At 37.8% G+C, this 143,544-nt stretch overlaps 11 protein-coding genes and 1 pseudogene across 26 annotated transcripts in view; 4 read left to right on the top strand and 8 right to left on the bottom strand.

The window, feature by feature from the left end:
- The window catches only part of LOC143846852 (DNAse I-like superfamily protein), a 25,856-nt gene extending 7,174 nt beyond the window's left edge, over positions 1-18,682 (bottom strand). For 3 of the 5 annotated variants that reach the window (XR_013234867.1, XR_013234870.1, XR_013234873.1), the window contains exons 1-12: positions 18,318-18,679; positions 17,887-18,205; positions 14,573-14,739; positions 13,683-13,748; positions 4,567-4,619; positions 2,514-2,595; positions 2,310-2,359; positions 1,187-1,277; positions 695-787; positions 513-545; positions 318-406; positions 1-231 (exon numbers count right to left, since the gene is read on the bottom strand). The exon at positions 1-231 is cut by the window's left edge. Coding sequence is in view for 1 of the 5 variants with exons in the window: in XM_077355450.1 (XP_077211565.1) it covers positions 1-231; positions 318-406; positions 513-545; positions 695-787; positions 1,187-1,277; positions 2,310-2,359; positions 2,514-2,595; positions 4,567-4,619; positions 13,683-13,748; positions 14,573-14,739; positions 17,887-18,205; positions 18,318-18,392 (1,349 nt within the window). In the remaining 4 variants the exon portion in view is untranslated. Of the gene's footprint in view, positions 232-317; positions 407-512; positions 546-694; positions 788-1,186; positions 1,278-2,309; positions 2,360-2,513; positions 2,596-4,566; positions 4,620-13,682; positions 13,749-14,572; positions 14,740-17,886; positions 18,206-18,317 lie in introns of all 5 variants that reach the window. The other 2 variants (XM_077355450.1, XR_013234871.1) reach the window with 2 other exon arrangements.
- Positions 18,683-30,559: 11,877 nt separating this feature from the next.
- Positions 30,560-33,448, top strand: LOC143846881 (3-ketoacyl-CoA synthase 11-like). Its single transcript, XM_077355481.1, has 2 exons — positions 30,560-30,776; positions 30,998-33,448. The coding sequence occupies exon 2, from the start codon at positions 31,463-31,465 to the stop codon at positions 32,993-32,995; it is 1,533 nt and encodes a 510-aa protein (XP_077211596.1). The 5' UTR covers positions 30,560-30,776; positions 30,998-31,462; the 3' UTR covers positions 32,996-33,448.
- Positions 33,449-39,635: 6,187 nt separating this feature from the next.
- On the bottom strand, positions 39,636-41,124 carry LOC143859655 (uncharacterized). Its single transcript, XM_077370309.1, has one exon. It carries the CDS (start codon positions 41,028-41,030, stop codon positions 39,849-39,851), a length of 1,182 nt encoding a protein of 393 aa, XP_077226424.1. The 5' UTR covers positions 41,031-41,124; the 3' UTR covers positions 39,636-39,848.
- A 767-nt stretch (positions 41,125-41,891) lies between these two features.
- On the bottom strand, positions 41,892-53,292 carry LOC143846839 (putative histone H2A variant 3). Its single transcript, XM_077355422.1, has 2 exons — positions 53,087-53,292; positions 41,892-42,499 (listed from the first exon to the last, which is right to left on the bottom strand). The coding sequence occupies exons 1-2, from the start codon at positions 53,189-53,191 to the stop codon at positions 42,203-42,205; spliced, it is 402 nt and encodes a 133-aa protein (XP_077211537.1). The 5' UTR covers positions 53,192-53,292; the 3' UTR covers positions 41,892-42,202.
- Positions 53,293-54,875: 1,583 nt separating this feature from the next.
- LOC143846833 (uncharacterized) lies at positions 54,876-61,360 on the bottom strand. Its single transcript, XM_077355410.1, has 7 exons — positions 60,939-61,360; positions 60,137-60,272; positions 58,905-58,986; positions 58,522-58,697; positions 56,748-56,885; positions 56,529-56,668; positions 54,876-55,324 (listed from the first exon to the last, which is right to left on the bottom strand). Exons 1-7 carry the CDS (start codon positions 61,054-61,056, stop codon positions 55,044-55,046), a joined length of 1,071 nt encoding a protein of 356 aa, XP_077211525.1. The 5' UTR covers positions 61,057-61,360; the 3' UTR covers positions 54,876-55,043.
- Positions 61,361-64,955: 3,595 nt separating this feature from the next.
- On the top strand, positions 64,956-69,954 carry LOC143846844 (26S proteasome regulatory subunit 8 homolog A-like; annotated as a pseudogene). The gene is made up of 9 exons (XR_013234864.1): positions 64,956-65,150; positions 65,602-65,699; positions 66,688-66,911; positions 67,128-67,190; positions 67,321-67,484; positions 67,760-67,915; positions 68,034-68,126; positions 68,252-68,392; positions 69,399-69,954. The product of XR_013234864.1 is annotated as a 26S proteasome regulatory subunit 8 homolog A-like (transcript).
- A 1,816-nt stretch (positions 69,955-71,770) lies between these two features.
- Positions 71,771-81,041, bottom strand: LOC143846824 (RING/FYVE/PHD zinc finger superfamily protein). Its single transcript, XM_077355398.1, has 9 exons — positions 80,863-81,041; positions 80,547-80,621; positions 80,261-80,462; positions 77,464-77,549; positions 77,175-77,321; positions 75,984-76,107; positions 73,945-74,231; positions 72,301-72,395; positions 71,771-72,009 (listed from the first exon to the last, which is right to left on the bottom strand). The coding sequence occupies exons 3-8, from the start codon at positions 80,445-80,447 to the stop codon at positions 72,303-72,305; spliced, it is 924 nt and encodes a 307-aa protein (XP_077211513.1). The 5' UTR covers positions 80,448-80,462; positions 80,547-80,621; positions 80,863-81,041; the 3' UTR covers positions 71,771-72,009; positions 72,301-72,302.
- Positions 81,042-87,707: 6,666 nt separating this feature from the next.
- Positions 87,708-89,352, bottom strand: LOC143859648 (EG45-like domain containing protein). The gene is made up of 3 exons (XM_077370303.1): positions 89,190-89,352; positions 88,719-89,016; positions 87,708-87,881 (listed from the first exon to the last, which is right to left on the bottom strand). Exons 1-3 carry the CDS (start codon positions 89,296-89,298, stop codon positions 87,875-87,877), a joined length of 414 nt encoding a protein of 137 aa, XP_077226418.1. The 5' UTR covers positions 89,299-89,352; the 3' UTR covers positions 87,708-87,874.
- Positions 89,353-93,621: 4,269 nt separating this feature from the next.
- LOC143846767 (uncharacterized) lies at positions 93,622-107,994 on the bottom strand. 10 transcript variants are annotated; one of them, XM_077355334.1, is made up of 6 exons: positions 105,907-107,994; positions 105,379-105,666; positions 104,044-104,353; positions 98,317-98,401; positions 94,818-94,899; positions 93,622-93,908 (listed from the first exon to the last, which is right to left on the bottom strand). In XM_077355334.1, exon 1 carries the CDS (start codon positions 107,908-107,910, stop codon positions 106,183-106,185), a length of 1,728 nt encoding a protein of 575 aa, XP_077211449.1. In that variant the 5' UTR covers positions 107,911-107,994; the 3' UTR covers positions 93,622-93,908; positions 94,818-94,899; positions 98,317-98,401; positions 104,044-104,353; positions 105,379-105,666; positions 105,907-106,182. The 10 variants fall into 10 exon arrangements, with proteins under 10 accessions (XP_077211449.1, XP_077211464.1, XP_077211442.1 ...); XM_077355349.1 differs by having other exon boundaries at positions 94,815-94,899; positions 105,379-107,994; XM_077355327.1 differs by having other exon boundaries at positions 105,379-107,994.
- LOC143858925 (uncharacterized) lies at positions 97,716-100,966 on the top strand. The gene is made up of 2 exons (XM_077369637.1): positions 97,716-98,057; positions 100,934-100,966. Exons 1-2 carry the CDS (start codon positions 97,716-97,718, stop codon positions 100,964-100,966), a joined length of 375 nt encoding a protein of 124 aa, XP_077225752.1.
- Positions 107,995-111,367: 3,373 nt separating the features above from the next.
- DXPS3 (1-deoxy-D-xylulose 5-phosphate synthase 3) lies at positions 111,368-125,072 on the top strand. Of its 2 annotated transcripts, none has more exons than XM_077355318.1 (11): positions 111,368-111,520; positions 111,685-111,919; positions 116,765-116,884; positions 116,984-117,148; positions 117,274-117,424; positions 117,661-117,929; positions 120,033-120,309; positions 120,666-120,976; positions 121,262-121,540; positions 123,584-123,868; positions 124,695-125,072. In XM_077355318.1, exons 2-11 carry the CDS (start codon positions 111,752-111,754, stop codon positions 124,842-124,844), a joined length of 2,175 nt encoding a protein of 724 aa, XP_077211433.1. In that variant the 5' UTR covers positions 111,368-111,520; positions 111,685-111,751; the 3' UTR covers positions 124,845-125,072. The 2 variants fall into 2 exon arrangements, with proteins under 2 accessions (XP_077211433.1, XP_077211424.1); XM_077355309.1 differs by having other exon boundaries at positions 111,391-111,547.
- A 1,869-nt stretch (positions 125,073-126,941) lies between these two features.
- Positions 126,942-140,561, bottom strand: LOC143846746 (uncharacterized). Its single transcript, XM_077355298.1, has 6 exons — positions 140,382-140,561; positions 138,859-139,017; positions 137,569-137,736; positions 137,269-137,423; positions 128,411-128,580; positions 126,942-127,223 (listed from the first exon to the last, which is right to left on the bottom strand). Exons 1-6 carry the CDS (start codon positions 140,464-140,466, stop codon positions 127,163-127,165), a joined length of 798 nt encoding a protein of 265 aa, XP_077211413.1. The 5' UTR covers positions 140,467-140,561; the 3' UTR covers positions 126,942-127,162.
- Positions 140,562-143,544: the final 2,983 nt, after the last annotated feature.

Raw genomic sequence — 143,544 nt, 5'->3', positions numbered from 1 at the left:
TTCATTTGTTCTGACTCAACCACTCCAGAGTAGAAGTCCTTGTGTAAAGAAGCTGTTTGGCGTATTTGATGAGTTGTCCACTGGCCAGGCAAATCTAGCTCACTGCCCATCTTTGGAGAATTTGAGGAGTTGTTCATTAAATTTTCATTTTTCACGTCAGCCTCTGACTTGCACTGGCTATTCATTTCTGTACAGAAATTACTCTGTCGTCTGACTGAAGGAGACTGAGCCCTGCAACAGAATTGTACATTTTTCAGTCTCAAACATCCATGGACTTAGAAAATACACCAAGCTCAATTTTCCAGCTAAAACTATACCAATGATTTGGGCGATGTGTCCAGGGGGTATCTATACGAGCAGAAGACTGTCCAGATACTTGATTCTTAGCAAGTCCTGACAAATTTAACTATAAAATGGAAATATGGCTGAATTAAGATCTATCATGGAACATAATGTGCCAAGCAAAAATCGACCTCTTCTAAATATGTCACAGGAAGAAGATAACTTTTTACCTTCTGTTCTGATATAAAGTTGTATAATGGGCTCTGATAAAGAACAAATGAGCAAACAGAAATTTCATTATCATAAAAATGATATTCACAAACGCAAAATTGATGAGAACCAAATATAGAACCAAATTTTAGTAAGTAAAAATTTCAAATTCATACATATAGGAAGAGATAAGAACAGTTACCTTGGGGGTGCAGTTGAAATCCCCGCAAACTACAACTGGAGCATCATTCCAAATCCTAGAAACAGCGTGAGCTCGCTCCAGGAGCACTCTAACCTATTCACGTAATTTAAATATTAGATGGCTATTATAATTCAAAAAAAATATTAGATGGCTATTAACAGTATTTTGAAGTAAAAGAAAACCGTATTGTTTAATCGAACTGTTCTATATCTATGTTATTTATACAGATATTACCCACATTAACATCAAATACATGACGATGACCAAGATGCTTAGGTCGTCTAAGCCATTTGATTAAACAATATTCAACTCATTAATGACAGTATTACGAAAAATGAGATCTGAATGATTAGTCCAGAAGTGGTTGATAAGGCCCCATCAAATTATTTCCGAGCCAATAAAAAAAGTAAACATCAAAATATTGATCAACCAGAAAATAGCAAAGGTATAGATATGTGGAACAACAATTCTTATGCTAAATATAGAATATACCTGAGCAAGTTTGATTTCTCCCCTGTTTGGATTGTAAAGCACATGAATGTTGCATATAACAACTTGATTAGCTCCTCTAGGACAACGAGAACTGCAATAATGCAAAGTTACTTGTTAGTTTCTTGATCCAGATAAAGGTTCCCTAAGCATAGTACTTGTAATGCATTAAGTGCAAATATGAAAACACACGACGAAATAACAGTGGAAGGAAGCCATACAACATAAAAAGTAAAAATAAATTTCAGTGCCCTGGAATTATTACTGGAAGTGTTAGAGAACATAAACATATAAACAGTTGGGTATACATACATAAATGAATACATGCACGTGCTAATGTCTGTGTGTGCCTACAAACAAAATATATATATATGGAAAGTAAAGCTACACACTCGTGTAGCCAACTTAGCTACACCAACGGCTTAAACTACAATGGGCCCACATTGTTTGGGTGATCCAAACCATTCATTTGATAGGCCCTCACATTGATAGGGTGTGCCCAAAAAATCAGCTCCATAGGATCATCCCAACCCTTCAAACTGTGGAGGCAAAAATGGACAGATTTGTGCAGGTTTTTACACGTCCATTTTTTCCCCCACAAATCGTAGGGTTGGGATGATCCTATGGAGCTGATTTTTTGGGCACACCCTATCTATGTGAGGGCCCATCAAATGAATGGTTTGCATCACCCAAACAATGTGGGGCCCACTGTATTTTAAGCCGTCGGTGTAGCTAAGTTAGCTACACGAGTGTGTAGCTACACTTATCTCTCTCTCTCTCTCTCTCTCTCTCTCTCTCTCTCTCTCTCTTTATATATATATATATATATATATATATATATATATATATATATATATATATATATAGAGAGAGAGAGAGAGAGAGAGAGAGAGAGAGAGAGAGAGAGAGACTTATCATGCATATTTAGAAAAATCATGTTCCATTCCATTTATCCAGTTGTTAGCAAAAGGTTTGGTAAATGCTTCCATCCGTAAAATTTACATATATGAAAGAAACTTATAGATTTGAGATATGAATTAAAATCAACACCTTATTCAGCACTAACAAAAATTTTAACAGAAAAAAAAAAGCTAGGGAAAAATACACAAGGAAATTCAGTAGCCACCTTGTAGGTGAAAGTCCAGAACCATTTTGTACATGGCTTTGACTCCTTGACTGGGCAAAAAAAAGGAATAAAGCTATATTTATATGGCAGATAAAAATGTCAACCAATGAATAATAACCAAATCGAGTAGACATCAGAATCCAAAATTATCATATTTGATGTACGGAATCTTTTGCAAACTTTAACAATAGACATCAAATGTACCTCAAAAACACAAATCTGGGCAACATTATCCCGAAGTCCAAGATTGTTGAATTCAATGTGCTCCTCATGCAGCAGCTTGAATCTGATAAAAAGAATACCAATGCCAATGACAGTAACTAGATATCATGAAGAAACTTAATTCCAATAAAAGATAAGAATCTAAATCGAATTGGCAAAAAAATACATTGCAATAAGACAAAATGACAAAAAATGGCAATTAGGAAAAATAAACGAAAAAACTTACATTCTTAAAACCATAGAAAGAGGGGAACGAAAAAGGACTAATGGAATTTTATTGTTCAACATAATTACAGTAATACACACTTGTATGTGGTACACACTCGCATACACATCACCTCTCATATGCATATTTATATGGTGATTTATATGCACAAATGCGTGTATGGACACATGAATAAGTGCATGCATGGTTTTAAATTTCCACCGAAACTAAACGAAACACTGAAATGTTTCTATTTCCATCCCCACTAAAACGATACTAAAACTGAAACGCATATCAAAATCAAAATCGTAAGTGCATTAGCGGTATACTATAGCAGTATGTGTTACATATTATATTTATATGAATTGAAGATGAAATGTGGTAGATGTACTATGTATACATATTTATATGAACTAAAAGTGAAATGTCGTATGTACTAAATTATCATACATGCACGACAACACATGTCACTGGGTTGTGTTTGATGTTATTAAACCATAATGGATGACTGTCTTGCTTATATGATGATTTCTAAGTGTGTATTTTCGTTTATTCTAGCATCCCTAAGTTTCATCTTAAAATTCTATCAATTGCAAATGTTTCCACGATTTTACAGAATTTTACATTGAAATTTCCGACCGAAGTGGAAAAGTTTCCGTTTCCGTAGCGACCGAAACTGAAACCTTGAGTGCATACAAGTAGACCTAAATGAGAAAAAAAAAACCTATAAGAATACATTACACTATATGAGTATATACATAATGGAGCTCACAATTCACTCTCATTAATCATCCACACCTAATTTTCACCAAAATTAGTGTGTAATTTCCACCATCCCAAATCTTACCTTTTCAAACAAGGTGATCATTTGAATGAGGGATGATAAAACTTAACTTTGATGAAAAACAATTCCTGGAAATATATTTCCTTGGAAAATGATTCTTCCAAGATAGGTGCTCCCTTTTTAGGTAAAAAATCTTTTAGGCGAACTTTCTAAGCTTTTTTGCTGGAAAAAGATTTAGCTGAATAAATTTTACCTGAAAAAACATTATTATGGCTGCCAATCATGCCCCAAAGGAAATTTCCGAAATCGATCAACAAGGGCACTGGCGGGTTATATATTCGATAAAAAAAATTATTAATTGTCATCATAAATGAACAAAATGATAATAGTAGGAAGCCTGGAAGAACAGTACCAAGTGGTTAGATCTCAGGTTCTGTACCTTTCTTTAGAATAAAGGTTGAACTTGAGCCAAACACCACTTGAACCATTTTTTGCTCCCCACAGTGACCTTAAGAGTTGATTTTGAGGAAAATGTCACAGGTTAGTAAGATGCCTGGAAGAACAATACCGAGAAGTTAGCTCTCAGGTTATGTATCTTTCTTCCGACTTATTGAACTTGAATCAAACACCACTTGAACCATTTCTTGTTCCCCAAATAACCTTAAGAGTTAATTTTGAGAAAAATGTCATAGGTATTTTACCTTCATCAGACTAAAGGTAATGATTTATGAGAGCGTAGCTCTCAAATTACAAACATAAAATCATACTACCAGTATCATAGATTATATAATAGCTGGTGGTAAAAACACTTGAGTGACCACAACAAATAATACAAGTGAATATGACCACGAAAAGTATTGTCCTCTTCATAGACTTTTCATTACCATCACGAATCAACAACATGGCAATAGCCAAAAACCCAAGAGAACAATAATAGCATTCCAATGCAAATAGGAAAGCCCATCAATACCATTAAAATTAAGCCAAAGATAACACTTTATACAAACAAGGCAATAGAAAAATTGGGTAGCAAAGCAATTAAATACCTTGTTGTTCGCCAAAAAACTGCACATCCATCAATCGGCTTGCCAGTACGCATCTGCAATATCACAGATAACTCCTTGGTTTCATCTTATATCCAGAAAAGAAGACAGCGGTGGAAATTATTGTATGAGAAGTTGCCAGGTTAACTATGATGACTGAAAAATAACTGATATTAGAGTTCACTCTCTATTGAGAGGTATCAGATGGTTTGGTAATCGTTGCATTGCTTTTCCCGCCCTTAGTTAGATAACATGCATAAACTCTATCATTCCTTGCACTTGAAAACTCATCATGTTGAATCTATGCAATTGATACTCAAAATGTTTGATTCGACCAATTTTTTTTATAATGGTAACAGGTTTCATTAAAGAAAAGAGAAAGACTGAGAAGGTCCACCCTCACAATACACAGACAATACCAAAGAAAAAGAAAATACAAACAATCCACCAAAACCCTAATGGGCCATCAAGGAGGCAAAAAATCAAACAGTTTCAGATCCTGCATATGAACTCCATCCCTAGCAAGTTTGTCAGCAATCCCATTTGCAGATCTCCTCCCATGAGCAAAGGTGAGAAAGGAGCCTTCTAATCTATCCTTGATCTCATCGAAGAATCGAGCAAATCTCCAAGGAGGGACCAAAGATCTCTTAAGCCACCCAACGACATTAAGAGTCGCCTTCCACAATAGTATGATTCGACCAATTAAATTTCTTCTAAAATGCATGCATAAACTCTATCATTTAAGATTTGACCATGCATTTGAGAAAATTCACCACTGGCTTGAGTTATTTGATGCTACCACCCAACGACATTAAGAGTCGCCTTCCAATATAGTATGATTCGACCAATTAAATTTCTTCTAAAATGCATGCATAAACTCTATCATTTAAGATTCAACCATGCATTTGAGAAAATTCACCACTGAATTGAGTTATTTGATGCTACCAAATCCTTGCCATTTCTTGCTTTAAAAATACAATCTCCACTACCAAATCCCTGCCATTTCTTGCTTTAAAAATACAATCTCTCTCTCTCTCTCTCTACCAAATCCCTGCCATTTCTTGCTTTAAAAATACAATCTCTCTCTCTCTCTCTACCAAATCCCTGCCATTTCTTGCTTTAAAAATACAATCTCTCTCTCTCTCTACCAAATCCCTGCCATTTCTTGCTTTAAAAATACAATCTCTCTCTCTCTCTACCAAATCTCTGCCATTTCTTGCTTTAAAAATGCAATCTCTCTCTCTCTCTCTCTCTCTCTCTACCAAATCCCTGCCATTTCTTGCTTTAAAAATACAATCTCTCTCTCTCTCTCTCTCTCTCTCTCTCTCTCTCTCTCTCTCTCTCTCTCTCTCTCTCTCTCTCTCTCTCTCTCTCTCTCTCTCTGTGTGTGTGAAAATAAGTGATTTGGAATTCTAATCAGATACATGTGGATTCTTTGAGCACCATTTGACTCACTTAGATTTCATTGTGAGGAAAATATCATCGTTCAGTACATTCAGACTGACTAACAAGAAACCAGCTCTCAAATTCAGACATACATAATGTATATTCACTGGAAGGCAACACAGAATGCTCCGGTATCTCAAAGGGTGTCCAGAAGAAGGATTACTGCTTAAAAGACATGGTCGCATGAGATTGGAAGCATGGACTGATGTTGATTGGGTAGGATTCATGACAGATAGACGATCTACTCTAGGATATTACACATTACTGGGAGAAATTTTGGCAACTTGGTGGAGCAAAATGAAATCATTTGTGACAAAATCTAGTGCTGATGGCACATGGTGTATGCGAGTTACTGTGATTATGAATATTGTTGCAGAAGTTAGGGTGTCAAGTTTGTAAGCCCAATGGTTTTTTACCTTGGCATTCCCATCTTATTTTGATGATTCCAATACACAAGTGATCATTTATCACTAATGTGTTTGTTTGTCTAAGTTGTAGATCTTGATAAAGTAAGATCAAGGATGCTTGGATTGAAGGCCAAGAAGCCCACATTGGACCACTAATTGGAAGGCCAAAGTCATCAAGCAAGAAGTCATGAAGACTTGAAGACATGAAGAAATTAATATTGAAGACCATTTCTTAAATGTAATTGATCCAAACCTAGATTAGGTTTTTAGAGGCATGATTAAAGTAATCTCACACACCCTAAATAAACAAGTGATTGTACTTGTGGAGTTCCAACACCTTGGAACCCTCATAGCAATCCCATCTTGATTGAGAACTGGAAGCCCAAAAAACAGAATTGAAAATCTGCTCTGCATAGGCTTCTCGGAACTCCGAGAGGTTTTCTCGGAACTCCGAGAATTATTCTCGGAACTCCGAGAAATGGTCCAGTAGACTTTTTCCAATTTCTGTGAGGCTTCTCGGAACTCCGAGAATTCTCGGAACTCCGAGAATTATTCTCGGAACTCCGAGAACACTCCAACGGTCTGAAAAAGAGCCGTTTGGAATTTTGCTGGAATTACCGTAATGCCACTGAACGGTCATATTTTGTTTTTCCTATAAATATGGGTGTTCTAAACATACAAACAATCAATCCTAACACTCTTAAACTTCATTTGAATACCCAAGAGTGAATCAAGCTTCAATTGTGCCTCTCATCACCAACTCTATGATTTGGATCATAGGCTCTCAATTGTACATCTTTTGTAACCCTTGTGAAGGGATCTTTTAGTTCTTTCTTTCATCTTTCAAGATTTGTATTCGGGCGAGTATTCGGAGAAGCGGAGCCCTTTTTCTCCGTGGTGAGGATTGCCACCAAGGTTAAAGCAATTGTAATTGGCACCGATCTTCGCCAAGGTTAAGAAGATCAAATAGTGAAGCCATCAACGGGTTTGGTTGGTGGAGTGGAGTAGGCCTCGAGTTTGAGGACCGAACCACTTTAAATCTCGGGTGCACTCTTTCTATCTCTTTGCTCTTTCATTTGCATTGCACCATTAGATTTAACTTGTATGCTTAAAATATTGTTTTTGATCTCTTAATCGGTTTAAGTTTTTCAAATTGGTAAATTCTAGTTTTCTTAAACAACCGTATTCTCCCTCCTCATAGTTGCCATTTCTAATTCAACTTGGGACCCCCTATATCGGATTTTCACTTGGTATCAAAGCCTTGGCTCTTAAAAGATTTTAAAATTTTTGTAAAAGTTATTTCAAAATCTAACTAGGGAAAGATTTTATTTTGGCAACTTCTAATTGTGAAATGGCACACCAAATTGGAACCGGACTTCCGGAAGGCCATTCCACAACTAGACCTCCTTTCTTCAATGGGTCAAACTATGGACATTGGAAAACAAGGATGCGCATCTATCTTCTTTCGATAGATGTGGAACTTTGGTACATTGTTGAAAATGGATACAATGTACCTTCCAATCCTTTTGAAGAATGGAATGTGGTAGAGAAAAGGCAAGCTAATTTGAACTACAAAGCAATAAATTCATTGTTTTGTGCCTTAGCTACCGAGGAGTTTAATAGAGTTGCTCTTTTTGATTCCGCCAAGACTATTTGGGATACCCTTGCAACTACCCATGAGGGAACATCACAAGTCAAGGATTCCAAAATAAACTTGTTAAAGAGCAAGTATGAAATGTTTAGAATGAGTCCAAACGAGAGTATTTCGGAAATGTATACTCGTTTTTCTATTATTTCTAACGAACTAGCTAATCTTGGTAAATCTTATCCTAACGATGAGCTTGTGAGTAAGTTACTTAGGTCTCTTCCTCCCCATTGGGATCCAAAGGTGACCGCGATTCAAGAGTCAAAAAATCTCAAGACTCTAACCATAGAGGAGCTTGTAGGATCTCTCATCACCCATGAGATGCTCCTTACTAGCCGACAAGAGGAAAAGAAGCCAAAGGAGAAGGAGAGGGAATTTAGATCCCTAGCACTCAAGGCTTCCAAGGAAGACTCATCAAGTGAAGCGGATAGTGACGAAGAAGAAGCTTTACGAAGATTCAAGAGCTTGTGGAGAAAGAAGCATAAGATAGATAAGAAGAAGAAAGAGGAAAGTGATGTTGAAAGAGCCTTAAGATGCTTCAATTGCAAGAAGATTGGACACAAAAGACCGGATTGTCCACTTCTAAAATCTACTTCCTCTAAGTACAAGGGTAAGAAGGATTGGAAGAAGCATAAGGCTCTTGCCGCCGGTTGGGATGCGTTAAGCACATCGGGCAAAAGCTCAAGTGAAGGGGAAGAAAATAAAAAAGATGATCTTTGCTTCATGACAATCACCCATGAAGTTGAGGTAAACTCTAACCCCTCATATTCTTCATCTAGTAGTAAAAGTGATAGTATACCTTATGATGAATTATGTGAAACCTTGCATACCCAAATTTCCAAAAACAAAGTTCTTAAAAAATCCATTTTAAAGTTAGAAAAAGAACTTGAATTTTTGAAAAATGATTTATCTTCTTCCATATCTCAAGAACAAGTTACACTTGAAAATCATAAACTTGAGATTAATACCCTTAAGGGTAGCTTGGATGAGAAAACTTGCCAACTTTTAAAATTTCAAAATATGGCAAGCTCCTCCAACTCTTATGAAGATGAAAGAAATGAGCTTTTAGTTCAAACATCCCATCTTCATAATGAAAATGAAAGACTTAGATTATGTTTACATGGATTTCTAAATGGAAATAAAATAATTGACATAATCCTAAGTAAAACTAGTCTTAGACCTCAACATGCTTATCATGATAGGACTAGTGTATCTAACCCTCTTGTTAGATGCCATTTTTGTGGAATGAATGGTCATTACCAATTCCAATGTGCATCCAAGAGTAGGGCTAGATGTGGGACCAAGAAATCTTGGGTTCCCAAAACCCCCATATGATGATATTCATATTGTGTAGATTAGGGGTTTTTGAACTTAAAATTGAATATATTTCATTTGTATGTTTTGTTTAATAACCCCTCTTGTATTGTAAAATTATTTTAACTAGGGGGAGTTAAAATTGAATTTTTCTTTGAAAAAGGGGGAGCTTTAAAATTGTAAATTTTAAACCCTTGTTTTTCTTACCCCTTCTTTTTGTTGATGACAAAGGGGGAGAAGAATCTAGAGTAAAGTCTCTAGTGTAAGAAAAATGTGAAAAGAGTATATGCTTTGATTTGTAAATCTCTTGTGCTTGTCATCATCAAAAAGGGGGAGATTGTAAGCCCAATGGTTTTTTACCTTGGCATTCCCATCTTATTTTGATGATTCCAATACACAAGTGATCATTTATCACTAATGTGTTTGTTTGTCTAAGTTGTAGATCTTGATAAAGTAAGATCAAGGATGCTTGGATTGAAGGCCAAGAAGCCCACATTGGACCACTAATTGGAAGGCCAAAGTCATCAAGCAAGAAGTCATGAAGACTTGAAGACATGAAGAAATTAATATTGAAGACCATTTCTTAAATGTAATTGATCCAAACCTAGATTAGGTTTTTAGAGGCATGATTAAAGTAATCTCACACACCCTAAATAAACAAGTGATTGTACTTGTGGAGTTCCAACACCTTGGAACCCTCATAGCAATCCCATCTTGATTGAGAACTGGAAGCCCAAAAAACAGAATTGAAAATCTGCTCTGCATAGGCTTCTCGGAACTCCGAGAGGTTTTCTCGGAACTCCGAGAATTCTCGGAACTCCGAGAATTATTCTCGGAACTCCGAGAAATGGTCCAGTAGACTTTTTCCAATTTCTGTGAGGCTTCTCGGAACTCCGAGAATTCTCGGAACTCCGAGAATTCTCGGAACTCCGAGAATTATTCTCGGAACTCCGAGAACACTCCAACGGTCTGAAAAAGAGCCGTTTGGAATTTTGCTGGAATTACCGTAATGCCACTGAACGGTCATATTTTGTTTTTCCTATAAATATGGGTGTTCTAAACATACAAACAATCAATCCTAACACTCTTAAACTTCATTTGAATACCCAAGAGTGAATCAAGCTTCAATTGTGCCTCTCATCACCAACTCTAGGATTTGGATCATAGGCTCTCAATTGTACATCTTTTGTAACCCTTGTGAAGGGATCTTTTAGTTCTTTCTTTCATCTTTCAAGATTTGTATTCGGGCGAGTATTCGGAGAAGCGGAGCCCTTTTTCTCCGTGGTGAGGATTGCCACCAAGGTTAAAGCAATTGTAATTGGCACCGATCTTCGCCAAGGTTAAGAAGATCAAATAGTGAAGCCATCAACGAGTTTGGTTGGTGGAGTGGAGTAGGCCTCGAGTTTGAGGACCGAACCACTTTAAATCTCGGGTGCACTCTTTCTATCTCTTTGCTCTTTCATTTGCATTGCACCATTAGATTTAACTTGTATGCTTAAAATATTGTTTTTGATCTCTTAATCGGTTTAAGTTTTTCAAATTGGTAAATTCTAGTTTTCTTAAACAACCGTATTCTCCCTCCTCATAGTTGCCATTTCTAATTCAACTTGGGACCCCCTATATCGGATTTTCAAAGTTCATGTGCCTATGAACTTGTATTGGGACAACAAAGCATCCACAAGCATTTCTCATGACCCAGTTCAGCATGATAGAACCAAACACACTGAATTAGATCGAAACTTCATAAGTGAGAAGTTAGTTTCTGGACTGATTTGTACACCTTCTATGATTACGAATCAACAATTGGCAGATGTTTTAAGTTTTAACCAAGGCTGTGAGCAAGAACAGACATGACAAAATTGTAAGCAAGTTGGGTATGAGTGATATCTACTCACCAACTGGGTGAGTGTTGAGATGGCACTCAATATAATAAGCCCATAAGTTATAAGGGCGTTGTAATCTTTTTCCTTTTATTATTATTTTTTAATGGTATTTTTCCTTTTATTATTATATTAGGCTCCGTTTCTTTCGACATAAAAATGGACGTAAAATTTGAACATAAAACAAATTTTACGTCCATTTTTACGTCGAAAGAAACGGAGCCTTAATGGATAAGGGATCGTGGGTATGTCTCCACTCACGTTTTCCCCTTTCCTCCAAATTGTCTTCTTCCTTCTATTCTCTTCTCTTCTCTTCTCCTATTCTCTTCAATTTCTTCTGTATCTTTTTCCTCCTATTACATCAACTGTATTGGTGTTACAACGGTTGGATCGGAAATAGATAGCAAAAATCTAATTAGTTGATTTTTGTAGGTATTGACGTTACAAATGGGGATTTTTTCTTGCATGGGACCAAGACCACGTACGTGAACCCATGGGGAAGTGCTCTACATGACCCAAGGTTGGAGATTGGGTCCCACACAAATACTAATCATAAAAGCATATATTTATTTGCACGAATCATGTTCGTTCATGGTGTGTGCTCACTTGATTATACTCGCATAAATCATTAAAAAAAAAAACAATAACAATTTAACTTGAATTGCAAATTCATATTATTAGAGAATCCTTGCTCAATATCTCAAACAACTAATATATAAAGCCATTAAACTCGTGAGTCTAATATTTCACATCTATCTTTTCCCCAAGCCAGACGAGAGTTATGTTTGGACTTGTAGGCTCAAAAATACATTCAGAGTTCTGCAATTATCTTCTTACAATAGATTGCATTCCGAATGTTTTATGAACAAATATGAAAAAATAAAAAGAAAGTGTCCTTGGAAATGGCAAAGATTTCATACTGTCAAGAAACTGCCTTATGGAAAAGAGAAAACACACCAAATACAATTTGAAAGGCTAACAAATTGTATCCACATAAAAAATAAGAAGTATCCTTCCCCACTTTCATTTTCAAGAAACTGCCTTTATGTACTTAGTACATGTTGGATACTTCTCATTTGTATCCACATGGGTAAAGTTCAATTACAATTTTATTTTTATTTTTATTTTTTTGAAATGGTAGGTGCCATGCATATATATTCATATCCTTTTTTCCCTCCCCACCTCTTCACTAGGGTACTTGAACCCTTAATCCTTCTCAAAACAGAAGTGGACCAAGAAATTCCGCTACAAGCCTAGCTTGTGAATTTTCAAATGAAGAATACTCAAGTTGTTATGGAAATTCAGTCACATCTAACCTTTTAAAAAACCATAAAAACTAGCCTACAGTTAGAAACATAAATTGATTAGTCTAAACAAATAGAAAACACCTAATAAGATTAATCGAGTATATCAAATATGAAGGAAGCAACTTTGCAATTTCCCAGTAGATAATTATTTGATTCTCATGTTAAATAGATAGCTATTTGATTCTCATGTCACTAATTACATTTTCCTAAATGGAATAATTCCAACAAAAGCAACAAAAACCATGTCCATAACCTTTTCCATGATTAAAATGTTTACACTTCTACAGTACAATATGAAAATTTGGGAAATGCCATCAATGTCAGAGGTTTTGCCCTCAATTTATATTGAGAACCAGATGATTTGGAATATAAAGACACTGGAAAAAATCAAAAAATATAATGCAGTTGGACCGTCCAACAGCTAGAAAAGACACTGTTGACCAAGTCCAGATAAAACCAATGATTATCAGAGGGCAACTTGGAGATAAATGAGAATAAATATTCCACGAAAATTTCTTCCAAGATGACTAGTAACATAAAATCCAGAATTTCATGATAACCATAGTAAATACAAACCATATCACTAATGAATAACAAAGTGCATTAGAAAAGGTTAAAGATTAAAGTCACTGCCCAAAAGCAAAGGAGCCATTTGGTGCTCAAAATGTCAAGAAATGATTTGATGAAATCACAGCTCTGCGAAGAATAAAGTTTAGTGATACTAGAGAAGAAAAAATATCATTTCCAGAGACTTCAATCCGCATATAATGCAAAATAGATGATAGGGGGTGTCTTGGAAAAACAAAACCATGTCCCAGTAGAAAGGTCCAACGACAAGACAAGGCTCATCACATCAAAAGTTTATGCAAGTCATCGTCAGATAAAAATTCTTGTCAAGTAATTTGAATTCAAGTTTTCTTGAATGATAATTTGAAGCCAGAATTGCTGGAATCAAAGGAGTAGTTAGAATTTTTTACATCACAGTTTCAGAAGTCAGAATTTCCAGGCACATTTTATGCTACCTGATGTTGTTTAGAGACTATGAACTAGATCCGGTTTTTTTACACTAACTTAGTGATAGGAGTTACATAATTCGGAAAGCCTGTAAAAAAAAAGACACCTTCCAGATGCCACTATATCCTTGTAGTTTTAGCTCCTCCTCCAAGTCCTGAAATCTATCAACCTCCTGAAACAGGAAACAGCAAAAAATCCTCAACATAATATTCATATCACATGAACTACAATTGTGAGATGAGCAATGCAGAAAACGCAGAAAAAAATGACTCGTGTACAAGGTACAAGTGTTTGATCAATACAAGTACTAATTGAGCACCACCCATGAAATAGGATTACCATGTCCTTAGTGGTAGTCAAGTAGAAGCAACTGATTGTAGAGCACAAAAATAAAAATAAAAGAAAGAAATATTAGTTGTCCATTTGTAACAATCTAAATGAGCAAAATACCCATTTTTTATTAAAAAAATAGCAAAGAACCTAAATCTCATGGGAAATGAGCAAACACCCTTATCTCATAGAAATTGAGAAATACCCTTTGGTCATAAAATGAAAAAAAAAATACCCTTATTTCATAGAAAATGACCAAAGTACCTCTATCTCATAAAATGATAAAAACAACCTTATCTCATGGAAAATAATTAATATACCTCTCTGTCATGTGCATGGGTATTTTGGTCAATATTTTGAGATAGATACTTTGGTAATTTTCACGTAGAACCCCTATTATTCTTTGCATGCAATAAAACCCATGGATGAAAATAAATCGAACTTCCACTCTTTAATGGTCAAAGGTGTAAATAGAACCCCCTAGACGACCAAGAGGAACTGTAGAATAAAGGCAGCCCATGCAACAACTTGTATGGAATGTTTTTAAAAGGGTCAAGAGGAACTGTAGAATAAAGGCAGCCCATGCAACAACTTGCATGGACCAAACATGACAAACTGTAACATGATAGTCCAAAATACTCGAATGGACTGAATGTGTTGAAATACCTGAAAACACAAGATGTCAGGATCCCACAGTCTGAGTTCAACTAATATTTTTCTCTTTCGCCACTCCCAGTCTAAAACATATGGAGGTATGTGAAAGTAAAGTCGGGGTCGATGATCCCTGGCAAGGTAGTCAGCAAGTATATTATATGACAACACCACGAACCGCTCTGCAAATCATGGAACAAACTAAAGCAAGATTAGACTAACATATACACAATCAACATAGAGGGAAAGAAAGCAATATCAAATGGGTAAAGAATGACCCAACGACAGCATTAGCATATACAATAATTGCAACGAAACTGAATTGAAGCTCCAATTATTCTATCCAGCATTGGAGCAACAATCTGTTGATAACAATAAAATAACAGCATCAAATGTTTTTATTTGAATAACACAATGTGAAATGTGGGCAAGAGAAAACTTGCCCGTGCAATGAAGTCAAGAACATCCTCATGGATAGTTACATCTGAAGAAGACAAAAGAGCTCATAAAAGTATTTGAGCCTTTAGATACTAAGAATGAAGGATGATGATGCAAAGACAGCCAAAGATGCGGACGACTGAATATGCACTCGGTAACAAGGATATTTGGGGCTTATCTATGATGAACATCCAAAGAAATTGGAAAGAATTCAAAAGGGGAAAAATCCCGAAAAGGAAATTCTGAGCGAGATAGAAACCACCCTCTACAGGTTACACAAAGCTAAGCTTTGATGGATGTTCTTAAGGAAATCCTGGACCGGCCAGTACTGGGGGCACATTAAGGGATATGAACGGCAATATTATCCTTTCCTTTGCAGGGCCAATGGGGAAAACCGACTGAAACAAGGCAGAGGTGGGCATGCTGCCAACGGGGATACGTATTTTACAGGAGACAATGGAGAGTGATCTTTTGATTGAAGGTGATTCGGAAAATTCTAAAAGATGAGAAAAAAGGACAGCAAGGGCCCACGGAGAATGGGTATTTACATTCACCAAGTTGTTGATAGGTGCGGACATAAGGAAATTTCTTTTACACATTTCCTACGAGTGTAAATGAGTTGGCTGATAGGCTCGCCAAAAGTGGTGTTGATAGATCTATCTAATACATTGGCAACCTCTGACTGATGATATTCCTCTACAATTTCCTTTTTAATTTTTAATAAATCTATTATCTTTAAAAAGGGGTTGAGTGATGGCATCATCTGACATGCCAGGTTTTACATCATGTTCCACCAAGGTAGGGCCCCTCATTGGTATTACTCACATATAGTGCGTCCCACCTTTGATTGATCCAAACCTTCCATTTGACAGGCCTTGCTCTATATCTCCTATGGCCCAAAATCACATCAATCATGTAACCTAACATCCAATAATGTCTATTTCCTGTTGTTAAAGCATAAAAGATTAAATAACACCATCTCCAATAGCTTAAGCTTTTGGAGTAACTGGTTGTTTCTTATGGTATCAGCACCAAAGGTCCTGAGTTCAAACCTCCTGGATAGAAAAAATCCACATGCAATGGCCAAACCCAAAAAAGGGGCCACATGTGCCACGTGTAGGCCAAACCCAAAAGAGAGGCCACACGTAAGGGGGTGTGTTAAATTACAAAAGATATGCCATCTCCAATAGCTTAAGCTTTTGAAGTAACTGGTTGTTTCACACCTGTTATTGAAATCAATAGTCAAATAGCTTAAGGGACGAACGGCTATGCCAAGAAGAGATCCATGAACTTCTCAGGAAACACCCAAGCTATCCCGAATCTATCAAAATCATGCTCCAAACCTCCCTAGCAACGCGACAATGAATAAAGAGGTGGTCAACGACTCCCCCGCCTCAATACATAGAGCACAATGATCGATAATGAAAATCTCCATCTTCCATAAGAAATCAATAGTCTGAATCCTCTCATAAAGAGCCGCCTGTTCAAATACACACACCCTTGGAGGGGCTTGGATCAACCAAACACTCGCTACCTTGAAGAGCCAGGGCTAGCCACAAGGTGGAGATAATAAGATTTTACTGAGAAGTCTCCAGATGAATTCCATTTCCAAACCCTTTTGTCCTTCCCGGTTTGATTGATGTACATCTCGTCCAAAACCTGTAAAAGCCTCGTAATTGATTCGAGTGCTCTATCAAAAAAGTGTCTTCTGAATAATGGCCTCCACTCTACATAGCTGTCCCTCCACTCTACTTAGTTCTCCCTCCACTCTACTTAGTTCTCCCTCTTCTGAATAATGGCTCCTAAGAACATTGATGAAATCCGAGCTTTTGAATTCAAGAAATTGGACGGTCAGAATCTCCATCTCTGATTTAAACTTCACATATTATTTTAATATAATTTTCAATTTTCTCATGAAGATTTTTCTTCTTTTTCTATTGTCTTTTGTTTTAAAAATTGGAAATTCTAGGGCTTCTATACTTGGATCATGCCAGAGCAAATTTATATTCAGAATCGCAGACCACCCCTCAGTTTTCCCTTCCATGCCCTGCCGCACAGTGTTTAGCCTTCCACCAATCTTCTCTCTCAAACCAATCCAATGCTTACCCAAACTGCCAAACATCTGAATTGGAATAAAGATTCTCTCTAACATGAGAAACGAAATAGGAAAGAAAACTAATGACTATTCTGATTCCAGATGTCGAAAATCCAAACGTACCATAAAAGTTTATGTGAAGAAAGGTTTTGCGAGTTGAATGAAGCAGAAGCAAGGGGGTCTAAAAATCTTATCATCGTCGCTTGGAAGACAATTGATAGTAGAAGATGATTCCTCAATTGCAATTACGTGGGCCAAAGGATTGACGGCCATGCGATGGAAATTAGCTAGGGCTATTCTAAAGATTCAAGATCTATGCCATCAACTTCAACCACAAATCGGGCAGCAGCATCAATCAGCAAATAATTAAGTGGATAAATTGGTGAAACAAGGAACAAACAGATTTAGGATTATCATAGGTGAATCTGTCCCACTAGTGGACTAATGTCACAGCATTTTGGGCAAGGCAAGGAATCACTCTGTTGACGGGGGACTGAAAATCCCTTGTATTGTACCCAATTTATGGGAACTGCTTGTTCTGGTAATGGTGTTTTAAATTTAATAAAGTAAGGTTATCGCTCAAAAAAAACAAAAGTGAAATGAGAAGTCGAACTCAGAATAGATTTACAGCATCAAACTAACAAGGGTTTTAAACAAATTAAGTTCTATCTTTGTTTTCAGTGGTTCTGCAACAGATGACTATAGTCGATCAAATATGGAAGCAAAAACTAAAAATGACATAAAAGAAGAAGAAAAATAATAATAAATCCAAGAGGGTAGAATTTGAAACAATTACCAGTGTGAGAAGGGGGCTGAGACAAGGCCCATTCCCAGCTCCTGTAATCATCAGGTCTCTGCGGCGGTGGACGAAAAGGCGGTCTCTGCCATGAGGAACGAAAAGGCGGTTGCTGAGGTGGCGGACGGAAATTCGGCCGTTGATGGAAGGTTTGCTGAGGAAACCGACCGGAATCCTGGTAATTCCCTCTCTCTACCTGACAGAAACCGTAATTGGAGTCTCTCACTGTCCGGAAATGTGAATCACCGCTCACGAACGCCTCTCCATCATTGCCAGACCGGCCGGACAATCCTCTCCGCCATGGATTTCTGCCTCTAGACTACAAGAAACGAATAGATTTACGATTCTATGGATTTTCTAGGGTTTTCAGAGTTCAAATAAGAGAGGAAAGAAGAAGGGGGAAAAAAACTAGGGTTTGAAAGGGATTCTACCGGAAAGCGGGAAGACATAGTGGCAGCAGCAGCAGCAGCAGCAAAGCTTTGGAGAGAAAGATAGGCGAGTCTCATGGTTCAGGGTTCGAATCGACTGCATGTTGGAAATGGCATTCTTTTGGAGTTAGGGTTAGTGTTAGGGTTTTGGTGTCTATTCCCGAGGGCTGATTCTTCTTCTTCTTCTTCTACCATATTTCACCGCGCCCTGTAGTTCCTAATGTTTTTCTATATCCCGAGAGCAGAGAGAGAATGGAGGGAAAGACGTCCGTATTTAGGTGAATTGGCTGAAACAGAAAGCCCTATCTATCTTAAGTCTTGCAAATTTGAACTATGTGAGAGATCTTGATGAAATGCAAACTTTCTGATGGTGGTTGGTGATTTTAAGTGGAACATTGTTCTTGAAGCTGTAGTGATCTTAAAAAAGCTCTAACATTTTAGGGTCTTGGATACCTCACTTTTTATTGGGGAGGAAGTTAAGAATTAGAAGCATGCTCCTAATAACTAGTAAACTATTCTTCTTCCAAGGTCTTTGATGCTTGACATTATATTTTAAGGGCTCAAAACCCTAACCTGTCTGAGTTAGTCATCTTGCCAAGCTACGAAATGTGAAGCTTGGACCATTCCATTCCAAGTCTGTTTGTGATTCTGCACTTTTATTAGATGCTATCTGTGCCTCTCTTTTAAATGGCACTCTTTGCCTTGGTAACCTAATCTATAGCAGCATCTTAAATTTTTAGCTAATTTTGATATCACATAGTTCTTTTTCAGTCCCACATATAAGGAGCACATTGATGGCACATAGAGGCAACAAGCCAAGAAATTGATAAAACACAGCAGGACTCATAGTGACTAAGCCTCAAATAGCATCCTTTCCTTGATTAAAAGATAGTGAGAGATGGAAACATGATCACTTTGCCATAAGCCCTTTGTGACTTGAAGATGCCAAAAGGGTTGCCATGGATAAGAATTGATTAGAGAGATTGAACCAGCTCAACTTTATATATTCTCAACGGAATCTCTCCTTCAATTCTTCCACAATTTATGTGTTTTCCCTCGGGTCTTCTTTTTTATTGGCTTATCCCTGTTGCCACCAACCAAGGCTTATCAAGTTGGATCTGCCCTCTGCAAATCCTAGTCTTCTTTTGGATTATCTTTGACTGAATGTGAATTACTCGGAATCAAAAAAATGATTTCACCAATAGTATTATTTAAGGGGATCCTGTGAGTTGGCAGCTAAAACAAGCCGCAGGATTTTGAAGGGTGGTGAATGTCAAATTTAGCACTTTTTTATTCCCTACAATAGTCTTTTTTTTATTTTCTTAATTACCAACACTGATACGGTAGGATCAATGTAATTGTTGCTGGGGAAGTAATTTGTCAATATCCTTTAATCTTGCTGGATGGCTAAGAAAATAGTTGAAATCTGATAAACTAATTACTGACTCCAACCTGTGAGCACCATTATTTTCTGAAACCCATCTTAAGAGTAGTTCATGTCCTTCCTACTTAAGGCATTAATATTTATTTGTATTGTTAAACCCCTCCTTAAGCTTGTTTTCATGCACCAGAGCTCTGGGGCGATGGAGCTTAGACCGCCGCCTCTCTTTTCAAATCTCGACTTTCTAATTTCCTCTTCTAAGTGAGGTTGCCTCAATTCTGTTGCTACAAGTGTGAGTTTGCTACCTTTCTCATCTAGCTTGCCTCCAAATTTTGCCTTGAGGAAATAATTTAATTTTCTTTTGGTTGCCTCCAAGTCTGTCTAAAGAAATTATAAGTCGAAGTAACTAGATAGAGAAAATTATTATTTTTTTCTCCTTTTCATTTTGTTTTTCGACTTTTTGTACATTTCAGGCAGCTGGACTCTATCCGTCTAACACCAAGATTATTGACAAAAATTATAATTTTCTTTAATTGTATGGTTAAAGAAGCCCACTAAACACATTCCTAAAAAAAAAGAAAAAATAAAAGGAAGCCCTCTGACCACCCTGTTGTCAGTATTGTTCTTTTTGGATAAGATATTAAAGTCCTCTAACACCATTAAAGTCATGATTTCCTTTTAACACCCATCGCCACCCACCAATATATGAAACATAAGAGAAGGATCATGACTTTTAGAGTGATTTAGTATTCAGTTTCCATCTCTTGCAAACTTATGTTCGAGGTGCAGACATGAAAGATTTAGTTTAATGACCTCCAGTGGATGCACAATAACAACTATTTCTGGCATTTCAACATTGTAAGCATCAAAAAGGCAAGAAAATTGCTTGACAAGAAAGATCTGTCAGTCATGCTCAACTAAGGTTTACGAGTAAAAATGATAGCAGAGCCAACTTGAACATGATCATATAGTCAGTCACATTTAACATGATCGTATATTTTTCGAATTCCTTTTTATATTTTACCATTGCTTCTACTGAATTGGCGCTCCAGGTCTGCTTCTCTGTTTCATTCATTCCTATCTATAGACCAACTTAGTGATCAGCAAACGGTATGAAAGAAGGGAGATTTTGAAAATGGTTGTCTTGTGACAGAAATAAAATACCCCACCTTCCATTTCACCGAAATCATCGCACTCAAATGTTTAGTTGTGAATGCATGATCTTTCCTACAACAATTCCCTTCTTGTTTCTTTGCTGCAATGACATATAGAAACCTTGTAAATAGATAGCATGTGTTCAGTCGTGATTACATTCATGATCATATCTGATCCTTGGAGAAATGAGCAATCTGTAGTTTCTGCATGTGATGAGGTTCAATTGAGCTTTTAGATGATCTAGTCTTTTTATAAAATTGAACGGATTAAGTTAACGGTTTGATGTAAAATTATATTTTGATATTAATAATATATAATTGTGGAATTTATATGGCCGATTATCCGATTAGGCCGACGAGGCTTTAAATCAGACCTTTTAATGCATAATGCATACATGGAATGTTGGATTGACGAGAAAAGAAACACATAAACATTGTAATGGAGAGGAAAAACTAACCTTTCCAAAGACTTTCAATAACCAGAAAGATAAAACATAACATGAATTACCATTCCAGCCTAGAAAGATAAACGAACTAACAATCAAATAAACTGACGAATTGCTTTCTCTACTTATATTATGTAGGGAAGGAACATCAACTCAATAATGAAGAAAAATAAACAAAGGAAAAAAGACGTAGTAGAAATTCTCTTCGATCACATATCTACGTCCCAATTCTTCTTCAAACTCTCAAGCTGTGTGTATCCTATTCAATTCTTCTTCCTTTATTCAACCCATTGGTTGACATGCATGCCCCATACTTATAATAGTCTGGGAGTTCCTTTCCACATCCTTACTAAAAATAATAAGCACGCAATCTTACTAAAAATAGTTAGTTTGGGTACTTAATAAAAATAGTTAGTTCCTAGGAATTATCTCTCTCCCCTCTTCTTTTTTTTAAATGGAATTATCTCTCTCCCCTTTTATAAAATAGGAGATTGAGATGTTTTCTCCTCCCTTCTTAGAGAATAGGGAAGGAGAAACTCTTTTCTAGACAAAACAGGGGAGAGACCTCCTCCACTTAGATATGTTATGTCACCTCATTCCTTTGATACATATCTCGTTCTTTTCATGTGCCTATTATGTGAAATGTTTATTTTCGTGCATGTGTGACCCCCTGATTTGTGCCCACATACGTCTGAGATCCAATTGGATCATAGCTCCGCCTTTTGGGAACTTTTTTGCATCTGCAAAATCGGACTTAAGTTGAGAATACATCTTCCCATCTATGTTGTACCTGTCAATAGAAAACGAACTCCATGTCGATCTATACAACCTTTTGTTTCTTGTTTTGTGGTTTTGTGTTTCTTGCATCTCATATTATCGTTGGCTGCACATCGAGTTTGATCCCTTTTTCTAGGAGCTTAGAGATTTCTTAGTTTGTAACATATTTTTTTATTTCCTCAAGCCTAAAACTGACGCCTTATCTTAGGCCCTGAATGTTTTGCTTGGCCTAAAGGGGTTGTTTTGATAAGAGTAGCTCAAAAATAAGACGTAGCTACAAAGGCCTCCTTGCCATATTGTGTGAGGGAAGTTTTGCATACTTGGAGTAGAAATGGATTGTAAAATGTGTGATTGAGAACAACCTTCTCTTTAATTATGAGATTTCTAACTCGAACATCGTGACCATTGTTGATTGAGAACAATCTTGGCTCAAATGGTCAATCTTCTTCTGAACAATTTAGGTTGCAAAATGATTTGTTTTTTCCAATCAAACAGACATGAAGCCTTTTTCTAGTTGCCAATTTCATCACATTGAAATTTGGGTCGTGTTGGCTTGAGCTTTTGCAAAGAGGCGAATCAAATCAAACCCAGCCCCATTTTATGATAAAAGCTCAACCAAGATTCCCAAAAATCGAACCGAGTATCACCCCTAGTTAAGACTTCAAGGAAAAGCTTTACTTGAACATCTCTAACTACAATCTGCATGGGGAAAAAAGGTTGTGCATACAAACCATTCCAAGCCATAAGGCTGTTGTAGAAGCCACAAAAATTATATTATTAACATTTCTCAAACATCAACGGGCTGTTTGGATACAAAGATTTTATAGTAAAGTCCTGGATTTTATAAGCTAAAACCTAAGGGGGTTTGTTTCTTAGGGATGAAAAAGCAACGGTTATATCTGCATTCTCCTCCGTTTATGGTAACAGCTTCGTCTTTGTGTGGCCAACAAGGTTCAAAACCTTGTTATCAAGTTCGTGCTCCTGTCCATTTATTATAATTAGAAGGAAAATCCAGCTCTCTTCGAACTCTTGAGCCCAGTAATCCAACACCAATTCAGAGAGGGTAATTGTGTTGCCGATGCTCTAGCTAACACTGCATGTGCATCCAAGTCTATCTCATTCTATTCGTCATGGAGAGACAAGCCTCTTAAAGCTCGAGGTGTTGTGCAGTGTGATGCTATGGGGCTCCCCAATATGTGGTACGTCCTCGTCGACTTGGGCGTTTTATTGACCTTTTCATTCTTTTTTTTTTAAGGTTGATTGACCTATTTATTCTTCTGCATCTAGGATGTTGTCTCTGTGTTATCTTTAATCCGTAGAGGCTTGGATTGCATCCTTATTTATTCTCCTATAAATATATCTTGGCGATCTGTCTTGGGTCCATGATCAAAGGGCGGCCCTGAGGCTCCCGACATTGCGGGGTCTTGTGTCCACGATTAATTTAAAAAAAAATAAACTAAAACATGAATTGTGCATTTTTGGTATTGTAAAATCCAGAATTTCACTTACAAAATCTAGGTTTTAGCATATAAAATCCAAGTTTAAACATGTAAAATCCATGATTCTATTATCCTAGATTACAAAATCCATGTATCCAAACGGACAACATTTGATATTGGCATCCTTCTTCTCTATCTCAACTGCCTCTACATTTTCGCGTCATGTCCATTCTCCGGCTATTTTGTTTCTGAGGAAACTTTTGGCAATCAATTGGAGCTTTATTTTGCTCTCCCCTAATGTTATATAGATAAGGGATTTTTTTGGTTGCATTAGGTTGAGCACCACTAATAAGCAATATCTATGTCCTTTTTAGGATTTCGAATTTCCCTTATAGAAACAAATTCTTTGGTTTTTTTATATAAAAGAATATTATAAAAAACAATTCCCCTTATAAATATTTAAATATTTTTTTCAGTATTCATAAATCACATATTTGAGCTTAGTTTTTAATGTATTATTTCCTGCAATTAAACATCACCTAATACAAATTTTAAAAGTAATATATGCGTGCGTGGTCCGTTGCAATATATAGTTAGATTCCATCTTCTCGAATCCATGGAAAAAAAAAATCAGTTTCCAAAACCCAAAGCAAACAGGGACTAAATAATCGAACTTCTGAAGGAAACCATCTTCTGTTGGAGTGATGCGTCGCAGCTAGAAGCATCAGTTATTCATAATTCATAAATGAGGAGATTTTTCCCAAAGCACAAGTTGAGATTTCATGTGTCTGCTCACAGATCTCTCTATTTTAAGTTATATATCTGTCAACTACATGGTTTAATAGATGTAGTTAGAGTCGTGAAAGTGGTGGATTTTGTGACTTCGTTTGATATTATTGTATTGATATTTTATGCTATTATTTTATCTTTATCAATGTCTAAACCTATATATTTTTTTATGAAATTTCATATATTGTTTTATCATTTTAGTTAGCTTCTCAATATTTCCTATTATACTATTATATGTTCTTTTATATCTATATTAATATATAAGAAGATTGAAAAAGATGCTTTAAATGCATGTGTTTGCTAGAAATAGGTGACTAATATCCGCACTACCATATTTTGATAATGCCATTACTCACTTTTATTTTACACTTAGTTTGATTGGATGGTGATAGCATCTTATGTATTGTAACAGTATTGAAAGCCGAAACGACAGATCTTTAACCAAAAAATAAAAAAAAAAAAAAAAAAAAAATCGTTCTGATTTCTGACCGGGACCAAATCAATATACCATCTATAGAGGCAGAAAATTCTTGGAATATCAATTCCGACATCTCCCACCGTTAATTCCACCATAATATCATTTCTGCTCCCATATTATGTTTATTGTATTTTAACCAAACGCAGGAACCGGAAAAGGATGCCGATTCCAACACTGCAAACACACATTTTAGGTTTTAAATGCTGCTTGTTTTGGATTTTGACTCCAAAAATGATTATTGGACTTATAATGGATTTCCCCACCGTTAATTCCGCCCTGATGTCATTTCTGCTCCCATGTTAGGTTTATTTTTTTAACCAAATGTACAAATCAGAAAAGGATGTTATTTCAAAAATGATTATTGGACTTAAAATTGAGTTTAATTTTGAGTCAAATAATTAGGCTTGAACTCAAATCATTTCTCAAAAATCCAAAATAAAAGGATGCCCTATTCCAACACACGATTTCGGCAATCCAAACGCACTTTTAGATTCTAAAGGCCATGTTTGTTTTGGATTTTAAGTCCAAAACTGAATATTGGACCCAAAATTGAGTTTGATTTTGAGTCCAATATTCAGAATTGAGCTCAAAATCAATTCTCAAAATCCGCCTTTCTCTCATGAATGCTATCATTACATCTCCGATGGCAATGCAATTAGCCTCGACGGAGATGAAAATTCCATTTAAGCAACCAAAGTTAAGTCAACCACATTGCAACGTGGAGAGGTAACATGTCGGCATGATATGGCAAGCAATGTGCCACGTAGATTGGGCCAATGATCCACATAAAGGACACAAGTATTGGCATCAAATGTCAACATGATTGAAAGGTGGTCATGTCCAATCCTTTTAAGTCCTAGACAATTTTGCTCTTAAGTACAAATAAAGCACAAAAAAACGTCATCTTCTTCTCATTCACTCATTTTTCCAGTTTTTCTTCTCTACAGCTTCTAAGAAGAGATAAAAGAAGAAGAACAGGAAGAAATTGAAGAAAAAAGAGGATGAAGAAGGAAAAAAAAGAACAAGAAAAAGTGACTAAGGAGAGGGAAAAAGAAGAATTGACCCAGAAAAAGATTGAACGTACCTGAAAAAATGAAAAAGAAGAATCGAGGCCAAAAATTAAAATGGGAAGGCACAAGAAAAATAAGAGTAAAAAGAAGGAAAAAGAAGAACTGACACCTAAAAAAATGGAATACGTCCGAATAAAAAAAAAGATGAGGAAGAAGGAAAAATGTTGAATCAATGCCGAGAAAAGTGGAAGGTGCCAAAAAAATAGAAGAGAAGAGGAAGAAGGAAAAAACAGAAGAATCAACTTGTGGTCATCTTAGTCTAACCAGGGCAATCTCAGTCTAACTTGAGACCATCTCGGTCTAACTCAGGGTTTTTTAGGCTTGACTCGTGGCCATTGCTCATCTTGTATTGACTCCGGGTCATCTCGGTTTGACGCATGATCATCTTGATCAACTTGGGATCATCCGAGTCGGCTCAGGGTCATCTTGGTCTGAATCGGGGTCATCGCTCATCTCAGTCAACTCGAGGTCATATAAGTTGACTCAAGGTCATCTCGGTCTGACTTGGAGTTATTCTGAGATGAGCGATGACCCCGAATCAAACCCGAATGACCTATAGTTGGGTCGATTCCAAGCATCTTTCATTTTCCGGGTTTTTTCCAATGTCAATTCTTCTTTTCCTTTTCATTTCTCATCTTTTTCATTTTTTTTCTAACGCCCTTCATTTTCCTCGAAGACTTCCGTTTTTGCCGGCATTGATTCTTTTGTTTAACTTCTTCTGTTTTTGCCGGCATTGATTCTTTTGTTTAAGTTCTTCTTCCTCTTGTTTTTTATTTTTCATGGCCTTCCATTTTTTTGGCGATTCTTGTTTACCTCCGTCCTCTTGTTTTTCATTTTTTTAACACCTTCCATTTTTACAGTGGGGATTCGTCTTCCTACTTATTCATCTTCTTCTTCTCACGAGACAACCTCAAGAAACATGAGAGAAGAGAAGAGAAGAGAAGATGACATAATCATAAATCATGTGCCTTATTTGCACTCAGGGCAAATTTGTCTTTCAGACTCAAAAAGACGTGCAATGCTACTTTTCAAAACATGTTGATTTTCGATGCTATTTTTCTGAATTTTTACACAACCCAAGAGTCCTTTATCCGCCATGTCATCGTTTAGAATTGGGAAGGGCATGAAGACCTGCCACGTGTATTTCTATCTCGTGCCGATTGGTGAGGTCCTACACGTCACGTGACAAAGAACCTGCCATGTCATCATTTAGAATTAGAAAGAAGAAGCCAAATTGCCGCATGGATTTGTGTCACATGGCACTGCGAGGTGGTATGGTCGCACACGTTAGATGACAAATCATCTGGTTACAAAATTACCATCTTTCACGTAACCTTGTGTCCACGCCCCCCCCGCCCCCCTGTTTTTTTGACGAGTCATGAGTTATCCTATCCTATACTTCCACTACATTAAAATGGACTGTTCATAACATTCAATGTATCCATCATTAGCAATAACGTTGACTGACAGTTGGAGAGTGGAGAGATCTAACTCAGCAAGGCACTAATGTAAACCACATGGAAAGTTCCTCTGGCGGACCCATATGAGGTGTAATGACCAATTCCAGCTTCAATTTCAAATATCCCAACAATGTACAGTTCACTCGAGGCACCTTTATGTGGGTCCCACTAAGATGTTGGGACCCAAACCTTCCAAGAGCCACGGTTGAGCACCAATTTAGAGATGATCCAAGGTGAGGACCGACTGGATCAAATTTTGGCTATCGACTTGCTTCATAAATGTGTGATAAGGACTCGAGTAAATTATGCCTTTACTTTGAAAAAGAGAACACGACAGTACTCATTCATATTTTTATGCAAACGGGATATAAACTTTTGCATTTATTACCAAGAGATAATATCCCAACCGTCAACCAATTAGACACGCTACAACACATTGACATGTCGAAATTGGCCCACCATGCTTGAAATGAGCTCATCCAACCGTGATGATGGGGACATGAATATGAGTATAAGCCATAAGGTGATGGGATCCACACGGTATAGACGAATTGCTGAGATGAGATTACTGCCCTAATTTTTTACGAACACACCCCTTTTTTTTAAAGGAGTACTGCTAGGAAAACGGGAATACGTTTTGTGAGAAAAGGGCATCAACCAAGAGAGCTTTGAAAATGGGATTCTACAAAGGCTCACCTGAGTTTAGCATTCCTCTAAAAGTTGCGCCACTATGTGAAATGGCTTTTTGCAAAGTAATGCTAGGGAAATTGAGAGCGAAACCTAAAAGGGACCGAAAAAATTGATTCACGCCACTACATCACAAGTGACGTGAGCCACTCTCAGATTTAGGAAAATCATTAAGAAGTAAATTTCTTTTGAACACCTCATACATTTCTCTTTGTAGGAACCCTGCTAGGTGGTACTCTCGGTCTCCGTATCATTTACCTTTTGCAAAAATTCCATAGACTTCGTTTGGTTGCTAGTAAAAAAGGATTTTTGTGAAAAAATTGAGGTAACATCAGCATTACCTTGGAAGTCTCCCATGTAATCTTCTAGAAAATTATGCTCTCTCTATTCTCTCTCTCTCCACTCATAATGATACCCTTGTCTAATAAATGTCTGTCTCCTCCATTTTCCACAAAAATTCAATGGAATTTGTTTTTACTAACAACCACACGAAGCACAAAATAAAATCATATAATCTCTTTTTCTCCTCCTCGTCATTGATTCTCTTCTTCATCCTCACTTCCCATTCTAATCTCTCAACAGATTGCAATTTTGTCGTTTCCCAAAAAAAAACAAGGTACAAAATATTAGGTGTTCAATTTGGATCGGGTCTAGTCCAAACTGGACCCCACCCCATTTTATGGTAAAAGCTCAACCTGACTTTCGAAAAATACACGCAAACGTGGGCCTAGAATGTCAACCCCCACGCACCTTAGCATGGGGTGTCCCAAATCACAAGCTCTTTATCGACTTTTCCAGTGTGATTTGCTTTCCCCAACTGGAAGAAAGTATATGGCTAATAAATACACCCCATGTGAATCCACGTAAAAATGCTTCCGCACGTAAATGCTTCTACAATCCAATAAATGCCACACGCGTGGCAGAAATCTTGAGGGAAAACTCTTCCAAAACGGAACTCCGTTCGGAAAATAAAGACCAACTTGAGTTGATCTGGTCATTTCCACGGTGCTTTTTGGCGTTTTGCATTTCATGGGGGGAATGGAGCCCACTTCGTTGTCTTCTTGCCCTTGCGTTTTGATATCGACACTCTCCTCTTTGTTTTTAGTTTTTACCTCCTTATTAGCAAGTAGCAACCGAGGATGAGTGGAGAACTCCATGTCCGTATTTTTATTCTTATGTTTCATACTCTGTCACCCTGACATAACGTAATTTTTGTCTCGATTATTATCACTATTTCTCCACGTAACCATCTCACATTATGTTAGAATATGGTTAGAATATGTGGGATCCAACGCTTGGATTGGGATAAGATCTCACCGTTGGATCATCTTGGATGTAGATCGGGTAAATTAACTAAATGAGGCACGTGGATATATTAGGCATGTGGATTAGAAGAGGCAACCAAAAAAAATTAGGTAAGTAGATTTGATTACATCTCCCTTCTATGTTTATCATTTGAGTGTTCTATAAAAACACTCCTTGGGTTTTATGTAAATTATCCAAGAATTAGTGAAATCTTCTCTCGAAAATTTATCACATTATGCATTACATTATTTTGAGAGTGAGCTTTTATTATGTTAGAACTTAGAATAATGACTATTAGAATCACGAGGTTAATTGTTAACCACTGGGTCCCACTTAGCACACATGTGATTTAGTGCATCTTAATGAGTGACCTAGATGATCAAAGGTCCCATGTAACCACAGATCAACACCAAAACAAAAAATAAAATTAAAAAAATCATCGTTTTAGCATCATCTGTCGTGCTCGTAATGATGGAATATTTGACCAACATTCTAATACCATCTAGTTATGGCGGGGATCACCGGATGCAATGGTTATATTTAAGGGGATTTGATGTTTCACATGGGGCATGCTATTTGTTTTAAATTGTAGATGGTTGCTTGTTTTCCTTTGATTAGATCTGAAAGCATGTGTAGTAAAAGTATCAAAGTATGTGTAAAATCATGTTCCCAATAGCAATCAGATGATGCTTAACGAGTGCCCTTAGCCAAACCCAAAAAGGATAAAGTAAGGAAATGAAAATCCGAAACTTAATTTTCTTCTTGGGATGCTGCCCCCATGCCCCTATTTGTTTGAAGATTTATGACAATCGATTGTGAGTGCTAAACCCATTGTTGGGCTCAAATTTGAACATAATTTTGAGTCTAATAATAGGTTTCCGCTCGGGATGAATAATCATCAGTAGAAGATGATTGGTAATTTCAGTATCTTTTCTAATCTAAGTGATAAAAAAAATTTACATAATTGAATATTTGCGACAAATCGAATCGTGATTCTCGGTGAATATTTAAAATATATATTTTATAGATTTTATCGGAAACCCCCCCACCCCCACCAAAAAAGTTTGAAACAGACTTAAGAGAAAGAGATTTAGCTGTCATATGCCTGTAACGGTCAGTAGTTGTCTACGAGATTAATTAATATTCCGAATAATAAACTAATTATTTATATTTTTCAGAAAACGACAAGAAATAGAGGGTGGAAATATCAATTCGCCAAAGCTATTACAAGAGCCCGACGATGAATGGCCGGATTTGGGTCAAAAGTGGGCGGCGACGCCGGCATCTCTCAGACGCGTCTTTATCGCCGCTTCCAGCTTTTTCATTGCATTTTCCTCCACATTTATAAATTCCATTCCCAACCCACTCATTAAAAAACGGAAAAAAAAAAAAAATCTCTCTCTCTCTCTCTCTGGCTTTTCCGTCAGACTTTTTTCATATGTTTGTAGGCGGATCTCGTCAGGAATCAAGTTGGAGGTGAAATTTCTGATTTGGGTCCTGAGCAAAATCCGTTTTTTGTTACATTTGTTGGACTATATGCAATTTTTTTTCTTTGGTAGATGTTGTCTTTGGCTCTGGTTTTTTATTTACTGTCTGGGGTGATTTTTAGAGAGAGAAGATTTTTCTCTTTAGAGCTTTAGATTGCTATAAGAAAGGACATTCTCATCATTTGATTCTTTTCCCGTTTTGTTTTGCAGGATAATCGCATAAATGGGTCTGTGGATTTTCATTTCCTGAGAGAAAATCTTTTTTCTAGTTTGGGTTGCTAGAAAACCCAGTAGATCTCCATTCCCAGAGACAAAAAGGCCTTTTGTTTCTCTTTTGATTTATCACCATTTGTTAAAAATCCTTCTTTTCTCCTATCTGCTTCTGTCTTTCCTTTTTATTGTGGTAAAGAAAGCCCTAATCTTGAAACCCAAATGTTCTGTAGACCATCTCAAACCTAACCCTAATTTCCATCTGAAAGATTAGTTCTTCTTTTGATCTAATTTTTCCTATTTTGATCTCAAATTCCATTAAAAAAACACCATATAGAACACCAGAAACTGCCCCCCTGCTGACCCAAAAAAAAAAAAAAAGCCCCAAATTTTCTGTTATTTATTCCCATTTCTCTCCATTCAAATAAACTCTTGGATTTGATTTTCCCTCTTTTAGGTCTAAAAATGACAGAACCAAAGCTAGATACACCATTGCTCCAACCATCCTCCAGGAAACTCCCTGATTTCAAACAATCCATTAAACTAAAATACGTAAAATTGGGCTATCATTACCTCATCACCCATGGAATGTACCTTTTCCTTTCCCCTCTTCTAGTCCTCGTCGCCGCTCAACTCTCTACCTTCTCCTTCCAAGACCTCCATGATCTTTGGGATCATCTCCGCTTCAATCTCATCTCCGTTATTGTCTGCTCGACCCTCCTCGTCTTTTTGTCCACTCTCTACTTCCTCACCCGCCCTCGCCCTGTCTACCTTGTCAACTTTGCCTGTTACAAACCAGACGAAAGTCGTAAATGCACAAGGCAGATCTTCATGGAGCGGTCTTGTTTGACAGGCACTTTTACTGAAGAAAACCTTGAATTCCAGCGCAAAATCCTTGAGAGATCGGGCCTTGGGGAATCGACTTACCTTCCCGAAGCAGTTCTGAATGTACCTCCAAACCCGTCGATGGCAGAGGCCAGAAAAGAAGCTGAGGCCGTAATGTTCGGTGCCCTTGATCAACTCTTTGAAAAAACCAAGTTAAAACCCAAAGATGTTGGGATCTTGATAGTGAATTGTAGCTTGTTCAATCCAACTCCATCACTTTCTGCCATGATCATTAACCATTACAAGCTTAGGGGAAACATTATCAGTTACAATCTTGGTGGAATGGGTTGCAGTGCAGGTTTAATATCTATTGATCTGGCAAAAAATCTTCTACAAGTCCACCCCAATTCTTATGCTCTGGTCGTCAGTATGGAGAACATTACTTTGAATTGGTATTTCGGTAACAATAGATCGATGCTTGTTTCGAATTGCTTGTTCCGAATGGGAGGTGCTGCAATTCTATTATCAAACAAGAGCTCTGATCGTCATCAATCCAAGTATCAATTGGTTCACACAGTTCGAACACACAAAGGTGCTGATGATAAGTGCTTTGCCTGCGTGACCCAAGAGGAGGACACCAATGGAAAAGTCGGTGTTTCTCTATCAAAGGATCTGATGGCAGTTGCTGGAGATGCTTTGAAGACTAACATAACTACCTTGGGTCCTCTTGTTTTGCCCATGTCTGAACAGTTGCTTTTCTTTGCTACATTGGTGGGGAGGAAGCTTTTTAAGATGAAGATCAAGCCATACATTCCTGATTTTAAACTGGCTTTTGAGCATTTCTGCATTCATGCCGGGGGGAGGGCTGTCTTGGATGAATTGGAGAAGAATTTACATTTATCCGATTGGCATATGGAGCCTTCAAGGATGACACTTTTCAGGTTCGGGAATACTTCGAGTAGCTCTCTATGGTATGAATTAGCGTATTCAGAAGCTAAAGGGAGGATAAAGAAGGGAGATAGGACATGGCAGATAGCATTTGGGTCTGGGTTCAAGTGTAACAGTGCAGTTTGGAAGGCTCTAAGGACCATTAATCCAGCAAAGGAAAAGAACCCATGGATGGATGAGATTGACCAGTTCCCAGTGAATGTTCCAAAGGTTGCGGCAATTTGAACTTCAGTTGGTAGTTTTCCTGCGACCTGTAGTTCTGTGGTGGTACTCCTATGAAATCCTTCAGATTGTTGAATGGTCTTTTCTTTATGTTTCTTTGAACTGTAGGAAGTTGGAACTTGTTCTCTGATTTTTGTGTAGGTACTGAAGTATTCTGTCTAGGCATGGTGGAAAATAGGGTTGGAGGGTATTTTTTTCTTCTTTATTTTAGTACTGGCAGATGAATTTGGCTGTCTATGATTTCGCCCAGTGGAGAGAGAATTCGCTTGGATGGTACTTTTTGTGTTACCATTGGCTGGAGGTTGGTTCTGGAAGGAAGCAGTATTAGGCTTTTCTAAGGTGTGACCAGATTAGGATGAGGGTAATTTGTGTTCTCATGTTTCCTTTCTCTTAATCACTTGGGTGGGGTGATTATTTATTTAAGCATTTGAATCTGAAAAGTATTGGTTTCTATTATCTTTTTTATATTATGAACTTCACTCATTCTTACTTAGGCTTTTTTTTTATAATGATGATCAATTTAATTAGAGAAAAGAAGAAAGCGGAGAACCCCAGCGACCGACCCAGACAGTCAATACCATCTAAGAACACGAGAGAAAATACCATAATCCAGGGAAGCCTCAAGGGGGAGGAAGTCAAAATCTCAAGACCGCCCCTCTCCACTCTGGCCCTAGCTAATTTATCCGCCTAGGAATTTGCAGACCTTACATGATTGGAAGAGATAGCAGCGCCATCCCCATGATTGTGGATCTCATCAAACCAACGAGCAAAACTCCAAGGATTTGTGTGGCTCCTTGCAACCATCTAATGACATTAAGGGAGTCACCCTCTACGATTAGCCGGTCCAGGATAGATCTCTCCATAATCCTCATTGCATGAAGGACCACTCTTACCTCCACCTCGTTGGAGTCAGTGATTCCAATCGGGGCTGAGAAAGTCCACTTTGTTCCTCCCTCCTCATCTCTAAGTACCCCCTACTCATGCTGGCTAAGGGTTGCCCAGGCTGAAACCATCAAAGTTGAATTTTAATTTTCCTGGGGCTGGCGGTTCCTGTAGCATATCTCTCTCCATCCTTGCCACAGGTCAAAGGCTAATATGAACCTGTAGCTCGGTAATATCTTAACCCATGCTATTATTAGTGCTATCACTTTCGTATAGATGAACTGCGCTGACTTGTCGAGGCCTCTAAATACACTAGCATTCCTTTTCTTCCATAAAACTTATAATGTGGGTAGCAAAACCAGATTCCACCAAATCCTTACCTTTTGACCTCCAAGAACAAAGAACCAACACTCGAGAAGTTCTACCAATTTTTATAGGAAAACCCACACAAACAGAGCTCTGCACCACAGCTCTCAAGCTTTTATACTGCCAAGTGCTCTGATCTATGGCTGGTTGTTTGTTTTAGCATCTCATATTTCCAGCCAGATGGAACGAAATCAGATGAAACACGATCGCTTATCCTAATTTTTTGGTCTGTTTGTGTGCAACCCAATTGCATTTTGGGTGCAATGCGTGTGTCATGGTATTCAATTGTAGCTTACACAGAAATTGAGTCTAAAATGCAAGTTACTGACCCTTTATCCTTGGTAACGTTGCCTAAACAATGCTAACATTGCAGTATGATATGGTTGATTACATGTGTTGATTCCAATGAAGCGTTACACAACATTTTCACATAGTGAAGACGTGACCGTGTATGGTATGTGTGATCACACTGCCCGTGAAATGCAGTGCGGGGTACATTGGAGATGCATTGCCATTGTAACTGAGCTTCGATTTAAGTTGTATTCCAAGTTCCATTACATGGAAGTGTTTTCTGTCATTTCCAAAGGTTTGAGCATCGCGTCATCATGGTGACAGAATGGGGATGGTGTTCCGCTCCTTGTGTTTGAAGGTGAAATCTCTGTTAGTATTTAGGAGACTAGGGCAGTGATTCTTTTTTTTTATTGGGGGTGGGGGGATTGAGCCGCCTCTGACCTTTAGGTTGAAAAACAAAGCCTTAATCATTGAGCTAAAGGCTCAATCCCTAGGACAGTGATTCTGGTAAAGTGGTTTCATTAACATCTGAATACATGTACAAATGCTGATTTGGTTGAGAGGAAAGATTAAAGGCGGAAGGGTACACAACTTAGACAGAGCCTCCCCTAGATCGAAGTAAAAAAAACTTGACAAAATTAATCTATATAACGCAAGGTGTGGTTGTTTTAGCTTCCTTTTGGAGACTCATTCCGATTACTAAGCAGAGGAAAGGAACTTCTACATCTCTACTTTTTTTTGAAAAGTTTCTACATCTCACTTGGTAGGCTATAAATAAACTCATAGTAAGCTATAATGCAATTTACAAGAACTAAGGAAAATACAAGAGGAAAGTTATTACAGAGAGGAAAATTATGGGAGTTAGCCATAGAAGAGATCCATCCATCTTTCTGCTAAGAGTAGGGGAGAGTGAAGCTAGCAACTAAGCTTAAGAAGTTGTGAATTTTGAATCCAAAAATCTGAAAATTGAGGGCTGTCTTCAAGAAAAAATCATGTAGATAGGAACTCTTGTGGCGGAGGGCTCCTATTGGGGTTAAACCATCCCTCATAAGTTGCATAGCATTTTAAAGTGCCCTGATATGTCAAACGACTCAAATGTCTTGTACTAATTGCCCTTTCATGGAACCACAACTCCACAAATTAGTAGGTGAATTTCTCAATTAGTTAATGGGTATCCAAACCGATTATCGGACTCAAATTTAAATGTAATTTTGAGTCCGAAAATAGGTTTGGGCTCACAATCGTTTGTCACAATCTCAAATGAACAGGGCTCAAGAGGGACCAAGGACTCAAAATTAATGACAACCAATTATGACAATCTCAAATGAACAGGGCTCAAGAGGGACCAAGGACTCAAAATTAATGACAACCAATTGTGAGTCCCAAACCTATTGTTGTCTCAATCGGTTGCCACAAATCTAAAACGAATAGGGCCCAAGTGTTCTTTTCTGATCTATATTCTGATGACTGACTTGCTGGCAGAAGGTTTCCTCTGTCTGCGTTTGCATTGCGGCTTTCAGTGAGTCTAACAATTGGTTTGGCACTCACAATCAGTTGTCCTAATCTTAATCGAACAGGGCCGGCTTTCAGTGGGGGACTTCAATTTCAGACCTAGGAATGACATTTTGGCTATTATATGCTTCTCTAGGTGGCATGGAGTATGTCTGTTAACTTACCAACTTTTCCATACGCTTAAGCTGTTGGAGAAAGGTGTTATTTATCTTTTATACTTTAACACTCCCCCGCACATGTGACACATGGCACATGTGGTCCCACTTTGGGCCGACCATCGCATGTGGATTTTTGCTATCCGGGAGGTTTGAACTCGAGATCTTTGGCTTTGATACCATGTTAACTTACCAACTTCTCCAAACGCTTAATCTGTTGGAGAAAGGTGTTATTTATCTTTTATACTTTAACAATGTCCTTCCTGTAGTTGCAATAACATACTCCATATTGTGTGGGGAAGAGCAGCTTTATAATAAATACATGGTTCTCATCTCTGAGACCACTGAAACATTTGGGAAAATCGTAAGAAAATAGGAGAAAATGCAATACTTTTGGGGTGCCTTTGCACTGTTGTTGTAAAGAATTTTACAAGTGGTTTTCATGAAAAAACATGTGCATAACTACCTAAGCTACTTGTCCTTCAAATTCAAAATACATTACTTATAATAACTAAAAACTAGTTGTTAAATAGCCCAATCTTGGGAAATGATATATCCGCCCCTATTGCCCCTGTCAGTGTCTCAATGACCAAGGAGGGGCCGTTGTACTTATGTCAGAAGAATTCAATGCCCCTAATTGCCACAAACACTGACAGGGGGTGTTCCTGGTGATCAAAAGGGGCAGATGTATCACTTCCCCCAATCTATTATACTAATGATCCATTGATCAGATTTACATCTAATACATTCTATCATGTGTGTTTGCATTATGATCAGGTCAAGCAGAGCTGTGATGTTCTATTAAACGGATAATAAAAATAAGATTAATTGGTAATCCAGGTTGATGATGTGGACCAATAGGGGCACATTGTTTTTTTTATAAGGGCACCCTTCAGTTTATCATTCCTCGATGTTTTCTTAATGCTTATCGCTTATTGACGGTGAAAATAAGCCACTTGTCATGATTTGCATTGTGCCCTGCATCGTTTATAGTTTTGTTTCTATTTTCTTTTATTTTGTGGAAATTAAAAAACCATTTATGTTATTATGTAAATTTCATATGAGTGATGCACTATGTGTCTTTGTTAATTGCATACTGACTGATATGCTACAGTAGGAAGACATTGCGGATGATACAACATGTAATATCATATTTAACCTGTGGGCTTTCTTTTTGCATTTGTCAGAAGCGTTCAAAATAGGGTTCTGAATGTGGATGAAAGCATTCAGAGGAATGCTAGACTGAAGAGGGCCTCTGCAAAAATCAAGTGAAAGGTCTCTTGCAAAAATCAAGTGAATATAAAATGCTTGAGGAATGCTAGACTGAAGGGGGCCTTGCAAAAATTAAGTGATGGTGACGTCCAGCCAATGGGGAAGCCCTTTCACTTGATTTTTGCAAGGGCCCCCTTCAGTCTAGCTTTCCTCGAGTAATTTTATATTCCAATATTGCTATTATTTTTTTTACATAGAAACGCAAATACAGAGAATGAAGGCGGAAGGGAATCAAATATTGCCAAAATATCTTTAGATACTCCTCTAGCTATGCGGTCGCAGATCTCCGAGTTTATATTCCAATTACATATCAGATTTCAATTAAGTCACGTTTCCCTCTTGTTGAAACCTGCTCCCAGTTAGTTCCTGCTTTCTCCTTTTAGGGGAGCAATTGCACTTAAACCTGCACAACTTTGGGGTTAGGATTATCTGGTGCAGGAGATTTTTGTATGTGGCTCTCCATCATAGTGTGGCGGAGCAAATGACTGTTTGGGACTACCGAACCAGTGGGCTTCACTATTTTGCTGCTGGTACGTTTTGATAACTTCTAACTAGTCTTCTATATATTTGCAGATCTTTTCTTTTAAAGTTTATTTGGCATTGCGTTTGTGCAGTTCATCTAGCCATACCTTCTAAGTTGGCATGCTTTTGCAAGCTTCATGAAGCCAGATGATCCCATCGTTCAAAGACAAACAGTGCAAACCAGTGCCGAGCTGGAATGGAGAAGATAGTATTTGTTGTCCTTGAATGACAGTTAGATGGAAAGAAGAAAGGAAGAAAATATAGCAGCAGGTCATAGGAATCCTCTTCATTTACGGATTCAGTTGTATCTCTTTTTAAAACTCATCTAGCTTGAAAGGCTTGTGAAAGACTCTTGAATCGTTTCTGTAATGCTCGTTGGTATGTGTTGGATTTCAGCAGCTCATGTTCAATAAAAGTTGCGATGAAATCTTTGATAGGTGAACGAAAGAAAAACAAGAATTGGCATCACTGATCTACGCAGTTCACTTGTTTAGCCTTGTTTTGGATCCCCAGTTGTCTAAAATCATGCTCAAAATGCAATCTTTAATACTGTATTGTTTGTTGCTGAACTTGGCTGTCAAAAACTCCATATAAGCAATTGTATTGCATGATTTGGTGTGATTGTTGGGTCATAGAAGATCCAAAGCAAGGACTATCAAGTGAACAATTCGGTCAATCAGAGGTGGGTTCCTTCCACATGTTTAAACATGTTTCAATGATGGTGCTTTGGGGAGTATTCTCCCTATATTTAGGGGAATTGGCATGAGCACTTTAAGACCTGGTGAGAAATTTGTAGTGGTGGAGAGCTTTTCATCTGTCTATCCTCTTGCTTGTCCTACTGCTTCTAGGATATTTAAGTTAAATTTCGATGGCTCAAACTTAGAAAGTAGAGAGCCTCCTAGAATATAGTAGCGACATAATTAAGTGGGCTTGTTTCCAGCACTATTAGAGTGAAGGTCTCAAATGAGGCATAAGTGCAAGTTATCGGCTCAATGGTACCAACTACTTGACTGTTGAAGGCGATGGTTAAAACAAAAATGCTCCTTCCTTTGGGGGTTAGGAGATGAAATTGAAAAAATCCTGAATCATGTGGAGGTTATCTAGTGCAGTTTTAATATGTATGACGATCAGCTAATGGCTGCCATTCAAGGAAAAAAAAGATCAGCCACCCAGTCTAGAGTTACTATGACCCGTTTTGAAGTGTTTGATTTTCTTTCCCCTTAGTCCTATTGTGCTGTTGCTTTTCACCTCTTTTAGCTATCTTGAGGTTTTTCCTTTTTTCTAATTGCCGCTAAAAAAAAATCAATAAGAGGTGGTTTCCGAGCATTTTACAACTAGGTTGGGATTTACTTAAACATTCCTCCAGGAATTAAATAAGCAAGTTAAAATGGAGCGACCTAATTAGTTACATTTCATATAGGTTGGCCACGTTAGTTGGATCGCTCAATGCTACATTGTATTACAAAACAGTTTTAACGATCCGTGCGATACTGCTTCTTCGATTCGAAGAAGGAATCCATTAGATATGACACAAAATAAATCTTGTTCTGTCGTTAATCAGAGATTTCTATAGCTCTACTGATTAAAAAAAAGCAAGTGAGTCAATACTGATTAAGCAAACCAAGTGTCACACCCACATAACATCAACCTAATCTGGGCCATTCATTTCAGAAGATGACATGACCAGAAACTATCCCAACCATCCATACACAGTTAAATAAAAAGAACTACAATACACTTTCAAATTCTATGATCTAACAGTAAAAAACATTCAGGCTGATTCTCATTCTCTACTACGAACAAGAATCATAATATCAAAATCGAAACAACATTTCAAAAAACAATCGTAATCAAACTCACCGAGAACCAATCGCTTCCAATTTCAGATTCTCAACGAGATTGGCTACCGAACAACAGAACCCAAATGCCGGCACCATCCGCCTCACAATCTCCTCTATCAATCTCAGTTCATGATGGAACTCCGAGTACAAAGTTAAGAAAGAGAAATTCTCATCCAAAACCAACCCAACACACATAATAATAGATTCCAATGAAGGAACCCATTTGCACAATTCCAATCCCAAAGCTTCCCATTGTTCTGCCTTACAATGCGAAGCTTGCGGAAACCTCTCATATTTCTGTAACCATTTTAAGAAGTATCTGATCAGTTTCATCATCTCTAAACCATCTAATCCTCCAATGGCGGACGACAATGCCAACCCATCAATGTTGGAAGAACCGAACAGATAATGCAGGCAAAGTTCGGGCGCCGAAAACCCATCGTGGGCCATTGAGAGCAGTAACGAACCGCACCTTGCTGGCTGCAATTTCTTTTCCGGCAGATACTTTTGCGTTGCTTTCTCGATCGATAACAGAGCTTGATTCTCCCATTCCTTTCTCACAGTCATCATATTAGGGTCTGAACCGTTTTCAGACAAGAAGAATTTCAAGATGGATTTGAAATGTGAAGGTGTGAGATCTGAGACTTGCTTGATGTAGAGGCAAATCAAATGGACTTTTTTCTCCTCGATAAGATTCTCAACTAGATTATTAGAGTGAGAAGAACAACGAGAGAGGTGCTTTTGGAGAATTAGGGTTTCTAGCAAATCCCACAGGTCGAGAGAGACACAAGCTTCTGAAATCAAGAGGGCCAGGTCTCGACTGATGAGAAACCCTCGCTTCTTTATCAATTGAGAGGTGTAATCGAGATCTTCAGATCCAACGGTTATCTCGTCTTTCTTCTTTTGGAGGAAGGAGTTGAGGAGAGTTAGAAACTCTTCTCGGCTGAATGATTTAGGGTTTTTCATCTTGCGTTTGAGCTTCTTGTTGAATCGGTTCCCCGATTCAATGATTTCGGAATCGATTTCGGAAATCTGCCACCCGCTCACGCGTTGAATAGAGAAAGCCTCATCGGTATTTTCATTTTCTGGTTTGAGTTGCCGGAAAATCTCGTCTGGATTCAAAATGATAGGGTATTTTGATTGAGCGGGTGCATCTTCGTTCGAGTTAAGGATGATTTCGAGCAGAGAAGAAGACATGATGAGAAGAGAGACGAGCGTTTTTTTTGGAGGAAAAGGGTTTAGGGTTTTAATTTGGAAGAAGCGTTCTGATCAATATCAATCGCAAGGGCGCGTATGAGCTTTTATATGGTGTAAGCCCGTATAGTTCCTTATTTTTGTCAATAGCTCATATGGTGCCACACCATGTGATGATCCAAACCGTCCATTTCATGGGTTGTTGTTGAGGCCCCACAATCTTTTCCATAGGATAACGTTGTGGCCCAGCAAATGGATGTTTTGGATCATCCTATGACCATTTGATCTGTTATCTGTTATATAGATCAGATGGTTAGGATCACCCTTTGGAGATATTTGCATTGGGGCCCAACAAATGAATGGTTCCTAAGTGATCTTTATTTTCTTTATCAGCACCCGTTCACATTTAACAACACTATGGCGTTCCATATGTGACAAGTGTGCATCATAAAGCTTAAGCAGTTAAGGTCTTGTTCATTTTGGATTTTGAGTCCAAGACTGATTAGTGATTATTAGACTCAAAATTAAATGTAATTTTCAGCCCAATAATCAGTTTTAGACTCAAAAACCAACATGAACAGGGACTAAGTAGTAAGTAGGGTGGGCAAAGCATAGAAACCTTCATTAGATGCTCTAATCATTTATCATGGAAATGTAAAAAGTAAGAGCTAGAAAGCTTGAGCCAAAGAATCTGTTTTTGGACTCACAATAGGCTCTCAGATCAAGTAATCCAATGCGGTAGACACTTGACTTGATTAACAAGAGTGATCAACAGGGTTTTGATTATTTTAATGTTTTTGATATTGTTTGGGGCACTATACCACCAGCAAGACTGATTAAAACATATGCCCAATGGATCATGAGTTCACGACCAATCTCGTTAATCAAGATGGTTAATATTATAAAATCCCAAGAACAGAACACCTCTACCTACTTACATGGATGAAGTTTATGAAGAACTAGTCACTAAAACTTAAAAACCTTCTTGTACATATATGTATTGCATGCAGCTTAAAACTTTTAAGATAAAGAGTCTAAATTACCCATACCATAAACCATTTTCAAGGAAAGTTTGTCTGGTTCTAACAATAAATAATAACGAGACTTTGACCTGAACAGCACTAGAACTTCCAACTTCCCACCCCATCTCAAACACTCTAAATGAGAACATAGAACTAATCCTTGGATGACTTGTTGATAAGGGACTTGTGAATGTGGGGGATCACACCTCCTCCAGCTATGGTTCCTTTGATCAGAGTGTCGAGTTCTTCGTCTCCTCGGATCGCAAGCTGCAAATGCCTCGGAGTGATACGCTTCACCTTAAGATCCTTGCTTGCATTTCCAGCCAGCTCCAGCACCTCAGCAGTCAGATACTCCAAGATGGCGGCCGAGTACACCGCAGCCGTGGCTCCAACTCTTCCATTTGCTGCGATTCGTGACTTCAGTAGGCGATGGATACGGCCCACAGGAAACTGCAGGTAAATGAATGAAAGAAGCCCGTAGATGAATAATTCATAAATTCAGTAAAATGTTCCCAAATTTGGTACGAGAACTAGATTTTTGATTTAATGTTCCATCAAAACAAGCAGAGTAAGTTGAGATATGTGCAGGCGAACACTTAAATAAGACATCAGATCGAGATAGCAGAAGCAGGGCTACTAAGAGAAGCATAAAAGTAATGGATAGTACAGAAACTATTTATATGATTTTGATGTCATTGGCATTATAGGTGTAAACAATGTCGTTACCAACATAAAGGGGCACTAATTTATCTTAAAGATTGATATAAGTTGCCCTCAAGCAGCATATTTACTTACCGAATTCTCTTCAATCATATAAATTATAAGCAGGTACAAGAAGGCTGGTTGAAGAATTATGGTAACCAACAGACTCGATAGAATAGAATGCTACACAATACATATTTGGTAATAAGGCTTGAATTCAAAGGAGTGGGATGATAGATACTCTGCAATTTCCTAGAAGGCTTTGCCCTTTCCAACTTCAGATCATTGCCCAATCCTTTTGGACATAAAGGAATACGAAAGCGAGCCAGGGCGAATCAAATTTAAAAGGGCATGGTGTGAAATCCCCAGGTTCCAAGACAAAATGGAGTGGTCGGCAGCACTGAAAGTGGATAGTTGGAAGGGGTTTATTTTATGCAGAAAGCGTTGAAAGCAAGGCAAGAATGGAAAAAAGCACATGACGAGGAAAATAAATTCAGAAAAGAGCTAATAAAATAAATAGAAGCCCTTGATAGAAAGGAAGAAGAAAGCAGGTTGCAGGAGGAAGAAGGCAAGAAAGTCCCTTAATCTGGAATACGAAGAAATCTTGAGAAGAGGAGAAAAAAGATGGCGTCAAAAACCAAGAATCCTATGGCTTAAGGACGGGAATGAGAAAACAAAATTCTTCTATAAAATGGCAAGGTTTAGGAGAAGAATCAACTCGATTAACTGCCTTGTGGAGGGGGAGGTCTGGTTAGAAGAGCATGTTCGCATCAAGAATATGATCAAGCTATGTGTTACTAACCACCCTCCAGGGATTACGAGTGAAGACCTAAATTGGAAGTGTTGGATTACAAACAATTAAGGCGAGTTTACCATTCAAATAGCAATTAAGGTGCAGTGCAGTGCAGAGAGAGTGATTGGAACAGAATCTTGATGAAGAAGAGAAAAAAGTTCCGATCTTCGACATGAAGAAAGACAAAGCTCTTGACCCGGATGGTTTCCCAATGACAATTTACCAGAATATTGGAGGTAATAAAGGAAGCCATATTGGCTTTTATGATAGAATTCAATAGAAGAGGCATATTGAGGAAATAGACGAATACCACGTTTATCACAATCATTCCAAAGAAAGGAGTCGTCGAACTCAAGGAGTTTCGGCATATCTGGCTAGTACATAGCGTTTATAAGATCCTGACACAAAGGGACTGACTAGACGGGTCTAAGAGGTAATGGAGAACATCTCTCTGTTCCAGGGGGCTTCTGTACAAGCGAGACAAATCCTTGATGGGAAGGAATACTGATTGCTAACGAAACCATTGACTCAAGGATAAGGAAGGCAATAAAAGTACAATATGTAAGATGGACATGGAGAAAGCACATGACCATGTGGATTGGAATTTCTTGGATTTTGTGTAGGGAATGATGGTTTGAATGGGACCCGGTAGGATTATTTGGAAGCACAAGTGGCATCAGACAAGTAGATCCCCCGTCGCAGTACTTATTAATAATGGTGGTAGAAGCTATTAGTCTCATATTAACTAACGCAGAAGAAAAGGAGTTCATCAGAGGGTCGGAATCGAGCGAGAATGTACAGACAGTATCGCACCTACAATTTGTGGATGTATCTTTATGCAGGTGAGGTTTGACTACACAAGGAATCTAAAAAGGATCTTCACGTGGTTTGAGTTGGCATCGAGTTTTAAATTAAACTTCTCCAAATGTATGATTGCAGGGATTAATATGAACTTGAAGTGTGGAAAGGTGGGGCTGCCAATCACTTACCTCGGCTTGCTTTGGGATATGGAACAAACAAAAGCTTCACTTTGGGACCCAGCAGTGGCAAGAGGGAAAAGAAAATTTTCTACATGGAAGAAGCGATATCAATCTTTTGAAGGCAGGATTCCCCTGATTAAGGTGACCCTTGCAAATATGTCAGTGTACTTCATGTCCTTATACAAAGTCCCAACCAAGGTGGCAAAAAAAATGAGCAGCTTTAGAGAGACTTCTTATGATAGAAAAGATGGAATAAAAGATTGAAACATTTCTTGAAATGGGAAAAAGTAAGCAAATTAAAAGAACAAAGTGGACTAGGGATTGAGAAAATAAAGTTGTGAAACAAGGCTCTTTAGGGAAATGGTCGTGGAGATACGGGGAAGAGAAGAACGGTCTTTGGCACAAAATTATTGAGGATAAGAACGGATGGGGATGGTGGATTGGAAGAGTAGGAACTTGGGTTGCGACTCGGATCAGACAGGTCGGGTTTTCGAGAACCTTACCCAACCCGATAAACTATCTTAGGTCGGGTCAGGTCCCGCGATTCATAAACCCGGCCTATCTGAGATAGTTTCTCGGGTCCTGTTTTTTTTCACAAAATTCAAGTATAACCTTCATTTATACTAATGATAGGATACACAACACATCATTTAGGTTATGTTCATTTTGAATTTTTGAGAATTGAGACAAGTAGGTTTTATAACCTACAGTTGGTTCAACTGACAACTAAATTAAGGCAAGATAAGAATCTCCAGTAGAAAGCGAGATCTTATGAATGTGTGCCTTCAATGATAACCAATGTGCTCAAACCATAGAATTCTGTCTTGGAGTCTAAGATAGACCCCTCAAACCACAATTTAATGGAGGTTCTGAGCAATTCAAAAGAAAAGAATTATGTAACAAGGCAGTGACAAGATTTGTGAAGCATTGCAATCAAAATCTACGGTTGAACAATCTGAAAACTAAATTAGCAAAGAATCTCCAGTGGAAAACAAGATCTAATGAATATGTTCCTTCTAATAAAAATCCAGAACATAATGAAACTCATGAGAAATGTCTATCCCTACAGTCCCATGAGCAGGGAAAAAACATATGGTAGTTCAAAAACTTTATTTGGACATGAGAGGGACCAATGACTACTTAGAAAGATCCCTACAGAACACAAGAAAATAGGTTGATCACAGTCAGTCAGTAAAACACAAAGCCCATTTCCAATTTTCAAAAACCCTTCATTTCATAAGAAAACATAAATCTTGGTGATGGAGCCCATAAGATCAGATATGATCAAACAGTCATGCTCATTACATGCTCAAGATAGTCCCATGAATGTGCAATCTAGGTTTATTATGATGAGGCTGACATGAATGTAAGAGACTCAGGTGTGCCAAAAGTCTCCGGAATTCCTACGCCTCAACTCATACCTTCGAAACCCAATCCCCTCTTTTCCTTCATCTCCATACCTAGACTTACAACAAGGATTGACCCAACTCGGATGATCCTAATATACAAAGTTGTCTTCTCCATCCTCCTCTTCGACAGTCTTGGCCTATCTATTTTCAGAATCGAGGGCAAATTAATCTGACCTGATCACACCTTCAGTCTATGTTGCATGGATTCGGATTCGGGTGTCGGAATCCGACACGGATTCTAGGTGTCGGATTCGGCAAACCCAAAAAACAGGGATTCGGATTCGGCATCGGATTCGGTATTTTAATTAAATTAATTAAATATTTTAAAAATATTTTAAAATTATATATATATATATATATATATATATATATATATATATATATATATTATAAAAAATTAAGCAACATTCAATATGCTTTGATGGCCCTTAGCCTAAATATGGTATGCCCCAAAATTATTTCCATAGGTTGATTGTAACCCTCCGATCTATAGAGGGTTAGGATCAACCCTCTAACATTCAGATTGGAGGGTTAGGATCAGCCTATGGAAATGATTTTTGAAGCATAACCTATTTAGGCTATGGCCCATCTAATGGAAGGTTTGGATCATCCTATGGTGTGGACCATACCGTACTTTTAATAAAGTGAGAGTGCCCTCATCAAAAAACAGTAGTGTTGATATCATTTTCCTTTTTTTTTGTTTATAGGAATTTGCTAGCCAACTTCTCCTAGGCCACTTCTGGGCATGTGGCCCATCCTTTGTGCAAAGATGGGCACATGGGCCAAAGGTTGCTAGCAAAAGCAAAAATAAAATAGTAATCATTACAAAAAAAAAAGTAAAATAGCAGAAGTTATAAAGTTTTAAATGAAAAATTACGGAAAAAGGGTTGCAAAGTTGGAAAATTACAAAAAAAAATACCAACAGCATGAATAATATATGACAATTACGGAAAAAACTACAAGTAAAAGTAAAAAGTTATGACAATTACTGGGAAAAAGAATTTGCCTGAGGTAAGAAATCACGGGATTCACATTAATTAAAGCTGCATGCGTGTAGCAAGTCTCTCTGACGAATCCTTTTTTAATGTTTATCTTGGGAAAATACCGTGTAACGTATGGATTGAACGGATTCGCATTAATTATAGCCGCATGCAGTGTCGGTAACGTATGGATTGAACGGATTCGCATTAATTATAGCCGCATGCCGTGTCGGATTTGCATCATAGACGGTGTTGACTTGATGAAAACGTCTCGACACGTATCTCACCGAATCCACCGCGTATCAGTGTCCAAATCCGTGTCGAAACGTCTCGACACGCGATTCAGCCCACTGTCATGAAGAATCCGCGCAACACAGCCTTCAGTGTCCATCGATTCCTTCAAAATTTCTCGAGTTCATCACCAAATCAAGTGTAAAAACATGACCCATCTCCGACTTTGGAAGCCCTTCCCAATCCAATAACTCTCTCACTTCTTCCGTAACGGTTTAGAGAGCAAAGGCAAAATCCCTAAAGCAAATTGGCACAAACACATACAAATGCATAACAAGAGAGAGAGAGAGAGAGCACCAGGTATGAGAAACAAATAAAAGAGAGAGAGAGATGGAAGGATGGAAAGTTGGGAAACTGGGAAAGGCAAGAAGAGGGGGAATTTGGTGCATAAAAAATAGGGTAGGTTTCTAGTTTTGGTTTTGGTTTTGGTTATAGTATTTTATAAAATATAAAAAAGATAAAAAAAGGAACTAATATTGGGTTTTCGCCTTTAAACCTGAACAAACACGAGAATGCCTCGGGTTTTTTAATCTCAAACCCGACTCAACCCGAGACCCACCCTATTTGAACCAGGCCCATGGGGTTTTCAGGTAGGGGTTATGAGCCTCTACTCGGATACAGGGTGGGAGGGGAGAAAGGACACATTTTTTGGTAGATCTTTGGTTAGGAGAGTCTTTGTTGTGTCCCACGTTCGTGGACCTTTAGCTCCTAGCGACTTGTAAAGGGGCGAGAGTGAGTGACTATATGGAGACACACACACACACAGAGAAATAGGGTGGGGGACTGGTTTGGCCGTTTGAGTGGTCAAACTCAGGACAGACCTTATGGATAGGAAAACAGGGAGACTATCCTTGTTGTTTGGAAGTCTAGGTTCCCAGTATTGATCATTACCGTGTCCCGATCATAGAGTTTGGATTCTTGACATTACCAACTCTTTCTCTGTTCGTTCCTTCTTTCACAAGTTGGCCATGATGGATGGGGTAGCTACCACTTATAAAAGATTTGGGCTTCGGTGTCTCCTCCACAAGTGACAGATTATGCTTGGACAGTGGCAAAAAAGACAAAAAAGACAGTAAACAACTGTAAGTGACTAAAAAGAATATCATTCCATGTCATCATTTAGGATACTTTGGCATAGTGATGGCAATCCGCAACCAAACTAAGTTGGGTCCAGGTAAAATATTTTGTTTCTTTTATAAAGTTCATTTCATATTAGTTTTCAACAGTTAATGAGTCATTATTATTTTACTAGTTGCACAGTGAACACAATTTGGAATCGCGAAGCTTTGCACTTGAGTTTTAGTCAAATTTATAGTGCGTCAGGATGTGAAAGAAATTGGAGTACTTTCGAACACATCCATTCCGCAAAGAGGAATATGTTGGAGAACCAAAGATTGGATGACCTAGTATTTCCATTACAATTTTAAATTTCAAGAAAGGTATAGGGAAATGTTATTAGTACTACTGTATTTTGATGAGGGCACTCTTCACTTTATTCAAAGTACGGAATGGCCTGCACCATAGGATTATCCAAACCGTCCATTAGATGGGCCACAGCCTAAATAGGTTGTGCCCCAAAAATCATTTCCATAGTTTGATCCTAACCCTCCGATCTATAGAGGGTTAGGATCAATTAACATTCAGATCGGAGGGTTAGGATCAACCTATTGAAATGATTTTTGGGGCACAACCTATTTAGGCTGTGGCCCATCTAATGGACGGTTTGGATCATCCTATGGTGCGGACTATACCGTACTTTTAATAAAGTGAGGAGTGCCCTCATCAAAATACAGTAGTGCTGATAACATTTCCCAAGGTATAATGGTTTTAATTAAGGTTTTCACTTCTCAAGAATCAATCACGCTTCAAGTTTACAGTTAAAACTCGTTAGAAATTATTAAATTCTGTACTACGGATTTACGGAGGAAGTCATCAACCACTAACGACCACATTAGCATAAACAATCATGAATCATGACATCTTGATAGATTGGATATCAAAGGATGATCCTACTGTTTTCACCACAAAGGATTTAAGTTGGTAAAAAGTGGAAGAACTCATTGGTGTTGCTACCACAGACAACAAAGATAAGGACATAGATCATGATGACGATGTTCTTGCTGCTATTGTTGATGATGACGATGGGTACCATTCAATTGATTATGAAGATCTGACTTATGGATGCCCCAAGGAGATGACTTGTTACATATTTGAGAGAATCCCATTGTCCAAAATGAAATATCAAACGAAACTATATTCATAATTATGAACTCCATTCAAGATAAATTTATTTTATATCAAACACTCTAATTGAACTAGAAAGAATCATATCTTCCAATTTTGTATCCTACAACAGCACTGCATCAGCATTTTAAACATTTATAACCGCCCACCGTAAACCACTCTTATTCAATTCCCCAATTTTGTCTCTCACATTGATGGCACGTTTATTCCCATCACAACTCTAGCTCTAATACAACCCCAAAATACGGGGTTGGGCCTATAGCTCAATTGGTTGAGGATTTGTATCTCAACCATGAGGTCACAGGTTCAATCCTGCTTACCTACCAAAAAAGAAAAAGAAGAAAAAAAAAAAAAAAAACACTACCCACTTCAACAGTAGAATTCTCTAAAATTACTTTCCACGCACATATACACTCACTCACCCTCACTAATCCAATCCGTTTGAAGCTGTGAACCCTCTTTATTGTCATAAATCATAATAACATAAATCATAATAACATATGTAGCCCTCGCTCCATAGAACATCCTTCCCTTAATGCTCTAGCCGCCAACAAGCCTACTACAAACCTTCTTGTTTGTGCACCATCATTCAAACAGACAAAACCAAAACCTCCTTCGTATAACTATAAATGCAACTTCACATTATAAAGAGAGAATCACTCGTCACTAGTCGTCAGCTTTCATTTACCCTAGTTTTTTTTTTCTAAATGTTCATTCTCATCTCCATGGCTTCATTCCTCCAACATTGTCCAATTAGACCTGCCTCAACAACTTGGACGACTCGTCAAGGTCCAAGATGAGACACTACCAACATTACATTCTTCTTTCTTTCCACTCCCAAATACCTAGCCATTTTAATCGTGGTTACTCTTGGTAGTGTCCCCACTTTCCAATCCTCAAAGAAACCACTATAACTCATCATAATTTCTAGAGATGTGAACAACTCCACATTAAACAACCTCAACCACATACCTTCTCAACCTTCCAATCCCCAGGAACCAAGGATCTAGCCTCTAGGAATAATTGGTTTCCATTAAAGTTAACCCCCACCTCCCAAAACTGCCAAAGTTGCGAAGCAAATATTGAAGCCTCTTTCAATAAAGAGGAAAGAGACAACAATTCTCCCCAAAAGAGAGCCATATTCTCAATATGTGTACAATCATCGGCACACATGCCCAACGAGACAGGGAGCGAACATCAATGCATTGTGCAGCTCACCTCTGCAAGTGGGGACACTACCAAGAGTAACTAAAATCTAGCACAAAGAATAAACATCAAATTAACTATGAATGAAACAGAACAGCATCAACTAGGTAACAATATGAACAGAACATCAAGCAATGGAAGCCAGTTCTACATGAAAAAGCCCTTAGACAAAAAGTTAAACCCCCAAAGCCCCCTTATAATACTATAATTGAAAATAGTTATTAGAGAAAACGCAATGACATGATATAAGTCCAAGATCCTATATAGCTCTTTGCTAGAAAGATTTAAACAGGTGAAGAACCTGGACACTTATAATCAGATGACAGACCCGGACACTCAATCAAGAAACCTGTGAGGAATTTAATCAAAATATTCTCTTCGAAGCTTATTCACAACAACAGCTGTTCTTCTCTCATTCTCCTGTTTGTTCTATTGTTAAGGTGTACCTTTCATATTTTTTTCAAAAATATGAAATTATTTTCAGGCTTATTGCATGATTCATGCACCATTATTGTCAGAAGATTCAGGTTGAAAAATGAATTCTCTATGAGAATTGCATTGAACCATAAGAAGGGAATCACAAATCGTAGTTTTAACTTTTAGAAACACTGATCAAAGCATGCTTTTTGGCAGTTCATTTTCCAGGCCTGAGACAAACTAAGAATCCATCCTCACCATATGCTACAAACTAAGAATCCATCCTCACCATTGCTGTCCTTAAACCAATAAACTCCGAATTTGAATAAAAAACAATATCATATTGGATCTAAAAAGCAAAACCACAAATTAAAATCCCATAATTTCAAGATGGATATTTATTATGTCCTGCATCCAATAACAAAATCCCTAACCAAGAACGTGTTAGATTTTGATTTTCAAAATCTTATTTTTGGTCAAAAGATAGTGTTTGGAAAATATTTTCTAAGTGTGTTTTGGAAAAGGAAAAACTTTTCTTTGGAAAGAGTTGCTTTTTGCAAGAGAAAGAGATGAGTGCAAAAGTAGTGCGAAAAAAGATAGTCCCATACCGACTCATAAGAAAGAAAAAGTTGAGCTTATAAAGTCTTGTTCTTTTCTCTACTTTATTATGGTGCTCAATACGTCTTAGCCTTAGGTTGAACCGCGGGACGGTGCAACGCACAGTTCGCACACACGCACGCGCGGCGTGGGCAATGGGCTATAGGGCGCATAGGATTGATCTGATCCGTAGAGTCGCGATTAGACAAGATCTAATGGTCAGAATTCAAACCCGCTGAAAGGATGTCCAGAAAGGGTGTTTTCCAAAGGGAAAAGCCACCAGAAGCTCTATAAAAACAATAGAAAATACTCATTCTACACAGAATTCGGATTTCTACTTTGTCATACCCAAAATTACTATTTCCAGCACAATTCTCTCTCTCTAAACCCCTACAAAGTTTCTGTTTTTACTGTTTTAGAAGTTATCTTCAAGTATTTTGTTTTCTGCAGAAACATAGCACTTGGGTCTCAATTACTTGAAAAATTCAAAGGTGATTCAGGCTTGATTCCGTTCAATGCAGAACGTCGTCAAGCAATCGGTTTGGAACCGGGCTTCATTGTATCTTGGAGGCGAGTTCTTGGTCCCCTTTGACACTACTGGTGGGGGCGAATATCGTGTTAAAGAGAGCGTTTACGCACCTTGAAGCATCTTCTTATCTTCTTCTCAACCACTACACGGATTACTTTCCAACAGAACGCGGTTCTAAATGATAAATAATTTTTAAAAATAACATGACCAGCTACCAAAAAACAAAAAGATAATCCTGTACAAAATCATCTCATAACTCACTTTTCCTCCACCAAAACAATGTGATCTGAACCCAAAAACCCAGGTAATTCTTTAATTTAAAAAAAAAAACACTGAACAGCTGCCAAAAACCATGTGCAAACCCCGGGCAAAATATCCTCAAAAAAAAAAAAAAAAAAAAAAAAAACTATTCTCAGAATGTCCTTCAATTTTTCATAATCTCTAACTGCTTTTGTTTCAAAAAGAAAACCCTAGAAGCTGAAATCCTCCAGATCCTATCTTAATAACCTCTAATTTGAAAGCACTAGCCAGCAAAACACTAGCCAGCAAAAGAAAAGCAAAAACTAAAAATAATATATAACCAAAACCCCTAAATCTAAGATCCTATTCCTAATCCGAGTCCACGATCAAACCCTAGATGCAAAATGTCCTCGCAGACTTAATCTATCACAGAGATCTAAACCCAAAAAACGATCATAACAGCATGGAAACGGAACATAAATACCAAAAAAGAAAATAAAACAAAAAAGAACAAGAAGAAGAAGAAGAAGAAGAAAAACTTCCCTTCAAAAGAACAAGAAACCGAATCCAGCAAAAACAAATACAAAGGATAGTCCGAAAAAACGCAGGAAAAAAAAAAGCAGAGAGAGAATAAGAAGGAGAAGAGGACCTGAAGACCTGCACGAGAAGAACGAGAAACGGGTTTCTTCTTATCTTTGTCCTTGTTGGCGTTATTCTTTCCCATGATCAGACCCTTCGCTCCTTTTCCCGACATTTTTTTCCCGCCAAACAAACGAAATTTCTCAGAAAATCGCCGGAAAAAACAGAAGAGAGAGCGAGAGCAATATAGCAATAGCCGAAATCAGCCCGTGAAGGATTTATATATATATATATATATATAGAAGGAGAATAGAAAAAAGGAAGTGTAAAATTACGATACTGCCCCATACCTTTCCCTTTATTGATTACTTACCAAAAATAAGAGAAATCTTCAAAGAAACCCTCTTTTTAACATTTTCTATTTGAATTAGCCAAGTTTGGTTTAAGGACATAGGATAACTTAATAATTTAGCAAATAAATAAGTGAGTCTTTGCACACTATCTCAACTCAAACAATATAGATAAGACATGAAATTTAAGTTAAGTACATAAATGAAAAAATAGGAGCAAAATAAGAAAGCATGCATGACACAATGCAAGCAGCAACAACTGGCAAATTAATTTGCTAAGAAATACAGCGATATTATCGATGAGCGCCAAACGATAAAATGTGATATTATTTTCCCCTATTTAGCCATGTAGATTTCTTCGCCGCGAATCTTTTGCTTAACCAACCACTTGGTCATTATACTCTCATTGATTTCATGCACCCTAACGCGTGGCAATGGCGTTACTGCATGGCTTCTCATATGGTATTTCAGATATGGAAATGATATGGAGACCGAGAGCACGACCGATGGAAGAGCCCAACAATGAGAATGTGCCGCATGTGCAGAAAATTTTACTTTTTTGTTGATTTTCGGAAACTTGAGGGCTGCCTTAGGTCACCTATGTTCTGATTTCGTGTCGAGAAGCTATTTGTTCAGTCCCCCGCTTGATCGTACTCTCGATCTCCCTAGCAGTACTCTTTCAAATATGCTAAAGAGCTTAGCGATATTTTTATATAGATATAAATGTTTTGGAAATTGCTAGGGTCCATCGTAAAAGGCATTTCGCAGCTAATATGTCAGACCAGCCACACAGTTGTTGTCTTCATTCACTGTGTGGTTGGTCCGACATGCAACAGACCAGCTGAGAAATGCCTTTTACGATGGACCCTAGCAAATCCCAAATGTTTTTGCGTTTTGAAAAAAATATATATACAATACATTACAAATAACATTTTTGGGGGTTTGGATATGAGGAAATAAAATTATGGAAAATAAAATTTGAGTATATTTGGTTTTGCAATTTTCCTTGAAAACAAAGAAAATTTAAAATTTTCCCAACATCCAAACAGCCCTAACTGTTTTTGTGAAAAGTCTTTGGACCTATACATAGTAAGGGTAATGTGGCCATTTACAACATAGGGTCAGGAAGTTTTCTGTAAATTGGTCAGAAATATGGAAATTTAAATCTTAAGTTTCTAAATTACACACAACTTTGGTACTACTGAATAATCGCATCTACGGTTTAATAAAAAGTCCTGGTTTTATTTACAGAAAGTAAACGAATGCTAGTCGGATAAGTCTACTCTCGCCCATCGATACTGGCCCTACCTTGACGGATGATCTTGGCCCTTGTTCTATTATGCCTCATTTACGATTTTATCATGCTGATTGCCAAGATAAACGGTTCCAAATACACGTGTCCTCATGAGAAGAAGGAAACTATATTTCCCACAAAACACCCAGTACAGAATTTTTTTCAGGAAAATAGTGACGGAAAAGAAATTTTCCGGGCAACCAAACAAGCCCTAATAAAGAGTTCCAATCATCACTTCTCGGTGAAACAAGTTCTAGCATTACATAAGGATCAGAAAGAAATTGAAAAATAATGCATTCTACAATGCATCGAAGCAGAACTCGTACAAAAATTTAGGCTGGTTTAAGAGAGTGAAAAAACAACACATGCTTACAGAATAGATTTTAATGGATTAAATGATGTGAACCATCAATGGCGTCTCCCTTCTCTTCAGTCTGCCCGTCCTCTGCAATGAGGAAACCCTCAACCTTGCATGCTACATCGTTGGCTGTCACCTTCACTTTGCCATTTGACCCATTGGCCGAAAATGTTTCAGTTTCATCGAGCGAAGCTGAAGCTGTCTGCCATATTCTGATGGTCCCATCCTCAGATCCTGAGGCATAAGAGTCACCTCCTGGTGAAAACCGTACACAATGAACTGGGCCATGGTGACCTTTGTTACATGCTGCAATCAACCATAGGCAATTGTTCAAAACACGGACGCAGGTCAAAATGTGGCCAAGAAAAATCCTTGTCAACTCGGCGCGAACGCGGAACACAGTTGACACGACTGAGTACTCGGTTGATGTGGTCAAAACTTGGTTGAGTCAAAAGCGTTTGGAATGCAGTGGCAAAATGCAGAACACGGCCAAGGGAAAAGGTAGTCGACCCGGGGGAGTTCTAAAACTATGGCCAGTATCAAAATAAGAACTCAAGAGTTTAGATCAATCATCATGCACATAAGCACAACATATGAATCCAGACACCTAACTCATGTAATAAGGATGCTAAGATAGATTTAAGACAAAACCATATTTTATCTTTTTTTCTATAGACATTTACTGTTTATATAATTTCAAGCACTTACTGATGTTTGCATTCCTATTATCCAAAAATTAAGAAAAAAGATTTATTGTATTAATCTATGTCATAGTGTTTTCAATAATATAATAATGATGTTTAAAAGTGTAATATAATAGCATGAAGCTAACCAGGTTGCCAACTTCTTGGCTAACTTTTGTGATTCGTACATGCTGGCAGTGGAAGAACCTTCCTAGGAGAGGCAGGGGAACCTTAAGATGTAACTTTTTGGGTTTTAAGGTAAGGAGGTATGTCCCCCTCTTGTACTTCTTTTATATGTCAATAAAATTTCAGGTCCCGATCCAGGTTTCTAGATAAATTCTGTGTTTGAAAACAAGTGTCATATAACCGCATGTTAGGTTTTCCAGGATCCCCATGTCTAGTAACACGTGTATTTTGTTCCAGCATGATTTAAGAAAAGATATGAATATTTGATTTTTTTTTTAATAGTGCTGCTTTACAGGTTTGGTAAACATGCAACTCGGGTAAATTTCGAGTACATTCAAATATGCATGCTATCCATGGGGGATTTTGATCAACCACTGCTCAAGCTGAGCCTTGCAAAGTCTCTTGTGAAAGAGATATAGCTCGCTGATCAGTTGTGTAGAGTAAAATCCACGTGTCCTGTGTGAAGTCTCTGAGGTTTTTAAATTATGTTTGTCAGACATGGGTAACATGCTTGTCATATATCTAAATACACGTGGAAATAATATGAGGGCACTCAAATAGGCATTCGTGAAATATTAAAATCCCATGTTGCATCTCACACGAGACTTTGCACGTCACTTGATCTAAGTAATGATACTTACCAAGCTCTTCACCAGTATGGAAATCGAAAAGGCGAATCCACATGTCTTCTCCTCCAGCAACAAATTTGTTGCCAAGTTTCGGTTCCAGGGAAGCTGACTCCACCGTGCATGCCATATTGTAGCTCTTCAACATCCCAAAACTGAAGAACAACAAGCAAGAAAACATTAGTCAAGCAGAAGTCGCATGAAAACTAAACAGTCACAAAAATTTGCACTTACTGATTAGCATCCCAGAACTTAACAGTAGATCCATCTGCAGTGGTGATATAACGCCCGTCCTGACTCACCTCAGCACTGGTGACAGGTGACTTTGTCTCAAGAGTTTGGATAATCTTCCCACTTCTTACATCCCATAACCTGTACGTGAGCCAGTAAGACCAAGGCAAACAAAAAAAGTAGGCCTCAAATGAAACCTACACTTTCACTTCCATACCACTTAGGCCTGATACATGCAATATTACTGGAGCTCTGAAAACAGAGGTCCACTTTACAATAAATACAAGTTAATAAAGATTAGCATTTTGCACCCTTCAATAGAGTAGAAAATGGATACAATCAATTCTATGCAATTATGCATGCAGAGGCAACACCTTCCTTTCTTTTCTAACTACATTCTTTTGAGTATCAATCTATCTGTTATAACTTTGTTCAAGTTCTGTCTAGAACCTACTCTCCATTGAACCAACCCCGTGGACTAAATGATTTCTCTGTTTTAAAACAAGAACGGAAAGCTTTGGTGAAATGACGGCACAATATCACAGTATTATACAAAATGACGGAGTAATAGAAGCCTTTTACAATTTATCAAGGTATGTGGCATAGTCTGTGGCTTAAATCTGCAGGAACTCTAGTAGCACCACACAGCCCCACAAAAGATGTACTACCAAGGTTGCAAACATCCAAATTAGAATGTGCATTGACCTGTTGCTAGATAGTAGATACACCTATGAAAAAAGGATTCCTCTCATGTTTCCTGAAACAGAAGCGCAGGGATGATTTCAACCACAGATTCCTGCACGCTTTTTCCTTTTAATGATGTTTGGCATATTTTATTTCATAGGTGTAGATTCTATTTCACACACACACACACACACGAGAATAAGGTTTCTGCGCTTAACCTTATAAGACATTTCCCATTCGCTGTTTGAGGTGGGTCCCATAAAAATGAAAAGCGAGAAATCATATTTCAGAAATGACAGTCGAGCCCTCCACTCGTTTTGAAAGAAAAGAAAAAGGAGAATCGAGTCCCGTGGATGAGCAAAAGCAGATTCTTCGACCTAGGGTTTCTGTTTTCTATTACGACTTTCAACTTCCTCTGGCCCTCCGCTCATTTTGGGGAAGGTTGCATTGTTTTCTCTTCGTAGTAGGAAACCAAAATAAGAAACATGTTTCTTTTAGGTGTTTCCAAAACCTATCGGAGAGGAGGTTACATAAGGGTTTCTCTTGGCGTGATGTAAGACGGGCTGCTACACAAAAGAAAGAGGGTTTTTCTCTCTTGCCTGTGGAGATGTGAGAGAGAGACAGAAAAAGAGAGAGAGAAAGAGAGATTTTTCTTGTGTTTTTCTCTTCGGGTTGTTTCTTAGGTTACTCTTGTGTTTTTCTCTTGGATTGTTTCACAGGTTACTCTGTTTTTCTCTTTGGTTGTTTCTCACAATTGCTCGTGTATGGTCATGGTTAAGGTTTGCGGGTTTGTGGCTCTGTAGGTTAATCCCTTTGTAATCCTAGTAATTTTGGTTTTCTCATAGTGGAAGATTGTGTTCTCGCTTGTGGACATAGGCATCTTGACCGAAACACGTAAAATCACTACGAGACTGTGTTTAAAAATACAAGTAAGTAACAGAATTTAACTGAAAAATGTTGCTTCTTGGGTTTCAAGCTTATCTAAATTTTGAAGATAAAATCATCTCATAAACAAACGCCATTCACTGAAATGAAAACAAAAACAGCAGCAAAGAAGCAGGATAACAATTCTTAGGTGGAGAAACTCAAATACCTCACACCCCCCATATCAGTGCAAGAACTTAATATTGTCTGATCACTATGTAGCCATGCTACAGTTCTAATGGAACCAGGTGACTTGTCAACTTCTCTTGGAGGTGCATCTGGATGATTTAAATCAAAAATCCGAAGAAGTTTTTCAATCCCACCAGTAAGGAGCAGGTGTGTATCCTGTAACATAATTGGAAAAATGCATGAAAACTCAACACCATACCAACAAAACAATGGTAATAATAATGCATATATGATTCTTGAACAGCAATTATTAGCAACAATGTAGTACCTCCACTCGTCCAAAGAAGTAAAAATGAAAACAAAAGGCCAAGAGCCAAGCGTGGATAGTGCAAAACCATATCAACTGCAAATTTCCGGATTTACCTCTGAAAAGGCACATGCCCGAACAATGTGCTTGTGTTCGAATGAGTGCAACTCATCCCCAGTTAAGGCATCCCATATTTTCCTGAAAATGGATGAAGTGCAGAAAATGTAATAGCTGGTTTATAAAATGCTTTTAGAGATTAATTGGTACAATTTTCAATATCTAGTACAACAAATAAATAGAACAGTAGCAGCAGTGAAATCAAGGTTAACAATACATCAGTTCTCCAAGGTAGCATGTTTAAGTGTTAATTAAAGACAAGCATTCAAATTTCAAACAGTGCAATACCTGAGACCGAAAACATAACTAATAACCTTTTCCTTTTTTTGAAAGTTAACTAAGACCAAATGAATACTTATAGTCTGACTCCTTTGTGGTTCACTCGGTAAATCTCACACTTCTACTATTTGATCATGACTAAAAGGATCTACAAGCAATTCTTGATCTATAGAATAGAATAGATTGCACCTATAATCTGATAAGAATATTTCATGTACAGAATGAGACCTAAGCTTCTTAGCAACTCTGTTCAAATTGGTAGATACGATACTTAGGGTAAATTTGATATGCCGGTTATATAGGTGTCAGACATTCTTGTGTGTATTGTTTCCAAGTGAACCGAAATGGATGAACAAATGCATATTGTAAGCAGAACCAATTGCAACAAATCCAATCCCAAAATATTGATGGCTCCTTGCCCAAAATATAGACTTGTGGGCATATTACATAACATTGAATAGCAAATGTTTAATTATCAAATACTATTTCGAAAAAAGTTTAAATATCCAAAAGTTTTTGTGCTTGCTTGAGCCCATAAGATAGATTACCTTAGTCGCCACATACCTATAAGACATCCCCGAAAATATAGTCCGAACGGCAAAGACAAGCATATTTTTGTCAACAGGTCAACAAAAAGAAAGGCATTCTCCATGTATATATTATAGCCTCCTCTACCATAGACTTGGTAGAGCCCATGATTGTTAAACTAGAGATTAGTTTTTTTTTTTTTTTTTCCTGAATAGTATAAATGTGAGATTAGTTGTAGAACCTCAACATCTATTATTATTATTATAGACATTTTGTGTGACCAATATACCTCAAAATGTGTCTGACATCCATGTCCAACAATTTAATACCAAACGTAAAGACCAACATCGATGCCATACAGAAAACAGATGACAAGTGTATTGAAACATATCAACAACAAGAGAGCAGAAATATGATGGCATACGCTGTAAAATCAGCTGAGCCTGATGCAGCACGTAAAGCATTGGTATCAAGGCAGCAACTCCAGACTGCACCCTTATGCCCTTCAAAGGTTCCAATCCAATCTCCAGTCTCTCCATTTCTCAACATGGGGCTGGAATCTGAGCCACTCAGAAGACAATACCACTTTTATAAAGGAATGAATGAAATATCAATAAATAAATCCATGTTCATTGAACAAAATATGACAGTTCAATTGTGCAGACCCTTTATAAACACATTACTCTGTCTAAAGGTACAAGTTTGTGCAAGTTACAAGAGAAAATGTGAGATTAACTTAGCAAGAGCAATAGACCTTTCAAGGCCAAATGAGTATTATTGAAAACCAAAGCATAACATCATTTGATTTCAAGAGTTTAAGATTTCACAGATAATAGTTGGAATCTGGGTCAAGCATCGAGCCTGGGCTATTAGAAAATGAGCAACACAAGATACTCAGTGGATGTTTGAACACCAGACAATAGTCAAATGAAGTTCTTGGACCTTACAGTTCTATGTTCTAAGTCATCTAGTGTGATTTTGGGATGCTGGCTAACTTTTTTGGGTTATTGAGGCATCCCAAATACTTTGATAAAATCTTTACAATAACTTCCTCCCATCCCAATTCAAGTCCTTCCTAGGATCATATGTCGGCTAAAATCGAAATAATGTGTCTTTGATTATCAAAGAATTATTTACCGTGAGAGAGAAGCAAAAACATCGCAACAAAGATCACTAACCCGAACACAAGATAAGAAGTAAACAAAACAAAAACAAAAAAAACTTACCCTTACTAGCACTGATCAGAAAATACCCATCCGGAGTAATGGGGCTGTAGAACAAATCAACAACGGGCCGCGAATGCCCGTGGCAAACAAGAGGAACAGCAACCTTTTTCTTATCCATCCCTCCCAAATTCAAGAACTCGAATCCTAAACCCTAGGAAAATCTCTCAAACCAAGAAAGAAAGGACCTAACTATGAAGCGCTTCAAACTACCAGAAGCAAAACAAAACAAAATCCAGAATTTGGTATTCGATAACCAAAAACCCTAACCCTAACCCAACTCCCAAAATCCAGAGAAATGTAAAAAAAAAACTGGGTACAGGCTTTTGTACAACAAGGATTCAAAACTAAATCAGAAAATAGAAAGAGACAGAAAGAGAAGAGAAGACAGAGATTTGAATCGAAGAGAAACAAAAAAATTATATGTATAGAAATAAAAGAAAAAAAAAATACAGAAGTCTCAACGGGCCAGGGGCAAGCGAAATGTTTCTTGAATCCGTTCTTATATGCTTCACTGCTAAGTGTCAACGAATCAGAGGACGTAGATCCCGGGTCTTCTTAATTCGGAGTCCGCTTATTCGAATACCAACGGGTCGGGTCGGGTCGGGTCGGGTGTGTTTAATGGGGTCCATGGCGGGGACGTTACGGTCCTGAGTGGGGCCACTAACGCATTCCATCAGCACTAGCACTGGAGCTTTTGGCGTATAAAATATGGGAAAAATTCATGAAAAAGATTAAAGGTCTTTAAAGATGCAATTCTCATGGAAAACTAAGAAAAATTTTACTAGGAAAAAAATATACACAAAAAAATAATCAAACACTTAGAAACCCACTGAAAAGTTTAGTGGACTGAAAGATTGTTGGTGGAGCCCATAAGTCACTCATGTCCCCCTCCTCAAAATTTAGACCAAATTCTACTATTAAAAGGTAAAATTTTGGTAGAAGAATAGTGGAAAAAGTCTCTCTCTCTTTCTTCCGTATCATTCGCTTCACTCTCTATATTGATAATGACACCCCTACTTTTTCTACTACTCTCTAAGATAATTGTTGCTCAACCAAACACCCACTATTCCACCATTCTCCTAGTAGTAATTCTAAGCAAATCAAATGCTTGTCTCCTCTCTTTGACTTCTTATTGCACTACTCTCTGAGTGAGAGAATTTGAGAGAATGGGAGTAAGGAGATGGTGCTAAGTGACTAAAAATAGGATAAATAAAACTTTATTTTGAGCTGAGTTTTTTTTTTCCTTGTTTTCAACCATTTCCCACCCCCTCCTCACTCATGCTCTCACAATGTTATCCCTCTTCCACCCTTCTTGTCACCACTCGATAAATTGAGGCCCTCTATAGATTGTAAGAAAAATATATTATTGAAGGACTTCTTCCACAATTTAGAGGAAATTGATATGAATATAGTTGATCCAGAAGGATATTATCAATAAATTTGTTGGAAAGTTGCCATAGTATTTCCTATTGGTAGATTTTGTGAAAACCTGTCGTATAAAAGTCTCTTTGTACGATCTGATCGGACTTGCCCAACGGATTTTCTCAACAAGCGGTATCAGAGCTCACGTTGGAGAGATTGTTGAACCCGGATAGAGTGATTGTCGGAGGGTAGAAAGACTGTATGAGAAATTCTCATTCGAGGTGGAGTTTGCAAGCGCATGGTCTCCTTCGCAGATGGTTCAGAGATAGATTCCCATTGTGCGGATGATGCTGAGAAGGTGACAGTACTTGTGTCGGGGAAGATGGATCGAGATACTTCTCCAGGGTTGGCTAGGTGAGTTAACGAGTTGGCAGTTGCAAATGTGCATTGGTCGTGTTGATTGAATTGGGAGGAGTCATGACCGGGGTGATCTAACGGTGTGCAACTGGTACTTCAGAAGGCCAACGACGTCTGCGTTGATAGCCGACCGACGACGACATTAATGGAAAATCTTCATGTGGCCTCGAAACTGGCCAAGGTGGAGATTGTTGGAAAGTTGCATTGTTTCTCTCTATTGTTTCATGTAGGTAAAAAACAAAATAGAAAAGAATGTTATTTTAGATTTTGGGAAAACCTGTTGTGTGAAGATCGCTTTGCATGATCAAATCAGATTGGTCAAGCAAAGTTTTTCTCAACAAGTGGTATTAGAGCTCATGTTGGAGAAATCACTGAAGTTTGAAGGTAGAAGGATCGTTCGAGAAATTCTTGTTCGAGGTGGAGTTCGCACGCGTAGGGTCTCTTTCTCAAGTGGTTTAAAGATACGTTCCATATTGCCTTGGGGATGATGGAACAAGATACCTCTTAAGGGTTGACTAGGTGAGTCAGCGGGTTGGCAGCTACACATGTGCATTGGTCGTGTTGATTAAATCGAGAGGAGTCGGAACCAGGGTGATTCGATATTTCAGATTGTCAATAGCAGTTTGCGGCGATAGCGGACCGGTGGCGATATCAACAAAAAATCTCTAGGTGGTTGGGAAACGAGCCAATATGGAAACTGCTGGAAAGTTGCCTTGTTTCCCTCTAATGTTTCCTATTGGTAGAAAACAAAATAGGAAAGAGTGTTATGTTTTTGGGAGAACGGATTTGCCTCACGGATTTTCTCCACAAAATCCAATGTTCATCTAAGTCAAAATTGAATGGTGTTGGTTTAAGTAATAAATTCTTGCAATCCAAACAGGGCCTAATGTTCCATGGAAAAAAAATTCCCGTGGCCCAACGATGAACGATTTTGGATCATCCGATTGAAGTGGGCTCCACTCAAAATAATGGAGTTCATGCGCACACACCCTATAAAATCTGTGTGTTTCATATTCATCCATATATAAACGAGGATGGAAAGTGGCGGAACAAGTGGAAGGGAGTAATGAGGAGGACAAGAGAAATGGAGAGAAGGGAAGGTGAAGTTAGAGGGGCGAAAATGGTGAAACAAGTGGGGGAAGGTCTGAGGCAATATTACCTTCGGCATATTCACGATCTCCAACTCCAACTCTGTCACAAGACCCACAATCTCAATCGTCTCGAGGCCCATGTTATGTGCATAATAATTATGGTGTGGGTGTTAGTTGTGGGAATGTGTTTTTAGAGTTATGGGTGTTAGTTATGGTGTATGTGTTAAGTAGTGGGTGTTAGTTATTTGTGATGTGTCTTGTTAGTGGGTAAGTGTGCTTGTGATGTGGCACTCTCTCTTGCTTGTATTTATGTAGTAGTAATCTAATGAAAGAAATAAAGAGAAGAGAAGATAATTTACAGGAAAGGAGACTTTGTTTTGGAGAGTCATGGCTCCTCTCGAATCGAGCCGCTAGGAGGTCCGATTGCCTCGAATCAACCATCCCCCCCCCCCCCTCTATTTCTCTTTTATTTTGTTTATTTCTGTTACGGCCGATTAGGCACGTAACAATTGGTATCAAAGCGGTAGATCCTACGCCATGGCTGTGCCGTTAGAGCTTTTGGAATCCCTACGCGATGATTTCCAGCAAATCAAAGTGAATTTTTTAAAAATGATGGAGGAGTACTGGCGAATCACGGAAGGCTTGGAAAAAATCAGCGAAGAGATCAAAGAAATGCGTAAAGAATGAGCAAAGTTATATCTTGAGAAAGTTGATGCTCAAGTAGAGAAAATCGTGAAAATCAATGGTGATGAGGATGACAATTTTTATTCCATTCCAACAATGAGAGCAACAAATTTTAAAAGCGGGGTTCACGCTCGTTACTTTTGAAGAATACGAAGGTCTAAAGTTGATTGTGTTTCTCAATCGAAGTGTGCCCAACAAGATTTGGGACCCCGGCGGAATACAATATTTTCTAAATTCGACCTTGAGGACAAGGTCGATTCTAAGGGGGAAGGAATGTTATGTGCATAATAATTGTGTGGGTGTTAGTTGTGGGAATGCATTTTTATAGTTATGGGTGTTAGTTATGGTGTATGTGTTAAGTAGTGGGTGTTAGTTATTTGTGATGTGTCTTGTTAGTGGGTAAGTGTGCTTGTGATGTGGCACTCTCTCTTGCTTGTATTTATGTAGTAGTAATCTAATGAAAGAAATGAAGAAAAGAGAAGATAATTTACAGCAAATGAGACTTTGTTTTGGAGAGTCATGGCTCCTCTCGAATCGAGCCACTAGGAGGTCCGGTTGCCTCGAATCAACCACTCCCCCCTCTATTTCTCTTTTATTTTGTTTATTTCCATTACGGCCGATTAGGCACGTAACAAGCGCAACGATCTCAATTCTAAAGGTCACTCCCTAACCCTAATTCCATCCACTATCTTCTCTGCTTTTCCTTTGCCATCAAGAAAAAGTACCCTAACCCTAGTTAATTTGTATTAATTTTATGCATCTGATGCACCGTCAATTTTTGTTTTGAATTTTGGGTCGTCTTTTTTGAACTTTATCTTTAATTTTTAAAATTTAGTTAGATGTCTGGGGTTTTGAAATAAATGGAGGGCTGATAGTCCCTTTTGTTTTATTTGTTTCCTTTTTTAATTTCAGGGCATTATCTAGATTTGAATTCTGTTTGTTTGTTTGGATTTGTGGGCTAGGGGGTGTTTGTGAATTTGAATGAATGGATTTGGAACGTGAGAATGACACAATCATTTGTGTAGGAAACAAATGACTTTTGCTGAATATTTTACAATTGGGATATTGAGTTGCTTTGTGAATCTGATATTTGTTTTGGAATTGGACAGTGAGGATGCTTAGAGAGGAATTGCAGCTGCTTCAAGAGCCTATATCATATGTTGGGGAAGTGGTGAAAGTCATGGGAAAATCCAAGGTCTTAGTTAAGGTATGATAACAGCTTTTGTTGCTGCTTGAGAATGCACGCGAGTCTAATTTACAGGCGTTGGATCTGAATTACTTTTAATGTTATTCTAATAAGTCATTGTACCTTGGATATTTCTCCTCCTTTTGGAACTATGTCTTTTTTTTTAGAGCTATTTCTCAAATTGTTGATCTTATTATGTGTAGGATGGATTGGCTTGTGCATTATGTTCCACTGATCGGGCATATTACTTTGTATTTTTTTTCTTTCTTGTGGGCATGTCCACAGGCAGGTGCTTATGCGTGCATGCATTCATGTGTGTGGGTGAACGCGTGCACGTTCATGTCATCATTTTTATCCTCCATTGCACCTCACTATTTTTGTGCTCTTGTGCGGGCAAGCAGGCACTCCCGTGTGTGTGAATTCGTGAGTGGAAACATTATTTTTGTGGGAGTTGTCGGTTGGAACTATGTAGTGGTTATTGTAAGGGCATGCTGTCTAGAATTCAGTTATAGACAAGGCCATAATGGATAAAATTAAAGTGTATATTAGGTATAAGTTGGGAGAGGGCAGATGTGGGGTGGGCTAGTGAAGTAGCATGCATTACTTTCCAAGTCTCTATAAGGATTTGTGTTGTATGGTGGTTGGCAAAGCCGCTGGAGACGCTTTTGGAAGGCTTGATTGGTTAACTTCTTCAATGTTACACAGAGGAGAAGAAATACAGGAGGGTTCTCACATTAGAGAAATGCACGTGAAGTTTTTTTTACACACAAAACCCATTTCTGTCTTCTTGTACTTACAAACTAGCACAAACTGCCTCTCCCTCTCTCATGACTAGAAACCTTCTCTCTTACCTTAAGAATCGCAGATCTAAAACCGTTCTTTAATCTTATTGATATATGTAGTTTCAGACACCACATGACCTAACTTACATTTTAAGACACATACATAGGGGATATTGTATTCCATTTTAATCTGAGTGGGCCATTGATTTTTTTTCTCTGTTTTTCAGGTTCATCCAGAAGGAAAATATGTTGTTGATATCGATAAAAATATTGATATAACAAAGATCACGCCATCGACCAGAGTCGCTCTTCGCAATGTAGTTATGTGCTTCACTTGATCTTGCCTAGCAAAGTAGATCCTTTGGTCAATCTTATGAAAGTTGAGAAGGTCCCTGACTCTACATACGACATGATTGGTGGCCTTGACCAGCAAATCAAAGAGATAAAAGAGGTTCAGGGTTTAACACGGAATCTTGATTTATTTTGCAATCAAGATTTGGATTGTCGAAACATCCCACTGACATGTACAGTCCATTTTGATTAGTCATACTTCACCAATTCTATGGGTCAAATCACGTCTTAGGTTATTGTTATTATTATTTTTTAATGAATAGGTTACTGTTTTTTTATTTAATCTGTCTACACTCAAGTATTGTAATCTTTTCAGGTCATTGAACTTCCAATCAAACATCCTGAACTATTTGAGAGTCTTGGTATAGCTCAACCAAAGGTATATTTAGCCATGCAGAAGAATTATTACCTTGTATCACATTTGTATTATGCTTCTTGATCAGCATTGGACATGTGTAGGAGTCTTTATGGAACGGAAAGCTTAATTTCTTGCTTTGATCAATTCTCAGGGAGTATTGCTTTATGGGCCACCTGGTACGGGGAAAACTTTGCTAGCGAGAGCAGTTGCTCATCATACTGATTGCACCTTTATAAGGGTTTCTGGTTCTGAGTTGGTTCAAAAATACATCGGAGAGGGATCTCGAATGGTTCGTGAACTTTTTGTTATGGCCAGGTTCGTTTTGATTTTGTCCTTTTGGGAAGTTCTTCAGCTATTTGCTGCTTAGGAATCCCAGCATTTCAGCTATTCAACTCTAGAAAACCGCATAAATACAATTCATGTTTTGTTGGCTATTGTTTATAAAAATTTGTTTCATCTTTTCAGTCTTGGCTGTGTCCTGTTTCTATTTTTCATCTTTTTATTTTTGTCAAGCGCTTTTGAACCAAGAGAACGCCAAACAGAACTATTATATCTAGCACAATTAGTTGTGGCTTCTTGTTCTTTTGCAGGGAACATGCCCCATCAATCATCTTCATGGATGAGATTGACAGTATTAGATCTGCTCGCATGGAGTCGGGGCTGGCAATGGTGACAGCGAAGTGCAGCGTACCATGCTTGAGCTTCTCAATCAACTTGATGGATTTGAAGCATCCAACAAGATCAAAGTAATGTTGTACTTTTATTGTGAAGGTCGTGAAAATGGGTTTGGAAGCCCCAGGGTCCATGAAAGTTAAATTTAACTTCATATCATATGCTTAACACAAAATATATCCTCCTTCATAGGTTTTGATGGCTACAAATCAGATTGATATTCTGGATCAAGCCCTCCTCAGGCCTGGCCGGATTGACAGGAAGATTGAGTGCCAATATGCTTTTGTTTGTCTCTATTCTTATGACTTACATGGAACAGTGGAATGGCCTACATCGTTACACATTTTGTGACGTAGGCTACATTATGCGTGCATAATAGTAAGTTCTTTTGCTAATTAACTGTGTGATAGCATAATTTGTTTCCTGGGTATTTCATTCAGTCCCGTTGGGATATCTTAAAAATACACTCGAGAAGAATGAACTTGAGGCGTGGGATTGACTTGAAGAAAATTGCAGAGAAGATGAATGGTGCGTCTGGTGCAGAGCTCAAGGTGTGTCTCATTCTGTGCTCGTAGAAATGTCATCATTGTTTGTTTAATGATTCGTTTATACGATCATAACCATTTTTCTCTTGTCGGTCCAAATGATGGAAACCCTTTCTGAATATGCATTACTGCATAATATTGCCTTTGGCTTACACATCGCAAGAGATTTTGTGGTAATAGACTTTTCTATGGGCTTGCCTTTTTGGCCCGAAAATAACTCATGGTTAGTTTGGGTTCAATTCAAACTACAGTATACTGACCAGAGATCCGACATCATGTGAATGAGTTTAGTTGTAGAAAGCTGATCGTATCTTGGACTTTGCTTTGTGATCAGTTTTTCAGAAGTCAAAAATGAGTTGCTTCTTGATCAGTTTTTCAGAACTCAAATGAGTGCTCTAGAAAAAGTTACCAAGGTTATTTGAACTAGTTAAAGATTTAGGTTGTGGTAAACTCGGATTTCATTAAAACAGAAAAAGCTTGATCTGAGTACTAAACAACTTGAAAAATCAGATAGCTTTAATAATGAAAAAAGAAAGAAACTTCATTTGAAGTGCGGAAGAGATTGTCTAGCTTAGCATTCTTTATTTTTCTGCCGAAGAAAAGACATAAGAAAAAAATTAAACTTGATCTGAGAAATAAGATCTTGAAAATTCAGATTATATTATATGCCTTCTGGACTTTAGGAAGTAAAAAAAGTGGCCAAGTTTTAGGTGAGTTGGAATTCGACCGTAATCAGTCATAAAAACTTTGCAAGTGCTCAACAAAGTTGCCGATAGGTTAGACTCAACAAACTCAGTCAAGTGCACATATTTCAACTAGATTGAGCACTAAAATAACTTGAAAATTCAGCTTCTGAAATCTGACCATTGTAAATTCGAGAAAATCAGTTGAGTAGCCGATTTAAGTTTTGAGTCAACCGAGACACGGGTCCTCATTGCATCCTTTTGGTCTGAATATCAACAAGGGCAAATCAAGCTTCTTCTGAAAATCATTCATTTGTTGCTGTTTGCAGGCGGAATGCAAGGAAGCAGGAATGTTTGCTCTGAGGGAGAGAAGGGTTCATGTAACACAGGAGGATTTTGAGATGGCAGTGGCTAAGGTTATGAAGAAGGAGACTGAGAAGAACATGTCTCTAAGGAAACTATGGAAGTAAAAATGCTGCAGCTGGTGTTTTATTGTTCCTCTCAGCTTGCATTTCTACAGCCAAGGTGATTAGATAATATCAGTAGCCTTGGATCATTGACTCTCAAATCCCTGTTGACAATATAATTTTTATCTAACAGTCTGCTTGGAATTTAGACCATTCCGTGTTATGTCCCACAAAAAAAAAATTCATTTATGATTGGCTTGAAACAAATGGGTTATGTCCCCAAAATCTCCATGATCTTGTGATCATAGCTATCCAAATCAGTGGTCTATAAATGGTTGCTAAAGGAGATGCAGCTGGAGTTCTATCAATTTTTTTTGTTTTGAAAAGCTCTTCTGCAGATCAATGATAGTCAAAATTCTATGTAAACACTCAAGTATTATTTTCGGTTTTACACCATGCTCTATTATTATTAGGGAAATGATATTATTATTTTCGGTTTTACACCCTCTGTTGGTTGCATTTTCCCTAAAATGCAAATCCAAAGTGGGGCCGTTTGGTCTGTGAATATATCTTTCCATGTCTTTTCTGTTTTAGTAAACAAGAAGGAGGAGGACTGCAGAGAAAGTTACTTACTGTCATTCCATTCGCAAGATAAAGGACAATGATTAAGTTTGATCAAGCCTTGATGGATCAAGGGCTAGGATCATCTGATCAAGGTGTTTTCAAATTCATTTGGGTGGCCTGGTCCTTGCTAGTTAGTTATAAGGGAATATAGTTTCCAACAACTCTCTCACCCCACCCACTTTTCTTTCTTCCTTTTTTTTTTCCCTCTCTTTCCCTAGATGTAACCTTTTCCTGGTTATTGTATCAAGATAGGTCTCAATATCATGTCTTAATCTTCCCAATTACAGCAACTTGTCACAAACAACACACACACCACCTCCCCCTTCTGGTTATTTATCCTTTCTTGTTACTTCTTAATTAGATTGATTTTCAAACACCGTGTTTGGCATGCTACTTTCTTCTTGTTACACATCTTGCTTCTATTTTATCCTTCATTTTTTCCCCTTGTCTTCATCCTCTTATTAGAAAGTATACCACCTCTGGATTCTTTCTATAAAGCGTTCTACTATATGAACCCCATCTCCCCTTTACCTGAACTTAGACCAAATTAATTCAGAATTTTGGGCTTTTTGTTTCTTCGAAAATATGAATTGGGGATCATTGACTGAAAAGAAAAGTATACAAGGACTAAGGAGTGACATCTCCACGCCAGCCAGCTTGACTATATGAACCCAACCAACTTCAGCACATATGGTCTTCTTTCCGATTCAAACCTTTGCCATCGTCACATACACAAGCATTTGAGGCAAATTAACTGTAACTTTCTGCTTCCTTATTTGTAGAGAACTTCAAATGATGGAAAATTTCATTACTATTGTGTCAAGAAAGCCTTTGGTTAAATCTACCCATCTTTTGGCCTCTTTGCTAGAAAGAATCAAAAGAAAATACCCGTATTTATACATAATTAGAAGGGAAATTAAGTGTTTTCTGAACCAATAAAATGGAAGGTAGTGATAGACTTATCTTCAAATATTAAATTTTCCCAGTTGGGCTAGCTTCCCAGTACCCAAAATTCCATAAACTTTGCGTCTTCAAATGGGATCTTGAGCCCCAGCAGTTGGAAAATATTCATGTAACCATTCTGGTTTACTGAAAAAGCAGAGTTCTATAAACTGACGGGACTTCCCAGGTCATATTAGAATATAGCTTACAACCAGTCAGATTTTAGCATTGACACCGACATACCAGCTGTTCAAGTAGGTTTTACAAATTTCTGGATTCTGGTTTACATCTTTAGACGAGCAGTTGCTGGAGAGTTTCAGACCAATCAATCTATGGTTTCAAAAGCATTTAGGCTAAAAAACATTTGATCACTTAGATTAGGAAACCCATGTGAAAGAAGCTGCAAAAACGAGGAAGAGGGGATCCTCTGCAACTCTAGTGGTTATGCCAGCATTTAGCATTGAGGCTGAGGGTTCAGTCCTCATATTCACCAGCAATTCCGTTTTCTTCTTTTCGACACTAACAACTGATGAGGCATTTGTACAGATGCATTTAATTAAGAAGTTGCAGGGTTTTCTCCGAGAAGAGGAAGAGAGGGAATACCGAGAAGGAATATGGATTTGTATGCTTCAAGTAGGTTTTGGCAATAATTTCATAAGTTTGTAGGGATTAGACATTAACCAATCAGTACGTAGATTTGTTCTAATTAAATCTGAAATATAGGCAGGTTTTTGAAAGTGAGTTGTAATTAAATATGAAATATAATTAGGTTTTGGTAATTGTCACTTTCTTCTTTATTTACAAAGACTGATAAACTGGTTGATGAATGAACAACGACAGTTACCGACTGAAGCAACTATCAAGGTCTGGTCATCAAAAGAGCAGTGTCAGGTTCTTCAGTCAAGCATCATCTGCTCCCTTTGGAAATTAGTTTGGTCATCTTTGTATGCTTCTCACAATCCAAACTCTGAAAGAAGTAGCAAGATTATGGTACCGGTTACAGTAAAAACATACCCTTTCAAAAAAAGACGACAGTAAAATATTTTAAAAAAAAATGACAGAGACACCATTTTCCTTTCTATAATAAGTTTTTTTTTTTTTTGAATGGCAAAGAATTATCACTCAGAGAAGATGCTCCTGATTGAGATGTGGCAAAACAGCATTTTCTATAATAAGTTGTTGTGCCACATCATAATGCAAAGGCCTTCAAATTCTCTGACATATAAAAAACACGACCTAACAGATATCATGGGATTACCTCTACAGAAGCTTAAGTATTTTCAGACGTTCTTCATGTTCTGGGTCCAACTTTGGTGGTGTATAACACCCGTGAAGATCCTCCACCACATATTCCTGCAACAGGAATGAATTCAATAATATGGAAGATGCTCCTGATTGAGATGACATAAAAGGTAGACATGCTAGCAGATGCGTAGAGAGCATTAGACATGTGGCACCCACTCCCTGCACGTCCTTTTTATCACTTTCCTAAAAGGAACATAGTAGTATAAAATAAAAGGGTTGGAGGAGGTGCATGTGTGATGATAAATGAGCCCCATTCTTGAACATGAATGCCACTTTGTAGTGTTTTATGACCCCTAAGCCCCTTTTTTTTTGTCTCAAGTCATTAACCAACTAAAATCAAGTTAAAGAAAGCGGTCACATTACTCCCTTCGCCGGCAGCAATGATGGACCAGTTGTTTTGGTCGGTGATTTTTTCTCATTTCTGGATTCTTTTCAGGCACTCCCATCTGACAAATTACTGGTCACAATAAGGAAGTTTATGTGCAGAGCAAGGCCATTTTCAAGATTTCAGTTTGGGAATGAAGAATCCGAGGTTTCTTTTTCAATTTGGGAAGTATCCAGGTTCTAGATATTCTTCTCATTTTATGTGTTTTTAGGTTTGATGTGATCAGGGGATAACAGGGTTGACCAGATGTATGTGGTTGAAAGAGAGGATGTGGAAGAAAGGAGATGGGAGGGTGGCTTGTGGGTGGGGCAAATAGAGTGGACTGCTCTTAGGTTAGAATTGGCTAAGGATTACTGAGGATACATTAGGGAAATGACCTCGAGGGAGGAAATTGTGGGATGAGATTGGATAAATGAAGAGGGAGAAAAGAGATAAGATGAGAGTGGGGAGAGACAAGATCAAACTTTTTTGGAGTTTATAATTACAAAAAAGGCTTACCGGCTGCAGGAATTTGTGCTGCCTCAGCTGGTAGAAGAGAGGTGGAAAATATGGAAACATGATGTGGAAATATCATCTCCTCTAAGAAGTAACGGGTAAAACTTTTTAGTTCCCTTAGAACTTCAACGGGGAAAGCAAAAAAACCTTTTCCACCCCTTATCTGCTATCCTATTCACTCGCTGATCGTATTGAAGGCCACTGGCAACAAGTTTCTGTTCATCAAATGACATGTCTACACATCCATACCATGTTCTCTATTCCCTCTTTCAAATCTTGACAATAGGGAGTGAGAATTGGGTTATGTCAGGTTGAACTTTTTCCAAAAGATGAATTGGATTTGACATGAGCTCAACCCGATGAACCTTAAAAAAGGAAAGATATCAGCCAATTTCTTATCTCCAAGTCATATCCACTTCCTCTTCCCATCTATCTCAAACCCAAGCATCTTTTTTTGTTCTATCAGGCATTGGATTTTCCTTCCCTTCATGTATTTTTTAATTTTAACATCCATCCAAATATCATTTGAATTGTTTGTTTTTCTCCTGCATTTCTTCTCTCACATTTCCCCCTTTTCTCGTAACTTTCACGGAGTTCAAAATTAACAACCAAAGAGACTGAACACTATCTACGTTCATAATGCCGACAAAATCAAGTGTAACGCACTTGCAAGCTGATGCTCTAAAACATATGAAAAAAAAAAACATAGAAACTTGCCTTTGTGAGCTCCCTCTTGGTGAGGATGTGGTAGTGCCTCTGCCAGATCCTCTGTATAGCCATGGTTGCAGCCAGAAAACCGTATGCAATGCCGAGAATGGCAAAGATGACGACAAAGATGATAACCAGAGCAAAGCATGCTTCCATGGATGCTGGGAAGCAGTCCAAGATACCCCATCCATAACAGCAGTTGTGGCATCCGGTCATGCAAGGGTCATTGTTGTTGAAGGAGGAGCAATGCAATATCAGTCCGAAAAATCCCAGTAGCATAAAGAAGACTACCACCCCTGCACACAATTCCCCCGTGAAGTCAAAATACATAACAAATATAATTAGTATTAAAAAACAGGGATTACTACATAACTCTGTATTTGACTTTTATGAAAAACTGATAATTATGTGTAATTTAGTAAGTAGACAAAGAGCATCGGGACCTGTACCTGATGCAGGCATCCATAAAATTAACTACATGAAGCAGAAAATGTAAACATCCTTTATTTTCAACGAGGAAAAAAATCATAAATAGATCACCTTTCCAAGAATTTGTGTGTCAACTTGTATTAATTAGAGTACACAAGTATGAAAGCTTCCCCATGTAAAGGTTTACCGGTCAACTTTCCAAGAATTTGATCTCCTTCATTCATTGAAGCTTTGTTCGGGAGATATGGTATTTCATATTTAGTCTCTTTGGACCTGTGTGGGTGATGCCGAAGCATATTGGGGATTTGCTAGAGACTTGGTCTTTTGCACCTGTGGCTCAAAGAGAGGCTGTTATGGAACCTCTCTAGTGGCGGTCCTTTGGCTGGTTTGGAAGGAGAAAAATAGGAGGATTTTTAAGGGATTTTCCAAAGGACTGTGTGGCTTGTGGCAACAGATTTTCCCTAACGTGGTGCATTGGGCGGTAGTTCTTTTAGCTTTTAGAGGTGTGTCTGAAACTCTGAACCAATGTTTAAAAACACGGATGTGACGCGGAACGCGGCCAAGAAAAATCGTTGTCGACAATTCGGTTGATGCAGTCATAACTCGGGAGAGTCAAAGGAGTTTTTATTGACTCTGTAGGGTGAAACGTGAATGTGGTACAACACGGAACACGGCCAAGGTAAAAGGGCATCGAGTTGGGCGAGTTCCGAGTCGAGTCAACGACTATTTCAACACTGCTCTGTCATTTGTTTCTCTTAGGATGTTATCTGGCTACGCCATATTATATCCGATAACCCATCCCTGAGATGGGTTCCCCTTCTAGTCAAATTGGTTAAACTGAAATTCGATAGTTCAAGCCTTGGTAACCCAAGCATGCTTGTATTGGGGTCTTCTCCGTGATGAAGAGGGTGTGGTGGAATGGTCGTTTCTATATTGATTGGTGTCGCAGATTCTAATGAGGTCGAAGCTCAAGCGCTTTTGATATGGATGTGACTTGATCATTTTCCTCTTCTAGATTCCTTACTAGTTGAGGGGAACTCTCCCAATGTTTTTCGTTGGATTATACATTTAAAAGGTTTCCCTTGGAAGTTTGTAGACTCTATCGAGGAGATATTGGATAAGATTGAGGGGCATGCGACTAATGTTTCAGCATGTCTTTCGGTCTGCCAATGGTGAGGCAGGCCAATTGGCGCCTTCAGGTGACTCATGCGGAGTGCGAGATTTTTTATCATCTCTAGCTTAAAGAGGAGCTTTGTTTCTTCCCTTTGTGCCTGTGTTTTTTTTTCTTGTCCATCATGGTGCCCTAGCTATCTGGCCCTCTTTTTCATTAGTAAAGTTCACCATTAAAAAAGAAACGTAAAGAAATTCATCTATTAGTCAGCTTCTTGTAGTCGTTTATTTGATTCCGATTTTCCAGTAATCATAAGACTTTTTTGGTGATTTCCATTTACTATACTAGTTTAACAAAATATGGTAGGCCTTTGCCAGACAACTCCTCTTGTGCCATTTTAAATAAAACGACAATGGCCACAAGTGTAAATGCTTAACAAGATACCAAGATGACTAAAATATACAATTCAATATGATGAGAACTGAGGAAAAGAGAAAGTGGGTGATACCTAAACAGTAGTAGAAGGGTATAGGATGCTTTGACAGTATGCGGTCCCAGCTATCACTAAAAGAATTCCTGAAGTTTCCATTTTTGTCCATTAAATATGCAAAGCCACCAATCGCCGCAATTGCCTACAAATCAGAGATATATTTGACAGACAAAGGGCTATGTTTCAGCTATTGCTACTTATAACTGAAATAAGCATAAACTTAAAATGGTACCCTTAAAATCACACATAGCTTCACCTCAAAATGATAAAAGTATCAAAATCGTTCATGGTGACTTAATTCCTAGTTGAAAAGTTTACAAATTTCAAAATTCAAGACAACTTGGTAAAAGCAAAATTTTATACATTGGCACTTGGTAGATGCACAATTGTACAAGGTTGAGAAAGAGTTTCTAATAAATTATAAACTCAATGGGTTTATCAAGCACACCAATTTCTTCAAGGCATACAAGAACTATTATTTAGTATTTAACCCACAAACAGGAATCAATAGTCTGAATAATCATAGACAATAAATATGTTAAAAAAAGAAGTATATATATAGACGTAAGGGTGAAAATGGTTGATAAAAGGATCCTCACTTTTAACAATTAAACCTAACTTGTCAACAAAAGACAACCACCTGATATCAAGCTCATTGCTTCGGAAATTGATGAATGACGGGCGGGGGGGCAAGTGTTTCAAAACATGTGATTGAAGGAAAGTCCAATTCATATGTGGAGAAGAGAGCTAGAAACTTTGAACCAAGTGCAGAAAGGCTGTGAAGCCAGAGATTTCTCCAGAAACATGGAAAGTTTCCAGTAACTTTATCTACATTTCACATGTTCATGGTTGATGCCTGTCTCATAAGTTTTAAATTTTATTCCTTCCCTTTACTTATGAATTTTTTTTGAGATGAGAAAAGAAGAGAGATGCTCACGACCAAGAAGGTCGGAACTTTCTTATGAAATTTTCATCACATATATTTTTTTAGCGATAAATTTTTCAACATCAAAATTCACTTTCATTTCCATTTCAACTGAAACCAGAAACTACATACACAAAACATAAGTACAAGGCAAAAGCAGAATAAATCAGATACGGATAACATTTAACCAACAAAACATGAATGTGCTTTTGACAGAAATACGGGTATAACTTTGGTAGATGAGACTAATGTAAAGAATGGGGTAACAATAAGATTTCTCTTACAGTTTGTACTGCCAAGAATACAAGGAGGACATCCCTGGCCACAAAAATTCTGAACTTTATTTTACGCCAAGAGTAATCTTCCAGTAACTCTAATCGAAGATGGAATTGTGCTTTGCAAGTTGTACAATGTGAAAAAGCAAATCCTTCCTGGAAGCAGATAGGAAAAAAGAAGAAGAATCAGCAACCACATTAGCTTAAACTGAAACCCAGATCAGACAATTTAATAGGTATAAATTTCGCATTGTTCAGGTGGGTTCCAAATGATTATTATTAAAAAAAAAAAAGCTACCTTCACAGAACGCCAGTGATCAAGGCAAGAACGGTGAACAAACTGCTGGGTCCCTTTGCACATGCATGGAGATATCAACTCTTCACCTACACCAAAGTCACTCACTAATAGTTAAATTGCACCTCATGAAAACCTCAGTTAATAATGTAATGGCTATGGTTGCCCCTGCCGTTTACCTCTGCAGCTGAAATTTTGAAGATGAACTACATTCTAGTGCAAATATGCCTTGGACGCAAGAATATTGCATAATATGAGATGTATTGGATTTTGCAGTGGCTATGGTTGCCCATGCTATTTACTTCTACATCTAAAAATTTGAAGATGAAGAACTCCAACACAAAAATGTGTTCGATGCGAGAGTATATCACACATATGAGACATAATGGTCTGAATGTATTGGATTTTACAATGGATAAGCTGGCACACCCTGTCATCTCGTCGTCACATGGCTATCACAGTGTATCGAGCAATGTGCAGATATGCTAGTGTATCGAGCGATACACCACAACACCTTATTTAGGTGTTGCAGCGTATATACTATCATATCCTGCACATTGCCCGATATGTTGTGATAGCCATGTGACATGACAAGATGACAAGGTGCACCAGCCTGTCCACCGAAGAAACCAATACATTCAGACCGGTATGTCTCATACTGTGCGATATGAGTCTTCTTTAAAATCCAATACATTCAGCTTATCCAGGGACGCTTTGTAGGTGGGGCAACCTCTGCCCCCTTTTATAAGTTTTCATTATCTTAATCTATCCTTATCTTTTTTGAAGAAAAAAAGCTAGTGAACAACTAATACGTAGCACTGGTACTAGTTACTAGTAAGTCGTAATAATATTATTGAGAACAATATTCATTTCAAAAAAAAAAAAAAAAGTAGTGATAATATTGTACAAAAATTATTAATAGTGAAATTTTATTGAGAATGGTTTTTCTTTCAGATAATACCATTAAAAAAGAAGACTGTGAAGGTACATAGCAGAAGAAAAAAAAGACTAAAAAAACAAAGGGAAAACAACAAAGTGATCATATCTTCGCAGGGAGGAAGATAAACAAGAGTTGTAGAAATGTCTCTATCCACTCTGGATCAAGCCATCCGATCAACATCGTAATTAGCCAAAAGCCAAACATTGACGAATCACAAAAGTATGGACATGGAGTAAGTCAAAAATTTCCTAGATTGCATCTGCAAATCTCAAGGATAATGACCCCATCTTTAATCCATCTAACTACATAAAGCAAGTCTCCCTCAATAATAAGACAACGGAGGTGCCTCTGGTCCGTCAAACAAACCCTTTTAAAAAGTGGATGCACCTCTGCCTCGTTGGAGTCCTTATCTCCAATAGGTCAAGAGAGAGCTCAACTAACGTTTCCGTCTGAGTTCCTAAGAAGGCCCCCAATTCCAGCCGGACCTGAGTTACTAAGATTCGACCTATCGGAGTTAGAACTTAAAAAAAAAATGTAGGAGGGATGGAACCCAACGAGGAATCAGATGGTCCTTGCTACACTTTCCCAATCTAATATCCTCTAAAAAATAGTGAAAGGATTTCAAAGAGATGAAACAAAAGCATGGAAGGGTCATTGCCCAAAGGACAACCGTAGAGTAGAGTTGTCTCTGGATACTACAAATTCCTCCAGAAACCACTTTAAAGACTCTCCTATTTCTTTCCTTCAAGACCAATCAAAGGGTCGCTCTGCTAAGAACAAGTCACAAAGAATCCTACATCTGAGAAGGCCAAAGAGCAAAGGACCAAGAATCAAAATAATTTGCTATATGCCCACGAAGAACCCAATTCACACCAAGATTCCCAAAAATGAAGTGTCAAATCCTCGCATGAAGCTCTAGTGAAGCAAAAGATGATCAATAGACTTGGCATCCTCTAACCAAAATGCACAGTGGTTCATAATAATCATCCATCAATTACAACGGTGATCCACAATGAGATTTTTAATCTAGACAAGCCGTACAACAAAGGTTTTGACCCTGAGCGGGCATAGAGCACAAAGTTCACTAGGCGAGGGGATATTCGCAGAAAAGATCCATCTGATTGGAAAAAGGTTTTACCATAAACATCCCAGCAGAATTCCATCTCAAAATCCTCTTACACCCACCCAACCTCCTAATATAGATCGAGCTCATCAACTCAAGCAAATCCTCTGCCACCTCCTCCTCTCAATCAAAAAAATTCCTTCTGACAATAATGTTCCACTCCAATGCCAACGTTCTGATTCTGAGGACACCATTTTTCGGATTGCAAACCTCCTCCCAGTTAACCAATTGGAATTTCCTACAGTTTTCTTTGTCATTTAAAAAATAAATTATATTGATGTTTCTCAATCCTATTTATCACTGAAAATAGGCATTGAACAAGTGAAATAACATAAATGGGAAGATTTTCCAAAACCAACTTGATTAGAGCTACTGTTCGGGTGGGGTGGGACCAAACTAGATGCATTGCCTCATGCTGTTCTAGAAGATGAATGGTCTTGATTTCAAACATATCCCCTGCGGAAACCAAATATTGTCTTTTAGTATTGAACTTGAAATTGGCTTTCTTTGTATGCATTCTCTTCCAAATATTATCACTTCTGCCCAAGAATAGTTATCTTTTACTTCTTGAATGCAAGTTGTAGGATTGAATTTTAAATCTCAATACGAATAAGTAACGTAGTCAATAATCATGGCAAAATCTCATAAATTCTCAACCAACAAACAAAAGCTCAGACTCTGATGATAAGAAAATTTAGAGCAATTTTTTGACACAATCATTGTTAAAGTGAAATCACCTGGTTCTGCATTGTACTCAAGGCAGATACGGCAGCAAGCAGAAGAAGCAGCATCCATCTCTTCATCCTTTATCTCCTCCGAAGCTTTCATTGATGATTCCAATGGTTTCTTGAGAAGAGGATCGGAGTCCGTCGTGGGATTGATTTCTCCCCCCGACGCCTGTAGCTGCATTTCTCGTCCGTTCATATCGATTCCAAAACCCTAAATCCGATAATAATCACCAATGAGATAGAGAAATTCAAGAAATAAAAAAAAAAGAAAATTAAGATGAAACAAAATCCTCACCAATCATAGAAAACCTAGATAAATCCGAAATCACAAACGTCGAAAATCTAGAAAGAATTCTGTCCTTCGAAAACCCTACGAAAAGCAAAACTGTTATGCCGAGAGAATTTTTGAACCTGATTGATTGTTGTTGTAACCCTAGAAGATTCGAGAGGGAGATTGATGAAAGGCAGGTCGAGAGGGAGCAGATTATTTTCTTAAACATCAAAAACTCTTACAATAAAATAAAATTTCCCATGAATTGCTACAGATTTTCACGGACCTTCAAAAAAACAGAAGAGGTAAGTGAAACAGATAAAATCGAAAGAAAAATTACGTGAAATTTGTAAAGGAAAAATGGTGAAGAAAATCCTCCAATTCCACCGAGAATAAGACGGAGAAGAGCTTCAGCAGCAGCGTTACCACTTACCACGTTAAAAACAGCGCAAGCATCTAAAATATTTTGGGCGATGATAAATTTGCACTCCTTGTAGGATAATTCGCACCACACGTAAACGAGGGTAGCATACTAGCATGTGGCAGAATTTAACGCTTTTTAACATCAATTCAGGTTAAAGGGCAAGGGTGCGAATTATCCTACAGAGGGAGCGAATTTATAATTGTCCACATATAATTTTCCGAAGAGTGATAAGACTATATTCGCACTCAGTGCGCACTACACGCCACTGATTCATTATGATCATTTGACCGATTGCGGGCCCACACAACTGTGTGGTGATTTTAACCATCGATCTGGTGGCCCATCTTAGCCCTCTGATCAAAGGATGCCTTTCCAGGGTTTCCCTCCCAGTACACTTGCATTTAGTACTGGAATCACTAGTCTAAAACAAACCCTTAGCTACACATACAACTCACCACCTAAAGTAAGAGCTGCTCCATTAAACATGTTGATATTTTTAGGGAAATGATTTCAGCACTCGTTGTTTAGATAAGATGTGCCCAGCATCTTGTGAAGACCAAAACAACAAGAAGCAAAAATTCACTCGTTATGAGGAGAAATGTTATTCCTTGTGAAGACTATGAGCATATACACCTCCAACAATCTCATCATGTTCATCGGAAATTATTATTGCGGTACTACAAGAACTATTATCATTCTCTTTCCTGTCAGCATGCTGTGGACAATCCTGCTTCAAGTTGCCAAACTCCTCGCAACAAAAAATTTCATGCTTTTCTTTCTTTTTTTAACCTTGGCTCTTTTTTATGTTCCCAACTTTGTGAAGCTAAGCCAAAATTCCATTAAACACATTCATATATATATTCCAAAAGATTTTTTTCTCATCGTCAGCCTGAACAACTAACACTTTAGATGCAAGTTATTGGCCAAACTCTTCCACATATTGAGCTTCTTCAGCTTCTCTCGTAATTAGGTTGCAAAATCTACATGCATAAAGTTAAATATAACGTTATATCATCGTTTTTGTCTTTGACTTATCATCTTTTTTCTTCAATGCCTTAGCCAGACCATGTTTGAACTAGGATGTCCTTCACACATCTCCACCAGATAGTGAAACCACCCTTTAATAAAACTTCTCAATATGGAATTGGATATTTGAAGCATTTACTTCCATCTTGTAAAATTAAATTGATTAATTAAATCAGACATGAAAAACCAAATTTTCATTTGTAGAAACCATGCATGCATCATCGTTTATTTGCCCAACATCGTTCAATTTACTGTTCCGTTGATTGCAATTGACACTACCATTGCTCCATCTGCAATCAAACATCACCTACAAATCTAATCTCTGGTCTTCTTCTTCCTCCGGCCAAGCCATCAACTTTAGCTTTGATACCAATTATCTAGTTTTTAAATTGAAATTTACACATACACGACAATAAATAATATGAAAACTACAAAGAAAATAAAACACACAAAAAAAAGAACACTTTATACATGGTTAGAAAACAATGCATACATCCACCAGTGCGAGAAGCAATATTTCACTATAAGAGAAAGAAAAATAAGATACAAAAAATACTAGAGATCCCAACCTCACAAATAGTAATACTCACATTCTCTCTCCTTTAGATGAAAACCACACTCCACATGGTCAACAAGAGGAAGAACTCTTATCTCACACCAATCCATGTGTCTCTTGTGGTGCCTAGTTTAGGTTTGACAACATACCTATAGATTATGCTATCTCCTAAAACCTTAAACTAATTACACACCAAGTCAAAGTATAAAAGAAACTTCCCTAAACCTAGTATCACCCTAAAACTTCCCCAAACCTGGTATCACCCTAACCCATACCTCTTTTTCTATTTTAGTTTTAAAAACCAAAACCAAAATTGTTCCAAGGTAAATTAGAAAAGTATAAGAGCGCTAAATCTAGAAAGGAAAAAAAAACATCAAATCCCGACATAGTATAGACAAGGCCAACCAAATTACTTGTTATATGAGATCGGTATAAGTCAGCCCACTCTGATTTATACCTCCTTCATTCGTCTTACATAGGGGTGCAACTCGGGTCGGGCGGGTCGGGTTTTCCAAAACCCTAGCCTACCTGAGAATTATCTCGGGTTAGGTCTGGTTTAGTATTTTACAAGAAAACCCAAGATTCGTAAACCCGGACCTACCCAAGATAGTTTCTCGGGTTGGGTTGGGACGGGTTTTCATTTTTTAGTGTTGGATAGCGACTAATTTTAATGATTGTAGGAAAAAAACAAACCTTCACACCAAAAATCTCTAAATTTATGTTATCAAGTGTATAAATTTAAGGAAACTATATTTTCACAGAATATACATGACCACCTCAATGAAAATAATTGTATCAATATATTGGAAAAAAAATTGCTATGTTATTCAAGTGATATTTAAGAAAGAAACAGTACGGGTAGTCGGGTCGGGTTTCAGGTTTTTTTTCTTTAAACCAGTCCCTAACCAATATTGAGTCAGGTTTTCCAATTTAAAACCCGACCCTACCCAAGAGCCAGGATTTCTAAACCCGACCCATGTTATTTTCAGGTCGGGTCGATGTGGGTCAGGTAAAGCCCGACCCAAGTTGCAGCCCTAGTCTTACATAAATTGGCATCTCTTTTCCATATATGATATGCACATTTTCTTTGCATATGAAAATCCCTTACCATATTTCTACTATAGCCGATAAGTGTTGCATGTCTCACTCGTCTCTACTTTTCATCTTTTCTCTATTTTTATCTTCCTTTTTTATTTTCTTCATTAACCCATTACAGTTGAGATTCTTTGAGGTGCGAGCCTGATGAGTAGCCTCAAATTCCATGAAGATCGGCATCGAAAGCCAACCCACGATGTCTAATTCCATGAGGATCGGTAACTAAAACCGGCCGTGATGATTTGTCCATTGAAACTTGTAGCATTGTGATCCATTTCCTAAAAATATTGGTACCTAAAACCAGTGTCATCTTCAGCATACAGTCCGTCAATATTCAATATTGTGCATTAAATTTGGGAATTTTAATCGGAAAATTTTATTGTAATATCAAAACATATGTCCATTTTTAAATCCACATATGTTTGAGAGGGCATGTTATAGAATATCAGATATGGTCAGTGGTAGATCAGGTATTTTGAATAGATTATGCAAATCAGTTTGACTAGATTAGATTAGGATTAGCCTTTTTTATGCTGGTCTTATCTTATCATGCTTATCCCTAAGTGCTGTATATAAGCACAATTTAGGGTTGATTGTAATCATCAAAGATTAATCAAATCTCTGATTTTATATATATCAGCCTATAAAATCCAATAGCATGGATTTATGGTATCTGCCTGTAGGAAATATGACAAACAGAGAGATATCCCCAACTCAACACCTTTCTCTCCAGCTACTCTCGATCAAAGTTAAACACCGAACAAGGACAGACACCATCACCCAGTATTAGGAGGAAAACCCAAAGGATATATGACAAGTAGAGGATGATGATAAAAAAAAACACATGGAGGACTTTATCTTACGTTCACAAGTCCTTATATGGTCCACACAAGTACAAAATTCATACAAGCCCAAAACGAACAGTTGATCTCACATTCATGGATGATACATGCCATTCATGTTTTTGGCACTGCCCTAGATGGGTTGTTAGGATCGACTTTTGGACGATCATAAACCCTTCAATTTGAGGAGATTTGTGGGCCTCATTTTTGGATGCCACTCTAATAAAAGTTCCCCTAATTGAAGGGTTTAGGATCATCCAACAGCCCTCATTTTTTGGCACTGCCTATATATATATATAGAGAGAGAGAGAGAGAGAGAGAACGGTTCATACACATATGTGTAGATAAGTTATCTACACACTAGCTTAAAATACAGTGGGGGCCACATTATTTGGGTGATCCAAACCATTCATTTTTAAGGCCCTCACATAGATAGGGTGTCCACAAAAAATGGATTAATTTGTGAAGGTTTAAAGACATCCATTTTACCCCCACAAATCGTAGGGTTGGAATGATCCTATGGATCTGATTTTTTGTAGACACCTTATCTATGTGAAGGCCTTTAAAATGGATGGCTTGGATCACCCAAACAATGTGGGCCCCCACTGTATTTTAAGCTAGTGTGTAGAGTTTACCGTTTTCTCATATATATATATATATATATATATATATATATATATATATATATATATATATATATATATATATATAAGGAAAGTGTCTCTAGTCTCTCCCCTAGATAAGCTTATCTACTCCTCCCTTTAAAAAAACACAGTGGGCCCACGCTGTTTGGATGATCCAAAGCATTCATTTGATAGGTCTTAACATAGATAGGGTGTGCCCAAAAAATCAGCACCAAAGGGTCATCCTAGAACTTCATTTTGTTGGGCACACCGTGTCGACGTTTATATGTGTCCATTCTGGGTACCACAAGGCACCACAAAACGAAGTTCTAGGATGACCCTTTGGTGCTGATTTTTTGGGCACACCCTATCTATGTTAGGACCTATCAAATGAATGCTTTGGATCATCCAAACAGCGTGGGCCCACTGTGTTTTTTTAAAGGGAGGAGTAGATAAGCTTATCTAGGGGAGAGACTAGAGACACTTTCCTCTATATATATATATATATATATATATATATATATATATATATATATATATATATATATATATATATATTCATGTAGATCCACTATCCTTTTTTGAGCTGCAATAGCTCTGCATGCATGTGCACCGTACAAAAACCTCGAGACCCACTTTTTTTATCAACACCCCCTATGTATTCAAAAGGAGCCCCATTGGATCCACTAATCAAAGTGCATTTATAATAGCACTTAAACATGTAAAAGTAAACGAATAATTAATGCCATTTGATTACATGGATCCAATGGGGGCGCCAGTGGGGTTGATTTTTGCAAGGACGCCCTTGACTTTAGCTTTCCTCTTACTTTAAAATCCCTCTCATTATTGATATTGTAGCAGTCAATGGGAGAAGTTAAAAGTAAAAGGGTGCCAATATCAATACAGCAGGGCTAAAAGTAACAGCTTCCATAGACAACCCTACGGCAGATGTCATAACTTTTTCCAAATATTTTTTGGACTTTGGTGATGTAGTCATAACGCGTTTTGTGAATTAATGCATGGAAAAATAAAATCCCTCCAAAGCAAATGAATGGCTAAAAAGCCATTATCTAGGAGGAGGCTCGAGAAGCACAGGACTTCTCACAATGATAAGGATAACATTTTCCTTGAAAGATCTCATGAAGCATATGACTCATTGACTCCTCACAAGTCACGAGTCACAACCCAATCCTTTTTTAACATTTTCCTTGAAAGATCTCATGAAGCATATGACTCGTCACAAGTCACAACCCAATCCTTTTTTAACATTTTCCTTGAAAGATCTCATGAAGCATATGACTCGTAACAAGTCACAACCCAATCCTTTTTAACATTTTCCTCGAAAGATATCATGAAGCATATGACTCCTCACAACTCACAACCCAATCCTTTTTCCTTTCTTTCTTTCCTCCAAACACCATCTCTCTCTCTCTCTCTCTCTCTCTCTCTCTCTCTCTCTCTCTCTCAAATGATATCAACACATCAGTGTTTTGATAATAGGCACGGATTCAACTTGTTGCATATATTTTAACTCGTCATCAAAGGCTGTTGACAACTTTTGGGGAATTGCAAAGTGAATAAATTAGATTCGCTAGTAGATGGGTTTTATGTAGGAAGTGGGGAAACATTGCATCAGAATATAGGCAGAACCGTGTTTGGATAATGGGCACGAACTCAACTTGCTACATATACAGTAGGTACGAACTCACCTTGTCCTATATGCTTAACCAGCAGTTGCAATTCTCAAAGAAACTGTGAGTGGCCTTTGGCCCCTGGTGAGATCGTGCATAGTATCAAAACATGGTTGTGCCTACATTTTCCTTATTTTATATATGAGGAATGCTAGACTCAATGGCGCCCTTGCAAAAATAAGATGAAAGGGCACCCCCTTTGGTTGTTATCACCAAAGGGCATTTATAAAAGGGAAGTGATATATCCGCCCCCGACTTTTTGATTACCTCGGACACCCAACAGCAGTGTACATGGCAATTAGCCCCTATGAATCCCTATGACATGAAGTACATCAGCCCCTCTGGAGTCATTGATGGGGTGTCCCAAGTAATCAAAAGGGCGGATATATCTCCTCCCTCATAAAATCACCAAAAAATGTAGAAGTCAAAGAGCAATAAATGCATTTGGGTGATAGCAACCAATGGGGGCGCCTTTTCATCTGATTTTTGCAAGGGCACCCCTCATATCTGCATGGCCATGTTTTGATAATGGGTGAACTCACCTTATTTTAATTTTAACTCATCCATATATACTTGTGTCATTTAATTTATAATGGCCACTAAATGCACTCTGTACCCTAGTCACAATCTAGCGATCAAGAGTTTCCCTAGTCGGCCTCTTATGTGTCAATCTCTCTCCTCTTTCTCTCTCTAACCCAGAGGAGAGAGAAAGACATATAGGGGGTCGATTTAAGATATTTGGGGGTCGATTTATCACTGCCCTTTCTTAATTTATGTGAAGGAAATACTCTACACCTATCCTTTATCAGAAGTTAAATTTATCTGTAATACAACTAAGACTTCTAAACATAAATGAAAACTATACTTTATTTCTAAAAGCATACATTGGGCAAACAAGTTTGGGTTTCTGTTTAAACTCAAAACCAAGGAAGAAACAAGAAATTATACTAAAAAAATGTATTCAAATAGGAGAATACATAAATTTTAGAGGGCATTTGCATCAAATGATAGTAAAATACAATTACTCGGATTTATAAGAATAGGCTGATGGAAAATATATCCCCCACCGATATCTCTACCAATTCTTGATCAAAGTCAAACCCTGTACAAGAAGAAATATCATCTTCCACAATTAGAATATAGAACAAAAACTAAGACAGAAAAACATAAAAAAGAACTCTCAAGAACTCTCAAGTGGAACAGGGAAAAAAGAGCTTTCAGAAGTCCTTGTTTTCATATTGACACCCCTCTCTTTATTTTAAACTTCTTTGCCTTGGTTGTCATTGTAACAGCCAATGAAGAAGTTAAAAATAACCTACCGTTATTTGCACTAACTCATCTTGTCTTTTTATTTATGGGATTTGCCGGACAATTTCGCAGAAAGCCATTTGGCAGCTGACTAGAAAACAGTGAGCCTTTTTGGCTTTCCATGAAATTGCCTAGGAACTCCCTTTATTTAAACAGCTGTTAAAAGAAGGAAAGACAAGCTGAGTTTGTGCAATTATTAAAACATGTTAGTGCCAATATCAAAAAGGCTTTTCATGAAATTGCCTAGGAAGTCCCTTTATTTAAACAGCTGTCAAAGCCTCAAACGTTATTACAGTTGCTAAAAAGCTCCCAGAAGCTAATTAAAAATGCAATTATTTTCATGAAAAAATCTCAAAACATGTGTAAAGTTATGAAACAATGTGTAAAATGATTGCACTTTTTTCTTTTCCAATGCACCTTAAGCAAAATCCATTACAAAAGAAAGACAAGCTGAGTCTGTGCAATTATTAAAACATGGCACTCCCAGTCTCCCAGTATCAGTAGCCTAAAAATAAAAAAGGTGTCAACACCAAAACCGATGGGTTGCAAATATCAGTTCCCAAAAAAGAAAACTATCAAAATGAAAGAGGAGAAAAGAAGAAGAAGAGGGGACTAAAGAAAAAGAATTTACTGTTGAAATTCAATGTTGATCTGCGTAGCTGATGAATTGGTGAGCGCCGAAAATGCGGTGAGAGACAGTGCCATGGTCGTCCCTCCGGCCGAAGGGGGAGAAACCAAAGCTTCCGATACATGAACAATCTTCACTTGAATTGTCTGGCCCACAATGCAAACAGGCTCTTCTGCACTAAGGCACCTTACCAAGTACTCTCTCCCACAAGATGCCCCATTGTCCCATATCCCTTCACTAGCCGCGGCGAATAGATTATTCGCCGGAATTTGGCTTGCGTCGTCTCCATAACAAGCGGTTGCTGGGGAAAAAAGAATACAGAAAAGAAAAGTTCACGATGATGAGAAAAAAAAAATTTGGGTAGGTAAGCTGGGGTTTGGCAGGAACCCCTACCGGTTTATTAGATAAAGAGAAAGATGATACATTCATCGGAACAAGTCACCATGTATCAAGATATATACAAAGCTTGCTTACGTAAGTAAGGTGGTTCATAACTTGCGGCCGTGCCGACGTCGGCTTTGCAGAGATGGAAGAGGAGGAAGAAGAAAGAGAGGCATGAGAGGATGTGTTGAGGTTTAGACATGGAAGGATTGAAAGCCCTTGGCAATGTAAGTGTGGTCTGGATTTTTCTTTCTATTATCAGTTTTAAATTTTCAGATATTTCCGGGTCAACGTTCGTAGACAAAAATGTGGGCCCCGGTAGGGCCTTTTTTCATGTGTTCATTGCGTGAATGAGAGTGTAGAAAAAAAAAATAGTAGCGAGACCCTTATTATTGGATGATCTAACATTCTAACCCATTCTAAAATATGGCCCCAACTTAGATATGCCTTGCTCGGACAAATCTTCTCCACAGGATGATCCTAGCCCTCTGATCTGTGGGGATTTAAAATGGACCGTATAGTATAGAAACCTTAGATTGTAGGATTATGATCATCCTATGGAGAAGATTTTTAGGACACAGCGTATCTAAGTTGGGGCCCAGGTTTTGAATGGTTTAGATCATCCAATAATATGGACCCAGCTCGTTTTTTTTCATGTACACACGAGCTTACCATGTAAAAAATCGTTAATGTTTAAAAATCTTCTCCATAGGATGATACTAGCCATCTGGTTTGTGGAGGATTAAAATATAATGCATGCTAATAAATCCTCTACAAATCAAAGGGTTAAATTATCTGATCGAGAAGAATTTTTTTTTAACCTTAGGACATGTTTGGCAACCATGAAAAATTATTTCATGAAATAATTAGATCTTTTTTCCCGGTTTTAAGGTGCTTTCCATGCTCCCGTCCAAGGTTTAAAATTTCGGTTTCGGACATTGAGATTTTGAAATTTCGGTCGAAATCTGGTACAAAGCCAGAAATTATTATTTTATTCAGTATTAAATTTCTGCCGAAATTACTGAAATTTTGGCCAAAATTACCGAAATTTCGGTGAAATATTAAATTAATATTAAAAAAAAAAAGATTTTTTGCGTCAAATTTCGGAAAAACCGAAATTTCGGTCAAAATAAAATACCGTTTCGGTTTTTATCAATTTCGGCGTCGGTCTCCGCCGAAATCCCGGATTTCGGTCGAAATTTAAAACCATGCTCCTGTCACACCCACTTTTATATATCTGGATCCCCCATCTATCTCTCACAACTTTTTTCACAATTGCCAAACATGTCATTCACCCTCACCTATTCCTCATATCCACCGCGTATGATCCGCCGTAAGATCAGGAGAACTTAATCATAGGGATTAGAAGAAATGTGGGGTTATGGATGTCAAGAGCATACTTTATGGTGGGCCCTGCCAGTGGGCCCCTATACCATATCAAACTTAACCGTACGATTCATCTTCTCTAAATGGATGGCCAAAAAAATTGGTGGATAACTCATAATTTAAAAAGACCTAAGTCCTTGTATAAGACAAAAGGGGCTATCTTATTCTTATCAGAGTAATTTAAAATATGGGCCACCATATTCTGGCCATTGATCCGTGTATTATAGAACAAACAAATAAAAAGTGGGCATTGACGTGGAAGGAATAGAATTTGGTTAATTATAGGATAATCATAATGTAGTCAATGAAGGACATCATCATAAATATCTTCACATTCTTTCCTTCTCAAGCCGTCTTAGAAGATAGGTCTTTCTTTCACATGAACAATGAGCTTCCATACATTTAGAAATCGAGAAACCTCTAATGGAGCAAGTGCTATCAGAGGGTAAAATGGTCGTATAAAAGGAGTGCCTCAACCAAAACAAACTGGTATAGAAATCAGTTTCTTTAGGAAGAAGAAGAAGACTTGTGTCTATCCGTGTGAAAGCTTGACCACGGCATTCAATTCCTTTACGGCCTGCCAAGTTGACAGGTAGAATTTTGACTTTTTAAGCATGAGCTGGTCCCACTTTCAATGCTGATTTTTGTCAGCAATACCCTTCTTTCACCTCCTTGTCATAACTCATAACTACTTAACTAGTTAAGAGGAAGCCACAGTAAGGTGATCATAAAGCCGAAGAATGGAAACCATTCACACTCCAAAGAATGGAAATGGCATTCGGTAAGAAAATCCTGCCCAAAATTTCATTCTTTGCATGAACCTATTAGGCTGAATTTTGCAAAGCCAAAGCGACAGGGAATCTGCTAGACCCTAGAATTTTTTTCGTAATTTATTTTCCCTGGCATCAAACACCGCGTAAAGGGTATGATATGGTTAGACACCTAAATCAGACCCTTACAAAATAACCTATCGCCATGATAACAGTAGATATTATATGAGAAAACTGTTGGTGAGCTTAAGCGCACCATTTTTTTGGTGCGCTTAAGTTGTTATAACGGCTCCCATTGGTGCGCTTAAGCGGGGCCCAGCGAGACCCAAACATTTAAACGAATGGGAGGCGTTATAACAACTTAAGCGCACCAAAAAAATGGTGAGCTTAAGCGCACCAACAGTTCTCTCATATTATATAGGGGTGTTTTTTTTTTTTTTGGAAAAGGTTGACACCATTTGATGCTCCCTTTAATTGGTTAATGCAGAAAAGAAGGATAAAAACACTTTGGATACGCGGATTGTAGAATCCGGGATTTCTTCAAAATTGTAGTTGAGAGACAAGAGAAGAAGCAGATCAGCCGTCGTTTTTTACTTCCCGCCCTTCTTTCCGTCAGCAAGAGAGTAGCAGCCTCTAAGGCCATGTTTGGCAACCGTGAATTTTTTGCATGATAAATTAGTTTCTCAAGTGGTCGGAGAGAGGGAAGAGAGCATGGGAGAAGGACTTTAGAGGGCAAGAATGAATGGAAGCCGGAGGCATTGGAGCAGCCACATGGGCTCACTTTTCAACAGATTTTGTCTTACTCATGAGGTGGCTGCACTCTCATGCAACAGCCGTTCTGTGCTCCCTAGCAAATCCCATATAGCAGTGGAAATTTTCGAAGGAGTATTAAGTTCAATTAAGGAGAAATAAAAGTTTACAACTGTCTGATGTTGAATATATTTATTCTGTCGATAGAAAAAGAGAGAGAAAGAGACATAGGGGGTCAATTTAAGATATTTGGGGGTCGACTTATCAAAATCTTGAGAGAGAACCTTTTTATAATGAAATGGAGCATGTCCAAAAGATACTGATAATTTAAAATGGGTTTCCTTCAAATTTTAAATAGTAGAAAGATAGTATTCCCAAAAAACTATCAGAAGCCACTCAAAAAGTCCTTGATAAAATGAGGGATGCCATTATATATAATAACATACTTGTACTGCATGCAAATATCCATAATCACTTCCCTTTTGAAATTGCAAATCTTATGGATATTGCATGCTGTACAAGTATGATTTAATAGGACATCAACCCACGAAAATTGGTTGCTTCATATGGAGAATTTTCATGAATGCAGTTCATGTTGATAGCAGATTGAAAGATATTTCTATTCCCATTCCGTCTAGATGCGTGTGCTATTTCAATCCAAAGGATGAAGATCTGGACCATGTCTTTGTGGAAAGTGAGATGGCCGGTGCTATATGGGGCCACTTTGCTTCCCTTCTTGATGTCCCCTTGATCCAAAACCAGCCGATCAATGCCCGTCTTATACAGTGGTTTGAGATAGCAAAGTGGAAAAAACAATCCACAATTGGACTTTTTATCAAGATTAGTCCCTCCCTTATATCTTGGGAAATATGAAAGGAAAGATGTAGAGGACGAATGGAAGGGGTTAACAGTCCATTTAACACGATCATTAAGGAGGTCACAAATTGGGCTACCTCTCTTGCTCGACTTTTTTCCCCTTCGATTGAATGCTCTAGTTGGGATACTTGGGCTCTCAAAAAAAAGTATCCATCCCAAGCAGAGAACACCCCCGCTCCCCCTTCCCTTCCCCCCCTTTCAAGCTTCGTGGGAAAAGGTAGAAGCTGGTGATTTGAAATTAAACATAGATGGAGCAGCCAAAGGCAACCCACACTACAACAAAATTGACATTTACAGGCGTTCAGGACTGTCGTTGTTCCTAAGAATGAATGCCGGTAATTCCAATGTCCCTAAAAGGGTATACCGACGTTCACAGAAAACCATCGGTGAAATTATCTACTATGTGTTGTTGTGAAATGTTCACCAACAGCTTAGGAACGTCGGCGAATACTATGTTCAGCGACATTTAATTGCGAACGCCGGTAAATCTAATATTTTTTCTAAAAAAAATTCATTTATAAATATACCAAAATAGTGTGCATTAACCTGATAATATTGTAATACATTCAATACCTGCTCTGTTGTCACATTCACACATTGACATTCAATTTAATAAATTTCTGTTAAAAAAATAATAAAACTCACAAAAAGGAACAAGCAGAAGGGCTATATATACTTCACTCTTGTCTTCATGCAAATGTTCCAAAACAAAAATGCAACGCAACCCATAAGATGAAATCTAACATTTAAGTGCCAGACTGCTTGTTTTCATTTCAAGTACATAAATTAAAAGTACATGAGTTTGTGAATAAATTAAAAGCAGAAGTGAATTCATTGTGCAACATCAAAGTCATAGTTGACGTATAATCATTCGAGAAACTCTCTGATGGGATCACTATATGAGTGTTGCTCCTGCTGGATGACTTTGATCAACTCTTTGAGCATCTTTCTTCTCCTTTTGTTGACTGTCACAACAGTAGCGACAAAACGAAGAATGTGGTGTGCATATGTTTGAATAGCATTCAAATACCTGAAAATCATAGGTACCTCATCAAATAACAAAGCATAATCATCATTAAATAGTGACTTAACTGAGTCAACAAGTAGTTTCCGCTGTATCGATTAAGTAGCACATGTGATAACACGAACAACTACATACCAAAGAAATGAATCCAACTACAGGGTCCACAAAATAATCTCTTTTTACAACTATAGGATCCTGATGGCTAGGTCAAGTGTCCATAATTATACTCTTAACTAAATGACTTTACGTAGGAAAAGCATATATTGAGAACTGGTTTGAATTAGTATATAATAGAAATGAAATGTTGGTGGTTTGTAGTGTGAGTACAGTTCAACAACTAGAAAACTCAATTTGAATCAATGAATGATTTGTGACTAGAGACTCATGTCACCTCCTCAATTGTGGACCCTATATACATGGGATCTCTGTGGATCACCGACCTGCTAAATTAGTCTAATGATTATACCTGTATCTCTTGAAGTGCATAAGCTCACCTCAATTTAGAGGGAGTAATTTGAAAGCTTTAATCTCTCAAGGGTCTAAGGCTTAGCCTGGGTCAGCTTAACACAAGTGACCTAGCCTCAAACAAAGGCAAGGACACTTGAACATTCAAGCAAGGAAAGATACAGACTCATGCATGTTGTCATGCTTTTTTTTTTTTGAAAAACTAAGAAAATCTACAAGACTTACTACAGCCAATTTAATTTAGCAATTATGAATAATAGCTATGGAGATCAATATGCGAAGCAATATTCTGGTTTGAGTGACAATTATGTATGCAAGGATTTACTATCAGTAGGCAGATAAAATTTGTATCAGTTTATAAGCAATGCAATTATGTATGAAATGAATATGGCATGAAGATAGACACCTCGACAATTTTAATACAAGGTTAAAGATGGGTACAATTACCACCTTCACAAGCAACAATTAGGCCTTCAACTTTGATAGGTGGAACTTCATTGAGCAACTCCATTGGAGATTTCTTCCTTCTGTCCTGTACCAAGTACCAACAATTGCTCTTTAAAACCAATACATTTACTAGTGCTTTTTCCTATGATTTGTGGACACGGACAAGAGTGTCGCGTGTCGACATGGACACAGAGTGTCGGACACGGCAAACCCCCAAAATTTAGAAACGGGGACACGGCTTAAAAGACATAGTATACATAATCATGATTTGCAGATATGGATTCGTGTGTTGAGTTTTGACATGATACAAGTTGTCTGACAAGACAACATCTAAAAATCTAGAAATTGTGACACATACATACATATAAAATTAGTGATTACTATCATAATTTGTAACAATATAAATACAATATTCATTTAACAAACTAATAAATCTTAAAATTAACCAACTATAATCTAAAACAAATACGAGATAATCAAATAATAATGCATTCATCAATTTAATCTAGTTCTCTTCAGTTCCCAATATATAATGAGAAAGGGAGACCAATATGATACAATGAATATAGTATTGGACTAAGAGTTTGTTTAGGGTTTTAGGTTTATGGGAGGGGATATAGCAGCAAATATTAGTTAAAGATGAGCTAAAAGAAGAGTTTAAATAAAAGAAAACTTAATAAAAAAGAGGTAAACACAATATTCAATAATAAAACTGAATGTCACACTTGACACAGTACAAAAACTTGTCCACTTGCCCACATTAAGTGTAACACTTCTAACAATAACTTTAAAAGTGTCCAAAGGAGTGTCAACAAGTGTGCCGTGTCGGACACGGCAAGACACGTGTGTCGGCAATAAATTCAAAGTGTCGGCTAAATCATAGGTTTTTTTTAATGTAAAATGCTAATGGATTGCAAGTGAACAGGTACCACCATCACTAGAATTAAGGTAGACCAGACAAGCGACCTAAAAAGCTTCATTTCTGACCTAAATTTAACAACAATCTCTCAGCGCCATCTCTTATGCTAGTGAGGTCATTCTACATTCAATAACTCAAAACAAGAGGCATTATGACAAAATAATTTTAGGGTATGAAAAAAGCTATTGCAAATCACAAATAGCTCTAAGCAGCATATTAAAAAGAAAAGGACAAGGTGTTTTTGGCTCATTATCAAAGCATGGAAGTGAAAATATTATTAGCCTAAAAAAATGAGATCATTAGCAAAATGAGAAGGGCATTGAATGCACCAAGAACCAACTCGAAGGCGCTGCAAATCATTTGGTTTGCATACACAAGGCTAGTACTACTAGTTCCACTCTTGTCCAGTTGGCTTTGTTTTACTTCACTTTATAAATTTCTACTCTTAGCCTCTTACGGGACTACTGACAGCTCACCCAGATTGAATCGACTCTGGTCAGTCACTCAAATTATTAATGTAAGGACCTTTATACCTTGAGCAAAATCTGCATTTCAATGTGTTTTGAAAGTCAAAATGTGAAAAACAAGGAGTGTTTCTCTTTTAGCATGCTTGTATGTGAAAACAAAAGGTGCAAAATCTGCATTTCAATGTGACATCTCACCCAAGAGTGCTTACACCTATACTTGTAGTGAACCACATTTTCCTCCTAAAGAATCTACTATGTACTTTGGAGGTCCGCTTAGCATACTTGTTCTCTTTTCCTGTTCTAATTGATCTTGAAACTTACCTCTTTGGAGGAAGCTCTAATTGGGACCTATTATCCATTTTCATACCAGCATATGAAGCCTTAGCGACAGGAAAATATAAGGTAGATACATGCTGTTATTTTAGGGGCAGACTCTTCATTCCCCAACTCTGGGATCTCATCTATGAAGATGCATACGACTGTGTTATGGACATGTTTTGGATATGCATATGACTGCTACGCTTTCTATTTTAAAAAACAGAGAGCTCCTTCAAGGCTCTTTTAATTTGTGAGAGTCCCCCTTCTCCATCACACATTCCCATTCTTCATCACTATGAAGAATTTGTAGGCTATGCAAATCACAAACAAACAGGGTGTCTAGCAACCATGCTAAAAATTACATGCTAAAATCTTGAAATTGTGGTAGAAAATAGCATGCTAAAATATGCTAAAATATGCTAAAATAACATCATAACAAGAACATGCTAAAGACAATACCACAAACAGACGTTTTAGGATGGAAGCACAAAAGCCTTAAAATTACATTCAAATCATAGATCAAGACAATATTCAAATTCAGAAAATAAATTGACCTAATATATTATCCCTTGCTTAAAGATGAGCATGAAATAGGATAACAGCAATATTCTCAAAAGTCAAAAAAGCTTGACTCTTAGAATACAGAGGGGAAAATCTCAAACAATTAGTACCTAAATGGACTTAGTTTATGGTTTATTGTGGAGGTTAAGTTATATCTGCAACTGAATTCTTGAGGAAGAGAGGGATGACTTTGGTAAAACATTGCCCTTTATGTTTATCGGATGGCGAATCGATCGATCATCTGTTCATTCATTGTAAGTTTGCTAGAGATCTATGGGGCTTTATTCTATCTCGTTTTGGGGTACTATGGGTTCTCCCCAACACCATATCAGATTTTATTAAAAGGTGGGAACGGTGTCCCTGAAAATAAAGGGTAAGATGTTGAGGAAGATGTGTCTGTTGGCTTCATGGTGGTTCATTTGGAAGGAAAGAAATTCCCGAGTATTTGACAGTGTGGCAAAATCGTCTTATTGGATATTTATCAAGATCATTGCAGCGGCCATTTCTTGGGCTAGAAGCCTTCCTCTGTTTCATTTCGTCTCAGCCTACGATCTATGGGAAGGTTGGCAGATTATTTGTAAGGGGGGTGTTAGCAAAGTCAAAATCAAGCAATCCTGACTCTCTCCTCCAGACGGGATGTTAAAACTGAATTTTGATGGTTCGTCTTTTGGCAATCCTGGTGATGCAGGGATTGAGGGGTTATGCAGAGATTCCAAGGAGGATGTCCTTTGGGTTGCTAATGAAGCGGAAGTGAGAGCAGTCAATCGTGGGATTAAGTTTTTGGACAATTCTTTGTTAGATAAGGTGATAGTGGAAGGGGACTCCTCTAATGTTGTTCGATGGTTTCTGGGTGCGGCTTCTCCTCCGTGGCGTTTTCTATCTTTCTTCGAGGAAATTGATGACATAGTTCTTGACTCGTCTATAATGTTTAAGCATGTGAGGAGATCTACTAATTCAGATGCAGACTCCCTAGCAAGGGTTAGTGTTTCTACCTTGGAGTGGTTTGATTATCTCCCACCTTGATTTTGTATTTTCGTTTTTTTCTCTTTCTGTAATTTGCTAGAACCATCTTGGTTCGTCTTTTAATATATTCTCATTTTTACCGTCTCAAAAAAAAAAAAAGTTATATCTGCAACTCCAATGCCTGCAAAATAAGACTGAACATTAAGAGAAAGCAGCTACACGAACAAAAATTTGTCATCCAAAACAACTTAATGGGTGAAGACACATCACTTACACTAGAAAATGACAAAGGGAAGGATTCTAAGGGCGTGCTTCATGGAAAGTACATTCCCGCTAAGTTACGAGCACATATGCATCACCTGCAAATAGAAATTAGGAAAGGGAAAAGAAAATCAGAATAAACGAAATAATGGGGAAAGTATAAGCGAAATCATGAATACCAATCTCCATGAAATCTTGTGTGTAACAAGAATAATGATTTAGGAAAAGAGATTGATAAGAAAAAGGACCACCATCATGATTAGATTAACCAAAAGGAACAAATTTTCACATAAGACAAGGATTTCTTATATTTCAATATCTACAAAACAAGAATCATGAAAATATGCTAAAATAAGAATCCAAAAGAAAAAAAAAACCTAGATACATGAAAGAGCCAGAAATTTACAAAGGGATGCCTCATATATTTCAATCTCTAGAAAACACTAAGGAAAAAATCCTCAAATAAGAATCCGAAATAAAAGAAAAACCCTAAATACATGAAAGAGCCAGAAAGCTACAGAAGGATGCCTCATATAGCAATCTTTTAGAACAAGAATATGGGGAAAAAATCCTAAAATAAGAATCCAAGAGAACTTAAAAACCCTAACTACATTAAAGATCCAGAAATCTACACAAGGATTCCTCATATTTCAATCTCTACAAAATAATTTAATTTAAAAGAAAAAAATCCTAAAATTAAGAAAAGAAAAGAAAACATGAATAGCGAAGAGATCTTAGTTTATAAACAAACCAAAACAAGGATTGAGAAGAGATCTTAACTTACAAAACAAATTCTCAGAAACTCGAACGATGAGGCCTCGTTCCTAATAGAGCAAAATTGTTGAATCAAAGAGAGAAATCACAACAAAAATCAGGGAGGAAAAAAAAGAAAACCCTAAAAACTAAATGGGGTTTTTGTTCGATCAGATGGGGAAACGAAATGTAGAGAAGAAGTAGGGTTTCCTCGATGGGTTTTCCTTGAACCAAAATAGGGTTATCTCGAAGATTTTGATTTGTAAGGGCGAAAATATGGGTTTTCCTTGTGAGGGTTTCAATTTCAAAGGATAAAACATTTAGAAAGCGCGAGGGTCGGGAAAGGCGTGCTCGCGACTTAAGCTTTTTTCATCGACTATTAGAATAAATATTCCCCGACATTCATTAAATAATGCCAGTGGGTCTCATAATCAGCGATGGTAATGAATGTCGGTAAATCCTAACCTAACTATCCAATTAGTTAGCGACGTTTTAATTAGAAAACGTCGGTAAATAAATGGCTGAATCACTCCGGGTTTTGCCCCATTTGTATAGATCGTGCAATCAAGCGCTGTATAGCGCACGACAGAGCCCACAAACAAGGGCGTCTAACCAGTATTTCTAACCAGTATTTCCAGCCATGAGTTTTGTCAACCCCAACCACTGTCACTCTTTCAAGTGAATTGATGTTTATAACACAACCTTCTGTGCTTGTGTTTATGAATTTAAATTAAGGCACCAGCGTGGTCAACAAAGAATGAGATGTTCTCTTTATGTGTATAGATCACCAATAAACTATCTGAGATTCAATTAGTTATTTTACTGCATACATATTGGTAGTGAATGATGCTAGAATAGTAAGAATGATAGCTTACAGGTCAATTTAAAATTTTAAATCGGTAGATATAGTTCAAAAACTATCAGTGGCGAAGTCTGTTTGAGCCCACAGATTAAAAACAGGAAAATATATTTAGAAAAAGGAAAATGCGAATATAAACAACAAAATATCAATCAGCAAACGATGAATCAAAATGCTTGCCACAATTCCATATAATTTCAAAAAACTGCACACGGAAGGCACGTAGTTTCAAAGTATGAGAACTACAACATGCCATCAAATTCCAAAACCCAAGATCCAGTTCCAACACTCGTGTACCAGAATTCTTGAACATTTCAAGGTATACTAACTCTACCATACCAAAGTAGATGCTACTTCCAACTGATTATCAACGTGTTTATCAGTTCCAATTAACTCTATTCATGAAAGTTCAGTCAATGAAGCCATAGATGCACCTAGAATAAAAGCCCAAAGAGCGAATGAGAACATAAAATATGTTTTTGAAATCCCCCTTGGGGGCAACCAAGTGTGTGTGGGTGCGGTGGGGGGGGGGGGGGGGGGGGGGGGGGGGGTTGCATTGGGGGGATGCTTGAATTGGTTGTCTTATCAAAATTTACCTTTAAAAACTTTTCTTATTTGATTTTAGTGTTTTATGTTTTTTTTTACCCCGGAATTTATCTAGGAACCCGGGGTTGACTCCTTGAATTTTATTGATGAAAGAAAATTACAACAGGGGGGAATTCCACCTAACCACTACTTACAACGGATATTTGGAATACCCAAAGCATCACATCTAATAGCGCCCCTAGCATTTATAGGAAGATTTTTCCACCAATTAAATGCTTTATTACATTTTATTTTACAAGCATAATTTGCCAAGGAGTCAGCAGCTTGATTGGCTTCTCTATAGGCATGGGATATCCTAGGCTTCAGCTCCACGTCAATGGTACCAGTTCCTGCCAATACAATTTAATGGTCCAAGGGGCCGTTTTGTTGTCTATAAGTAAATCAATCAGAATTGCTGTCTGATTCAATCCAGATATTTGAAAACCCTAGCGCTTTGCAGTATTGAGTCCATCCAAAATGCTTCTCGCTTCTGCCTGCATATTAATTTCTAAACACTCCCCCTCCACCCAACGTACCCGAGTTGCCTTTGGCTGCTCAATCAATATTTAATTTCAATTCACCAGCTTCCGGCTGTCCCAGAAAACTTGAAAGATGCTTGGGGGGTTCTCGGCTTGGGATGGATACTTTTTTTTTTTTTGAGAGCCCAAGTATCCCAACTACAGCATTCAATCGAAGGGGAAAAAATTAAGCAAGAGAGCTAGCCCAATTTGTGACCTCCTTAATGATCATGTTAAATGGCCTGTTAACCCCTTCCATTCGTCTTCTACATCTTTCCTTCCATATTTCCCATGATATAAGGGAGAAAATACTCTTGATAAAAAATCCAATTGTGGATTGTTTTTTCCGCTTTGCTATCTCAAACCACTGTATAAGACAGGCATTGATCGGCTGGTTTTGGATCAAGGGGACATCAAGAAGGGCAGCAAAGTGGCCCCATATAGCAACGGCCATCTCACTTTCCACAAAGACATGGTCGAGATCTTCCTCCTTTGGATTGAAATAGCATACGCATCTAGACGGAATGGGAATAGAAATATCTTTCAATCTGCTATCAACATGAACTGCATTCATGAAAATTCTCCATATGAAGCAACCAATTTTCGTGGGAAGGTCCTTCCAGATATACGACGACCATCTTTTTGTTGTCACCTTCTCTCTACCCATATCCCAAGCAGACTTGGTGGAGAAGTAGCCAGAGGTATTTGGGGCCAAACAATCTCAACATCATCATCAGTTATTTTAATTTTAGAGGCTTTAATAGCATTAACAACTCCTTGTGGGATATTGTTTTCTACCTAAGAAAGCTTCCACTCTCCGTTGATATTTATCATATCTTTGATTTGAAGCTTCAAGTTCAGATTTTCTCTATTATACGCCTGGTTGATAATGGAGTGATTGCCAAACCATTTGTCAGTCCAGAAAGCAACATTCCCTCTCCCAATGAACCATCTACAATTATTCATTCATTCTTCTTTCAAATTGACCATGTCCCTCCATTGTTTAGAGTCACCCACCTTGGTTTCCTTTAAAAAGAAGCTTTCACCTTTTAAGTATTTAGATTTCATAAAATCGCTCCAAAGGTTCGATTTTATATGTAAGTAATGTATGCTTTCGAGCCTAAAAGCATTGCAGACATCCCACAATAAAAAATTATACAAGTTCCATAACTACCCTAAAGACCTAAGTTACTGAATTCACTTTCCAAGATTGTCAATAATAACTTCTGATTGATAAGAAATATCCAATCCTCGTGACTCTCAGAAATGGCCAAAGCAAACTACTACTTTTCAAGTTAACAGAACTAGGCTTTTCTTTTGCCATATTAGGTACTGGAACCCTACAAGCCACATAGTTTTACGCCAAGAGCATCAACCTTAAGTAGAAGATCCAATTTTACTCTATCATTCTAACTGCATACAGTGAGCACTTTTTGTCAAAGAACTGGAAATTAATAAGGCAATCACCTGAGACTCAAGCTTATATGAATTTGGTAATTGTTTTTCCACCCAATCCTTCCTGCGTAGTGGAGACGTCAATCCCCATCCTGGCCGATAAAGGCGGCGACTGTGCATTTGACCTGGCGAGCAAGCACTCCCCTCACGCGCCTCCAGGAGAACACTCCACCACCAAACCCATGCACAAGAACAATACCAAATTTCCCAACTCCCTCCCCATCTTCTCAAGTCACAGAATTTGCCAAACCCACTTCTCCATCTCCACCATCCAGATTCAAAGTGGGGATTTCATCAGAGAAAAACTGAGAAGAATTTGCAGAACCAGCCAACAGCGGTACATATAGAGAGTAATCATGAAATTGGTTACTAAAGATCCTTAATAGGGGTGCAACTCGGGTCAGGTTGGGTCGGGTTGATGCCGACCCGACCCGACCTGAGGAACCCATTTTTCCAACCCGAACCCGACCCGACTTCCAACCTGACGAGGTTCAACCCGACCAGACCCAAGGAACCCTTTTTCCCAACCCGAACCCGACCCGACTCAACCCGACCCAACCCGAGATTTTAGCTTAAAAAAACTTTAAAACAAAAAGTTATAAAAAAAATGCCGGGTTACACTCGGGTCGGTTGCCAAACCCTCAACCCAAACCCGACCCGAACTCAACCCGGGTTGGAAAAGTCGACCCGACCCGACCCGACCTTTTTTTGGGTTGAACACGTCGGGTTCAGGTTGAACCCAACCCGAGTTGCACCCCTAAGCTCCTATGAAGTAGATAGTGGGTCTTGGATGGAACGGTTAGAGGTGGCTTGTCAGCCTTAATCCTTCCAGTAATGATACGTGGAGGGCTGCAATTGGGATTGGATTCAAGTAAGCTTTTCGTGGCTCGGGAATGAGAGAGATGTGATTCAGGGAGTGAGAGTTTATAATGGAGAGTGAGACCTTGGCAGATAATGAAGAGGCTGTCCATATCAGCAAGTAATCTGATTGGGAATTTCTCTTCATCAAAGGCTGAAGGGACCTGTTATTTTTAGTTTCACAGTCGCTCTTTGAGTTTTTCCAGTGCATTGTGTTGGGGAATGTGGGGCCTTCTGGTAACCTCCAGAAAATATATTCTTGCAAACTAGAACCTGTAAGATAGACATGAAGAGAAAGGGAGAGTGGTTGATTGGGTAGCAATGCAAAAGATGGGAAGTTCTTGAAAACTCTGAAAGAAATTTGGAAACATACAAGAAATCAATTATTGAGGAAATCAGGGGGGCAAGTCCAAGATATTCAAATCAAAACAATAGAGGGCAGATACAATTCCCATATTTCAAACATTTATGCAACTGGTAACATCAAAGAATATTAGCAATTATCATGATTTTACATTAAAACTACGTCACCAAGCCTTAACATGAAAAAATATATATTTGCTTGTATTTGGGATTTCAATAAAACGGGGGAGAAGGTTTTGAATTTCAGATCTCGAAAGAATTACTTTGAAAACAGTGTACAGCTGCAGTATAAAAACTGCTTTGTTTCAGAAAGACGGCACTGAAGAAGGAAGATTATTATGGAACTTACTGCTTCAGGGTCAACTCTGTGAAATAGGAGCTTCCTCCTTGCTCTGCGGCTTGTTTGATAAGCAACTACAACATGGCCGAGAGCAAAAACCACTGAAGAAAGGAAAAGAACGCCGGCATCCCCCATGACTTCTTCAAATGGAGCTTTTGCCTAGCCAAAGAAGATGAAGCTTTCATTTCAATGTCTTAAGTTGCAGCAAAAACACAAGCCTTCACCGATAAAATGAGAATCGAAACAAAGGAACAGAGCGTTGTTGTTCCAAGATAAGGTCAATGAGAGAGCCCCGATCCATCACACAAAGAATAAACACCTGCAAGCGGAAAATTTGGCATGAATCAGGCCCGCAAGTTTCTTCCTTTATATTTCTCTTTTATATATCTGTTATTTTGTTTCAAAAGAAATATCTGCCAGTGGTTAAATAGAGAATAAATCTCTTTATTTATTTAATTATTTTCAAAATTCTCATGTAAGGTGCTATATCTATTGGAAATCTATTTTACTAATTAAAATAAGTGAAATTCTGTACATATTTTCCGGGTTTTCATGAAATGTCATATGAACATTTGCTAACATTTACCAAATTTTCTAGCTCTTTCAAATACCACGAAAATATCACTTGCAAGCAAGAGAAAAAAATGCATTACAACCTTTTACCTTTTTCTTCTGCAGATATAAAGAAAACTTTCCCCTTGCTTCTCTATATTTTACATGATACCATACCACTGTTTTTACAGGAGGCTAATGCTTCACACCTTATTATCGAAAGCACATGCATTGTCTGGGGAAAAAAACTTTTATACTGCTTAAAAGAAAGGAAGATTAAGTCTTTCGAATTCTTTATGGAATTGCACATTTTTTCTTAAGTTCCAACTATTTATGAAAAGGTTACTTTCGATTTCCATCACTTAAGAGGAAAAAAAAAGGAAAACAAAATCAGGCATATGCAAAATAGTAGAACATTCAAGCAATAAATTACCGTCAGGTCTCCTATCATTGTTCTGTCCTTAGAAAGTATGTCATATAAAAATCACGAAAATGAGAGCTAAATTTCCTTCCGGAAAACCTAGATTCCCATTTTCCATCTAAATCCAACAATCACCTCCATTAATTAAAAAAAAAAAATGATACGAAATCAAGCTTTTAAGCACAAAAACCAACTATTCCAACCAAAAAAAATCCAGAAATTGAAAGCAAACAGTTAAAATCTTACCGAAACCCTCATTTTTGAAGACAAATTCGTCAAAAATAAAATACAATAGCATTGGCCAATACATCATCGTCATGTAGAACAGAATAAAAACAAATCCGAGCGAAATAAAGGGGAAATGATCTCACATATGATTACGAGAGATCTGACGACGGATATGAGAGGAATATCCATCAAAGAACTCCTGAAACCGTATTTCACCATATGATTCCTCAAGCTATGGGATCTAACGCATGTGAAGATCGAAATCAGCATGCCTGGCACCAAAACATCGCCCACTGCTACGAGAACAGGGGCGGAGAACACGAGAAGAGAAGCTAAAAGCGTCAACATGAAGAAAACCGTCCGGATTCCATGCCAGAACCGCTCCAGATTCCCCTTTCTGGAGACCATAGCTATGAATCTCCGATCAAGATCTATTCAATTCAACCTTCCTTTAGCCGATCGGTAAAATCTTGTTCTCGAAAAGCATAGAATCGGTTTTAAAAGGTTTTGCGATCGAGAGAAAGATGTATAATAAGATCTTGTGAAACAGATATGGATCACTTATCTAAAAGACTAAATTGAGAAGTTATAAAGAACTGACGTACACCATATAAGATTGTATAAGGCATAGGAAGAAAAAGTGGCGGAGAAATTTCATTAAACAAACTCACCTAAATTTATTAGGACACCAATTGAGAAAAATAACTGCTTCCACCAAATGCAAATAAATATTAAAGTTCCATCAAGCCCGGAGTAAAAGGGCTGAAACAGAAGCAGATATAAGAAAATATTTGCTTCTGCAATGCATACTGTCTCTTTTGCATTCATTTTTGTTCACAGCTCTAGCCAACTAACATATAAGTATAGCTGTAAATGTTCTTCTAGATCCAGCTCTAAAGTACAAGATAACATCGGAGACATAAAAGGTCTTGACTTCAACAGAAATGTCATCCATCATTCTCACTTGAATGGAACTTTGAAAACCTACACTTTAAATCTGCAACCAAATCTCTCATACCCAACTTGTAGAGATCCTTCATTACTCTCATATAAACAGGGAAGTTGGGCTTGAGCCCGTTCTCAATCATTTCAACAAGAACCTCTCGTGCTTCAACTACCTTCCCTGATTTACGGTAGAGACTTGCCAACAAGCTGTAATTCATAATACCCGAGCACTTATCCTTGGCACTCATTTCAACAACATATTTGTGTGCATCTTGGGGTCGTCCGGACCAAAAATAGCCCTTAATGAAGGCTGCATGCGTTGTGATCCGAGGCTCAAGTCCTTCCGACATCATCTGATAGAGGAACTCCATCGCAAAATCAATCCTCCCTAGCCTACATGCATGATATGTGACTATTTCGAAGGTTATCGCATCTGGAATGTAACCCAATTTTTCCATTACCTCGAGCAGTTCACAAGCTTCAGCAATTCTTTCCTTCTTACATAGACTACCCAATAAATAATTATAGGAATTAACATTTGGGTCACAACCAAATCTCTTCATTTCCTCAAACAGATGTTGGGCTTCTTGAAATTTGCTGTTCCTACACTTTGCTGCAATCAGAATGTTGTAGTAAGATGTCTTTCTAGATGTTTCCACCATGACGAAAATTGCAAGGTCGAAGAAATTCATGGCACAGAGCATCTTAATCAATGTGTGGATTCCAGAACTACGACATGAACCTCCAGCTCCATTCAAAGTTTCTACGACTCTTACAACAGAATCCCTCATCCTAACCCTATCAGAACTGCAAACACTAAAAAATGCAAAGGCCTTTTCAGTGAGGCAATGCCTTTGTCTCGATAGCTCTCTTAAAAGAAGGAGCATCAATTCATAATCTTCTAACCGACCAAGATTATTGACCATCTGGTTGTAAATCTGCGAATTCAGATCAAAATTGGGCCGGGTTTTTGTAACCCAGTCATAGAAACGCCATGCTGAAGTTCCACAATCACTCAAACAATTAAGTAATTCACTAACCAAAGCAGGAGAAAGGTTGAGGTTCATCTCATTTAGTTTCAATTCCATATCATTCTCCCCTCTCTTAATCAACTCAACAATATCCATAAATTCATCTGGATTAACATTATGAATGTGAGAAGCAAGCATATGCTTAGTGTTTCTTCTCGAAATGCGAGAATTAGGGTTATGGTTTCCATTTGAATTAAGCATACCAGGTTTCTTCTTAGAAATTATATCAGAGTGGTTTGAAAACGACCGAAATAGAAGTTGAAGGGAATGCCAAGAACTAAAATTAGGGTTGGAATATCCATAATAGGCAAGATAATTGTAGTTAAGGTTTATACTAGGAAACAACACAACAGGGGTTTTATAGGAGATTAGAGCCTTCAGAGACCACGATGACGGATAATAAGCGATAGACGATGAACGTAAAAGAAAGGAATTCAGGAAATTAGGATTACGATTAGGTTTTCCATGTTCAACGAGCGGATTAGGGTTAGGGTTTCGAACGGTGGTTATGAAAGGGATAGGGTTTATAATGGTGGTGATTGGGGATTTTGGAGACGAGTTGCTAACGTACTGAAATGGTGAGAAGATGAAGTGCGGAGAATTAGGGTTTGAGGGGCACCTGATTTTGTCGTAGAGAATAGTGGGTTTGGATAGAGACAGCTTCCAAGAGACCAGACTGCTTACAGACTTCAATCCCATGCCTCCTCCATGATGAAACCGAAATGAGAGCTTTCAAAACGGAAACGAGATTTATAGGGGTATGTTTGTTATTTCAGGGGCGGGGGGGGTGGATTCCCATGCCTCCTCCATGATGAAACCCAAATGAGAGTTCCATTTTGAAAAATTGTTAAAGAGGGTTGATAACCCCGCTTTTAAAAGGGTTGATAACTCCCTTTTAGAGTCTTGATAACCCCATTTCGCCCCTCTCTAACAATTTTTCAAAAGTGTGTCCTCCATTGGCAATTTTCCTTTATGAATGCATTCTTAAACATAGGAAAACTATATGCAGTCTTCGGAACCATGGTTTTAAATTTCAGTTTCGGCTAAAATTTCGGAGTTATCCGAAACCAAAATTTCGAGTGAAATTTGATTTTGGCAGATGAAATCCTAGATTTTTTGCACGAAATTTCGATTGAAATTCGTTAACGTAATAAAAATTGTTACTTTATTAGAAATTTCGATGAAACTCCTGAAATTTTTGAAATTTCAAACAAAATTTGGTAAATTTCGGGAATTTCGGTTTCGCTACGATTTCATTTTGGTCCCCACCGAAAACCGAAATTTCGGATTTCGGTCGAAATTTAAAACCATGTTCGTAACCCAAATCACAAGGGTGCTTACATATTTAAATGCCCATGACACCTAAAACTTGTTTTGTTTTCGTTCTATACTAAAAAAACATCTTTTTCTTATATGTCAATCCCTAGTAGAAAAAGTCACATAGTTGCATCGATTTCATAAACTAACACAATGTTTTAAAGGGTTTGATATTTGCGTGACAATGTTTTGATAATGGGACGCGATCTCACTTTGTTTTACATTTTTTAACCACTTGTCAATGGCTATTACAATTCCCAAAAAGCTCTCATAAAAGCGTAGAACAAAGAGTGCAGTCTCATTATCGAAATCCTAATGGCACAGTTTAGATTCCACAGCAACTACCAATGGGAATTCATGATTCCAATTAACCGTGGACCTTTTGTCATTGTGTTTCATGGCTTCTTATATATTTCTCACTATTTATGGTATTAAAATGTTTGAAAATATAATGGATGGCTCCAAATATTTAATCAAACCTTTCCAATAAAATCGTGATTGGTTATCAAAGTTCCTTTTTAAGAAAATGTAATTAAAGACCTTCATTGCTAAAGAATTATACTCATATCTCTCTATTCATATCAATGAAATAAGAAAAGCTTTTTTCGTTGTTATTTTTTTAATAGGTAAACTGGGTTCGGCGTGGACCCCTGCCGGTTTATTTGAATGAGAAAGATATTACAACTAGCATATAGAACACTAACCCTATCACGAAGAATAGGGATGCAGATCAAGGGAACAAAGACAAAACCTATCCTTAGAAGCAATATTTAAGGAAAAGAGGAAGCACAAAGAATCTCAAGAACCACTAATAGTCAAGGGAGGCTATCATCTTGTGACTCAACTTCCCAGCTCTCTGATTCTCCCACAAAAAGCTCATTAGGAAAGAATCAGCATTCATCTTTTACTGTGTGTTTGTTTTGTTTATATTTCTTTAATATCACAAAACAAAATTTACACGAAGACTGCTCTACGCAATAGCGAATCAACAATTATAATAATTGTCATATACAATTTCATTAATAAGAAAGGATATGACTGAAGGGTATGGACAGAGGAACGAGGAGGAAAGTTTTCAGTTCGCTCTTTCTACCAGTGCCTGTGTCTACTTTGATCTCCTAGGCAACATGATAGAATTCTCCTATCCCTACTAGAGTTTTGAGCATTCGCCTGGTTTGCATGTCTTGGTAAAATTTTAACAGTTGATCACCTAAAAAATTAGAGAATGGTCATCGTCGACCATTGTGCTCTCTTTCTCGAGGCAAGAGAAACCGTTGACCGTTTGCACATCCACTGCAGGTATGTGTAGGCGATCTAGTCCTTTGTATTTCAAAAGTTATCTCTCATGGATTCTCCCTACTCATTTCGACAGTTGATCTTATGCCCCTAAGCCTAAAAGAAGCCAAATCCTCAAATGCTAACAATGCTAGCGGTTTTTGTGATGCTTGTGGCAAGAAAAGAACAAAGGGGTTCACATCTATCAGCAACACCTCCTTTCCTCGATCCCTGGATGGGCGAGTGACTTACTGAAGTTCGAGAGCTTTCTACGGAAAACAATATTAGAAGAATGTGGGATGAGATCCAATTAAGCAATATCTCTAAACAATAAATTTAAAACACGGTTTAAAATGAATAAGAAGGATATTTTTATATCTTAATAATCAGAGGAATGCTAAATTGAAGGGCGCCCTTGAAAAACCAGCTCCAAGGGCACCCTCATTGAACCATCTCACCGAAGTGCATTTCCCAAAACCTATTATTGGACTCAAAATTACATTTAAATTTCTGTCCAATAATAGGTATAGAGCTGACAATCGGTTGTCATAATCTGAAACGAACATGCCCTAAAACTTGGATTTTACAAGCTAAAATCCAAGTTTTAGCTTTTAAAATATAAGTATTATACTGGAAAATCCTAGATTTTGATTTTACAATCATGGATTATAAAATCCTTGTATCCAAACGGCCTGTGTCTTTAGTGTCATCCTTAGAAGGCAGAGCCAACAAACTCAGTTATACAATGATAGAGAGCAGCAGTATGAAAGTAGAGAAGGACGAAGAAGAAAGCCACTCTTATGATCAATGGTAAAATATAATTCGTAGGTCCTCTTCAAGGGGGGCATAGGGGAGCATGTATGTAAAATCTAGACCATCTATCTTGCAGAACATCACGAGTCTAATCCACATGGCCTTGGTCCAATCCCGAATAGACATCCAATGCGTAAGATGAAGGGCAACCCAAAAAAACAATGGTGTTCTCTGATCATCTGATCGTCTGAGCAAGGGCCTAGGATCATCTGATCATGGTGTTCTCCATGGCATTTGGTATGACTTATGGTTGATGTTCTGATCACATAAATGAGGTATAAGTGGGCCCAAGAAGTGGGCCCAAGAAGGAGCATGAGAGTGACTTCCTTTGTGGCATTTACCATAAAGGTCTGACCGTCTGAGCACGCCTGGTTATTGAAGTTAGAATTGCATCGCGTCCACGTGGCATTTCTTACGGCGCGAAAATCTCTCTTTCAATGACGGGCCCTCAAAAAATCCGCCCTTTTGGCATTTGTAAATAAACGGCCCACTGGAATCCAAAGGCATTTTTGCGCATTACGCACCCATGCGCATCATAACAAAATCCTCATTAATAGAGTCCGATATTAATCTCTTCACAAGGCAAACGAGTGATTTGATTAATATAAATCACGATTATTATATTAATAGAAGAGCAAAGCAGGATGCCGAGAGAGAGGCTAGGGACAAGAAAGCCACGTGTCGCGTAATAATTAGCCGTCTTTGTCCTGACGCCCACCTATTTCGTCTTCGTATCGCTCTCCATTCTCTGTATATAAATAGGGAATTCTCATTTTCTATGTTGCGCCCTGTGTGTTTTCTCTCAGCTCACTGTTGCAATATCTCACAGCTTTTTGTTAGGGGGAAGGAGAAACGGTTACACTTTTGAACTGTTTCGACCTTCGAAAGTGTTCCGATCATTTCTGTGAGGGATTTTGTTTCTTGCATTCCAGTATTTTTCTAATTTTTCTCTTATTAATTTCTTGCATGGTTTAATTTCCAAAGCTCAGTGGATTCATGCATCAGATTTTGGATAGTTTTGTATTTTAGCAATTTACTAGGGTTTTTTCCTTTTCATTTTTGTTGCAGAAATCTTTGCATGGTGGTTTTTATTACAAGTGAGAGGTTTTGAGGACTTTGAGTTCTGATTTTAAGGATGAGTTCTGCTACTGCTCAATGCACATCTGGAATTAGGGCTCTTGTTAGCGGACAAGTTAGTTTTTTATCTCCTAAATTGGATGTCATTAGGGTTTCTGAACCTTCTGGTTGTGAATCCCTGAAAATGAACATGTACTCAAGTTCTGCTTCTAGAAGTTCATGCAAGGTATATCAAAATCCCCCTCCCCCCTAAATGATTTATGTACATAAATTTTGATGGAAAAATTGTAATTCTGTTGGTGATATTATTATTTGATGGATTATAGGATGCCAATATAGCTTTCTTAAGAGATCATTTATGGTGACGTATTGATGTGCATGGGGCTGAAATTGTAAAATTCCTGACCAGATTTCTTGGATTTTATCTTCTATATGGCATTGGAGACAGCATTGTTGTATATAGCTATTTGCTTTGAATATTTGGTTTCTTGTTTTGTTTCTCCATTAACTAGCATCAAAGGCCACATTGGCATATCTTGTAAGTCAAACTCATCATTTGATTGTCGTTAGTTGTCTCGGATTTGCTGTTGTTGATTTAGGGTTAATACTTAGAATTAGTCAGAAAGTGCATGCTGACAATCGGTCTGTGAGATGCCATCGGTCATCATCATAGAAAGAATAGGTATAGATTGGTCCATCTACCTATGCAAACAACTACAGTGTTCGACATTCTCGGACCTTATAGATGCTATCTATGTTGCTTAAGTACGTGTACGAGTGTAGGAATCCAACACGGGTATCATGTCGGATTTGGCATACCTCAAAAAGAAAGATTCTTGGATTCACTAAAACGTTTTAATCAATTCTCAAATTTTACATAATAATATGGCTGTAACAACTGGCAAGTAATATTTTGAAAATTTTGATAGGTTAAGTAAATATAATGTTTTATTTTCAAATAAAAACCTTGCTATTAGAATGGATACAGGTCAAAACATGCAGAAATTGTAAATTTTGGCAATAGTATTCATAAAAAAATAGATAAAAGAAATAAAAGAGTGTCACAATGAATCCTGAAATATTGGAATCTAGCACGTGTCCGACATGGGTACGTCATTCATTTAGAAAAATCTGTGTAAAATAGCTATGTGTGATATCTCCATAATCTCGCTTTGCATTTTGAGTCATGGTTGTGTCGGATTATTTCACAATTTCATGCCGGAGATTCATCTATTTATGCATCTCCCTTTTACGTGTTTTAAAAACCTGATTGGGGATATCACTTTAAAAAAAACAAAAAAAAACAAAAAGAAAGCAAAACTGGATTGGTGATCAAATCAGAAAAGGTCTCAGTTCGGTTCGAAACCAGTCCGACTTGGGTTCAAATAGGGTTGAACCATGATTTTCTTAATAAAATTTGAAAATTAGATAAAAGGAAAAATAACTTAACATGAAAAAAAATAAAAGTATAGGCAATGATAACTTGAGCATGTAGGTAACTTGGTAATTAACTTCTAATTTAATTAGTTGACTTCCATGTTACACGAATTCTTCTAAATGAGCGAAGTACCCAAGTCGGAGATGTGTCAGATTTAAATACTTCAGGATTTACTACGACACCTCTAGATCTCTTTTATCTGTTTTCTTTTCTCAATACTATTACCACATCTTTATAATGACCACATGTTTTGAGTTTTATCCATCTTGATAGCAAGTTTTTAAATGGAAATAAAACATTATATTTACTTAACCTATTAAAGTTTCTAATATATTACTTTTTATATCCATATTATTTTCTAAACAATAAAAATTTAGAAGTTGATTAAAATATTTCGGTGAATCCACGAATCTTTCTTTTTGAAGTTTGCTGAATCTGACGCTCAACAATCGCGTTGGATTTCGACATTCATACCCGTATTGATGCAACATAGGTTAACTTGGTAAAGAAATGGGCATTAGATTTTTGTTTGATTCCTTCGTAAATAACTTGTAACACAACTTTTCTATTATTTAGAAGAGTTAAAAGAAAGGAATGGGTCGAACATCATTAAATTTCCTTAACCAAGTTAATTAATTTACTTCTATTAATCGACTTCAGGTTAGGCACATAAGGAAAGTTAATTTGGTAACTCAACTACACAAGAACCCAACTTTCAAATCCTTGGTTTCTTCATTAATGTTTCCTACTAAAATATGTAATAGATGGAATAACAATTATATATATAGACTGTAGGGAACTGTTATCGACACGACCGTGTTTTGATAATGGGACAAACTCACCTTATTCTGCATTGTTTAACAAGCTGTCAAAGGCTATTACAATTGCCAAAAAGCCTCTCAGCAGCCAATCAGAGAATTTTAATACAAAGTGAGTCGTCCCATTATCAAAACATGGTCGTGCGGATATCAATAGCCTAATTAACTAACACACCACACACACACACACACACAAGAGTATTTTGGTAATGCTTTAAATAGCCCGTTGGTAGTGCCTTATATAGCATGGCGGTTGCACATGACAACCCATGCTTTCCCATTATATATAGTATAGGTAATACCGTAACACATATAAGGCCGTAAATATATATATATATATATATATATATATATATATATATATATATATATATATATATATATATATATATATGGTAGTGTTTAAAAATACGGATGCAGTGCAGAATGCAGCCGAAGAAAATCTTAGTCAACTCGGCACGACGCCGTTGAGTACTCGGTTGATGCGGTTGGTACTTGGTTGATGCGATCATAATTTGGGGGAGACAAAGGAGTTTTTATTGACTCTGCAGGGCAAAATGCGGAATGGGCCAAGGTAAAAGGGAGTCGACTTGGGGGAGTTCATGATGACGTGGGGATTTTTAAAACTATGGATATAAGGTACTTAATAGCTCTATGGAAATTTACATTTGTAAGATATTTAGTAGTGATACCTAAATTTGCATTTTATAAGATATTCAATAGCTAAGGGAGGCTTATATTTATGAGGTTTTAAATAAACTTGTGTTGGCACCCAAAATTTCCCATTATACATGGTATATATGGTAACTTGGTAAATGGTAAGTGTTAGGTTTTTACTTGTTTACATATTTTTTAGATTTAAATATAATGACTTTTAGTAATTAAGTTGCTAAATATAGTTTGTAAATGAACCTCTAGGTGGACTTAATGCGGAAGCGGAAGATGGGGTTTGTTGACCCCATTGTACTTTGTGTATTCAGGATGGGGAAACATTGGATCATATATTTATCCACTGTAAGCTGACTAGGGAGATTTGGAGCGGCCTCTTGAGTTGATTTTGTATCTCTTGGGTTTTCCCTAAGGATCCCATTGATGTCTTGGATTGTTGTCAAGTGGTCCCTTGGCGTAGTAAAGGACTAAAGGTAAGATTTTGTAGAATATTTCCTTTCTTGTGGTTATTTGGATGGTGTGGAAAGAGAGAAATTTTAGGATCTTGAAGGGCAGCACAAAGAGTGTTTCTTATTTGTTCGCTAAGGTGTTGGCTTTGACGATTTTTTGGGCCAAGTCCCTTCCAAGCTTTCAGTTTGTTTTTGCCTATGATATATGGTAGGGGTGGCGTGAGGTTTGTTGTAGCGTTGAGAGGAGCCCATCGATTATTCATGTTTGGGTAACACCCCTCCCTCTAGCGGTTTTTTAGGTATTGCTGATTCTAATGAGGCAGAGGTGCGCGCCGTCCATGAAGGGATTAAACTCCTTGTGATTGAGGATCTTAATAATGCAATGGTGGAAGGGGACTCCTTGAATGTTATCTTATGGTTATCTGGTTCTCATCTTCCCCCCCCCTGGAGATTTGCTGCCCTCTTTAATGAGATTAAAGACATTGTTGGCTCTTCGAGTATTTCCTTTTGTCATATTAGGAGATCGGCGAATGGGGCAGCAGATAGGTAAGACAGGGCCGGGCTCTAATGGAGGATTTTGAGATCTTTGATTTCCTTCCCCCATAATTTTGTCTTGCCCTTGTTATTATTTGTCTTCTCTGTATTATGATGTTCTCTTTTTCTGTATTGGGCCATTTGGTCTCTTTTAATGAATCATTTTACCATTTGCCATTCAAAAAATAATCATAAAAAAAAATGAACCTCTAGGTTTCACCAAACCGACGGGTTCAAACGGTTCTAGTGGTCTAATTATTAGACCATCGGTTCATTTTGTTTTTATTGAAATCTATGCAGGCTCGATGGATAGTACCGGCCAAACCAGGTTGGACGTGCTGGTCCAGTCCCTTTTTAAACCAGAGCTTTTACATTCACAAAGGAAAGATTTACATCACAAATAATGGAGTTCAAAATTTTGAAATAATTGGTGCTACTTCCCTTCTCTCTCTCTCTCCCTCTCTCTCTCTCTCTCTCTCCCTCTCTCTCTCTCTCTCTCTCTCTCTCTCTCTCTCTCTGGGATGGTGGATAATATTTTGGCTCAGGCAAGACATTTCACCATGGACTCTTCGGAGGCAACTCTAATGCGTTTCTTGGTTAGCTGAGGGAAGAGGGGGCTTGGGAGTTGGTAGGAAGGAATAGTGAAATAAACCCTTCTTCCATTGCCAAGGTACTTCCAATTGCATAAATCTAGGCACTGGAGGAGACTGTTTGGACTAGATAAAGCTAACTCCAAATGCATAGATCTAGAAGCTTCAGTGATATCAGTAATTTTGGTGAGAATACATTCCCGTGAACTTTATGACCAAAAATGCTCCTTGGCTGAGAGTTATTCCAGCCAATGATTTGGAGAAAAGTTCTATTCTCAATACTGTGAAGGTTTGGAAACTCTTTCTTCATTTTTATTGTATTGCAATTTTACAAGGAAATCTAGAGTATTGTTGCTAGACTTGGCATGTATTACTAAGACCTGGGGTGGTGAACTAGTGAATTCCAACTGCAGTTCTAGAGATTAGACATTATTGTCTAGCTGTTACTATATATTGATAAGTTGGTCAGTGGTGAAATCTGACCACCTCTAGTGGCATACAACTATTTTATATTGTTTTCCTTAATGTTTTGATGCTTTCGTTGTGGTTAATCTTTCATGTATATGGATGCAGGGGCGTGGGACTGGGGTAGCTGCTCTACCTGATGCTGATGATTTCTTCTGGGAAAAGGCTCCGACACCCATACTGGATACCGTGGAAACTCCAATTCATTTGAAGAACTTGTCTCCCAAGGTCTTCCTCATTACTCTTATGGTATCTTTAGAAGGCTTTGACTATCAAGAGTCAAAATTCTTTTCAGAATCTGGTAATAGTTCGAAGATTAAAATGCAGGAACTGAAACAGTTAGCTGATGAAATCCGCTCAGAGATAGCCTTTACCATGTCCAAAACACAGAGACCCTTTAAAGTTAGCCTCGCAGTGGTGGAGCTAACTGTTGCAATGCATTATGTTTTCCATGCCCCAATGGACAAGATACTGTGGGATGTTGGCGAACAGGTTGTTACATGCTGTCTAGGTATTTTAATTTGGATAGCTTAGTTATTGTTGTTATTCATATTGTCGTAGTCTATCAAGGGACTTCATCTTAAAACTATGATAATTGAGGTGTTGCAATCGAACAGACATATGCACATAAGATTCTCACGGGGAGGCGGTCTCTTATGCATACACTGAGGCGAAAGAATGGTCTCTCGGGATTTACATCTCGCTCTGAGAGCGAATATGATGCATTTGGTGCCGGGCATGGATGCAACAGTGTTTCTGCTGGGCTTGGTAGTGTTTTTCTTCTTTCTTTTTCTCCTGGCAACCAAAAGCACTATAATATTTCCCAAATACCATTTCTTCTATTGTAGATTTTCTAAAATGGGTTTTCAGGTCATTTACAATTTTTATCTGTAATTTTTTCCCCATTTTTCAGAAGTATGTCTGAGAGAATTTGGTTGTTTCAAATTTCAAATCTCAATATTGGTCTCCCTAACTGGTTTGCTTACTGATTCTGTGGGTTTCAGGCATGGCTGTTGCACGGGATCTTAAAGGTATGAAGGATCACATTGTGACAGTGATTAGTAATGGGACTACTATGGCTGGTCAGCTCTATGAAGCGATGAGCAATGCTGGGTATCTAGATTCCAACATGGTAGTGATCTTAAATGATAGTAGACGTTCTTTACAGCCAAAGCTTGAGGAAGGCCCAAAATCGGCAATTAATGCTCTATCCAGCACTCTAACCAAGCTCCAGTCCAGTAAATCCTTCCGAAAATTCAGAGAAGCTGCCAAGGTATCTCTTTCATGTTGTTTTTGCTTCATTTACTTCTGACAGCAACAATTTCAATTATAATTACAAGGATTGATCTTCCTCGAAACAAGGACTTTAAATCTCTTTTTATCTTTAATAATTAATATTCTATTTGTACTGATTTTCTAAGTGATTTAAAAAAGGAAAATTACTGAAACCTTTTTTGTTTCCTGAAGTTCCCGATGTCTTTATATTTAGCAATTTCCAATGGGAAATGATATCAGCACAACCCTATTTTGATATTTTCACTAACCCATATTGTCTTTTAGTGTTTAAAAACTGTCAAAAGGTTATTACATTTCCCAAAAAGCTCTCACGAGCCAATTAAAGAAGAAAAGACAGCTGGGTTTTTGCAAAGATCAAAATAAGGTTGTGCTGATAACATTTCCCTTTACAAAATGCGGCTGAGTCGCAGTAATTGTTCTCCTAGATTTACAAGTGAATTCAATAAAAAAATCCCCATGGAACTAATGTAGAACCTAAATGGTATTCATGCACACATTTGGAAGAGACCCATTTATAAACCAATTCACAATGAATGGCATCTCACATTCTATATGTGAGATAACATTTATTCTGAATTGGTTTATAAGTGGGTCTCTTCCATTTATAAGGACTGTAATTTGTAGAAAATCTGGTAATTTAGTTCCCAAGTTTCTTCATCCTATGTAAATCTTCACTTTAGCAGAGAAAACCACAATATGCACTGATTAAGAAGAATATGAAACAAAATATTAAGATGCTCTTCTGAGAAATTGCAGGAAAATAAAAATTGGAACTTGCAAACCGTAAAATTTACACCAACGACAAAAATTTCAAGAGAAATACCAACAATTAATATGTGCTTGAATGTTGGCTTATTTGAAACTTAAGAAAATGCTAGAATAAGGACAAATACACATGTAGCTCCGGGGACAGCTTGTCCCCTTTGAATTTTGGTGGTTTTCTATGAATAAAAACGTTGTTACCTTCTCACAAAAAAAAAAAAGAAGAAGAAGGGGGGGTGTGGACACACACTTAGAAACCATCACATTAGCAGGATAGCCATCCATAATGCTTTAACATAATTGAACACTTTAGTAGCATGCGTTGTTGTAGCACATATCCTACAAATCCATACATCACACGTTTCACATATAATTCTTACAAAGATTTATACATACTACATTTCACATGCAATTCATATAAATATAATTATGTAATACATACTACTATAATATAAACTACATTTCAGATGCAATTATATAATTATGTTATAGCCCCTAGATGGCCCCCACCTGAATCGGGATGGTTGGAGTTGAACTTTGATGGCTCAAGCTTAGGTATCCCCGGTCCAGCTGCTATTGGGGGGCTCTCGAGATATGATACTGGTATGATTAGATGGGCATTCTCTGATCCTATTGGTGTAAAGGATTCCAATGAAGCTGGAATTAGGGCAATCCTTCAAGGCACTAGGATATTGGACAGCAGAGCCGTTGAAAATATGATAGTAGAGGGAGACTCCCTCAATCAATGTGATTCGTTAGCTGGATGGGAGCAGTCCTCCCCCGTGGAGATTTGCCCGCATGATTGATGAGATTTTGGATCATCTGGAGTGTCATACGACTCTTTTTCATCAAGTGTGCCAGTCGGCAAAAGCAGAGGCAGATCGCCTCGCCCATCGTGGAGTGCATAGGCCGTCATTCTCATTAGAGTTTTTTTAAAATTTCTTCCCTCCTTGACTTGTTATTTTCTGTTTTATTTTTGTCTTTTCTTGCTTTGTATTTTGCTTGCACGACCATCTCTGTCAAGGATTTTGCTTTGATTAATGTATCTCACCCATTTTTTAAAAAAACATAAACTAATATAATATACCATATACACTTACAGTATTGGTTTTGGTGTATGTGTTTAAGTGGGGATGAAAACGGAAACATTTTGGTTCTTTCGTGTCAATTTTGGTGGAAATTTAAAACCATGCCTCTACTGACCTGGAAAAATGGGGGGGAAAAGAAAAAAGAGAAAGTTCCCCCCATCAATTTCATGGTGAATCTCAATATTGCACTCAACTCATTTGTTGTTTGCATGGATCCTTTTTTTTTTCAGGGTGTTACGAAGAGAATTGGTGGGGGAATGCATGAATTGGCAGCTAAGGTTGATGAATATGCACGTGGTATGGTGGGCCCACTTGGATCGACCCTTTTTGAAGAGCTAGGATTGTATTACATTGGCCCAGTTGACGGCCACAACATCGATGATCTAATTAGTGTATTCCAAGAAGTATCATCTTTGAATTCAACTGGACCTGTATTAATTCATGTTGTAACAGAGGAAGTCGAGAAGTCAAAAGACTGTAAAAGTGAGAAGACGGTCAGCCATGGAGGTCTGCATAGACTTTCTGCTTGTTGTTTTGATTATTTGTAATTATTTAGAAAAAAATTATAGATTTTTATATATTTATGGGTAGGATCAACATCGAAAGTACACCCATTTAAAAAATAATAATACTTGCAACATTTTGATAAATTTCTTTTCACGTCCTTTATTCTTTTCATTAAAAAATAAATGGAAGTTAATTACTCTATTTTTTCATCAGCAGATGGCTGAAGTACCTGTGGTTCTTTAGGTTGACATTGCCTTTTTACCTTTTAAGTACTTGTGACTATCATTTTGTTTTCCCCAAATATGCTATGGAAGTCGTCCTGTTGATACATATAATTTTTTCATTACATAAAACAGGTGGCATTAGCTTGGGTTCATTAACCTCTAACCCAAAACTCACGGACAGTAACATTTATCGGACCTATGGTGATTTCTTTGCTGAGGCCTTAGTTGCAGAAGCAGAGAGGGACAAAGAGATTGTGACTGTTCACGCGGGAATGCGAGTGGATTCATCACTCAAACCTTTTCAGGAACGGTTTCCTGAGAAGTTTTTTGATGTGGGGATGGCCGAGCAGCATGCTGTAACTTTTGCCGCTGGATTGTCATGTGGGGGATTAAAACCATTTTGTATAATTCCATCAACATTTCTGCAGAGAGCATATGATCAGGTGCTTTCTCCCTTCTGCACATATGTGAATACATACATAAGTAACATAACTATATATGTATTGCTTTTCTCTCTCACCCGCCCTATATTTATGCATCCACATGTTTGCATTCATAATTACGTAAAACCTCAATACATGCATCATAGTCATGAATACATATGTACCATTCTCTGTATTCCATGCGCACATGTATATGTATGCGTATATGTGTTATAGATACATGTATCTATGTATACACTTGTGCAGATGAATCATTGATATTTCCTCACTTTTGGCATGTGGTAGGTTATCCACGATGTGGATCTGCAAAGGATACCAGTGCGGTTTGCAATTACAGGTGCAGGCCTGGTGGGATCTGATGGTCCTATGGAATGTGGAGCATTCGACATAACATACATGTCATGCTTGCCAAACATGATCGTCATGGCACCATCCAATGAGGATGAGCTTGTTCACATGGTGGCCACTGCTGCGTCCGTTGATGACAGGCCAGTTTGTTTCCGATATCCAAGAGGTGTCGTTGTTGGTTCGAGCCATCCTTTATGCAATGGGATACCCCTTGAGGTAACCTCTCAATACCTGTTTGTCCTTTTTAATTTCTGATGCAGCACAATATATTCTACTGAGTGTCTTTGAGGTGATTTTTCTGGATTGTTTGTTCACTGATTAGTATGTTTTGAACCTTAATGTGAATACTCTACTGTAGGGTGTTGTGTTGAAATGTCTTGAAATGCATAATATTCCTGATTGTGCTATTCTTGTTAAGTTAAATCAATTTAGCAAGGACACCTCATTTTTTAAACAATTGCACATGTTGGAATGGAGACACTTGTTGGACTGATGTCAACACAGAGACTAGTAAAGCAGCTTAATTTATCTTTTCTCTTTATATTTGGTATTATTTACAATTAAACAGATGCATTTTTCTAGTGGGAACAGAAGGTTGTTAGTGACCAAGTTCCTCCCATTTTTGCCTAAGAATCCCAAAATAATCTTTCATAGACAGATTTTCTTGTTGCATATTGGAAATCTCTCAATGCAGTTGTATCCTACGTCTCGTTTGCTTTTTTTCATCAATTGGAAACTTTACTGATGCTTGGTCCATCGAATGCAAGTGCATGGTAATCACAATAAGATCGTCAATTTTTTAATCATCATGGGATGAATCATTTTCTTTGGGTTTTGACCTTCCCAGTTGTTACTCAAAGATAACACACGGGTAATATTATGGATGACGAATAATAAATAGCCGAGAACTCACCTTTAACTATTGATGGCAAATCTCACTTACTGTCCATAGTTATCATCTGTCCTAGAGGGGAGACTAATTCTAGATATGGAATTTCAGGGTTCTGATCTAGATCTGTATCAGAACCTGCTCTAATATGTGTTAAAAGTTCATACCAAGAAGTAGTGAAAAAGACCTAGGTAAGGGAAGAAGAGACGATAACAGGAGGAAGAAGAAGGGAGAAGATAGGAAGGGGAGGAGAATGGGTTTTTTGGGGTAAGGAAGGGTGGGTGTGTGGGTGGAGGGAGGGGGGTGTGGGAACCTAACCCATGAACATGTTTATTCACTTTCTTAGGTGGGAAAACCCAAAGAGGGCTCACTCAAGTCATCTAATTGAAAAAGATTCACAATGAGAGGGGAATTTCCTATAATACTTCTGTATAGATATAAAAAAATCCCCAATAGGTCACCATAAAATGTAAAGAAACATAAGATAAACAATACAACGATGGGTCCCTTCTGATTCTCCTACACCTAGAAAAGTGAGGCAGTCTAGATCCAATTAAGAAGTTGGATACACAACTATGGCAAATGGAACATTGCAAAATGCTGTGAATCAAACCTTAATTGATGAAATTAGGGGTTAAGGTTAAACTTCCCTTGAAAAGGTTAAACTTCCCTTGAAACTCTAGTCATAATCATACGTAAACTCTTACACCCTTTAATTTAATGTTTCATTTTGTATTTTTAATGACAAATGTTTCATTTTGTTAGGGAGAAAGAGACAATGAAAGAAATTGGTGTTCCCTCGATTCACCCAGAAGAGCCACTTCTTGATATCCTCACCAAGACAGTTGGAAACTGGTTTTGGTTAGGTCGCGTAAAAAGTAGGTGTGGATATGTGTGTGGGGAATGATATTTCCACCCATTTTTTGTTTGTCTTTTTCCTGAAAATGACTTTATTTTCGGGACATGGTAAACAAAAGAGGGGTGGAAATGCAGTCATTTTGGGAAAAGACAAACAAAAGGGGGTTGAAATGCCTGGGAAAGGGGGTGAAAATACTATTTCCCTATGTTTATATAATTATAATATATAATATGTTATATGGGATTTGCTAGGGACCATTGCAGAAGGCATTTCACGGTCAGGCTGTTGCGTGAGAGAGCAGCCACCTCAGATGAATTAAATGTCTGTCTTATTCATTTAATTCATCCGAGGTGGCTGCTCTCTCATGCAACGGCCGGACCGAAAAATGCCTTTTGCGATGGTTCCTAGCAAATCCCATGTTATATATATTGAGCTTTTATTATTCTATCAAAGAAAATCACATTTTGGAGTACCTCTCTCTGATTTGATACTGGTTTCAACTATGTGATAGATTGGAAAAGGAAGAGTGGTTGTTGAGGGCAAGGGTGTGGCTTTTCTTGGGTATGGGGTGATGGTGCAGAACTGCCTCAAGGCTCACTCCCTTCTCTCCAGCCTTGGCATTCAGGTAACTGTTGCTGATGCACGGTTCTGCAAACCACTTGACATCGACCTTGTCAGGGAGCTATGCAGATACCACGAGTTTCTGGTCACGGTCGAGGAAGGTTCTGTAGGAGGGTTTGGATCGCACGTTGCACAGTTCATCTCGCTTGACGGGCAACTCGATGGAAGAGTTAAGGTAACCACTTCGGTTTCATATTCATTATTATTTTAAATTTGAGTCCAATAATCACAATTGGCAGGGGGTTGCAGCTCGGGTCGATTATTGGGGATTTGGGTTGAGCTTTTACCAAAAATTGGGCCGGGTTTGGGTTTATTCCAATTCATTTTTTTAGCAAAAGCTCAACCTGACCCGAGTTGCACCTCTAACAATCGGTTCTCAAAATCCAAAACATACAGGAACTAAATTTTTTCTGAAATCAGTTATTCTATTGTAGTGGAAGTCATGAATGACTTTTTAAGGTGATATTTTATCAATGGAAAATTACAAAAAATTTGGACTCAAAATTAAACACAAATTTGATTCCAATAATCACTTTTGGACTCAAAATTAGTTCTCAAAATCCACAACGAACAGGGCCCAAGTGTTCTGGCTTACATCATAGATGAACTGAAAATTTTCTGACAGGTGGCCTTTGATATTTTGAGTTTGTCGTAGTGAGAAATTATATGGTGTCCGAGCGTCAAGTCCCGTGTGGGCGTACGATAAAAGTACTGGCCTTGATATTTGGTCCAAAAGAGGCCTCTTAAAAAGTGAGCTGCCGTTGGATCAAATATCAAGGGCAGGTACCACCCACACGGGACTTGACGCTCAAGCACCGTATAAAAACTCGGTCATAGTAAACCTTTGATTTCCCATGTGCCATGTTGATGAATTTGTATGCTTCATACGGTTAATAAATGTATTCATATAAATGTGGATCAGTAGTGTTTACATGGGAGCTTATTTGAATATTTTGTTTAGATTTTGCATTCCATTTCTAAACTTTATAAAAATTTGTCAGTGGCGACCGATTGTTTTACCAGACAACTATGTAGAGCAAGCAACACCACAGGAACAGCTAGCTCTTGCGGGCCTGACCGGACATCACATTGCGGCCACTGCATTGAGTCTTCTAGGTCGTACTAGGGATGCCCTTCAGTTGATGCGTTAAGGTCGTAGAGGCTATTGAAGTATGATAGACAATACAATAGAGAGGTTGATGCTCATAGCCCCACCAGGTTTTTTTCGGCACCTCCTTATTCGCCACCTAATATTTAGAGGAACAAAGAACTGGCTTCTATTATATTCGGTTTTAGAATATGTTTCATCAATAATTTCATGTAATTAAGAAAACCGTTTGGTTAAATATATGACAATGATCAGTTAATCGTTCGGAACACTGAAGAAATCATGCTTAAATGAGATGAATGCTGTAGTAGGGCCCCACCTTAGATTGATCTGAACCTTTAATTTTATAGGCCTTGGTTTGGATCTTCCCTATGTCCCAGAATTTATGCCAATCATGTAATCCTAATGCTCAGTAATGTCTTATTTCTGTCGTTTAATTTGAAGTTTAGCCTACATTTACCTCTTTACAGGTCCATGTTCAATGACAGAATACACATTATTAGACATTAGATTGCATGATCGGTGTTATTCTTTGGCCTTCGGTGATCCAAACTAGGGCATTTGAAAGAAATGGAGGGTTTTCCATCAAGATATGGTTGGACCCATGTTGCCGCAGTCGGTGAGCTAGGGAAAAACATTCCTTAAAATAATTGCTGTTATTTGTGTAACAGCTGTTTGAAAGCTTAAAAAAAATGAAAAAGAAAATCCCACTACATCCTCATTTCTTTTCTTTTTCCTGAGAAATTATACAGGGCTCTCTCAGGCTTTGTTTGAAATTCATTAGTAGGCTGAGGAAAGTTCGTGAGTAATTTTGTAGGAGATTTTATTACTTGGGTTTATGTTGAAAGTTTTCCTTTCAAGGTTCTGAGAACTGTTAATATTGTTTTGTTACAACGTGGTGCTGTCACTACACCATAGCAGGTCCCACCTTTGATTGCCATAGGAGATCCGAAGCAAGGCCTAAAAAATGTAAGGTCTGGATCTATCAAAGGTGGGGCCTACTGTAGCACAGTGATTGCGTCTCATCGAGCTCGCACCCTACTATGAGCATTCCTCCATGTGATCATGTATTTTCTAGGAAATATATTAGCGGGCAAAAGTACTTAACGAATGATCCAAGGATTTAAGATGTTTGGTTCTGTTGCGGATGGGCTATTAGCCTCTTAGGTAATCATCTGACACCCCCAATTGGGCCATTCTTGGATAAGCTGTTCTTTGGATTGGCTAGCTACCCTGTTTGTAGTTGTATTGTATATATCTATCCAAAGATAAATAAACCCCGATGGGGCTCAGCAGATGAATGGTTTGAATTATCATACAAGTAGCTTCGACTTGCTCTTCTCTAGGTTAATGTATTTCCAAAGAAATCAAGTATATTTACCATAAAACAGCTCAGTTTTTTTAACATGTTTCTTTCGCATCCACTTTCTTATGTGGTTAGTTTAATGAATCAAATAAATAAAGAAAATTAGTGGCAACTGTGTCGCTAATGTAAGAAAACAATAAAACATGGGCTGAAGAACTTAATACATAAAAGCATTTAAAATAATAACACACGGACTAAAGAACTTAATATTTAAATTCATTTTCCCTAAACATCTGCAACGTTAATGTTTTTCTAGGCCTTCAAAATTTTCAACACTACTTATTTTTGGACTTTTTGAAGAATTTTCAAAAAAAAAAAAAGTGACGATGAATGGAAAAAAGAAAAGAAAAGAGAAATTGGAAGTAACATTGGGAGATCATTATCGACTAATCGTGTTAAACCCAACAGATTACTCGGATTCTGCTCCAAATTGGATCTTGAAGGGTATGCAGGAGTCCTGCATATTTTTCATATTCTTATACTTTTCTTGATTGAGAAAAGCCTACAGTCCGCGTCAATTTGTGTATTTGCGTTTCATTGGGTTGGGCTTTTACCTTGTATTTGGGTTGGGTTAGGGCGGAATCAAATTCTCTTTTCGAAAAAACATTAGGGGTGCAACTTGGGTCAGGTTGGGTTGAGCTTTTATGAAAAAATGAGTTGGAAACAAACCGAACCAACCCGATTTTATGGAAAACGCACAACCTGAATTCGCCCCAACCCAAGTCACACCCCTGATTACTTACCATCATTAAATTCAAATAGAGACTAATGATATGAAGAAATACTTGGAAAGCTCTTCCACAGTTATACTCAAATACCAGACAATTCTAACATGAAAAATAATTCAGTTTCATACAACTGAGGTTGAGGCAGCACATTACAGTTCATGTCATACCAATGCTAATCTCTGAAAAAATCATACAGCACCCCCTGCCCACCCACTCTCGAGTGCAAACAAATCTCAATCTTGAAATGGCTGCAAAAGAATCTAGTTCTCAAGAATTTGAATATCCTTCTAACATGATATATACGAAGCCACTTTGAGTTGAGCTTCTCCTGTTAGCAACATAACAGAGAGATTATTAAGATTTTGGGTCATATATGAATCAATTATAACAGTTATAGAAGCAGTTTATTAAACTTAAAACCCATCTTAGATCACCAGAAAGCTGGATATGCAGGCAAATGAACAGAAGTTCACAATTTGCTACCACGTTCAACTAAAAATATCTTACTGTTTTCTATAATGAAATTGTCTGAATATGCTACTGTTAAATAGGGAATAGGAAACCGTGACCATTGTTTGCAAAGTATCCAGAAGACAATTAATAGCCATGCAATCATCAATTTACTCTTCTTATTAAAATTAATAAGGTCAACAAGGCAGCTCAGAAAATTGAGATTGAAATACATGGGGAAGAAACTAAGGGGCCGTTTGGATATGCGGATTTTAGAATCCAGGTTTTAGTTTGAAAAGAGGATTAATGATCAAGCTGTTGTCTGCTGTCCTGACAGCATTTCTTGGATTTTAAGTAAGAAATCCAGGTTTTAGAATTCCCTCCCACATCCTGAGATTTTTAAAACCTGGGAACATGGGACAATCTGCTGCTCTCTTGCTGGCGGAAATAAGGGCGAAAAAAAAAAAAAAACGGCAGCTCGTCTCTTTCTTGTCTCGTCTCCCATCTACAATTTTGAAGAAGTGAAGGATTCTAAAATCCGTGTATCCAAACGGCCCCTAAATAATAATGCAAAGGCTAAATAATCACAATATTGTTTCTGTTAGGGCCAATGTGTTCTTTCAGGAATCTGAATTTTTGTTCTGGTTCTTCATATCAATGGTCAGAAACCTGCTTTTCCATTTCCAAGTCCAATCAACCGCGTGAAAGGAAACATTGATCGTAAACAAACACAGAGTTTCAACTTGTTGCTTGGAGCTTGCCTAGTGCTGCTCCAAAATCAAGTTAATATGAAAAACTTTCAACATGACACAAAATTTAATGATTAAACTGGTAAATATTGAACTTCCAGTCACTCACGGGAGAGTGACCGTAGATTATCGCTCATATATTTCCATAGAACTGCAAATTTTTGTTAATAGGGATGCCTACAAAAGATGGCAGTGTGGCACGACCAAGCACATACAAGACTATACAGTTAAGTGACATTTAATCATTTCAGTATATTATAAAGAGAAGAAAGTAAACATAATCCTTGATTAATTAGATATTTACGTTGGAAATTACCTCTTGTAAAATATGTAACCGGCAAACCCAAGACTGCCAATTGCTACAATCCCAAGAAGGACAAGTAACGCAACCAACCAAGCTGACATTCTAGTACGTTTGCTTGCGATTGGGTTGTCCTCACTTAAAGCTTCACAGCTTGTCAAATTACAGGCCTCCTGTCTTGTAGGCTGCCACATAATTAAGTAAGATGACAATAATTAGGAAAGAGAAAACGTACCCTTACATATTAAAGTTTTGACACTCAAATTTAGGCACATTTCAATATTTTTATACAGGGGATACTGAAAATCCTAAGTTGTAGATCACGGGATCGAGGGTTTTTGCATAACTTTTCCGTATTTGCTAAAAGAGTAACATTGTTTGAAATTTGCTGAGTAAAAGACAGAAATGCCCTTTAGTCCCAAATGGCAAAAAAGCTCAAACTCTATTCTATTTCCCATATACTTACGAGAGAGAGAGAGAGAGAGAGAGAGAGAGAGAGAGAGAGAGAGAGGATATTGCCATAATAGATTAGTAATAATAGATTATTGGCAATAATTGGTGATTGCAACAATCACATGCCATAACTGTTAGTGTATTTTCAAAATAAAATAGCTTTTGAAAAGTATTTTCAAAGAAAAGTACCTTTGTTTTGTAAAAGTGGTTGCTTTTAAGAAAGAGAATAAGGTAGCTTTGACTAGATAGTCCCACATCGCTGAGGAAAAAAGTAAGAGAGAGGTTTATATAGCTTTTACTACTTCTCTCTATTACTTTATTGCACAATGGTTTTAGCCATTGGGTGGACCCGCGGAACGGTGCAACGCACTGTTCGGGCACGCGCGGCGTGGGCAATGTGCTATAGGACGCTAGTGGTGCATTTTGCACGACCGCATCGTCGCAAAGAGCAATTGGAGCACTTAAATTTTTCCAGATTAGATCTGGACCGTTCATTGGTTCGGCCTCGGTAGGTAGGTCGGTCGGCTCGGGGTCGGTCAGTCAGAATAGCTTGAGGGCTCGGACCCGAAGGAGGACCGAACCGTCGGTCTAAGGGCTCAGACTCGTGGGATGACCGAACCGTCGACCCAGTGCACTCCAACGGCTAGTGTAGTAGTGGGTGCGAATGGAGGCGTCGGATCATGTGTAACGACTAGTAGTGATTGGGTGTGATGACGACCATTGGATTGTGTCCCATTGTCCCAACGGTCATGAGCCCAAAGTGTGCGATCTACATTGTAGATAATCGATCTATTGGTTACAGGGCTGGAAAGAGGTTTTACACACCAACAGTCACTCCAGGATCGATCTGGACCGTAGAGTCGCGGATGGGCGCGATCTAACGGCCAGAATCAAACCCGCTCTGAACAGGTGCTCTGTAAAGGTGCAAATTAAACAGAAAGGGTGCTAGAAACTCTATAAAAATAGTAGAATTGATCCATTGCAAATACAATATGGAATACACTTGTTGGACTTCTATTTAGACAATTTCCAAAGCAATTTTTCTCTTGAAAGCCTCTCTAAACTACATTCAAGTATACTGTTTTATGCAGAAACAATAACTTGCATCTCAAATACTTATTCCTTCCAAAGGTGATTTTTGGGTTTGTTTTCGCTTTGTGCAAAGCGTCAACATACATCTTGGTGGAGATTACACCGGGCTTTATTGTATCTTGGAGACAAATTCGTGGTACCCCTTGCGCACTTACTGGTGGGGGCAAATATTGTCTTAAGGAAAGCAACATCGGGCCTTAAAGCATCTTTTTTCTTCTCTATTTCCCCATCCACAGCAGACATTTCCAACAATCTTAAGACAATATTTGTTAGAGATCCTCATGGCGCAATCAGTGAAGCAGATGACCCAAGATTTTGTGAAGTTGGAACGCTTCAACAAAGGCAATTTCAAGAGACGGCAGAAAAATGTTCACTTCATTCTCACCTCTCAAAGTGGTGTACGTTCTAACTACACCAAAATCGGTAGAAGTGGAAAATGAGACACTCGCCCAAGCCCGTAAAAGAATAAAGTGGGATCAAGATGACTACTTGTGCAAATGCCACATCCTAAATGCCATGACAGACGAACTTTCCGACATCTATCAAAGCATGGAATTGGCAAGTGCACTTTGGACGTCTTTGGAAGCAAAATATCTTGCGAAAAATGTCGGCGCCAAGAAATTCGTTGTAAGTCATTTTTTGGATTATAAAATGACAGATGATAAATTAGTAATGGATCAAATTCATGAGACCCAACATATCATCAGTCAAGTACATCAACAAGGGGTTAACCTTGATGATTCTGTTATCATTCCTTCAATCATTGACAAATTATCACCATTATGGAAAGACTTTAGAAAAAGTCTAAAACATAAAAAAGAGGAAATGACTCTTGAAGATTTGATTCAAACCCTCTAAGTTGAGGAAGAATCAAGGCTTCGAGACAACAAAGATGATATTGCTAATCTGTCATCTAAAGTCCATATGGTGGAAGTTGCCAATGTAACAGACCCCCTACTAAACCTTGGAAAGGTAATCGGAAGAGAAAAGTTTGTTGCCATGATATCCGAGGTTAATTTCCTCGAAGGAGAAGATGCATGGTGGATTGACTCGGGCGCTACAAAGCATGTTTGCAAAGATAGATGCGCATTCTCGATTTATGTACCGGTCGAAGATGAGAGTGTTCTCTACATGAGAAACTCTTCAACTGCAAAAGTCAAAGGCAAAGGGAAAGTGAAACTTGAATTCACTTCGGGAAAAGTCATCACTCTTACTGATGTATACCATGTACCAGATGTTAGGAAGAATCTTGTTTCTGGTAGCCTTCTTAACAAGAATGGCTTTAAACTTGTATTTGAGTCCAACAAGTTTGTACTTTCCAAGGGCGGGACATTTGTAGGAAAATGATATATGTATGAGGGAATGTTTAAGATGAACATCAATAAAGTGAATGTTTTTGTTTACATGGTTGATTCTCTTACTTTATGGCACGATAGATTATGACATGTTAACTTTAGGAAAATGCATGATATGGTAAAGTTAGAGTTAATTCCTAAATGTGATGAAACATCAATAAAGTGAATGTTTTTGTTTACATGGTTGATTCTCTTACTTTATGGCACGATAGATTATGACATGTTAACTTTACGAAAATGCATGATATGGTAAAGTTAGAGTTAATTCCTAAATGTGATGAAAATATGGTAGATAAATGTAAGATTTGCATGCAAATTAAGATGGTTACCAAACCATTCCCTAATGTAGAAAGATCTACCATTTTACTTCAGCTAATACATAGTGATATCTGTGATCTACATGGCACTCCTACAAGAGGAGGCAAAAAGATGATTTTCAAAATACTGCTATGTATATTTGTTAAGCCAAAAAGTAAAGATGAAGTCTTAGATAAATTTAAGACCTACAAACTAGAAGTAGAAAACCAATGCGAGTTTAAGATTAAGTTTCTTAGATCCGATAGGGGTGGTGAATACTAATTTCCCGATTTTTGTGAAATTGAAGGTAATAATCCAGAAATATTCCGCTACTTATACACCGCAATAGAATGATGTTGCGGAAAGGAAGAATATGACTATAATGGAAATGGTTAATTCCATGTTAGTCAATTCTGGATTAAATAAGAGATTTTGGGGTGAAGCCTTGTTAACAGCTTGTCACATCCTAAATAGAATACCTAATAAAAAAACCAATATAACCCCCTATGAACTTTGAAAAAAGAGGAAGCCTAACTTAGGATATCTTAAAGTTCGGCGTTGTAGAACCATTGTCCAAGTACCCAAACCCAAGAAAAGGAAGTCAGGAGAAAGAGGTATTGAATATGTGTTGAAGTCTCTCCATATCTTGTTGATACGGTAAGATTCAAATGCTTCTAACTCTTGGATCTTTGGAATGATCTCGAAATAGGGTTGTTTGTGCATGGGAAGGTTAGATCCTTGAAGCCATTCTATAAGATTTTTGTGGTTCCCTTCAATAATAACATCAGTCAAACCACATATTCCTAAAGTTAACTTAAACTTCCAGTCTCTCAGCACCCCTCCAATTCCAGATTTAATAGTTCCATATATTTTAACATTAAGCTTTGTAGATGCATCAAAATTCAACTTAAACTTCCCTTCTTCCGGAGGTCCCATTTCCCCCGTTTCATGTCAATTCCGGCACGATTGTATTGTTAATATAATCTATGTCGGAGAGAGGACATAGAATTTTGGTACCCGCCTGCCATGAATTTGTATAAAAAAGGTAAAGATAAAACAACAAAATTTATTAACTGAAATAAAAGACGTAACTACAAAATTTCAATCCTTTGTGGCACATTGATCAGATCAACAAGTTATGCGAGTATGGAGAAAGGGAACTTCTGAAACTGATAGAGAGATTTATCAAAGAAAAAAATAAAAATAAAAATCAGGGGAGAGGTTGGACCACATACAACTCATCACTACAAGCTCCCCTTTAAGCAAGGGAATTGGCCACCTCATTGGCCATTCTAGAAATCTGAAAATGAAATGTCTTCATCCCTGGCTATGACCAAAATCTAATTGATGAGAAGAGAAAGCCTCCACAGACCACCATTCTTGGGTTTGGGTACTTGGACAATGGCTCTACAACCCCAAACTTTAAGATATCCTAAGTTAGGCTTCCTCTTTTTTCAAAGTTCATAGGGGGTTACATTGGTTTTCTTATTAGGTATTCTATTTAGGATATGACAAGCTGTTAACAAGGCTTCACCCCAAAATCCCTTATTTAATCCAGAATTGACTAACATGGAATTAACCATTTTCATTAAAGTCTTATTCTTCCTGTCCGCAACACCATTCTATTGCGGTGTATAAGAAGCGGAATATTCATGGATTATACCTTCAATTTCACAAAAATCGGGAAATTGGTATTGACCACCCCTATCGAATCTAAGACACTTAATCTTAGACTCGCATTGATTTTCTACTTCTTGTATGTAGGTCTTAAATTTATCTAAGACTTCATCTTTATGGCCTAACAAATATACATAACAGCATTTTGAAAATCATCTATAAAAGTTACAAAATACTTTTTGCCTCCTCTTGTAGGAGTGCCATGCAGATCACACACATTACTATGTATTAACTGAAGTAAAATGGTAGATCTTTCTACATTAGGGAATGGTTTGGTAACCATCTTAATTTGCATGCAAATCTTACATTTATCTACCATATATCACATTTAGGAATTAACTCTAACTTTACCATGTCATGCATTTTCCTAAAGTTAACATGTCCTAATCTATCGTACCATAAAGTAAGAGAATCAACCATGTAAACAGAAACATACACTTTATTGATGTTCATCTTAAACATTCCCTCATACATATATAATTTTCCTACAAATGTCTCGCCCTTAGAAAGTACAAACTTGTTGGACTCAAATACAAGTTTAAAGCCATTCTTGTTAAGAAGGCTACCAGAAACAAGATTCTTCCTAACATCAGGTACATGGTATACATCGATAAAAGTGATGACTTTTCCGGAAGTGAATTCAAGTTCCACTTGCCCTTTGCCTTTGACTTCTGCAGTTGAAGAGTTTCTCATGTAGAGAACACTCTCATCTTCAACCGGTAAATAAATCGAGAATGCGCTTCTATCTTTGCAAACATGCTTTGTAGCGCCCGAGTCAATCCACCATGCATCTTCTCCTTCGAGGAAATTAACATCAGATATCATGACAACAAACTTTTCTCTTCATATTACCTTTCCAAAGTTTAGTAGGGGGGTCTGTTACATTGGCAACTTCCACCATATGGACTTTAGAGGACAGATTAGCAATATCATCTTTGCTGTCTCGAAACCTTGATTCGTCCTCAACTTGGAGGGTTTGAATCAAATCTTCAAGAGTCATTTCCTTCTTCTTCTTTTTTATGTTTTATACTTTTTCTAAAGTCTTTCCATAATGGTGGTTATTTGTCAATGATTGAAGGAATGATCACAGAATCATCAAGGTTAACCCCTTGTTGACGTACTTGACTGATGATATGTTGGAACTCATTAATTTGATCCACTACCAACTTATCATCTGTCATTTTATAATCCAAAAAATGACTTACAATGAATTTCTTAGCGCCGGCATTTTTCGCAAGATATTTCGCCTCCAAAGCCGACCAAAGTGCACTTGCCAATTCATGCTTTGATAGATGTCTGTCATGACATTTATGATGTGGCCTTTGCACAAGTAGTCATCTTGATCCCACTTTATTTTACGGGCTTGGGCAAGTGTCTCATTTTCCACTTCTGCTGGTTTTGGTATAGTCAGAACGTACACCACTTTGAGAGTGGTGAGAATAAAGTGAACTTTCTTCTACCATCTCTTGAAATTGCCTTTGTTGAAGCGTTCCAACTTCACAAAGTCTTGGGTCATCTGCTTCACTGATTGCGCTATGAGGATCTCTAACATATATTGTCTTAAGATTGTTGGAAATGTCTGCTGTAGATGGGGAAATAGAGAAGAAAAAAGATGCTTCAAGGCGCGGTGTCGCTTTCCTTAAGACAATATTCGCCCCCACAAGTAAGTGCGCAAGGGGTACCACGGATTTGTCTCCAAGATACAATGAAGCCCGGTGTAATCTCCACCGAGATGTTTGTTGACGCTTTGCACAAAGCGAAAACAAACCTAAGAATCACCTTTGGAAGGAACAAGTATTTGAGATGCAAGTTACTGTTTCTGCAGAAAACAGTATATTTGAATATAATTTTAGAACAGTAGTTTAGAGAGGCTTTCAAGAGAAAAATTGCTTTGGAAATTGTCTAAATAGAAGTCCCACAAGTGTATTTCGTATTGTATTTGCAATGAACCGATTCTACTATTTTTATAGAGTTTCTAGCACCATTTCTGTTTAATTTGCATCATTACAAAGCACATGTTCAGAGCGGGTTCGATTCTGGCCATTAGATCGCGCCCATTCGTGACTCTACGGTCCAGATCGATCCTGGAGTGACTGTTGGTTTGTGTAAAAGCTCCCTCCAGCCCCGTCACCGCTAGATCGATCATCTACGGTGCAGATCACACACTTTGGGCTCATGATCATTGGGACAATGGGACACAATCCAACGGTCGTCATCACACCAATCACTACTAGTCGTTACACACGATCCGACGCCTCGGATCGCACCCGCTACGACACTAGCCGTTAGAGTGCACTGGTCCGACGGTTCGGTCATCCCACGAGTCCGAGCCCTCAGAGCGACGGTTCGGTCATCCTTCGGATCCGAGCCCTCAAGCCATTTTGATTGACCGACCCAATTCGACCGACCCCGAGCCGATCGACCTACCGAGGCCAAACCAATGAACGATCCATATCTAATCTAGAAAAATTTAAAGTGCTTCAATTGCTCCTTGCGACGATGCGGTTGTGCAAAGTGCACCACTAGCGCCTTATAGCCCATTGCCCACGCCGCGTGTGCGCGAACGGTGTGTTGCACCGTCCCACGGGTCCACCCAATGGCTAAAACCATTGTGCGATAAAGTAATAGAGAGAAGTGGTAAAAGCTATATACACCTCTCTCTTACTTTTTGCCTCACCGATGTGGGACTATCTAGTCAAAGCTACCTTATTCTCTTTCTTAAAAGCAACAACTTTTACAAAACAAAGGTACTTTTCTTTGAAAATACTTGTCAAAGCTATTTTATTTTGAAAATACACTAACAGTTATGGCATGTTATTGTTGCAATCACCAATTATTGCTAACAATCTATTATTACTAATCTATTATGGCAATATCCTCTCTCTCTCTCTCTCTCTCTCTCTCTCTCTCTCTTGTAAGTATATGAGAAATAGAATAGAGTTTGAGTTTTTTGCCGTTTGGGACTAAAGGGTATTTCTGTCTTTTGCTTGGCAAATTTCAAACAACATTACTCTTTTAGCAAATACGGAAAAGTTTTGCAAAAACCCGTAAACAGGCCTTTTAACGCCATTTTCATTTTTACAGAGAGCTTCTCCATTTCTTGTCAAAAAACCCCTGCATAAAAATTAGAAAATTGAGCATGCAAATATAAACCACGAAGGCAAACACCACACACACAAAAAAAATCATGTAGAAAGAGTGATTCATAACAATTAGGAAAAGAAACGATGATGAAAACCTAAGTCCACACTCAGAGGAAGGCAAATCATATTGGTTGTAAACAAGCCGAATATACGAGTTGGGATTTGCAAATTTGGTTCGACTTGTATCAATATTCAGTTGATGGCAATATCTATAGCATTCAGTCTAGTTTCTTTTTTGTAGGACCCGGCTCCTCTGCTTTAAGTATTTGCAATTTACATAATAAAGTTCTTTGTTTGCCAATCAGAAAATAAAATAATATAATTAGTAGTTCTATACACCAACATAACATATAAAAGAAATAACACCCTTCTTTTCCTTGTTCAGCACAAAAGTCATCGGCGGTTAGCAAACATAAATTCTACAACGATACTAAATTGGGAAGTATACTTCAAGGACTACCTGCGGTGGAATGTTAAGGTTATCTTTACGGAATTGATAACTGCAACCCTCGTTTCAATTCAGGGGCACTTCATTCCTGACTGTGCACTTTTCTAATAATCTTCGAAAGGATGTTACAATTTTCAAGATGCTCTCAACAACCAATCCAAATAATGGATGTACGGAGTGTTATTATCAAAAGAAGGGGCTGTGGATACCATTTCCCTATCTGTATTATCAATCTGGATCTATAAAAACAAGCGTAATTTCATAATTTCTGTTGTAGCTGGTTGAAGAAGAATGAGGTAAGAAAATGAGGGGAATAAGAGATAATAACATGGAAATCAATAGATGAAAGAAAATAATTATCACATATCAATACAAAAATCTTGAATTACCATGATCTGTTTTGCTTACCATTTCTTCCTCAGAACACATACTATCATCTACTGGATATGATGTGATAGATATATCTTCGATACTTCCAAAACAACCCACATCTCTATACCGAACTCCACCATCACATGGGGAAGAACACCTCATCCGTGGCCCAGCAATCCATTTGAAAACTTCTGTAAGCCCAAGAGCACTATATCAGAAGGCTTCAAAAATTCCCAATCATCAAAACAAGATGTCTGCATAATGCCCTCTATTAGAATAACCTCGGAAACATTTGACTGCAGTAAAAGAGCATAATAAGTTGAACGGTAGAAGCACCTCGTGGTTTTAACTGCAAGGCAAGCTCCGCACCAGTCTTGCAGTAACCCAATTTGGTATTCTTATCAGTAAGATAAGGATCTGAGCAGTCGGTGCAACATATGTACTCATCGCCATAGTCTACCCTGTTCTTGCATTTTGAACACCTATCTGTTACCTTTGGACTTTCTGCTCAAGAAAAAGCAGAGAAGAAAAGATGTAAGAATGGGGGAAAATCGGATCAAATACATGCCACTTAAAATTTAAAAAGATGTGTAATAAGACCCTGTCAATATAACAATGATTCCATTATGTCTTATCACCTTTATGCACTTGTTCTCTTTTAACAGCAATACATACCATGAAATCATGCTACAAGCACAATATCTCTGCTGGAGGGCACATGGTACCTACCAGTACCAACTTCTTTTCAAGAAAACCATAACTATATCATGATTCATGAGACACATGCAAGGCTTGCAAAATGTTGTTCTTAACTGAGGTCAAAAAACAGCAATACTCTTTGGACCAGGTGAAATGTTGACTAAGACTAATTGATTAAGGTCTGACGTGGAAAATATTAAAGTAGAACTATTCAATTCACACCAATATTACCTTGCGGTTAGAAGACATGAATTCTCAGAAATATCTGGCATTGCTTAATGTTGACTAAGACTAATTGATCAAGGTCTGACACGTAAAAGATTAAAGTAAGCCTATTCTATTTACCCATCTTGATACCATGGTACTGAACATAATTGACCAAAACCACGCAAAATAATATTGTGAGCGAGCAGAACGAAAATAAAAAAGTGAACTGGCAAATTAAACATGAAAAAAAATGGAAATAAGCACCAAGTGAAGAAGCATGGATATGACAATGTGCAAGTACAAAAGTAGGGGAGAATGAAAGAGAGGAATCTGGAAATATCTAACAATCATTTACGGTGCCGATGCTTGGATACTCCTCAACACATGGTGACAAATATTGTTTTCAGGAATTAACCGTCTTAGGCACTCCGTGGGATAATACCAAAAGTTGACATTTTTATCCGGATAATATCAAGAAACTATTGCAGAAGAAATTAAACAGTAAAGAATCTTTTAAATTATATCCATTGTAAATGGAAGCATCGTTTGTCTACATATGGTGAACATTTTGATAACAGATGCCAATATGATCAGGAGACAGCATCAATGAACAAATCCTATGGTAGAATTTTGGACTAGTCAAACAACTATATATGCTTCAAACATAGACAATGCCAACCCGATATAGCTTCATGATAAAAGCAGGTGAATTTTACTGACCTGGCTTGCAGCAATGGAAATGGGTATAAAAAGGAAGGCATGGCGGATATTTTGACTCTGGGCAGAGCCCATTGCAGTCACTGGACTGATCAATGATGACATGACCAGTGCCACATCCTCCAATCCATTTGCTTTGGCACGACTCGGTCCAATAGCATCCTACAATTCAAAAATGCACTGTTGAACTAATTATCCAATCAGAAAATTACTCAGGATAACTGGGAAAAAGAAATAATACCGAGGTGCATATAACAATTAATCGATTTTTTTTATGGGGCCTCTCTTTTTGCTAATGTTCAGAAAGAGTGACAAAACTCTTTTATCAAATAAGTTACCTTTGTATAATTAAAACAATAAATTAACGATTAAGATGACAATAAATTCTTTCCATTCTGCACAATCTGACTGAGGAGCCTGGTAACATTTTTCTAGCCTGTGGCTGATTACTAACAGCTATGGGGTATCATTCTCTTCATGAAGAATTCGCTTGGTGATGCTTCGTTTCATACAAAATGACAAAGAAAAGAAAAGGAAAAGACTGCTGCTTCTGGTTGTTGTTCTTGGCGATCTTCTAAAGAGGAAAGAGAAACCTTGGTGAAACTAGAATGTACCATACTACCATTAACTAGTCTGCAGGCCAAAAGTTCGATGAGAAAATTTATGTGATGATATACACCAATGTTAGTTTCCATCTAGAAGTGTTTTTGGATAAATGGTTTTCTCTTTCGTTTTTCTTTCTTTGGGGTGTGGTTTCTTTGAGACTGACACTTCCCCTCACGTGTGGCCCATCTCTTTAGGTTTGGCCTACACGTGGCACATGTGGCCCCTCTTTTGGGTTTGGCCATTGCTTGGGGAGTTTTACTATCAAGGAGGTTTGAACCAAGGACCTTTGCTCTGATTCCATGTGAAACTACCAATTACTCCAAAAGCTTAAGTTGTTGGAGATGGCGTTATTTAATTTTTTATACTTGAACACTCCCCCTCATGTGTGGCCCCCTTTTTTTTAAGGGATAGCCTACACATGGCACATGTAGCTCCTCTTTTGGGTTGCTTTATAATCTCACAATATTTCTACCACACTGATGATAAGCTCATAACCTTGCACAATATTAAATAATCCCCAGTCAATTTTGCCCATAATTCGGCAAGTTTTTTAATAAAAGCTCCACTTTTACCTATTCATTTTACTCCCAAACAATAAACGTAGCCCTAAAACCATTGATTACAATCCCTGCAAGAAAAAAATTTCTAAGACAATCTCAAGACCCAATTTCCACAGCGTCACAAACAATTTCTTGATCTTTTACGCAATAATCTAAGTCAAACCTTGAGTTCTAATTTCCCAATTACGATGAACAAGATTGGAATCAGAAGTGCTAACAAGACTCTCCGAATAAGAAATCCAAATTTCATATTAAAACAACAGATTGAATTTTTCTAAATGGAAGGGTAATAGCAAAAGAGAGAGATAATGACAAAAATTAGGGCATTAAATCGAAAAAGTTAGGGTTTTTAAGATTCACCGTGAGAAGGGAGACTGAACGAGAGTGCTGAAGTAAGAAGTGATAGAGAGAGGATCAGACAAAGCTGCAAACGCCATTTCTCCATCTCCTTCCTCAGTCTCGGGAAGACTCTGCAAAAAAGTCATAAAGTAAGGGTTAGATCAAGAATAGGTTTATTCTAACATACGCCGTGGGAACGATGCGCTTACGTTACACCTACTTGGTAAGTTGGTAGTTGAGCAACGAGTTTTTAACGGAAAGGAAAACGCTTACAAGAAAGTCACTGTTAGGGTCTTCCTAATGCTATGTTTGGTTGCCGGGTTTTTTTTTGTTCCTGGGAGTTTTGTGGGAGAGTAAGTTAAATGTTGGTCCCATCCCATGTTTGGTTGCCTTTTGGCACTAGGTTTATTTTAATCCCACTCTTGTAATGATTACTTGTGGGGTGAATTTTTTAGTCCCACTTTTGTAATGATTGCCTTTTCATCCCATCCCAAGATAACCCAGGAACAAAAATAAACTCAGGAACCAAAAATAAGCTTGAGAAGAATTTTTTTCTACCCAACAGTTCAAGCAACCAAACAAAGGTTTTTTTTCTCCCACATAACCAAACATGGGATTTTTATTTTACCAGGATTCTTCCAGGACTCTTTTTTTCCCACCTATCTCCCAGGGTATTTTTTTCTCCCACATAACTCCTGGGACCAAAAAAAAACCTGGCAACCATACAGAGCATAAAAGACACTCCTCTTGTGGGTCATCAATGAACGGTCTAGATCAACAGTTTATGGATGGACACTTTCATTAATTTTTTACTTACTCATAGTTGTGGGTCCATAGATGATGACATGTGGCGTGGTGATCGGGACCCTTGGTATTTTGGATAACCATTAAACCATACAGATTGATTACTTACATGAAGTTACATCCTTTGATTAAAAAAGGAGTACGTATATTTAGTTATTATCTGACCCAAAAAGAAAAAGAAAAAGAAAAAGAAAAATTGATTATTGTCATTAGCAAGACCTGATCTAAGAAAGGATAAATTATATGATGAGTAGTGTACAAACTTGTACTCATCATCCTATCCTTATTTTTTTAGAAGATGCTGTTGGATCAAATATCAAGGGTGGTTCTTCCATCGTACTATCTATACATCAATAAAAGTTTGCCCATTTAGGTAGGGAGTTAATATATTTGACTCACAAAGGAATATTTCTCTAGCTTCAGAAAATACCAAGACACATGATTCAATGAGGGCAGCCCAATGCTCCTGCCATTGCGAGGTCTGGGAGGGCTAGATGTACGCAGCCTTACCCCTGGTTTGCAGAGAGGCTGTTTCCGAATGACTTGAAAAAACAATGCAAAACAATAGACACCCAGTAGCGGCTAAACACTATAACATCATGACCAAGAAAATACCAAGACTATATAACCAAAAAGAGCCAACGTCCTAGGGCTCGGCTCATGTCATCTGGACTACAACTGAGTCGCTGAAGGTATCAATTACAGTGCCTACCAACTGTGCATTCATTAGCTTTATCTCTACAACACGTGTATCAACCTTGAACTCAACTCAAAACAATTGCAGCATGGCTTAAATTCTACTTCCTCTTCATTTTCAAGGAAAGCTAAACCACGAGTATTCACAACTTTTTACCGTCTTCAAATGTATGAGAAATATGAGGAATGATTAATGCAGGGGCTAAAAAGGGCCCTTGAATAGATCCACGTCATTAAGTGCAACCTAATCCAGTTTCTCAACCGACTTTGAAAATGATACGACCCTTCTCCAGCCCTTGCATAAAGAGGGCCCTTAATTTCATCTATCATTCCTCGAGAAATATGGGTAAAATTCCAAGGGCAATTAGGGATCTTCTACTGCATTTGACTGCTTCTCTACCCTACTGGACTGACAAACATGCGGAGTCCAATAATGGGTTTGGGGGTATCAATTGTGACAATCTAGAAAGAACAGGTCCCCCTCCACAATGAGACTAGAGAAGAGACCCATTACTATTTTGTATATTTAGATTTCTTAAAAAACCTATTCATAAATGCACACAATTATAGTTTTTGCACGAGTCACATTAGTCAATTGTGAGTGCTACATATTTTCTTGTTATGGGATGATGATAGAACGAGCTAAAGAAGTTCAATTTATATGTATAAGAAAGCCATGCCGAATACGTACCTGCTTTATCTTGTGTGTTTTAAAAGACTGCCGTTTCTATTTAGCCTGTCTCTTCGTGCATGTGTGATGCAAGGCTACTCTAATGGCCACCATGTGCTTTATATCGACTCTCACAGCTAAAATGCCTAACCTTTTAAGGCTGCAACAAGAAACTTTCTCTGATATCTATATATCACGGTGAAAATAATCATCCTCTTGTGATCATAACATGTGGGTGCCATTTGATTTAACTAGTAAGAAGGTGTTAGGATCAACATGACGTTGTTCTAATCACAGTTAAGAGTGACCAAGTGGCTCGATTTAGCTTTTCTCGTTCTTGAAGAACTGCTTCTACAGCCTGCGAGCGCAACACGAGGATTGAATCTTCAGTAATTGGATGATTCTTGACCTCCAATCAAGCATGAAGAAGAAGACCTATTTCATAATTAAAAAGGTTTTTAAAGCGTTGATTTTTACACACCTCAATCTTGCAAGTTAGATCTCCATTCTGCATTAGACTTGGACCCACGGGTCACCCTGTGATGGCCCTCGATCCAATCACTAAACACAAATCCCACATTTGTGCACCCAATCAGGGTCATTTTATGGTCTTGCTAGTTGTTCTCATTGCTGGACGTCAGGAGTCCGACCTATTAACCTTGATCTAAAGCTAATCACATGATTCTAGACTTTTTATCAATATGCATCCTAAAAATGTATTTAAGCCGTTGATTGTTAATGAGATTTTCTTTCAACATCAGATCTAGACTTACAGGATTACCCTGTGATGGGCCATAAGATCAAGGTTCCATTTTCGTCCATCAACGCAAGATCATCTTGCCAATGGATCTCATTTAGTTATTCAGGTCAATTGTGTTGGGGTATTGGTTATAGTCGAAGTCATTTAGTTATTCTCATCTCAATTGTTGAGACAATGATTATTTAGGTTTTAGCTTGTACCCGACTGTTTTTGGTATAAAGGACAGGAGAAATGCAACTACCATTCGCCTAACG

The sequence above is a fragment of the Tasmannia lanceolata genome, unplaced genomic scaffold, assembly GCF_043159265.1.
Source record: "Tasmannia lanceolata isolate RefF3 unplaced genomic scaffold, GAP_Taslan_0.1 ptg000003l, whole genome shotgun sequence".
NCBI classification, from domain to species: domain Eukaryota; kingdom Viridiplantae; phylum Streptophyta; class Magnoliopsida; order Canellales; family Winteraceae; genus Tasmannia; species Tasmannia lanceolata.
Note: the sequence above shows the minus strand (reverse complement) of the source record. Positions and strands in the feature narration are given on the sequence as shown.

Coding starts and splice junctions, on each gene's coding strand:
- LOC143846881 (XM_077355481.1), top strand. CDS start 31,463: ATGACAGAACCAAAGCTAGATACACCATTGCTCCAACCATCCTCCAGG.
- LOC143859655 (XM_077370309.1), bottom strand. CDS start 41,030: ATGTCTTCTTCTCTGCTCGAAATCATCCTTAACTCGAACGAAGATGCA.
- LOC143846839 (XM_077355422.1), bottom strand. CDS start 53,191: ATGTCGGGAAAAGGAGCGAAGGGTCTGATCATGGGAAAGAATAACGCC. Junction 42,500..53,086: donor CTTCTCGTGCAGGTCTTCAG/GTCCTCTTCTCC, acceptor ATTTACCTGCAG/TTTCCTGTGGGCCGTATCCA.
- LOC143846833 (XM_077355410.1), bottom strand. CDS start 61,056: ATGGATAAGAAAAAGGTTGCTGTTCCTCTTGTTTGCCACGGGCATTCG. Junction 58,698..58,904: donor GGGCATGTGCCTTTTCAGAG/GTAAATCCGGAA, acceptor ATTATGTTACAG/GATACACACCTGCTCCTTAC. Junction 55,325..56,528: donor CCATACTGGTGAAGAGCTTG/GTAAGTATCATT, acceptor GGTTGATTGCAG/CATGTAACAAAGGTCACCAT.
- LOC143846824 (XM_077355398.1), bottom strand. CDS start 80,447: ATGAACGGACGAGAAATGCAGCTACAGGCGTCGGGGGGAGAAATCAAT. Junction 77,322..77,463: donor ATCACTGGCGTTCTGTGAAG/GTAGCTTTTTTT, acceptor ATCTGCTTCCAG/GAAGGATTTGCTTTTTCACA. Junction 72,396..73,944: donor CCAAGAGGGAGCTCACAAAG/GCAAGTTTCTAT, acceptor TTCCTGTTGCAG/GAATATGTGGTGGAGGATCT.
- LOC143859648 (XM_077370303.1), bottom strand. CDS start 89,298: ATGTCTAAACCTCAACACATCCTCTCATGCCTCTCTTTCTTCTTCCTC. Junction 89,017..89,189: donor TTATGAACCACCTTACTTAC/GTAAGCAAGCTT, acceptor TTTTTTCCCCAG/CAACCGCTTGTTATGGAGAC.
- LOC143858925 (XM_077369637.1), top strand. CDS start 97,716: ATGTTAAAACTGAATTTTGATGGTTCGTCTTTTGGCAATCCTGGTGAT. Junction 98,058..100,933: donor ATGCAGACTCCCTAGCAAGG/GTTAGTGTTTCT, acceptor GATTCAATCCAG/ATATTTGAAAACCCTAGCGC.
- LOC143846767 (XM_077355349.1), bottom strand. CDS start 107,910: ATGGGATTGAAGTCTGTAAGCAGTCTGGTCTCTTGGAAGCTGTCTCTA.
- DXPS3 (XM_077355318.1), top strand. CDS start 111,752: ATGAGTTCTGCTACTGCTCAATGCACATCTGGAATTAGGGCTCTTGTT. Junction 117,930..120,032: donor AATTCAGAGAAGCTGCCAAG/GTATCTCTTTCA, acceptor TTTTTTTTTCAG/GGTGTTACGAAGAGAATTGG. Junction 120,310..120,665: donor GAAGACGGTCAGCCATGGAG/GTCTGCATAGAC, acceptor TACATAAAACAG/GTGGCATTAGCTTGGGTTCA.
- LOC143846746 (XM_077355298.1), bottom strand. CDS start 140,466: ATGGAGAAATGGCGTTTGCAGCTTTGTCTGATCCTCTCTCTATCACTT. Junction 139,018..140,381: donor GTTCAGTCTCCCTTCTCACG/GTGAATCTTAAA, acceptor TTTGAATTGTAG/GATGCTATTGGACCGAGTCG. Junction 137,424..137,568: donor CTTGCAGTTAAAACCACGAG/GTGCTTCTACCG, acceptor TTGGGCTTACAG/AAGTTTTCAAATGGATTGCT.